The sequence below is a fragment of the Sparus aurata genome, chromosome 16 (assembly GCF_900880675.1).
Source record: "Sparus aurata chromosome 16, fSpaAur1.1, whole genome shotgun sequence".
NCBI classification, from domain to species: Eukaryota; Metazoa; Chordata; class Actinopteri; order Spariformes; family Sparidae; genus Sparus; species Sparus aurata.
This window is the reverse complement of record NC_044202.1, coordinates 7,355,009-7,475,708: the sequence shown is the minus strand read 5'-3', so window position 1 is coordinate 7,475,708 and position 120,700 is coordinate 7,355,009. Positions and strand designations below refer to the sequence as shown.

Sequence of the window (120,700 nt, the reverse complement as noted above, 5' to 3'; positions counted from 1 at the left end):
TTTGTTTGGGATCCACCTCAAATTGTATTCACTCACAGATACCAGCCACCTAAATACAGCAGATTTTGTAATTAAAATCCATACATTATTCTCCAGGAAGTTAACGATGATGTTGAAAAAAGACCATATCTCACAATTCAAGGATCCGTTCAATTATTCGGATCAACACCAAAAAGTGAATGTGGGTCTATTCTGTCCCAAGAACCAAACTCCATCCAAGATTCATGGAAACATGTTGAGAGGGTTTGGTGTCATCATGCTGACAAACCAACCAAATAGCAAACAGACGGGCGCCAAAACATCAAGAACTCCTTGGTGGCGGAAACAACTGGAAAGAAAGAAGATTAATGGCTTTATGCAACTCCTCTCATGTAATCCAAGTCTCTGGGTTGATTTGAAAAATACATTGTTGACACATTTTTTAAAGCTGAAAACTTCAATGTAGCGTTAGCACGCACTCCATCTCAGTTGGTTACAACAGCTCAACCGCGTGTTCAGGGAGTAGATAATGTCTTTTTAAACCAGTTTGGGATCTCACTGCTTCGAGAGACTTGGATTACGCCAATTTATCCATTTTTGGTTGAATTTATCCTTTAAAGCCAGTTGATGGAGTTCATTATTTTATCTCAAATTCATGGGATTACGCATCTTAAACCCCATTTTTTTTTTAAGGATGACTTCTCCTAAATGTGATTCATCACAATTTAAAGACACATTTCAAGATATTGTTGTGAATTCATTGGCTGTTTTTTTTCCCTTATTGTGATTCCACATGATCTTCATAACCTCTATAATCTTCTTAGGATTTATGAGGCTTGGAACCAAAGAAACAAATCAATTGATCCAGCTTCTCTCTTTTTTTTTTCACTTGCACACGTGTCGGGGCAGAGGAAGGGTTAGCCGCTGTGCGATTAAGTGAGCATCGCTTGGTTTTAAAAAGCAGTGACAGTTTCCAAATGAAGTCACATTCTCTGTAGTCGTAATACTTTGGGCGCGGATCTGAAATCACATTATCTGCTCCGTCTCTGTCCCTCCCCTCCTTCCCCTGTTACTGTCCACTGTCTGCAACCCAGTGATGCAGAGATGCTATAAAATTAGTGTTTAAGGAAGTAATGACAGTTAAACAGCAGCGCTCCCAGCCAACGAGATAACAATGTCTTTGCCGTACAGAGGGTGATGTGCTCCACTTATCTGACAGTACACTTTCATTTTCAGCTGAATTTGTTTCAGAAACTAATGTATTTTCATTTATTTTTTGTCTGTTTGTTGGGACAAAAAAAAATTAATATTCACATTATACTGAATTTATCTGACAGTGGTTCTGAAGTGTAAGATGAGGGTTCAAACATATAGGTTTCTGAGCATGTCACAAGTGGGTTCAATGTCTAAAATATATTAGATATCGGCAGTTTAATGTAGATTGTAAATATAACTTTTTCATCAAGTCAACAGTCAGGTGGGTTTTCCATCAGCATGGAGGTGACACTGGTGCCTGTTCTGGACCAGAACCTTCACACAACCTGGCTTAAAGTGCCACTGATTTGACGATTAGGTAATAAAATATTTTGTTAGTTAGTTGCTCCGGGAAAGTAATCTATTACTTGTAAATACTTACTCTCTTTAAAGGTATAATCCTTCAGATTTCAATCCTGGTCCATCTGATGATGCTGGTGTGATCCTCGGTGACAAAGACGTTGCATTTCCTGTTAGTGTTTCACAATAAAAGAGCTTTTCTATAGTGGAGGAACAGCTGAAGAAGATGTTTTTTGCATTATAACTTAAATCTGAGGAGAATACACAATAAATAATGATCATAAACAGTAACGCTGGTTTGCATGCTGCATTGTTTCCTGTGAATCCCTCCCAGGAATGGCGGGCTCCGCCACTAACAATAGCCCTGTTTCAATCAACATTTTAAAAGGTGCATTTTAAGTATCGCATTAGAAAAGCTTCCTAGAAATGGCTTAATTCAAAAGAACCCCAATTACTCAAAAACATGAACTTTTTCTTAAAAGAATAAACGCATTCTCTAAATAACTTCTGACACAGCAAACATTCGAATGACACGACTGATTCGCTGTTTCCGCTTTTCAGGGAAAGAAGAAGACTAAAAAGAAGAAGAAGAAGAAGTTTATGATGGCTGGTTTACTGATAAAGTGATTACATTTTTTGCTTGTGGCCGTGAAAAGCTAGTTTTGGCAAACGCAAATCTGACATCTAAAAAGTATTTCTGGCAGTAAAATGATCCAAGACGAGCTCATTTATTAGATACAGATTCAATGGGATTTAATCCATTAAGTGTTGGGATTGTTGGGATCTATTGATGGATAACCTGTGCTGTAGAGCAATTAATTTAAATGAACCAATGATGTGTTGCCCTGCTGTGTTACTGGCAAATAAATGTGGTTGCAACATTTCACATTGTGTGGCACGCTAAAACATTTACTTTATTTTTTTAAATCTCAACATAGATCTTGCATAGTGGCCTAATGTTATATTATTCTATCCCAAATAGCCAGCTAGCTAGCGGTGGCTAGCTTCCAGCTGTAGTCAGATGTTGTCTAAATCAAGTCAGGTCTGCGCACATTACACACATTCTCAAGTGCTACGTTACAATTACTGCACATTGTAGCCTATGTGCAAAATCAGATCATAATTGCAGCAATCACCGTAGCCAATTATTCCACACTTGCAATCTGGTGAGGCATATTTGTCCTTTGACAGCAGAGTTGCAACACTGTGACGCCCACAAAGAACCGGATTGGAGACCCTAATCCTCGCCCTGACCCTGACCCTGACCCTCACCCTCACCCCGACCGCGACCGCTCATTTCTCTGTCAGCTATTCTCAAACCATTCAAGTGCAATCAAGGGTGAAGACTTGTCGGACCCATGTGATTTCTCTGCTCGTCACTTTGTAATTGTGCAACATTCATCTCAGGGAGTTAGAGGCGACACCGTCTCAGAGATGGCGGTCGCTACATTCGATTCTTCAGCCGGTTTATCTGCCGGTCTTTGAGTCTGTTTACATGCAAGCCAGCATCCTGGTTATAATCAGGGCTTTTAGGGTATCTGCTCAGGTTTTGTGTATGTAAAAAGCTTAGACCTTATCCCAGTTGAGAACTCCGATAGAAACCAGATACCTGTGCTGTGACTGGAGAATTGTGTGGTGTTAACTCTGGGTTTTCAGGGCTACTTCTTACCACAATTACCTCAGTAACTTACGCCGCCTCCGGAGCAGGTTATGTTCAAGATAACAGAGCGACACACATAAAAAGCGGCACCTTCTGACCAATCAATTCTCAGGAAAATGGCATTATCCCGCGGAGCTCGGTGCACTTATCATGATAGGTGTGCTCCTGTGTAGGAGGGCCCCCCTCCTGTCTTCTTCATTTCATTTGTTTCCTGTTGGCTGCAAGAAATGACAAAGCCGTTCTTACTGTGCCTTCTTGTACTGATATCATCTCGAGACAGAAACTGATAGAACACAAAATCCTGTTTTTATATCTGTTTTTTTTATTGGCTCCGAAGTCCATTTGACACCACAAACTAATTTGATTATAGTTACATCTACCTGTGATTTTAGTGATAATATAAGTCCAATAATATTCACACAGTCTGATGAAGCTTTTTCTGTCAGCCTCCTTACACATTCTGGTTTGGCACATTGAGCTTGTCTTCAAACTTTAAAGCCTTCCCAATAATTTCGGTGCGAGTAAACCGTCGGCCTCTTCAGCTGATGGGCGAGTTACGCTTTAGCTATTAATTCTACCATTTTCTTGACAAACTGAGCCTCGCTACGCTTCTAGCTCACGACACATCTGGTTATCTGGGACGCTTGTGGTTGCCCAGGAATGATGTTGAGGTTTCACATGGTGATGACATCATCACGTAAACGCCATCTTGAATATAATCACAAACAGGATACGACTCAAAACCAGCATATTAATGTAAACACATCACGGAATAGTATAGAAATTCGCTCATTTTGTCACTGGTTACGCAACCACTTGTTGACTTTTTTTGTGTTTTCTTGCAAACTATTTATTTCATTGTTCCGCAGAAGCTGTTCCTGTCCGTCTCCGTGTCCTCGGCCTTTGTGATTTCTCAAGAATTGTGTTGCAAGTACGCCATCGGCCTCGTCAGCTGATGGACGAATGGCGCTTCATCTATTAATTTGATCATTTTCATGACAAACCGGGCCTCAACACTCCTCTAGCTCACAACACATCTGGTTTCCTGGGACACTAGTGGTTGCCCAGGAATGATGTTAGGTTTTACATGGTGATGACATCACCCTGCCCCCGATCCGCGGGGTTTGCCGCAGCTCTTGAAAAGCAGGTTTAAGTGGCCGGAACAGGGTCAGTTTTAATGTCTGAGAACTTGTGTTTTGCAATGAAAATGCTCAAAATTTTGTGCAGAAACCAGTTTCACATTGGTCCCTTGTTGGTGGAAAAGCCTCAGGGGTGAAATGGGATCAGGCCCCACAGAACCCCACTATGTGTGTGTGTGTGTGTGTGCACATATACCTGCATGTTCATGTGTGCTTACATGTGTGCACGTCCATGAGAGTGTGTGTTTCGATGTGTGGCTGTGGAGGAAAGTGCGAGTGCAGTTTGTGCATGTGTGTGCTTGTGTGTGTGTGTGTGTATGTGTGAGTGTGTGTGTCTGCTCCCGCCAGCCTCTAATGGGGATCATGTGTGGAGTCAGCAGCGCAGACACACAAAAACATGCTAACCCCCAGCCCCCCACCCCCACTCTCCCCACCCATGCACGGTCCGCATTAACACGCATGTGCACGCACGCACACAAGCGCACAAACACACGCGGGCGTGCACGGGAACACACACACACGCAGCGTGCCTCAGTCAGCGAGTTAAGAACAACTCCTAGGGGAGATAAAGCACCAGTTTCTGTGTGGGTGTGGGTGTGTGTGTGTGCGTGGAAGAACACACACTGCTTCAGAAAGATGGGGGTTTGGTGTGTGTGTGTGTGTGTGTGTGTGTGTGGAGGGGGGGTGTAGTAAGGCGGAGGGGGAGGGGAGCGAGTGAGAGGAAGGGGGGGTGAAGAGAGAAAGGAGAAAGATATGGGCAGTGAGCACAGGCAAAAGGATGGAAGGGAAGGGGTGTATGTGTTAGTAGTGTGTGTTAGTGTGTGTCAGTGTGTATGTGTGGACGAGCAGGGAAAGAGAGGGAGAGCGAACAGAGAGAGAGAGAGAGAGAGAGAGAGAGAGAGAGAGAGAGAGAGAGCAGAAGATCGACAGGGAGGATTGAGTGAACGGCTGAGAATAAGAGAAAGAGAGAGAGAGAGGTTGAGGGGCCCTGCACAGGGGGGAGAGGAGGCCCTGTAGTTTTAGCCGAGGGGCGAGACAGTCAACAACACATGTATCCAAACCTTCAGACAAACCTCTTCATCCAGGACAATAGCACAGCGGAGCAACGCAAACCTGCTCTGCATGTCTGAAACCCCGCCGCAGCTCCGCGCCTTCTCATTTCTGCCCGTCTCAAACCCTCTCAATGCTTTTCCTGCCGACCCCTAAAAGAATCGGCGCTGCCCTTGCGGCCGTCAGCTGACGCTGGATGTGAACACACGGCGAGTGAATCGAGGGATTGTTCAATTCAGCTCTCCAAATGAAATCAATCTTCCAATCAGTGTGTAGGCAATGATCAGGCAGGTCCAAGCATTGACCTGCAAACACGGCTCCAGGCAATCAGAAAGTCTCAAACGCCTCACTTCTTTCCTTCATTGACAGTTTTGGGGGTGAGCTGCCTGAAGCTCCTCCAACTTTTCTTGATCCATAATCTTGTTATGTTACCATTAAAAAACTGGAGCTTCTAAGTTTTTAAGTGTGCAGCCTGCACCGCCAATTAAGCCGCGTTGCCACCAAGCCGTCTGGTTCACTCCAGTTCGTTACACATTTTGAATGATTGTGTTCGAGTTTCCATTTTCTAAAGTGCTGGATGTTACAGAAAGATCTCCTCCGCGGAATCCGGCTTTTTTCGCTACCCTTCTTTTGACGTACCCGGCGCTGATCCAAGACTCTAATGTGGAGTTGGAACAACACAGTCTGCGCTCTGACGTAGGATTTCTCTTCTGCAGTCTTTTGTCTGCCTATTTCAAGCAAAACGAGTTTAGCGTCAGCTTCTAAAGAGTTAAGATGCAGTGTACACTCTTTGTTGCCGCTCACCTGGTGGAACGCTCGCTCCACATCCAGGAGGTTTGATTCCTCGGCAGCGGCATCAGGTTCAGGTCCAACCCGTGTCCATTTTGCTGCGTGTCTTCCTCTTCTTTACTGTCTGATTTTTGATGATAAAACATTCAGCAGCTTAAATTGGTTCAGATTGTTGGACCCCTTTGAGAGATTTGTTCTCAGTTCCCAGCAATGACACCTCCTGATTCACCTCTCCTCATAGCAACAGCAGCAGCAGCAGCCGAGGCTCATGGGTATCCGTGTGTTTAGAGCTACCTACCGTAACAACCAGTCAGATCATGGTTGGCCTCTTGGAAACAAAAAAAAAGCTGAGATCTTTGGAGCTAAACATAAACCCCCCACCGTAGATTATCGTGTTTTGACCAACGGCTCCTTCTTTGTTTTCGCTCCTCGGATGAATAAATATTATTAAGCATTCGCAGAGGAGCTTAAAAAATTCATCAACATGCTTTTTTTCTTTTTTTTTTTTTACGGTAGCGTTTGTAATATATTTAGAGCTGTTACAGAACTGCGAACAGCAACATCTCCATGGTCACTCGAGGAAAAGAAAAAAAAAAAAAAACGGAGCGCGGAACACGCCGTTCTGGATCTCCGAAGGTGACAGAAATACAGCGTCTGAAATTACTCTGCTGGTCGAGAGAAAATAACATCTGTAGACTGTCTGCGCGGCCAATTATACCACCGCACACTCATGCTTGTGTCTCTGATAAAAAAAAAAGAGGGAGAAAGAAAAAGAAAAAGGGTCTTGTAACTGTTCAAACGTTTGCAAGAGGACACGCAATCTGGATCCAATTTGACATCCGAGTCAACATGTGTTTCTGTCGCGGGCTCTCGGGTCAAATGTAAATAGAAAAAAGACTGCGAGCGCTTTATGTTGTGAGTTCTTCACACAGGAGGGGAAAGAAAAATCGGCACATCGCCGGATCCATACCCAATGTGTGACTTTGTGGCTTTGTGGCGTATTTAAGTGAGGAACTAAGCCTTATTTTTCATATTCAGTACGTCTCCTGCCTCATTGGTCGACTGATTCAGTGGTTCTGGATCTCCCACAGCGCTACCTGACGAATATCAGTTCCTAGTAGCTCGGCATTATCAGTTCGGATCAACCGCACGATCTGATAACAGACATTCCAGTCATTTTACTTTTGGTTTTTGCAGCTGACGGCCAACAAGTCAACGAGAATACCAGAGACTGCAGTAAGAGTGAAGACGATCGAAGTGAACGCGGGGGGGGGGGGGGGGGAAGAAAAAAAAACATAATCAGGACAAGAAAAGGCGAAAAATAAGAGAGGGTAAACATGTGGAACAGTGTTTCGCACTGAAGCATTTACTGTAAAACCGTTGTTTAGTCAGAGCGGCGCGTGCACGTTAACAACTTAACGTTTATAGGCACAAGATGAAGGTTACGTTATTGACTGTGACTGCAGCTGGTGATCCAGGGCAGATGAGCAGCCGGCCGCAGGAAAAAGAAACTAGCTTTCAGATACTTAGAAGTGCAGGAGGGGAAATGTAACTGAGTACATGTACTTGTATGAGTTACTCTACTTGAGTATTTCCATTTTGCAAAACTTGACCGGTGCTTTTATACTCCACTATGCTGGACATGCACTCCTTAAGAACAATTTAAACGTCTTCTGCAACTTTGTACTTCCGCCGCACTTCATTTTGGTAATTTGCTGAATTGATTAGATACATTTGTTTACTAGTTACTTTGCAGATCGCAGATCGCATACTGCATTCGAGCTGGCCAGCCGACAAATGGTTTACGGTAAACGTGGACTATTTTTCGACAGGCTACTTTGACTTCTACTTTCGTTACTCGTGTGTTTGAGCTCATGGGTTCGGCCTAAAAAAACTGCTAGAATCTGATGAAAAAAAATCAACACCGACTTCTTTTTTTTTGCTCTCACGTGACACCTTCAGCTCTTCCCACTGGAGCGACAGCGTGATATCCTCATTTTACAGGCCTGTTGGAAGTCCGTCTGCAGCGGCGCCGAATCGGTTAAAGCGCGACTGAATCTCGACCGTGCACTCACGTCAGTGCTACAACGCGATTGGCTGATGTGTTTCCTGGCTCGGCTGTGATGAAACAGACGATTTGCTTTCAAAGGGAAGACTATGTGTCATACAACTGCCATCCTACGCATTGTGGACTTTTCCATTCAAAACTGTGTAAGTGGTTTGTCTCGTCTCTTGCAGCGTCTCCGGCTAAGCTAACCGCCGCCTGCTAGCTCCGTACTTGCACTCAGACACAACAGGGGCTGGCAGCCGTTTATAATCTTCTCATCTGACTCTCTGCAAGAGCGCATGTAAACGTATTTCCTTGAAAGTCATGCAATGAATGGCGTTGCGTAATTTCCAGAGAAAGCAAACATGAACGGAGGTGAATGGGCTTCAGCTCTTCTGGAAGACGGTGTTAAGGTGTGCCCAAGAAACTCTGAGGAGGTTGTCGGCTCCTAAAAAGGCCCCCGCGGCTGAAAAAAGGTGAAAGGTCATTAGCTTACATGTTAGTGTGTCAGATGCTAACAGTGTGTGTGTGAAGGCTGTTCTCCGAGTGTGTGTGTGTGTGTGTGTGTGTGTGTGTGTGTGTGTGTTTTAAATGTGTCAGTCCCTGAAGGCATGTCGCTGTCAACCCGGGGAACTTGTGCGTCTGACTATAAGTCCACAGTCCTGCCCTGTCAGAAATAGGCCGGGTTAGGTTAGAAAATGTTTCATAAGCTCAGACTGACCTCTTTCCTCGCTGCTTCTCCCTCTCCACCACCAACACCACCCCCACCCTCACCCTCGCCCGCCCATCTCTCCCCCCATCTCCTCCTCTCTTTTTCTTGCTGTCGCTGTCTCTCTCTCTCGTCCCCCCCCCGGACGTTAAAACAGTCCAAAACATGCACGGTGACACCTGAGAGAGAAAAGTCAACTTTTCCTCACACTGTTTCTCTCTCTGTGCTTCCCAACTTTCCTCCACGGCTCCCCTCCCTCCTTCATTTTTAATCTCTCGGAATAAAAAAAAAAAAAAAAAGTCTCCGCTCTCATTAATATTTCCTGCATTCTGTTTTCTGATAGCTTTGTGCTCCAAGAGTAATATCCTCCCTGCTAAACTGACGGAGGGGAGGTGACTGAAATACTTGAAGAGGCGCGGGTATGACGCCTGGGTGTGCAGGTGTGTGTGTGTGTGTGTGTGTGTGTGCGCTGCTGCACAAGGCGTGTGAGTCAGTGTCCGATGCGTGCCGGGTCTTACGTGTGTGCGTTTGCTGTGGTGTGTGAGCGTGTAATTGCATGCATGTGTCTCCGTGTTTGTCTCCGTCTACCATTTGACTGCCATCTGAATCTGTGGCACGTACAGCAGAGCTACGGAACGGCAGATAGACAGACAGGAGGGAGAGGAGAGGAGAGGAGAGGAGAGGAGAGAGAAAAAAAAGGGGGGGGAGGAGGAGGAGGAGTGAAGAAGTAGAGAAGAGAACAAGTGAGGAGGAGGAGGAGGAGAGATGAGGACAGGGAGCAGAGGAAGAAGAGAGACAGGCAGGGAGAGACGGTGAGCATGAGAGAGTTAGACAAATAGAGATACAGAAAGAGAGAGACAGGCTCGGAGGAGGAGGAGGAGGAGGTGGTGGTGGAGGAGGAGGAGGAGGAGGAGGAGGGGGAGGGGGGCATCAGCATACAGAGGCAGTCTGTGGTCTTCCAAGCAGCAGCAGCAGCAGCAGCAGCAGCAGTAAAAATAGGGGAGAAGAAAAACAACGATGGCTTGAAAGATTAAATTCCTGTTGGAATAGGAAGTGCAGAGGGAGGGAAGGGCAGAGAGCGAGGGAGGCGATGGGAGGACCGGGTGCTGCCCGGGGTAAAGGTGCAACCGGGGGTTTGGTGCATATTGTTAAAGAGGAAAGAAAAAAATATATATACGCACCAGAATGCTCATGAAACAATCGGTGGTGAGGGATGGCTACCTGGGCAGATGTATGCGGTGAGGCGGTGAAACCAGCACGGTTACAGTGAATGTAAAGGGTCAGTTCACCCAAAATAAAAAGAGAAGCTTCTTCACTTTTATCCACGCAGAGAGTTTGGTGGTTTAAAAGTTGGGATATCAATGGATGAGGTTTGACTGGATTAAAGGGCGACTGTCGGGCCTCGGCGGAGGTTTGCGCTCTACTGAGTGTCATTCTAGTTATCTTTGTGACTCTCTTTCACTTCGAGATCAGGCACCGTACATTTGAGGTGGGGGAGGGAGGACGAGATGCACCAAGTAGCTCTGGAGTGACCGTTAAATCCTCTCATACTTAGAAAACCAGACAGGTGCAGAAAATAATCTTCAGCTCCAACGTTATTTCACTTTCTTTCCTCCTCATTTTGGTTGTTTTATTAAAATGTTCTCGCGTTGGGCACCTGTTTCAGTTTGTCGTATGTCTGTATTGTATCTGTTCCTTTCAAATAAATCATAAACAGATGAAAAATTGTCATCAGATTTGATCTAAATAGGGCCCAATTTTATATCCTTTTCCATATAATGTCCTTTGGAGTGGAGAAATGCATTTTGAGTCACAGAAAATGTCTCCAACATCATATTTGGTTGAAAAATTCTCTCTTTCTGAGATAAAAAGTATTTAACAGTTAGTCCTGACTCTCTTTTAATGATACATAATGATACATCATACGAATACATACAAAGGGGAGTTGTTGGCAATATTTGAAACTAAAAATAAACATTAAAAGACGATCATTTTGCGGTTTAATGATTCACACACGCGGGGGTTAACGCGCTGATTGAAGGAGCGCCTCTACACAGAGAATATTCATTTTAATTTCCCTCTCAGCTGGTTCTGATGGATAATGATTCCCCCCCAAAAATGTCAACGCTGTTCTTACATTTTTCTCATTTTCTCGTAACAATGGTTTGGATTTTTTGATTTACATTGATATGAGACAAAGCAAATCTTTTTTTTTATTCTATTACCCCCAAAGCCTGTTTTCACAAAAGAACACAGAGGGGCGAGGAGGGGAAGGAAGTGATTGCTAAGTGCTGGAACGGGTCCCACATCTCTCTTACAAGCCAATGAGCGCTCGATAGAGAAATTCCAACAAACTGACTGATTGGCACCGCAAAAGGATGCCATTCAATTAGAAATGAATGTGTGAATGGGACGCTTCTGAGAGGGATCTGGAGTGATGAAAAATACAGGTTTGGCATGATTGAGCTCAAACCTGTTTGGGGGGGGGGATTGCCGGTGTGTGACTTTGAGTGCACGTGTGTGTGTGTGTGTGTGTGTGTGCACTCTCCCTGATAGGGTAGGGGCTTCGTTAGGGTAATTACAGCTTTGCTATGTAAATAAGCCTGTCATAGAGGAGAGAGACACACCCACCTCTTTTTCAGACCCAATTAACCTAACTCCCCTGGAATTTACATACCTAACAATCTACAGCTCGTGCACACACACACACACACACACACACACACACACATTCCAGCACTACTGCATGCACACTTATATAAACTTTATTAAAGCACAAATATACGTATGCAGCGGTACACGCGCCAAACTTAAAGCCGGTTTCAGACACCAGGCAGTTCAGTGTGTGTGTGCGCGTGTGTGTGTAAACTTTTGTCCCGCTGTGCGTATTAGATCCCGGTCGAGGCGGCAGACTGCAGCCGGCCAGGTGATATCTGAATGCATAAGGCATCACCTCCGGCTAACTGGCTGCTGGAGCCGTGGTGAGCAGCATCTATCATCTCAGCCGCTGATGAATGTCTGTCCTGAGTGGCTGTGTGGCATAGTGAGGGGAGCGCAGAGTGCACGAAAATGACTCATGGTGGTGGAAGGAGAAGGGAGGAGGAGGAGGAGGAGGAGGAGGAGTAGGAGGAGGAGGAGGGAGGGGGGGTGGCAAGGTAGAGAGCTGAGGAAGAAGGGCACAAGGGAGAGGGAAAGGGGAGTGATGTGGAGGCTGAGACAAGGAGAGAAGATGAGGTGAGCATATCCAGAATGGCTGCATAACGGGATGGAACGATGGAGATCCGCCGGGGGAGGAAAAGCAGAGGAAGAGCGAGGAGAGAGGTGCAGGAGAAGCAGCTGAAGGAGGCGCGTGAGGGTGGAGACGCACGGAGACAAGGGGGAGAGCGGAAATGGAGGAGGAAGGGGAAGGGGGGAGGAGAGAGAGAGAGAGATGGAGGATGTGGGTGCACGAGGAAGAACAGAGGGAGATAGCGGCGTGGAGGCAAGAAAGTGGGTCAGAGGAGAGGACGCCGATGTGGAAGAGGAGGAAGGAGAGAGTGATGAGGCGAGATGGAGAGGGAGATACCAGAGGAAGGAGCGAGGGAGGGATGGATGGAGAGGAGAGGAGGGAGGGATGGAGGGGGGATCGCAGTGGAAGTTTGGAGGGCAGCGTCCTCCAGGTGCCAAGTGATAAACCAGACGGAGTTCTGGCGTTTTTAGGGAAACAGCGACTGTACGTTCAAACCGAGCAGTGAGTCTGCAGAGAGTATGAATCTGTGCCAGAGGTCTGCGCCGTGCATGCAAGCAAACTGGTTACGGGTATGGCATTTTTTGGCGCCACAAACCTCACATAACCAAATTATTTGACACCTGAACACTTGGATAAAAATTGTGAAAAGATCTCCCAGCAGAGATGTGCTTGAATTATCCAGGGCAGTTCCAGGGTCAGTTGATACAACACGTTTCCGACGCAGCACAATGTAAAGACGATTTTCCGGTTGATTATAACTCGGTTTCGTGCAACTTCACTCAAACCAATGAAAGCAATACTAAGTAAATACTAAGGAAACATGGCATTTATGTTACTTTGAGTCTCCTCGTCGCTCCACAGACCTCACTTTTTGACTCTTTAGTGGAGTGTCAGTGGATGTTTGAGCCGCATGCTTCAGGAATGTCGTGATTTATCACTTTTTTGCAATAAATTCTAGAATTTTCTGTTTCCATGCAGGTTTTTGTGCGTATAAATTGAAAATCGCCATCAAAAAAAGGCGGATTGGAGCGCTTACCCAACAAATGCAGCTTTTACGTACATCTACACTGTTGGAAGGCAGTGTGGCTGCACGAAGGGTGGATGGACGGGAACGAAGCGTGTGGACAAAATACACCGCCGGCCATATCTGCTCATCTGCATTTGAGAGAAGGGGGGAAACAACAGAACAAGAGAAAGAGAGATAGAGAGAGAGAGTGCGCGCTGATGCTGCTTGTGGTTATTCTGTGCAAAAGGAGGAAGAGCCAGTGTTCCCGGGGATCATTGGGTTCTCCGATCAATACCGGTGCTATGATGAGACAGTGATAGAGTTTGTGGTCTAGAGCTTAAAAGATACCCACACCATCGCTTTCTCCCCTTCGCTCGTTCTCCGTCTCTATGAGCGGATGAACGCGCTGAATTAAAGAAGAAGTCGTCGTGATCTCACTGTCTCGGCCTCTTCACACCAACAATCTTTGTTTGATTTGTTTTGAATTTTCAAATTCCTTGGATTTTAAAAGAAGTTGAGGAAACGCAGCTGTTCTCACCCTCCTGCCCTCTCTCTGATCGCTCATTATGAATGTACATATTATTTCAGAAGACTGCGCTCATAAAAATCGTCGTTTTGACTGACAGCACAGGGCCACACAAGAGACTGTTCTCCTAGTTCACAGGAAGATTTTATGAGCTGCCTTCAATCATAATTTCATGCTTATTTAGTTTTCTGATTTCAGCCGTAGAAAAAAATAAGCTAATACTGAGAGATTTTTTTTATTGTTTTGGCACTTGGATGGAGATTATGAATAAAACAACCGGAAAAAGCTGCTGTGGACGCCTGTCTGGTCATATGTAAATGTTTTCAAATTGACGAAATCTGACGAGGGGTTTGAGAAGCGAGGCAGTTTCACATTACATCACATTACATTCTTTTATATAAGTTATGAAAGAGAGAGACAGTACAGTCTTCGTGGTTAATTGTACCTGCCCTCGGCAGTTGAGCAACTGGTTTTTCTGGGAAACAGCAACAACACATTCACAACTGCAGATGAGCTTCATGCTAGAATCACAGGTTAAAATAATGGAGATTTGTTAAGTTCAGCAGTGTTGATCAGTGGGCAATTTTGGGGGGGGACGAAGAGGAATGCTTACCCCGTGTTAGCAAAATAACCAATATGCATCTTCAGTGTTAGCATAATCACCAAAATGCATCTTCAATGTTAGCATAATAACCAAAATGCATCCTCCGTGTTAGCAAAGTAACAAAAATGCATCCACAATGTTGGCAAAATAACCAAAATGCTTCTACCATGTTAGCAAAATAACCAAAATGCATCCTTCGTGTTAGCAAAGTAACCAAAATGCATCCGCAATGTTAGCAAAATAACCAAAATGTATCTGTCATGTTAGCATAATCACCAAAATGCATCCCCCGTGTTAGCAAAGTAACCAAAATGCACCCTACATTTTAGCAAATTGACCAAAATGCATCCTCAATGTTAGCAAACTAAACAAAATGCATCGTTCATGTTAGCATAATGACCAAAATGCATCCTCAGTGTTAGCAAAGTAACTAGATCGCATCCTTCGTGTTAGCAAAGTAACCAAAATGCATCCTTCGTGTTAGCAAAGTAACCAAAATGCATCCACAATGTTAGCAAAATGACCAAAATGCATCCTCCATGTTAGCATAATCACCAAAATGCATCCCCCATGTTAGCAAAGTAACCAAAATGCATCCTAAATTTTAGCAAATTGACCAAAATGCATCCTCAATGTTAGCAAATTGACCAAAATGCATCCTCAGTGTTAGCAAATTGACCAAAATGCATCCTCAATGTTAGCAAATTAAACAAAATGCATCGTTCATGTTAGCAAAATAACCAAAATGCATACTCCATGTTAGCATATTAAGCAAAAAGCATCCTCTGTGTTAGCAAAATAACCAAAAATGCATCCCCTATTTTAGCAAAATTACCAAAATGTATCTGTAATGTTAGCATAATGACCAAAATGTATCCTACATGTTAGCAAAATAATCAAAATGTATCCTACATGGTAGCAAAATAACCAAAATGCATCCTACATGTTAGCAAAATAACCAAAATGTATCCTACATGTTAGCAAAATGACCAAAATGTGTCCTCAGTGTTAGCAAAATAATCAAAATGTACCCCACATGTTAGCAAAATAACCAAACTGTATCCTACATGTTAGCAAAATGCGTCCCCCCCACCAATATATGATATAATTACGGCCCTGACAGGAACAAAAAGATTCCTGTTCCTGTTCATACTCTGTCTTGTTCTGCATTTGAATGAGACCGTGAATAGCATGAAGACAGTGAAGAACAATCTAATGTATGCATATCATAAACATTTACATATATATCACACTCTACGTCTACTGCATCTTTCAGCAAATCTGTGTTGCTATAGATTTCCATTCAGTAGTTCACAGAGGAATATTCCTGCGGTCGTAATGCTGCTCGCTCCTGTTCTTTCTCCCTCTTCATCCTCTAATATTCCTCTATTCTTTCATATTAAGTCTGCTCATCATGAGGCGTTTGTATTCTCATGTTTAAAAAAAAACAAGCCCTGCCACACGCACACAGAAATATATTTTCTCTCTCTCTCACACACACACACACACATATACACACACACACATATACACACGCCGCCGTGCGCACAAGCACACACGCATACAGACAGTCAGCTGTGCCCTTCCCACAGCTAGTAGCACGAAAACAGAACACACTGCCTGTCCCTGCCTTACACACATACACATACACACACACACACAGACACACACACACACACACACACACACACATGTGCACACGCAAACTCTGCAACTGCCCTCTACACACTCTTAAAGGGACATGACACAGACTTACACATCTCGCCATGCGAGAGCGGAGGAGCTTACGTGAACACCACGTTGACACTTACAGTAGATCCGGCATCCAGTGTTGTAATGTTCCAGAGAAAAACAAAACAAAAGGTGTGTTGCCATGAGCATTACACTCAAACGGCTAAACCAGATCAAAGTGCCATTTGTGGGAATTTGTTTGGGAGTGGCTGATATGTTGGGAATTAAATCATTTTTGGGGTTTTTTCTTAACGCCGCGGTAACAAAACATGAACCTACAATGGGCTTTCCCCCCCCAATTTTTACATATGGTATGACGCCATCGTCGGGTTTGTTCGATTTGAGAGCAGAATACACAAGAAAATAAAGATTCAGAATGAAATGTTTGCGTTTCAATTCAACGGTGAGGCCACCTTGAACCGGATACTGTGAATAAGACTGTCAGTAGGTCAATAAAGATGAACAAAAATTAAAAAAAACTGACGAATAATAAACATGTTTGCCCCCTTTGTTCAGTTTCTGTGACTTGTTTTTGACACCGGACCTCATTTAGATACAGGCAGAGTGAGATCTGTGTTGCATAGAACAAAATAAAGATCGTCCTAAGGTGGTTGGGATCCTCTTGGAACCTCTGTCGGGACCCTTACTAGTCCCTGGATCCCAGTTCCCGGTCCAAAATAAGCCAATATTGCGCGAAAACAGCAATAAAATAACTTATAGCCTCTTATGTACAGTTATATAATCAGGTAACTCAATAACCTCAATCAGTGGTGTGCGCAGACTATCTGGGGGTCAGGGGTGAGAGTTAATGAGAGGCCCCTCCTGTGTGTGCGGGGTAAAGGTTAACGTTCATAGTTGTCGTAAGGTTTCACTACAGGACAAGTACTTGGTGAACACAGGGGGGGCCCCAGGTGGGCATTTTGGGGCCGGTGAAGTGCCACTCTGCTGTGACATGGGTGCGAAAATTAAACACTGAAAGGCAGCATCAAGAAGAAAATGTCTCATTTGACATTAGGATTGAATAAAGTAACTGTATGTGGAGATAAATGCAACGCAAGGCCTGAACTTGAAAGAGTCCAGAAGGGAACTTGAACTTGAAGCGAAGTCGACTGAGAAAACTGAGACACTGTCGCTTTAAGAAGCCCCCACCGTTTCACAACAGGGGGGGCGTGAGCTGAATCCAGGAACAGCGATTGAAAAAAAAAAAAAAAAAAAAAAAAAAAAAAGCTCCACCAGTGGACTGTTTCAAGTTCCCCCCGGCTGAAACCCTGCCTGATTTGTGGGCAATGTTGGGGATGTAGAAAAAAAAAAAAAAAAAAAAAGGAAACCGGAGCAAAGAGAGCGCAAGGGAGAAATAGGGAGACAACACTAACTGGGTAGCTATGGAGATAGTAGGTTTTCCTGGTAGCTTTCTTTGACAGGTGTCGAGTGGGATAAAACAAAGTGTCAGAACAGCCTCCCAAGATGTACGGCAAGGGCAAAGGAGCTGTGGTCCCCTCCGATAGCCAAGCAAGAGAAAAGTAAGTAAATTATTGCACTGTCACAAGAGAAACCAAGCCAACAAGAGTGTGCTGCTAGCTGGCTAAACTTGCTAACTGATGTGAGGCAGTCACTCCACCGGAGAGCACGCGTGTTCCTCCTGCGAGCTCTGGTGTTATTATTATTTTTTTTTTAATTTTTGATTTTTGCTAACATGCGAGCAGCGAAAAGTGATGCTGCGATAGTTTATTCGCCTCTTCCATCCTCCCAACTTAAAACGCAAGGCATGGCTGCTAAGTTAGCCCGAGCGGCTAGCCCGTGCACTGCCAGTTTCACTCTTGCTCTCTTTTTTTTTTCTTTCTTGCTTCTCTCTCGTGCCAGTGGCAGTTTCTTTTTATTTAAAGTTGCAACCCGCTCGAACGTTGCGGGGAGCGGTTATGCCCGCACGTGTGTTTTTTAATTTTTATTTTGCGGGGGTATAAACGCGTTAAAATGTAGTTGCACTCCCGGTGAATTGTCTGCGAGGAGCGTTGCTGGGGATCCCACTTCGGTCCCAGTGAGAGAGAGAGAGAGGGGGGAACAATGCATTGTAGCTAGCTTGGCTTTTGTGTCGCCCCGCTCGAGCAGCGGCAAGTAAAAATAGGATACAGCTGTTTGTTGGGATTTGGTTTAACGTTCTTTAACGGTTCCCCCGGTGCTACCGAGCGTTCCACGCCGGTTGTACTTTGTCTACGCTGTATGCGTGTGTGCGTCCGGTCAGCGGAGAGCCGCCGCCGCCGTCGCCACGGTCTCCGCTGCGCCTCATAACTTTTGTGGCCCGTACGGATTTGCCTTCCAGTCACCCCCGAGTTGTGCGAGTGGCTGCCGGGGATCGACTCCGAGCAGCTGCCCGTAGAAGGAGACCCAGATGTGGGCTATATTATCTCTAAGTGGCCGGTTTGTCAGGAAGCTCAGGCGGTGTTAGCTTGTGGAGCTGTAGCCTCTCTTGTCGATCCCTTTGTCTGCATGCCACCGTCTCCATGCCTGTTGTTCGCCCAGGATGGATGCATGCCGCACGTTTTCTCCCCCAGCAATTCAAACAACCCGCACTGACTCCAAATCAGTCCGAAAATGTGTCTTGATTTACTAACAAACTTTTCGGTGCTTTTAATTCTGAAAAATTAAAAGCCAGCATATGCAGGGGGGAACTTCCTTTGCTGATGGCCACTGTTAACAAAGCCAACTAAACCCTGCACACGCTTTCATTCAACTTTTATTTGCTGTCTTAATGCTTCATGCTGGTCCCTGTTCCACTACAGCCGAATAACCCAGAGGTGAGAGCATCCACACAGGTGAATGCTCGTGGCTTTATTCCCTCACAGTGGATGGTTCGAACACCAGCGAATGCTCACTCGCTCACTGACTGGCTGGACCAGTCAGCAGATTGGGCTACTGGAGTGGGACAGAGTTGTCAGACTCCTGTGCATGTTTGCCTCGTTTACCTCCCCGAAGGTCTCGCCTATGCCGTGATCCCACACTCTTTCTCTACCTCTTTCTCCATCTGCCTCCTAACTCTCACTTCCCATCCTTTGCTGCTCCTCAAAGTCCTCATCCCTCGCTTCGCTGTTGAATTATTGAGACGGACTGAAGCAGCTGCTCTCAGCTTTGCGTCAGAGTTGAGAGAGACGGAAGGAAAGGGGAGAGACAGAAGAGAGGAGAGAGATACGGTGGGCAGACTCATCCATGTTTAAAGAGGGGGTTTTGTCAGGGGCCTCGGGCAGGATGTCAGGTGTGCTGTTGATGTACGTCGGGGAGGTTTCTCACTCTTTGGGAGTAAGCGTATGCACGCTGTGATGTCCCATCTCAGAACGTGAGGTGGGGCGGCGGGAGGGAGGTCAGGAGGTCACCTCACATGGTGTGGCGGAGGGTGAAAATTTAGTTTCAGCATGTGAGACTCGGGGAAGTGCATAAATCATATGAGAGTAGAATCTGGTTCCAGCAGTGAAACTTTGGTGTCATCAGGCTGTATCACCTTAAAACTAAAGAGAAATAACTGCTGGCACTATCGTTCAGATTTTTTTTTATCCTCCTTTATGAATATAATTTCATATTCTGGCTGTCAAAAGCAACCATGACATCCTCTTTCCCTCTCCATCCTGACTCGACTGCTCCTCTGATCCCCTGTACCTCCTACTGATTCCTCCTCTATAAAAATGGGGCATGCCCCCTCTTATGTTCGAGGCAAAAAAATTGTTTCCCTCTCCTTTACCCCGCTGTCCTATAGAAGCTCCTTCTCCTCCACCACCTCCTCCTTCTAAAACTTCTCTTCCTTCTCTATGAGCTAGCTTCTGAGCTTTAATAATGCAGGAGGCCAGGTGCACGCACACGCAGCCCCTTTTGCAACCCACACGATAACACACATACACACACACACCACACATAAAAATTTCATTGAAGGCCTCTTGAGGGGGGGATCTGCAGTGTGATCCTCCTATCCCCAGACACAAGACCACGTCTAACCATTCTCTTCTTGTCAAACTCCTATAGAAAGCTGCACATGTATTAAAGCAGGTTGGTAAACCTGCAGTGTACAGGGAGATGTAAACTATCAATATTTGAGGCAAGCGCTGTTTCCTAAAGCTTCCTCTGAGTCTTTTCCAGTTATCTCAAAACTGTTCAAATCCGTACAGATGCAGGGAATCTATAGGCGTTAAAGTGTGATTAGCAAACTGTGTGTGTGTGTGTGCTGTTCAGGTGTGTGGCCCAATGCTAGACTGACCTGCGAGTGGCAGTGACTTTACACTCTACACCAGCGGTCGCGTAGAGCTTTGTGACCTACAAATTGGTAGGAGCCTCAGAAAGTGGTCAGATTCCCCTGGCTAAAGTGGTAAAGCGTGTGTGTGTGTGTACGTGCGTGTGTGTGAGAACTGCAGTCTTTAGCCTCTCAGGGGCATCGGCCAATTGTACCACAACCAACCTGTCCCACTGTCTTGTGTTGAATTGAGCAAGTCAATGAAGTCAGGGTGGATTCTGCTGTTAGGTATTTCATAGTTGTGCAGGACAGTACATTTATCTAGAGTTGAATAACGTCAACCAGTGTAAATCACTCCAGGAAGTTTAGAATTCATGGCTGCCTTGGCTTTTGTTTGTTTGTTTGTTCATCTGGATGTCTGCGTGTGCTTGTATGTTTTCTTATCTTGGTGGCTATCTGACAGAGGGGAACACCCATAGCTATTTATTACCCTCCAAGAAAGATGGTCCTTTGTACATATACAGAGACACATTGTACTGCTCATTGAAACTATTATCACTTTTGCACACGTTTGGTACGTACGTTCTGCGCCTGCATGAGAGGAAATAACTCTCGATACCATGAGGTGGCGGTAGTCTCACTCAGACTCCAGACTGTTAATATAAAACTGGAGCCCGACTGACATATCGGTGGGCTGATATTATTGGCCGATATTGGCACAGATATATATATATATATATATATATATATATATATATATATATATATATATATATATATATATATATATATATATATATATATATATATATATATATATATTAATATATATATATATATATTTATATATATATATATTATATATATATATATATATATATATATATATATATTATTAGTATTGCTTATGGGTTTCACGATATGCGTTGACAAACATGCTTTGTGTAATTGACAATAATTAAATTCCCACTAATGTTTTTGTCGGCACTTAAGACAACGACGTTTGTAGTTAAACTGTAAACTACCATGCTTACGTTACATATCTGTCAGAAGTCTTTTATAACCACATTGAGGGATCATTGCAGTGATTATATTAGTATCATCATTTTCTACTTGCTTATATCGGCCACAAAATCCTGTATCAGTCAGGCTCTCTACACAAGTCGTTGTTATGATAAAGCAGGGTTTGCCTCTAATTTTTCACACCATTCTTGCTAATATTGCCATTTAATTTTGAATACTGTATGTCTGATTAAAAATTTGATGAGGAAGCGAGGGCTAAAAAAATAAATAGGAAATGGTGTTAAATGGATGAAATCATAGATATTATAGCAAGAGGGTCTCCTTTTTTCCCTGTTTCTCTTCTTGTGGATCCAATTGCTTAGCTTAACAGCCAATCAGAGTGATTTGTCTCATCAACAGGCTACCTATTCTTCTTGCTCACTTGACCTGAAAACCGCCAACAAGGTGTGCGAAATACTGCATAAATGCAGACATCCACCAACATCCACAATATTGGCACGTAGTGTGTCAGGGCCCTTAGACTGTACATGTAAAAAAACAAACAAAAAACTAAAAAATAGTCCAACATGCTCATACAATTTCCCAGAGTCAAATTTCTTGTTTTGTCCAACACACAGTGACAAAGTAAAGCTGCAAATCAATACATTAAAGAAAATGGAACATGTTCATGTTTCACATATAAAAAAAGTAATTTTCTTTCACTCGACTAATTGATTTATCGACTGATCGTTGCAGCTCTATTGAATGCATGTTACATATAAACTATAGAACTATGAATAATTGCATTACACATGTACCAAGCAAAGTTTTATTTTCTGTGGGCACTCTGTCTCTCTCTTTGGGACAATCACTTAAATGACTTTCAAATGTCAAAAGCTGCCAATGAAATTAGTATCTATAACATAACACACAAGCTGGTTCAACAAGCTTATGCTCAGACCAGGTCATGAGGGGGTCATGACGGCAGATCTAATGCCATTGACCCATTAAACCACTGTTTCAGGCTACACTAAAGAGCAGTCATATTGACCAGCAGTGTGCAGTTTTAGATGTGTATTTCATTGCGCATGTAGTGGACAGCCTTGAAAGTTTATCTGTGGTTGTGTCTGAAGTATTAGCAATGTCCTACTTTATCGTATGCACCAAATACACTGCGCATTAGTGTGTGCCCCTGAGTATGTGGCGTGCAGATTACTTTGACGTCATATAGAACCGATCATGTGTCACACTTGATTAAAACCTGGAACAAACACATTTAATCGTCATATTCTTTCATCATGTTCTTTTGGTTGTGTGCACTTATATCTGCCAGCTGCTGCCCCTCCTGCTGTGATGATGTTCAGAAAATGCCCCCTGACTGCGTCGTGTCTATGCGAAGGACAAGGTGTGATCATGTAGCAACCGTCGGCGCAAACTACAGTTATTGTCTGTTTGCTTATTCATATTTTTTTACAGACTACATTTGCATACTAACAATGCATATTTTAAACCGGTGCATATCATTAGTAGTAAGAACGGGTCAGGCACAGACCGTCTCTCCATCACAACACTCTACAGTAGTAGTTTCTGCCATTTCTGTTGCTCCCATGTGCTCGCCTCATCTGAAGCATGATTCAAGACATTCAGCAGAAATAGTAATGAAGCGAGTGGATTCTCGTCTTTAACCTCACACGAAAGTGTGCAGTGCATTTCTTTACCATGTGGACTATTATCAGTAGGACTTTAATCTGTTGATTTATTTTCTAGATTAATCACTTCGTAGTTTGGTCTATAAAATATCAGAAAATGGTGAAAAATGTTGATCAGTATTTCTCAAAGCAAGAGGAAGTTCTTTGCTGCCTTGTTTTGACCACAACCCAAATATACTGTTTACTCTCATAGAGTAGTAAAGACACTTTTATCTTCTAAAACCAATTAATTGTTTATCAAAATAGTTGGCGATAATTTAACAGTTGACAACTAATTGACCTAACATTGCAGCTTTGATTAACTGAATAGACTGATAGATTAAAATCTTAAGAATTTAGAATGGTCTTTGCTGTGATTAGAGCTACAGCTAACAATTATTATTGTCGGTTAATCAAGTAACTTCTTAAATAAATCTTTCATACAGTAAAACATTAGAAAACCATGAAAAATGCCCATCATTAGCCTACGGTACAATAAAACGTAATTGCATTCCTGTTGCAACAGTTCCCAAATGTAAAATTTTCTCCATTGTAAAGTGTCAAATTCTCTTTTGTGAACCTGTAGTCATCAAATTTGGGCCTACGTGCCAACCCCAATTGGTAGCAGATTAATTTTCTTCAATTGATCATCCTTGCATTTTAGTTTGTGTTTCCCATATTTAATCCCAAGCCGTCAGTCCTAAGGAGGTTTAACAATGGAGTAACGTATATTTCTTCATAGCTGCAGCCCGAAGTTTGACCCTGTCGCTGAGAATCGTGGTGATGATGCAGTAACATATAAATAATTTCTACTTTGACAAACTGTGCACAGTTATTAAAAACCAGCCCATTTAATTTCCTTAGAACACAAAGATAGTGAGCTTATCAGCTTCCTATCCAACATTTTAACTGTCCCACTATACATCATGGTAAGAGGCTTAAATGCGCTTAAATAGACCTTCATCCCACCATTCAGCAGAACAATTCTGTGGAAGTCAGCACTGTGACGGCAAATTGGCTGTTAGTGGTTAAAACCAAACTGCACAACAGCCTTATTATCTCAGAACCATGTTTCATTGATCAGCTCATTGACTAATGATGGGGACTATGACACTGAGCTACTGTCCTTCTCATTAGGACCTTATTGGCCTGTCAGAGGACTGTCTGCTCTGGGCACACAGGGCACTGTCATATCCACGCTGCCGGTCGATTGATGGTCCATTAACAGCCTATTAAACACGACTAAGTGAAGGCGTTAGGAGTACAATGTTGGGCCAATGGGGGTTTCCCACTCCACAGCATGGTTCTTGTGTGTGTTAATAGACCCTGGTGGATTGTCGTTATCAAGTGTGTCTGGCCTGTTATAATAGCAGTTATTTAAAAAAAAAAAAAAAAAATCTGAGAGCTTTCAAAGTATTGTCAGAATTGGAGGGAATGCGTGTTGTATGCAGCTATTTCTGTCAGAAACCTGGTGAGTTCAGTCAGAACACATTATTTCTCACACAGGTCGACAGGTGTTTTTCAGCTTCAGCTGTGATTTGACGATACAGGATGCTTAGGTTTAGTAAGATGCACTGTACAGTAGTGGGAAAACTATACAGGACACAGACTTGCTGCTGGGATCATGGAGCTGTTTATTGCTTTGTACTTGCTTTGGAGGTACTCTGGAGATTCACCTGCTGGAACCTAGAGCCAATTTTGGTTCCTTTGCTTCCTTTACCCCCTAAATAGAGCTGCTGTGTTAAGATACAATAAATTAATTTAGATAAATTCTGTTCATTTGTTAATTTCTGGGGGAATAATGCATGAATCTTGATGAACTCTCTACTGAGGGCCATTCAAGTTGACAATTTCTTTTGACATTTTATAGACTAGCTGCCCTCAGTCTCTGCTTTCAAGGTAGTATTGTACTTTAGGAGTAAGTTTGGAACTATCAAAGTGAAGGTAATTGTACTGAATGTTGCTAACTGGTCACACACAAGCTGTACAAATTGACTAAAGCATTAATTCTGGAAGCATACATCAGTTTCTGCAAGTATTAATATTACAACTGGGGTAGGGAAGCTCTTTACAATCATTGATGTTGAAATTGCAGTCATACATTCTCCATTTATTGAGATACAAACGATCTAAATAAACTCAACATACAACAAAAAAACGCTATTGGCTTATTGTTTCAGTAGGTTATATACTGAAGAAAAAAACACTTGCTCATCCTGTGTACTGTGATGAAGGGCATCTTGACTCTTCTACCATTTTCAATCCCTCCTGCCACCTCTGCACATCTCCCATTCAAACATCTTGCATCTCAGCAACAGCTGTGCTTCCACTTTCAGTATAGTATCTTTGAAACCTGTACCTACGTGTACTGAAACCCTGAATTTGTTTTGTTTAACCACCATAGACAGCACACTTAAATGAAGGCGGGGTTTTAACTGGCTTCCTGGCTCAACCCATCTCACTTCCAGCAGTTGGAAATAAACAGACACGATTTTTCTTGGTCATGAGAAGCTGCAGCATTTATTGACACTGACACATTCTGACCTATGCTGTACATTTACTGCCAGATTGACAACTTACTGCCGCCCTTTTCCTCTGCTCCGCTCATGTTACCCGTCACTATTCTGCCACGCTCACTTGCTCAGCCACACAATCGCTATATGAAACATCATTACATTAAGAAGAATAACTTTGCTGAAAAAGACAGGAGCCTTTGGGAAATCCCACATCAGATGCTTCCAGTTCTCTCTGACCAATCAGTGATCTGCAGCGTTTTATTTCTACCTTTAGTCTCAGCACACAGAGTTGACAAAAACAGGATGTACTGGATTGGTTCTGTGGGTACCATTTACATCTTTTGTCAGTGGAACTGCAGCAATAACCGCTCTAATGTATAATGAACTGAACTGAATTAGACTAGACTGCTCGATGGAAATGTGGCTATGAGTGCTTTTTATCCATTGTTGGTCTGCCAATATCTTTCACTATTTGTATGTGGTTAAATCTTAAAAGAAAGCACTAAACTTTTAGTCTATGAAAGATTCCTTACTATTATCTCAAGAGACCTATAGTTTCTTCTATTTTAGCCCCTCTGTAGTTCTTCTATTTTTTCTTTTTGGTAAAAACTACTGTGTTTGGTTGGTTTTTGGTTCATTTGTGTTTTTGTCATTAGAGTGGTCTTGAGAAATAAGGACGAGTTTGGCCTCTAACAATTTATTTCTTTTGCATTTCAGGTTGGCGTTATATGTGTACGAGTACCTGCTACATGTGGGAGCACAGAAGTCCGCACAGACCTTCCTGTCTGAGGTAAGATCCACAACTCTTAACAATGTTTTTAGAGTTTAGACAAAGAAAACAGTTGTACACTCACAAGCTACGTGTTTGATTACCTTTTTTAATCATTTCTTTATTCATCAAACTGTACATACTATAACCAGGCAGCTTTACTGGATGTTTACAACAACTTGTATCGTCAGTGCAAACATGCAAAACATGATTACAGAGCGTAAGGTGTTCCATCAATATTTCAAAAGGAAATCCTATAAAGTTACACCAGATCATGCTCACAGCCTGCCATGGTGCAGAAACAACTGATGCAGTTGTCTGTAGGCATGTGTGTTGTAAGTATGCATTTCTAAGCCTCTTAACAGAACCTTTGGGTGTAAACAGGTCAATGAATTGAGCTGTTGTCTGAATCCAAAACACATTTAACATCTTAATAAAAGGAATAAGGGCAGAAAGACTTAACAGAAAGAAGAGAGTCAGGAAAATGGAGATCGGTAGAGCCAGAAAAGATGCCCATCTTCACGTCGGAGGCCATTGACAGTTTGAGACTGACTGATTATATGTTCTTAACCCCTGGACCTGCAGACATAATCCTCTCTCTAGTGGCTGCAAGTGACTTTTCTCTCTTCCACTCCTCTCCTCTCCTTCAGATTCGATGGGAGAAGAATATTACATTAGGGGAGCCCCCTGGATTCCTCCATTCGTGGTGGTGGTGAGTGTCATTTTTTCCGAGTATGAAATAAGCTAGTTTTGTCTGGTTTTGATATTGTCAGTCTATGCATTTAATTTCCTTTGGTGTGTAAACAGTACTGTCTCGAGCTGTATATTCTAAAGGGTCATTAATGCTCAACTTTAGATACAGATATGGACGGAGCCCTCTGTCCGTAGTCTGCATTCATTTCGTCAAATATTTTTTTCTGAAAGCTCATGGATACCAATACCTCTGGTAATCATGGGGGGCAGTGTAGCAGTTTGGCCAATAGTTGAAGCGGAAACAACCACAGGACAAGTAGTAGACATTTTAAAAATGGTGGAACTTTTTGAGGAGAGGTATTGTGAATTGTTGAGAAGTTTTGAAGTTTTGTATGATGTTTCTTTGCCCGAAAGAGAACAGTTACTACAGAACAGCTGGGAGGCAATAGGACGGGAATTAAATGTTAGTTAGATGGCCCGTACAAGACCGATTTTGACTCTGAGCGGTGCCCTCAAGTAGTTGTATTGCTTGACATCAATGCATACGTTCAGGATGCTCGGAAGTATGTGGGCAGTGACGGTTATGTTGTTGAAAATGGTTCTATCTGTTTTCGTACATAAAGGGATCATAAATTAGCCTTAAGGCTGCAACCAGCAATTACATTGATAATCAATTAATCTGCCAATTATTTTCTAAATTAATCCATGAGTCATTCAATTTATAAAATGTCAAAGCCCAGTTTAACATCTCCAAATTTCAACCAACAGGCTAAAACCCCCGAACTCTCTATTTACTGCCATAAGTAACAAGAAAAGCAGCAAACCCTTCTCTTTAAGAAGCTGGAACCGGCAAATGTTTGACATTTCTGATAGAAAAAATTTACTGAAATGATAAATCAATTACCAAAAATGTTCGCTATGAATTTAAAAAAATTTCTCCGATGAACTAATTGATTATTTTACAATCCGTTGCAGCTGTAGTGTACCCTCCCCTCCCGGCACATGCGCACTCATCCTGACCCTACATAATTCATCGCCGTCATATGCACAAACAGTAGCTTCATTTTCATGGTCCGAAGGCTCATGAAACAGCCATTATTCAAATTTGAATATTAGGGGTGGTGAAAAAAATCGATTATTGATGAATCGCGATTATAATATTGACGATTATGATTCGATTATTAAATTTACAAAAATCGCTTAAATATTTTTTTGTATTATTTTTTATTTTATTTTTTTTTAAATGGTAATACAAATTGGAGTCCTCCTCTTACTGGCTTCCGCTACATGGTCCACAGTCTGGAGCCAAGATATGTTATTCCATCCCGGAGCTTTTTCACACTTAAATCGATTCCAAATCTTTACAAGGAGACAAACCTTTCCGTGCAAGTGTCCCTCAACTCTGCTCACAGTCTCATATGTGACCGTTACAGCTCATTATGTCAGCAGTTAATGGAAGCTAATGTCCTACGTACTTCAGACGAAAGCTATGGATGATAGCCACACAAGCGCAAATATGTGTGAGTTTCTCAAAGCAATGGCAGACAAGTGGGGAACAGAGAAACACGCCCTGGTTCTCGTCACCAACAATGCTTCTAACATGAGTCCGGCTGCTGAGCTTGGCAGCTTTCTTTTAACAGTGAAACACTACATTTAAAACAAATTGAAAAATAATGATTTTGATATTACAGTTACACTATACAATATTGAAGGTGCTGTGAGGTGTTACTCAAAAGATAAGTAAAATAATTCAGCAGCTGACTGATGTTAAATGGAAGATCAATAATTGTTAATAATTGAAAATCGAATTGATAATCGTTAATAATCGAAAATCGATTTGTAATCCAATCGAGACTTCAATAATCGGAATCGAATCGGGAAATTGGGCCGATTAACCACCCCTATTGAATATATTAAGCTAATATTTCATGTACACACTTGGATATTAATTTACTTGAAAAATGCCAAATTTGAAATAATTGATGGTATTTGTGCTCAGTCATGATTAAGAGTGACTCTTATGGATTGGAGGTGATGTGAAGTCTCAGCTTTGGGGTTGAACAGACTAACCGAGGGCGTGACCCCCTCCCTCCATGTCTTCTCCCCCTCCTCCAGTTCTCCATCCCTTCACCCCCGGTCCTGAAACAATAGATCCAGATGGTTAGGGAATGGACCGACCCCCCCCCCCCCCCGCTCCCTCTACTCCCCTCCCCCTCCTCACCCTCTCGTCACCCTTTGTGTGCCCCCCCACCTCCCACTTTTCTCCTTTGTTCATGTGGGAGAGGGATTCTTAGCAGATTAACCCGTTGCATTCCATCTTCCTTTGTGCCACCTCTTCATCCGCTGTCTTCCTCCTTCCCCCAACACCTCCTCCTGTCATTTCTGCCCCTGGCTAAGATTTGACTTTAAGGGTCATCACCTCAAGCACTGATCAACAGATTCACTTTTTGGTTTTTTGAGAAATCAGGACGAGGCAGGAAATCACACAACACATTTAAAAGCACTAAATATATATGTCACTTTTACATACAGCTGGTCAGTGATTAGATTTCTAAACTACCTACAAGATTTTAAAATACATTTAGAATATATTGGCGATTCACTGCAGGTTCAGCCGGCTGCTGTCTGTATTTCCACTGCAGTCTAAAGGCAGGCAAAGATGAGGCAAATTAGACCACTGACGTATGAAAAGCAGCAACTGTTTTGACACGCCATTTTTGCTCGAGACTGCTGTCCATCTGTCGCATACTCTCTTCTGTATCTCCATGTCACTGTGTTGAACAAAAAAGAAGCAGATTTTAAAACATGATGTGTGAAATGCAATGCTGCGAGTACTCAACCAATCAGTAATGTGCAGCGCTGCAAGCCCCACCCCTAAAGTTGCTGTACATCTGGAAAGTACTAACCCCCAACTTTTAACGGGGGCAAAACCATGTTCCTTGAACTTAATTTTGACCCTGGTCCATGCAGTGGAAACTACCGGTTGACTGATTAGCTAAAGTAACAAAGTAACTAAATCAATTAAATGTGGTTGAGTTGAACTGTCAAGTAGCAGAAAATGTAGATTGTAAAGTATCTCAAAAATGTACTTAAGTACAGTTCTTAATTGTATTTTGTTTTGACCCTAAGATTTGTATTTATACTGGAAATGTATATCCAGAATTGGTCTTGATAAAACCATGTCGGTTGATCCCTTGTGGAATGCATCAAATTCCTCCTAAGGCTCCTCGTCCCTTTGGAAAGTTGTATATGATGCTACTTGTCAGTCCATTAACAGCATGCCTCATATGTGTTTCGGTAGTGTTTGTACAGCAGTGAAGGTCTGTGGCACAGAGGTGCTCAAATAATATTAGTAGGATCAATACATTATAAGTTTCTTTTAAGCTCATTTTTTCTTAAGAAGATACAGTACAGGTAGATACAATATCACATTTTCCTTTTAAATCAAATAACAAAAAATGCTCACCACACAAGACTTTAGCCAAACGACCTTACCTTACTTCTTCCTTCCTCAGAAAGATTAGAGCACAGCTACAAAACCTGGAGTGAGAATAAGTTTGCTGTGTTGCTGAAGGACACTGATTTTGAATGAGTACAGCACATATTACAAAGGAACAAATATTTAAAAAGTTGTGGGTGTAAAATTACAGACCTGTAAATATACCCTTAAATGCTCTTAAAAAGTACAATCTCTATTGTAACTTTTCACCTTAGGGGGGAGTCTCTGCTGAGTCAGATGAATAAACGCCAGGCCTATAGAGCGCCATCAGCAATATGAGAGCAAGGACATGTTTTAATAAAGAGAAAATGAAGGAACAGAATAATAATATGCGAGCATAGAAACCTGGGTAAATCTAAAGAAAGTTGTAGCTTTTGTTCTATTGCGGACTTAAATCCAGATTTAGGTTCTTTCTTTCACATATGGGGAAAAATATAGAATAAAGTATAAAATGATGGTCTCTTGTATAAGCTCCCTCTAAAGAAGTGCTTTATTCCTCTTATTGGCACAGACTTCATCTTTCAACTGTGAGCAAACTAGTCATTTTTCCTTTTCTTCTCCTCCTCTCTTTGTTCAGGCTTGTAGTGAAAAGGAGATTATTTTTTTTTTGACTGGATGGTTTAAATCTTGTACCCTCAAAGTATTTCTCACTGTTGATGTGTCCTTGAGCATCACACTTACATCCTTTATCATGCGCAGCTCAACAATGCACTTCGGTCCTCCTCATGAAAGTAATACCTAAACTTTTGAGATCCAAATAGTCAATAAATTCCACTTTGTGTAGTAAAACTGCAGCTCGAGGGGAGTTTGTGATTTCATAGCAGGACTCTACTTAACCTCTAAAATATCTCTGCATCTTGTAAAACAGAGGTGTATGAAAAAATTCCAGATGTTTGGGATTCAACATGTCTGTGCATTGCAGATTGCCAGGACATGTGAAGTGGCTGCCTGATTAGTCTTCTCGTTAGCCATGTTGCTGTTTTCCTCAGTTTGCAGCACTTCCACTAAATCAATGCTAAAAGACTGATTCAATTAAGGCCTCTTACACAGGTAGCACACAGGCAGTCAGTGCTGCCGTTAGGTGTGTGTCTGTGATTTTTACCACTTAGCAGAAGGTTGTATGGAAACAGTTTATGTGTACACTTACTGGCCACTTCATTAGATACAACAGTACTGCCATGATTTCTGCCTTTACAAAGATTGTAATGTTCACTTTTGATTGACACTGTCAAAGACAACATCACCACCCACTGTTGGGGTTGTAATAACCAGTTTCATAACAATTCAATATTATATTGATTCTTTGGAAAATGATACAATAATTGCCAGAAGCTGACACCACTTCCTTTTCTGCTTTTGGCCATGAAAGAAAAACAACACATAAATAAAGTTTACTTACTTTAACAGAAGTAATAACATTAGGTTTAGTGAGAACTATCAAGGAGACTAAACAAATTTCAAATTAAAGGTGCGTCATAAAGTTTATGATATGGAACGATGTTGTCACTTTGCATCGATGATATTGGATCATTGATCCTTAAATCGATATATGGATCTGAAGTGAAAGCTTGTGACACCCCTACACACAGAGAGCTCAATAATGATGATGAAGTAGACCATGTCAACAAAAAGTGACAGTGTGTAAGCCTTATAGAACTAGAATTCATAGAAGAGCTGTCGGATTGGATTGCATGACATTGTAGTGTAACTGAGAAAGTGGCCGGTGCCTGTTTCAGCTCTCGGAAGGACCAAATCAACAAATTCAAGTGATGGCTAGTAAAAGAGAGTATTATATGCATCATGTTTAGGATTAAGTAACAGTCAAAGTTAAGGGTGATGAAATGGATGCAGTCAATGAAAGGACTGCAAGTAAGTATTGTGTGTGTGTGTGTGTGTGTGTGTGTGTGTTTTGAGTGAGTGAGAGGCTGATTGAGGGGGTCGACTCTGGCATTGTGTCCCTCTTACAGTGAGGCTCAAGTGTATAAGAGGCAGTTTAAGAGTGCTAGGGAGATTGTGAGTGTGTTTGAATGGGTTATGAATAGCTGTTATACATTTGCTTGTATTGCTCTGTTTGCTAACCTTTGACCTCTCCCCCCCTCCCCCCCCATTTCAGTGTATTCTGGGATTTGTATTGTGCGGCTCCAGACCGAAGGGAGACATGCGAGCACTCCAGTGAGGCCAAGGCCTTCCATGACTACGTAAGTGACAGAAAAACACTCTTTACTCACTGTGGAATCAGGTGTTTGTTTCACTGTATGGCTGCTTGAAACAGGCATGTAAACACTGAATTATGTTTTTACTCATGGGACGAAGAGGATAATGTGCATCTCAAAGACAAGGAATATACTCATTAGCAAACTTTGAAAATTTTTCTCAGACTACTAGATATTCCGAAGCACTACAAACTAATTTGATGACACAAATAATTATGTTAATGTAAAAAACCATACTACATATTTGTGTCATTTTGCCATATTTGTGTTTTCAGGGAGTAGGGCTGTAACTAACACTTCTTTATGGATGAAACTACAAATTACTGTCTTAATTAGTAGATTAATTGGCTCAAATTGATGTGCTTAGATTCCCATTTTCTTCTTACCAATGCTCCAAAACCTGATGATCTGTTGCATCAAACCAAATACTCCTAATCTCTGAAGTATCAGTTAATGAGAAGACAGTGTTGTACCAAGTGGTTAACTTTGCAAAGGCAAAGAGTTCAGAAATAAACAAGCACTTTGAAAGTGAAAAGGAGCAGAAAACACAAAGAACAAAATAAGTTAAGGTAGAGAAAATAAATGTGTTTGGTCTCTTGAAGAACTAGTCGTGCGTGTTGTTAGGATCAGATTTTGTTAAATGGAAGTTGTGCTGGTTCAAAGATTGTGACACTGAAAAGGACACAACGTAGCTACTTAGCCAGCAGTTTTTGCCTTCAGCTTCACAGAATTGCCTCAACTTCAGTCTTGAAGGTTTTATCTACAAAGGCTTGTGGCTTTTGACTTTTTTTTTTATATTTTCAATCCTTGGAGGTTTTGTGTTGATTTAAATGATGATCTCAATTCTGAGTCTTGCCGTCGAAGGACTGAGGATATTGTATACGTTACAGATTGTAGGATGTGTGGTGATTTTTGTCTTTATCAGTAAAATTAACTTGGAAAAGCTCAAAGGCAAACCAGGCACTCCAATTATGATACAGATTTGTCAAAATAGAAGGGATATACTAAATAAGCTTTATAGTGGTTAACAACGGTTGCTTTCAGCTCTAATTGAGATCTAGTGACAAAACATGTTGCGTTTTTTAAATGTATATATGATTTAGCCACAATAATAAAAGCTTTTCAATATCATTCTTTTGTTACGAGTCTCCAGAGCCTTCTGGTATATTAAGTACTCTTCATTCCGATTTCCAAGAGCACTCATTGCAATTTTTTAGCTATGTAGTATTACATAGAGCAACCAGTTATCATTTTTCCTTGAGTGAGAAAATCATGAACAATGATTTATTCAAGATCATGTAGGTTTAAGTGTTTTTTTTGTTGTTTTTTTCTGTGTGCATCCTTGAGGAATTATTTGCTTCCTTTGGGCGTTTGAAGGAGAAATTCTTCCTTTCCCTCGGCTTGCTGCTCTCTGAGATCAGAGGTCAGAGGTCAGCAGCCTTATTCCTGATGTGTAGGGTTTCAGTGTCTTGCCCAAGGACACTTCAGCAGGTTAGCTGCTTGCTGTCAGAGGTCTCTTTCACAATAAAATCTTAACAACAACCACTCCAACATACAGCCTAATAATACTGTAAACAACTGTCTTATTCTCTACTCAAAGGAGAAACTGTAACTGTATCCACTTGTGTGTAAATGTCATGTGTTGTGATTGACACTGTGCGTCCTCTCTGGCCAAGACAGTGTGGCAGTGTATGTGTGTGCGTGCATGTGTGTGTGTGTGCTGTATAGTGTGGGGAGATAATGGAATAGAGTTCTAATCCGGTAATCCCAGCACTGGGCCGAGGCTAAGCCAGGGATTTGTGTGTGTGCGTGCGTGTGTGTGTGTGTGTGTGTGTGTGTGTGTGTGTGTGTGTGTGTGTGTGTGTTTTGGACAGGGGGCATCTTTGGCAACCAGCCCATAGAAGGAGGGTGGAGGGGCTCCCACCCTCAGTGCCAGAGTGCCAGTCAACTGTGTGTGTGTATGACTGTACAAACCTAGATGGGTGTGCTACACGTTTTTTTGCTGTCTGCTCCGAACAGTGATAAAGCGAAGGAGACGGGACTGGTTTAATTTTGGCTCCAGCCCCCTGAGGCTAGTCTCTGAGCACAGGTCCTTTCTACCGGTTTCAAAAGAACGAGCCGGGTGGAGGCATCGGGAAGAAAAAAAAAACAATATTTCACCTCACCTCAAAAGAGTTTTTCAGTCTTTTGAGGATTGCTAGATTGCAGGCCAGCATTTAAGAGGCATTATCACAGTTCTCTGCTGGATGCAGGAAAGGTTTACAGTTACAGCTAAGGCAACTTTCTTCCACAAGTCCTGACATTGGATATTAAAAGTAATGCAGGGACTGTTGGACTGTAGAAGTTCATGTCCAGTGTTTGGTTTCATATGATTTTATTCATATCATTATTTTGATGTGTTTGTTGTTAATCATTTCTCTGTGACACTTCACAAAATCTTTACTTTATACTTCCACGAACAGATGCAACAAGGACAGATTTAGCAAAAGTGTGCAGGTGCTTCTTATTTTTGTCGGGGTGGGACGCTTTCACTATAACCCAAATTAAGGCTGTATCATTGAGTAATCAAGTGCAACATTCAAATTGCAGAAGCTGCCATTATTTGGAAAAGTGAGTTTCCTAACTAATCGTGAATCATATTGCAATCACAATACATTTAAAATGTACCCCAACATGATTTTATTTGTACCATATTGTGCAGCTCCCATTCAAATTTTGCACAAGTGTTGAAAACATTTGCAGATTTAGTCAAAGAAAATGCAAATGAACATGCATGTCTGTACACTCCTGGAGTATATGCAAATATGAGGAGTAGGGCGCATCTATACAGAAATCTGCTGGCACAAATGTTACAGTTGGCTGCCATTTAAACTATTGCATGAGAAGAGTGCAGCAAGATGACGTAATGTAGAGCGCTAGTCAAACTTCAAATGGTGAAAAATAATAGAGAATGTCATAGAAATGTCGTAGTTGTGTTTGCTTTGTCCACAGCCCAAAGATATTCATTTTTTTGCCATAGCAGCTTCTTAAATGGAAATATTTTCTGGTTTCTGTCCTCCTCTATCAGAAAATTCAGAGCTTTTAAGAATTAGTCAAACAGATAATCAAAATAATGGCCGATCAATTTAATAGCAACAAATTGATTATTCAGTCCCTCTCTATTACAGACATGCAACCTGTGATAAGCGTGCACAAATGCACATTGCTTGGTTGCACATAATGAACATAACACGATTACATTATAAAAGTATAGAAACAGGCGCTAATGAATGTACAGTATTAAATCGGCTGCCATCACTGTGTCAACCTGCAGTTAGGTTGTTGATGCTTCACTTTCTCTACACATCTGCCGACATTTATCACTTCTCTCACACTCCAACCCCTCTTCTTTACATCATGTTTCTTCTCCAACACCTCCACATCTGCATCTTACCTCCATCATACCGCCTCTCCTCTTCCCTCCCACCCTCTTTACTATATCTCTTACTCTCTCCTACCCCCCGCCCCCCACTCATCTCACTCGCCTTATCGCTCACTCCCTCTCACTAACTCTCCTCCTCCTTTCCCGCTCTCCCTCCATCTCTTCGCTGACCCCCTTCTCCCTCACCACCACTACTACCTCTGCTCCCAAGAGAAGATTGATTGGCTAATCTAGCTGTTTACCCACAATGCCTAGTAGTGCCGAGGAGGAGAGGGCAGCGTTAGACAGCATGAAGAAACGAGCGAGAGACAGTTTAGGTATTTGAAAATGGAGCTGAGTGGGCAAATGTCAAAGTGGTGAGAGAAGGGGGCAAAATGGAAAATAGACTTTTGTCTTTTAATTAAATGAGTCATGAGGTTTATGTGCCTTTTTAAATTCATAACACTAAAGGCAGCTTTAGTTAACATTAAATTGGGCGTTTGGGTATGGGCTATTTTAGGAAAATAAGAGCTTATATTTTGGTAAAGTAATGCCTCCAACCCATTGCAAATTATACTTGATAGTACTTATTTTGAAGAGATTGAGACAGCAGTGCAATACATATTAATTGTCACAAGTATGCAACAATCTCATCTGCCTCTCTGAATCCACCTTTTCCAGGCACTAACAGTAGCACAAAGCCCTGGAAACCTTTCCTGTGTACATTTCAGGGGTTTTCAGTACCTTCTGATGTCCTTACAGGATGGTGTCATTTTAGTTTTTCCTTTGCCTTAAATGCTCATGAAATATTTACACCCAGCTGTATTAGTTACAGTTAACGGCCGTCTGTTATGCTTGCAGGTTTGGTTTACCCACCAGAAGTCAGTTTTCAGACAAGTCCATTGAAACTGGCTCCCTTCACTAACATTATCCAGCAATTTTCTGACGTTCCTTTAAAGCCAAAATAATCCTAATCACTTTTGAATCAAAAGAAGCTCATTGCTCCCAAAAGACGGTTGCATGCATTCAGCCTTAATCTCTGTTCTGCCTCTTCTCTCCACCAGCAGTTTCAGTGTGCTGTAATAAAAAAAAAAACGGTGACAAGAGCTCCATTAAACTTGATAATTAGCTGCGTGATAAAGTTGGGAAATACTGCGATACACATGTTGAACAGCCTGATGTGTTAGAAGAGTGAAGGCAGCAATTTGTCGCTTTTGTGTTGAAACCTGGGAAGGAATGTGAAACTGCAGTGGAACAGATTACTGTAGCTTCACACTGTGGGAAATGCATGAGGGATGGAAAACAAAGTTATTGAGTTATATAGGTGATATTCTCCAAAGTTTCACACTGATTCAAAAAGTTTGCCAATACTAGCAGATATTTGTCTAATTTTGTGAATCATTCATTTTTTACTTGATATAATTATGAGGCAGGAGAGCACTTGTGTGGATTTTTTTTGGCCACTTCCGCTCCACACCAGGTCATTTGGTCATCTTTTAATTAATCATTTTTGGTTGAACTTACCCTTTTCGCATACATTCATACTTTAATATGACTAAACCCCTGCATGAACACAAATATGTAGGTGGTGTAGAAAGGGCAAGTGTTTAGGGTTCTGATTAGGATTGTTACTCTCCATCACCTGAAAGCTGTCCAGGTAGCAAAATGTTGAAAGTTTGATGTGTGTAGACAAGTAAGGTGCCATTTTGTTATTTACGTTTTAACAAGAAGAATAGTAACGTCAGCAGTTATGTTCAACTGTTGATGCCAGAGTGTGGAGAAGATCTCCTGTTGTAGCCGAAGTGATATTCTGGTTCACAGTTGTTCTCCATATTCTTGTCTTTCGCCTTCTCTGCCTTCCCTCTGGAGTGTTGGCTAAGTGGATGTTGTGTCTGCAGCATGTATTAGTGCTGTCATCCGGTGGTGTGTGTGCATGTGTGTTTGCTTGTGCACGAGTCCGCCCGTCTGGTTCAGCACCGCTACCTTGGCAGCGGCGTTTGGGGAAGCGTGTGTTTGTGTGTGTGTGTGTGTTCGGTGTGCCAGTTTAGAGGACCAGCTGGGCTTTCAGAGATTGTGTGTGTGAGTGCATTTGTTTGTCAGACGTGACGGTGAGAGTAGCAGCCGTATCCTGTTGCTCCAGAGCGAAACACACTTGTTTTGACTGGGCTGATAAATTAGCTAGATCGCCACAGTCAGCTATTTTTCCTCCACACACTCCTCTCACTCTCTTTTCCATCCTCACTCCTTCACCTTCTCCTCCCCCCTCTTACTCTCCCTCTCTCTGTGCGCTAAGGACAGCAGGTCAAGGAGACAGTGATGAGGTACATATCAGTGTGAACCAGAATGTAGATTAGTACCCACTCCAGGCAGGGACACACATAAATACAGACACACACACGGATACGTTGCCCATCTCTTCCTACCTCTCCCTTCTCTCCATCCACTGTTTATGTCTCTGTCTTTATCCCTGTGAAAGGTATCAGGCGGAGGTCAATAATGTGTTGAGCACTATTGATCTGTCCGGTAGGTCCTATGGGTGAGGGAGAGAAAGGGAGAGGGAAATGGAGAGGGAGGGATCAATGCTATTCTGTATAGCACATCTACATACTGTACTGTAGCAGCCAATCAGATCATTAGTCTTTTGTTCTCTGATAGATTATTCATCAACGTTGTAGGTTTGTACTAAAACGGAAAAGCAAACACAACATGGTGTCCACACAGGGAGCCACCACGTCAGTGTTTGAATATTGGTGCCACAGGGAGGTGGATATCATTCATTACGCGATAGAAGCAGAGTTAATGTTAATAGGAATCAAATGTTGTTGCTTTATGTTAGTTGTCTGCAGCTTTTTTTGCCTGAAGCGAGATCTAAACCTGCTTCCTGCAAGCTAAACCAGACAAGCTCCCTCAGACCTGGAAGTAATATAATCAAATACATTATTTCTGGTGATTCTTGATTATCTTGATTATTCTGCGTAGTTGCGTATTATCCTATAAAGATCTTTGTCTGCAAAAGAATAGTATTACCTTGGGACCTCTAGTAATTTCTAATGACCGCAGAAAATGTCTGTGATCTTAACCCAATGCAAATCTGCCATGTGTGGTATTTACAAACACAGAGGTTATGTGATATTACACACATGCAAACTTCAAATGTGATTCTGGGCTGCGTTTCTTCTTTGACATCAGAAAATGATTCTAGTCAGACAGAACAAGTACAAAATTTGAACTGTTTTAACATTTAAAATGCATGACAGAGAAGTTCAGGAGTAACAAAAGGTTGGTCCTAACTGAGTGCAACCACAAAGCTTCTTTTACTTGATCTAAATGAGCTGCGAATGTTTATAACACTTACCGTAAGTGAGCATATGAACTCTAAACTATATTTTGTAATATGACTGCTAAAGAAGAGACACTCTGCTTCTGCAAGTTGGTGTTACACAGAGCCTTGACCTCATAACCAGGAGAGAATGTCCTTAAATATGATTTAAAATACTGTGTTTGCTATCCTGTGCAAATGTGTCGCACACAACACTAACAAGGTCCCCTGGTAATACTAGTCCCAAACAAATGGGGCTTAAGTCGACTCAAAGCAGGTAATTTTTTATTTTGCAAAGCGGGAACCAGTTTATTTGTGGCAGATAAATTGACTATCAAAATTATCGCCAATTGATTTTATTTCAGATCTGTCTACTAATGTACTGATTAATGCTTTATCAGGAGATGTTTTATTCATTTAACTGTCTTTATTTATTGTTGATGGAGGACACATGCAGGGTACCAGATTTGAACATTGTGGCTACAAGCTATGGCCACCAGGAGAGCAGATGAAGGTTTGAGTCTGATGTGTCATTACAAAAAGTAGAAATGGGTGGATGATTCCAGTCAAACCATGAAGTGCACAGGGTCAGATGACATGATCTGCTCCATCTTAGTTATATTCAGCTTTTTATGTTGTGGCAAATAAAACCATAATTCAAAGCCAATTCAAGCTGTTTAAGTTTCAAAAACAGCAAATGGTTCAAGTAGGTTTCTCTCAATCTAGTGACCCAATCTGCCGATCTTTAAATGTTATATTATGCTGTAAAATAATGCTGAAGTTTGCAGTTCTCCATCCAAACCTACCAAAGCAAAATGAGCTACAGTTCAGGTTTGGTAGTCAGGATACTGTTTTATTGATAGTCAGGTAACACATAAACTGCAGACGTGGCTCCAGGATGCTTTGACGTCGTGTTTGTGTAGCGCTGCTGAGGAAGGCCATTAAAATATAGTTCACAGTTTAAACAGTGTAAATATTCTCAGACATTTGAAAATGTGTCCCGTGGGTTTTGTTGAACTTTTCAGCCAACTTCAATGAAAGAAATGTATTCTTCTTCTTCTCCTTCCCGCTGCATGTCAGGCATTAAAGCTCTTTCAAGTTGTGCTTCCTTTGCACGCTCATTCATTTACAGACTTTCCTCTCCATACATTCACCCTAAAAATTAATAATTCAACTCTACTTCAAAAAGACATGTTCATTATATCAACTAATTAGTGCAGCACTAATGTCTGCTCGGGATTGTTCAGTCGTCTTGTTTCTTTGCATAAAGGTGTGCTTTTGTTGTCTCCTTACCTACCTGTGTGTTCTGTCTGCATCATTGTTTACCTGCGACAGTGTCAACAAGACAAATTCCTGTAGATTTACTTTCTTGGTGAATCGAGTTATTCTGATTCAAGGAGGCAGGCTTGTCACACGGCTTCCTGACAGTCTGCCACTTCTGAGCATCGAGCTGAAATGGAAAGGTAGATATAGGCGGCACTGTGTGCGCCACTACAAAAACTAGAAAAACCACTGTTGGATCCTTTCGTATTTCCCCAGGCCAGTTGGTTTTAATAAAGACCGACTGCATACTAAATCTACCTTTGCTGCTGGCAACGGTGTGCTCTCTCTGCCTGCACGTTCAATTTCAATTAGCAAATTGTGAAATGCACAAGCAGATAGTCGATCATTAATAGTCAATAACAATATTTCGTCCGGTTGATTGATTGTGAACACAAATCTTTCTACCTTTAACATTTTCTTCATCTCTTTTTCTGACTCACTCTTGTATCTTCTAACTCACTCTCTCACTCCTCTATCTCACTTTCTCCCTCCTGCATCTTCTTATTCTCTCTCTCTCTCTCTCTCTCTCTCTCTCTCTCTCTCTCTCTCTCTCTCTCTCTCTCTCTCTCTCTCTCTCTCTCTCTCTCTCTGCCTCTCTCTCTCTCTCTGCCTCTCTCTCTCTCTGCCTCTCTGCCTCTGCGCTCCTGGAGCGGGGGATGCCAGGGGGACAGAGTGCAGATAGGACCTGTCTCCATAGCAACAGCTTCTGCAAGCTGCTGACACCCTACTGGGGGGGCTGAGGGGAGGAGAGGTTGTGATGGGGAGGAATAGTACAGGGGTTGGGGCACAGAGAAAGGTGTGTGTGTGCCTGCCAATGCCCGGGAAAATAAGTGAAGGGGGTCACGGAGAGGAGAAGAGATGGAGAGAAAAGTGTGCAGAAGAAGAGAAGTGAGGGAGATGGATGGGAGGGAGGGAGGATGGAGGAGGAGAGAAAGAGGCAGCCGACCCTGCTTCTTCCCCAGGGACTCAGTGGCCTGCTCATGTTCACTAGCAGAATTAGCATAAAGATGGGGGGAGGTGTGTGTGTGTGTGTGTGTTTCTTCAGTTAATATGTGTGTTGGTTTCTGATAGTCCAGAGAAGAAGGGCAGCGACTGTATTTGTGTACATGCATGTAATTGGTAGCATGCGTTGTTGTCCAAGCACACTGTATGTGTCACATGGATATAGTGTGTTCGTTAGGTGTGCGTGCTGGTGGAACGCGCGCGCGTGTGTGTGTGTGTTTGTGAGTGTGACTCCCTCCCTCCCTCCCCTGGGTCTTAAACCCCCTCCCTGTTCTGGTCCTGTAGCCTGCGGTTCCCTCCTGTCTGCCTCTCTGTACTGAAGGGCCGCACTTTATGAGCCTGTGATGCAACTCTTTGTGTGTCTGTGTGTATGTGTGCGATGCGCGCTCATGTGTTTGCGTGCATTTGTGTGTTTGTTCCGGCGTGCTTATGTAAGCACTCTGAACACGCGTCTCCATCTATGTGTGTTGACAAGAATACAGTTATATCATATTTAACTCCCGGGCTGAATCATTCACCCCCTCTCCTCTATCCTAGATTCTAGTTTTGTTTTTCCATATTGTTTGACGGACGTTGAGGAGACTGGAAACAGTAGTATTGTTGTGGTGAGGTAGATAATAGATAAGCTTGCACCAGGTTTAAGTGGTTTGCTATGTGTTATACCATTTAGGGTGATAACATGAAACAGTGATATTCTTTGACATATTACTGGGGCTCTATTTAAGAATTTGTTCTCTTTTACTTTTTTCGGCCATATTTGAGCAGAGTGTAAAGTACGCTGAAAGATGAGACCATCCTTGTCTTTCTCACTTGCCTACACAAGCCTGTGGACAATTGTTGAAGTTGTTTAATGCTGCTGGACTGTGGATTTCTTTGTAAAATTCGGGTTTTCCAAAATTATGTTTACTTTATACACATTCTTGGGTGCCTCGTCTCAGTTTTTCTCTCCACTCCGCTAACAGATCAACGGTAGCTAACGTTCAGAATTCGATTCTGCAAACTTAAACTTACAACTGGCTTCCGGCACAACACAGAACTTCCACAGAGCACCTTTTAATATATCTAACAATACAGAATCAAATTTAATACATATATTCATCAAATAACAGCCCACTTTATTTTTGAAGAGCTACTTGATCCAAATACTAGAAGCTGATTAAAAAAACTTGAAGCAATCAGGTTGAAAGAAGACATGTCACTGTGCTGGTCGAGTAATGATTCTTTTACCTCATGATAATCTTTGGTTGAGTACATTGTTACGTTAATCCTTGTGTTTAAGGACAAACATGCAGATGCCATTTGCGTCTTCGTCAAACAATACAGTCTAACATCCTTGTAAATAACCTCCCTGAATTGCAAGCTAATCCAGTGCAAGTAGGAGGGGGCAATCAGCTACATGTGGGCTTTTGGCAATTAGATACATTGTAAATAGTAAAATTCTCCGAAAACTAAATGACTATGAATAGCAACAATAAATACACATGCCACAATAATAGAAAAACTCATGTCTATTTAGATAACCTCCCCTCATCAGGACACAATTCAGCACAGGCTGGAAAAATAGGGAGGAAACGATAAACTGCATGCAGGCAGGTTTCTCAATTACAACTAGTAAACTGGTAAACTTGTCAGAAAATTGAGCACTAACAATAACTACAAAAAACACAGTGATGGTTGTTATGCAGAAGTGACATGGCTTTCTTCCGGACTCAAGGATTTAGAGTTAGTTTGTATTGCAGCCTTCTTCAATGGCAATCTAGTACCCCATAATAGGTTAGAAAAACACTACAAACTCAACTTGTTTGCTGATGACTTGTTACTGTATGTACATAGTTTAAATTATTTGATCTTATTCAGAATTATGATGAAATAATGTTAAAATAGATAATTATAGAAATGAAGCTATGAGGATATAAATCAAGGAAAGAAAATCCAATCATGCCAGTTATAAAAAATGCATGAGTGTATTTCTAGACAGACCTTTTAATGAGTTAGAGGAGAGGAAGATATGTAAGCTCTTATTACAATGTTCTATACTTATTGTTAATATTTATGATTGTGACAACGTACCACAAAACCACCATTCTTATAAACTAACACAAGCAGTTAGAAAAATTATGTTAAAACTGAAAAAGTAAAATGAATAAATACAAATGAAGTTAAATCTTATAAACTCCAAACCATAATAACCATCACGGAAAAAGTTGGTCATTGGTCAACATTTGCCTAGTATAGATATTACTATGCACCAATATGGAAAACTAGAGATTACAAAATGATTACAAATGATGCTTGTGATCATTTTTGATTATTAAATCCCAACTAAGTTTACTGTTTTACTGCACTGTTCATTGTTGAACCATAAAATATCCAGCCTCCATTACATATCTCAGTGTTTGATAAAGACATTGGGTGTGTATATCAGCCTGGTCGGTTAGGAACAATTGAATACACAGCAGTGTGAACAATGGTGAAGGTCAGAGGACAGCTGCAGGTTTTCTCTGTATAGAGTTTTGAATCAATGAAACTTCATGACTGTTTTTCCCAGAGACCTGACTCTTCTAGAACATAAGAAATAATGTTCTGGTGGAAATTATCATTTTAACTTTTCTTCTTCTGTAAGTTCACTGAGGAGATGCCTTTTCTTTTCTCTACCACAGAGATGAGGAAACAGTTAAAATTTCTTAAGAGGGGACACATTTCTGAACTAACATTAAACTTTAGATGAGGTGGGGGGGCAGGAGTCTGCTCTGATTGCAGGTGCAGACACTGCCCCCTGTAGTAATTTGGTGGCCAATGCATCATGTGCATAAATATTACTGTAGAGCAGTAAAAGAGACATACAGTATATACAGTATCACTCAAAACACCACATTTAATTACCTTGTTTTTGTGTTTCAGAGCGCAGCAGCAGCGCCCAGCCCAGTGATGGGCAACATGCCCCCGAATGACGCCATGCCAGGCGGTCCCATGCCCCCAGGCTTCTTCCAGGTATGATTTACCCTCTGTCACCATCCTATTCACTCCTCCATCTATTCATCGCTACGAATACACTCTTATCTCTCTACGTCTGTCTGCTGGTCATCCATCTCTGACACTTCAAACACAAATCGTATATATTCTAGGCAATATTTGCATGTTCCTTGCATTCTACCTTCAGCACAGGGAAAGGCTGTCTTGCATCTCAAACAGTCTATTTCAAGGTAGTTTTAAAGACACCTCTAACTACACAAATCCTCAATTAAAAGCGCAATTAGAGTAATCTTTTTTCCTGTCAAAACAGCTCTTTAAAGGAAAAGCTAACAGGAGCAGATCAGACAAAATAATAGAGCCAACCTGGTATCAGCAGGCAATGGCGTAACTTTGTGTTGAAAACTGCAGGGGACACCAGGGCTCAGATGGAAAAAACATTATTCAACATACAGTATGTGATTTTAGGCAATGTCATGAGGGAATTGTATGAGGTCAGGGCAGATAATTATGACTGGGGGAAAAATTGCATAATGGCACATCAAAATTCATTTAATCTCATTTGTAAATTGTTACAAGCTATTTTTTTAGCACATGTTTTATGCTTTCAAAAAGTGATGTGGACAAAACTGGTCATTTCAAAGGGTAGTGGGGACATGTCCTCAGCATTCCTAGTGTGATAATGTTTGTTATACATTTATGTAAAACAATTAAAATATAATCACGATAGACAATATTATCGCCTCTCCCTTTGCATCAACACATACAACACTATGAAATAAGAAAATAATTTTAAATAAGGGCTTTTAAATTAGGATTGAGTCGCAAACAAAACAGAAAAGCCTTCAAAATGTTTTGCACCTCTACTGGTTCGGTTCCCTTCACTCTAAACTCTAGGGGGCTAGCCAGGTGAGAAATGACAGTAATAACTGTGATAAATTATAATTAATATTTAAAATGCAGTCAGAGCAGTTTCTCTCAGGTGAAGAATCACACAGCTGTTTAATATCCGATATTGAAAAATGCTGCATATGGTGGTAAATATTGCCATATTCAATCAGATCCCAGTAGTCATAAAGTCCTTCACTCTGAAATCAGTCATCGAGTTTGATCAGATGACACCACAAATTCCAACTCTGCCACTTATTTTTCCTCTTACACCCGCCAGAGCCTCTGATGTTCATTCATCTGTGGTTTGCTTTTCGGCCGTTTCGTGATTCAGCCATCCCGTTTTCATCCTCTCCTCTCCATCTCCGTCTCCGACCTGTCCCAGCTCTGTGAAGGGAAAGGTTTTAGTGTGGGAGATGGCTGTCTGAAGAGTGAAGAGAACGACACACACACAGATACATGTACAAACACACGCAGGCGCACGCATTCACAAATAAACACACACACATCCTCGGTGAGGCAGCGGTGTGATGGACAGCACTGGCATTTGGCAGGAGGCACGATAAGGTGGTGGAGAAGAGTAGGAGCGAGAAAGCGAGTGACACGTTGGATAGAGAGAGAGGGAATGATGGTGAGAGGAAGAAGAGAGGGAAATGTGAAAGATCATTGGCCCAGTGTTTGTTTCTGTGGCTACCTACCACTCCATTGTTTGCTTGCTGAGAACGAGGCAATGTGCTGAGAGGGTGGTGGTGGTGGGGGATTAGTGAGAGTACGACTGTGAATACGCAAAGGGAAAGGGTGGGGGGAGAGAGAGTGAGGAGAGACGCATGGAAGTGCTATTTATAACATTGGTGGGGGAGTGAGGCGAGGGTTTGTGTGTGCATGTTGCGTTCAAGGGACCTTATTGTAATGGGAAAGGTTTGGTTGGTTGCTGCAATTATGGTTTGTGCTCTTTGTGTCATGTATTAGTTGTGGAATTTCTGACTTGGATATGAAACCTTGAAAAGTAAGAATATTCAACAACACAGGGGAAAAAAATGACACAAAACTGAAATTTTTATTAAAAGACAAATGTAATACAGCTAAAACCCGAAGAAAATTGTGCAGATCTTCTCCTGGATAGAAAATTGCAAAAAATACTCTAGTAAACATAAATTTTTTTTTTTTTTTTTGTTGAAACATTCATTCCCCCCCTTCAAATCAGGCCTTTGAAATGTTTTGTGTGTCAACTGGTGGTTTTATACTTTCAGAATCCAGATTGAAACATTTTTCACAGTACCATTCATGATACAAATGTAATAAATATATTCTTAAGTAAAACACATTTAGCAAAATATTTCATGAGCCAGGTGACAGTAAAAGGGACGAGTAAACCGAAAACTTAAAACCAATTGATCTATTTATGTGTACAATTGAGGTGTACTTTATGCTTGTTACAGTGTTCAATATTTGCCTTCTCCACCATCATGTAATAATATCTTTCAGAGAGGAAATTTGTTTATTTTACAATTATCTTTATATATTACATGTGGGGAATGTGATTACCCACTATTGAAGATGCCTGATGAAGGTGTAGCACCATAACAGTTTGCTTGCACATTTGGTCTTTAAAAAAACATAATAAAAAAGGTGATGTCTTCAAATGTCTTGACCACCAGTTCATTATCCAAACATATTAGGTTTAACATTATTGAGCCCCCCAAAACAACCAAATAATCACAGTTCAGAAGCTGAAACCAACAAATAACAATTCAATCAGTTGATCTACCTTTACAATATCTAATCTAATCTATTAATCTTGTATCAGACCTAGACAATGTTTGAAAATTGTGATTCTCCATTTTTCAACATTATTTATGAAGATTAAATACAGTTTCTTTGTCTATTCTGTCATCATGAAGCTCAGTTTTTACACTTACATCAATTAAACCATCTGTATTTAGCCTCACAGCAATCCCTGGCGTCTCGTTACCTTACATAAAAAAGACATCCTAACGAGTTCCTCACAGTGTGGTGTACAGCTTTCAACATTAGGATGAAAAGAGCACTGAAACGAGATCAGTAAACAGTAGCAGCAGATACCCTAAGCTGAGGTATTTGAATTGGTATCTGGGGAGAAAAAAGGTTGGCGCATCAGTACAGTCAGCTGATGTTTGTTAAAATTCGGACCAGATTAGAGCTGCAGTGATTTGTTGATTAATCAATAAGCCAATGGACTCGTAACTTGTATGTTTGTTTTTTCCAGGCAAAACTTAAGATATTTGATGGTTTCAGCTTCTCTAATATGAATATCTGTTCCTCATTAACATAATAGTAGAAGGATTTCCTTCGGATTTTATCTTTTCAACTCGAGCTCTCGGACATGGCTGCAGATCATATTTGCATTATCTCTTAATCTTTCACAATTTAATTGATTAATAATTTAGTCTTTAGAATGCTATTAAATTGTGATTAATCCTAACAGGAGTCAAAAACCCAAAGACTCTTCATTTTTATCATAAATGACAAAGAAAAACAGCATATTCATGCATTTGAAAGCAGGAACCAGCAATTTTTCATCACATTTTGCTTGAAAGGTGACTGAAACGATGATCAATTATTAAAATTGTTGCCAATTAAGTTTCTTTTAACCATCTAATTGTTGCTGCTTCGCTGCGATGGCCATTTGTTACTGTTTTCTGTTATTGTATTGACAAAACGTTAAACTATCTAATCGAGAAAGTAATCTGTGGATTAATCAACAATTGAAATGATCATTAGCTGCAGCTGTAGACCATATATTCACTGGCTGTTTGTGGTTATTGACAGGTTTCAATTCTCAGAGCTACTTAGCAGGCTGTAAATATCCGCCACTACTCATGTTTAAGGTCTATTTCTGAGATATGGATGATTGGTTTGTGTCCATTGTTTTGTACTTAACCCTGTATAACATGGGTGTTTCGGGACAAATCTCTCGGTGCAGTTTCACCATCAGAGTAAATTAGTTTCATGCTCGCTCTGGCTAACTGTAAGTACATATAAACCCCAAACTCACAGAGCAGTCCATGTCCCGGTGCCTTGGAGGGATACATGGTAAAAGAGATAATGAGTTATTTATTAGGGGTCGTAAACCCCTTGTCTTGGGGTGAAGTGTCAGCAATAACACAGCAGTGTGTCTGGGTTTCTTTCGCTGTGGACAGCAGGGATACTTTGTCATACAGAGGAAGGTTTACAATAAGCAGGAAAAAGTCCTGACTTAAACTTGTTTTTGTCTGCATCATCTTGGTTTGAAGTTGCCACTACTGCCTGTCCTGCTGCTGCTGCTGCTGCTGCTTGTCCTGTTGCAGTGAGCCTTTGGCAACACTGCCCCCATGTGGTTTAGAGGAAAACTACGTGTCTGACCTGAGGGTCCCAAGGATCATCTCTGTCAAAATAATTCATGCGTAATACTGATTTCTGTTTGCTTGAAAGCAAATTAAAAGTGTTGTCCTGTTGAGCTTTGGCTTTAAATTCTGTCTAATTAATTTTTTTTGTTATTTCTTAAGGCGTACATCATCTAACTGCAGATTTGAAAGAATCTGACCCAAAAAGTCCAGCTTATTCCATCATCTCCTTGCTCGTCTTCTTCCTCCTCAATCTAAAAACTCCCAGCTGACTCCCCCCTTTCTCTCGTCCTCCCCCTCGCTGATGATTTTGATCCGGCTAATTCCTCCAGGTGTAAAACCCCCTTTGCACTTTTGGCCCCTCCCCTCTCTGATATCGCTCTTCTTTCTTAAAGGGACCACCTGGCTCTCAGCAGTCCCCCCACGCACAGCCCCCCCCACACAACCCCAGCAACCCCATGATGGGACCCCATGGCCAGGTAAGAAGCAAACACTTTCTCTCAAACACCCCTCTCTCTTTCATTCCCCCTTGCTCACACACACAAGCTCCTTTTTCTTTCCATTCAGCACTCGCACACTTTCTTCTCCTCCTCCACCTCCTCCTCCTCCTCCCACCCTCGGGCCCCGTTAGCTCTAGTTTTGTTCGGCTAACTCCTCGTAGATCCCTCCAGTTGCCTCTCATGAAAGCCGAGCATCCAGAGGCAGCAGGGCCCGCTCCTCACCGAGGCCCAGAGTCGGCTGTCCCCGTGTGGGATGAATAATTCACTCCTTGCCCCACCCCCCGGAGCAGCTTGTGGGGGGTTGCACATTTATCTGCTCCTCCACTCTCAACACACACACACACACACACACACACACACACACACACACACACACACACACACACACACTCCCCTCCACTCTGCTTACTTGTTCTCACACTTTATAAATAAAAGAGAGGCCAGACACTATGGACACGTCATGTATACGTACAGAACACATGGGCACACATGCACACACATATAGGATATCCAGAGTTGGCAGTTAGATAAAAGCATATTCAGCCTTGAGAAACTTTCATTCTCAGTCAACGTGTGTTTCAACACTTATCCAGAACAGTAGCTACAGATGACACTGTGGGGGTAAAGCTAGCCTTTGCCCATTAACTGCGGCGGCCCGGCTCTTCATTCTTGTGGTTTCTGGTTTCCGTCTTGTGTGCGAGAGAATGTGGACATGCTTCCTCTAAGGTTTTTGGACGGCGTTGTTGGCCTGAGGTGTTGCTAACAACGCCAGGCAGACCACAGGCCGAATCAGCTTACACCACAGTGAGAGCAGGCAGTGCGTGCAGGGAGGCTGTGTGCGCGCTGTCTCTATACACACACACACATAAACACACACACACACAAATCCATGCTTTGAGTGTGTGTCTAAGCGGGCATTGTTAAAATTCATTAAACACACACTCTTGCTGATGTGTATTTTTCCAGGCGGATGTGTTGATGAATTTACGATCTTTCAGTGCCATCCTCCATCCTCCAGCCTCGCTGTGTCCATCTGTGTGTCCTCAGTGCTTCCCCCGTTTGAGTGCTCTCGGATTTATCAATAATGAAAATGTCGTTATCTCTGTGTCCCTCTTCCTCCCCCTTTCTCCCCCTTTCTTTCCTCCAATTTCTACTCCACAGCCTTTCATGTCACCACGGTATCCAGGTGGACCACGCCCCTCACTCCGAATGCCAAATCAGGTACTTGAGCAGTTGTTTATAACATTTCTTACTCACTTTTTTGTGGTCCAGCTTCTTTTTAGAATGAATTCTATATGAGCCAGGTATTTCAGCACAGTTGCAGATAAAGATTAAGTTACACTAATATCATTGGTATTAAACTAATTGTAGAATTAGATTTCCTTGGTTCCGCCTTGAGGATTGTTTCCGACTTGTGTGATCCAAACATTTCCAGAAACTTGAGCGTTGTGAGTCAAATTTTATTGAGACGATAGATGTGATTATTTCTGAAATTCATAACATGATTGTCTCTAAAGAAACATTTTGCTTCAGTCCAGTTTGGTGGCTAAAAACTCAATTTCCACTGCAGTCAAATAGTTGTTTGCTCTCCTGCATGACACACAAAGGAAGGCATGCACCTGTATTAACGAGTTGGTCTGGCATTATTCCAGTAACTTAAGTTGTTTCAAAATAAAAGATCATATTATGCATCTGCATTCCCTGTGCGCCTCCTTTTAATTTGATAAATCACTTTATTCATCGTGAATTTAATATAACAGTAGAATTTAAAATGTTAGATAAGTGAATGTGCAGGATATGAACAGTGTGTTTGAACACTATGGTATACCTTAAAAAGGGTATACAGCTCCAACCCTAGTTGCCAAGAGCGAGTTTTAATCCATCTCCATGTCTGGTGTCTTTGTAGCCCCCGGGAGGAATCCCTGGATCTCAGCCTCTCCTGCCAAACAGTTTGGACCCTACAAGACCGCAGGGTAAGGACTCTTGTAAATCTATCCACCTACCTAACATAAGCATAAATAATTCAGCATTATTAGCAATTGCTATTATATACAGCAGGGAAGTTCTATCAGTAGATTCATGCATGAGGTGAATTAATACATATTTTTCACACTTGAGCCAGTTTGAATGTGAAACAGGTGAAAATTGCCTTCCATGTGTCGTAAAAATGTCTTAACTGTAACTTGTTGAACTGTGCAGAATACCCGAATAGGCCCATTTCAGGCTCCCAGAACCAAAGAAGTCAACTGAATCTCTTCTCTGACAAATTTTGAAGCTAATAGTCTGGGATTTTTAAAAAGGCTTCAAATCCTCATGTTGGAGAAGCTAGAATGCACAAATATTTGTTTAGCAAATTACTCCAAATGAAAAATCAATTATTAAAATTTTTTACTAATTCATTCAAAGTTGATAAATCAATAAATTAACACATGTTTGCAGGACTAAACTCACCCAGCAAACATTTGGAGTGCTGTACAAATTCAGTTTGTGGTTAGTCCTTATTTCCTGTGTGCGTCTGGCTCAGGAAGGGGTCTGTGGTGATTTTAGCTGCAGATTACAGCTTCAGGGGTCCAGAGTGTTACGACTAATGAGATTATGATTGAGTGTTGTCTGTGGCAGGTCTTAATTCCTGACTTTTAAAAGACGAGCCATATGTGGATTTACATGAGCACCAGTGTGTCGCAGTCAGAATGACACTTTGGGTCTGTTCCCAACAGGACATCCTAACATGGGTGGACCAATGAGAATGAACCCTCCTCGAGGAATGGCCATGGGCCCACAGGTATTGTTCTGTTTATGTCAATAAACTGTTAACATATTGAGCTTTTTGATTTATTCTTCTGAAGTATATATTGCTTTCCATTTAGCTCTTGCAGGCTGTGATTAAATATTTCTAGACATGTTGTTTCCTCAGTTTCCTCACCAGAACAGCTCAGGCTTGTTTGTTGTTTGTTTGAGGATGTCACATCTGTTCTCAGTCTAGTGATGTATGTGTGATCTTGGGAATTTCTCTAGAGGAAATGAGGAACAAGAGTACTGTGAAGAATCAATGTTCTTACCATCTTTTTAACATTTTATCTTGCAGAACTACGGAGGAATGAGGCCTCCCCCCAACTCCATGGGCGGCCCCATGCCGGGAATGAACATGTAAGTTAAAATCTCTGGTAGATCTAGTGAAACATAATCATTCCACCAGTGTCTCAATGCTTTTGCTATTTTTTGAAGAGTAATTTATGTTTCCTTTCCCTTCACACCATCTTTCTCTCTACTTTATTCTTCTCTTCCTTCTTTCCTTCTTTGGTTCAGGGGTCCCGGAGGAAGAGGGCCTTGGCCAGGACCTAATGCTAACTCTGTGAGTCAGAAGCCCTTGAACTTTACACATGACCACATACAGGTAGTGGGTAAAGGAAGTGGGAGCCCAGCAAAACACAAACATGTTTATGATATGCAGCTTTGGTGTTGATTTGTCCTGTTAGCATGCTGTAACAAGTGATTTAGTAATTGGTTGTGTCATTACGCAAACATGAAGATTTTTTTTTAAAAACAAAAGTAGTCCTAAACAGACACAGTGAAGTTAAGTGTCACTAGGTGCAGTCCCATTCCTATATATACCATTTCAGGCCCTTGTATCCTCTCTTACTCAAACACTTCCCAGTTGAAGTCACCTTAGTCTGTTCGGGTTAATGGCTTAAGACCTTGGAAACCCATCAATCAGTTTTATCATGGGATACTTGTGACCACTGATTAGTTTCCTTGAAGGACATTTTATTTGACAACAGTAAAAACAATGGCCTCAGAAACTCACTTTACAGTGGAAACAACACTGTGTGAACACCGAAAGCTATCTAAGGATTTTACTGGATTGTAAAGTGTTCCTCCTTTTTCGTGCACCCCGGATAGATTCACATTCAGCATCCTCTGACCCTCAGATCTGATAATCTGTTTCCTCTTCCCCCCTGCAGATAGCCTACTCCTCCTCATCTCCAGGGAACTACGTGGTGAGTGAAAATCAAACCCACAGAGGCTCTCTAGGACACAGTCTTTATTGTTCTGCTTCGTGTTCTGATGAGTGTAATTTTAACCTCCCTATCTTCGATTGTTCCCCAGGGTCCTCCAGGCGGAGGAGGTCCACCTGGAACTCCCATCATGCCCAGCCCAGGTGGTGCGTCACCTACCTATGTCCCCAGCACTAACACTTGTGTCAGAAATAGATGTCTCTTCCATGTCTCCTCACTAAACAAGCATGAATGTGTCCCCTCAACCAGACGCTATTTGTTTGTTCTCATTTCATGTCTATCAAGCAATAGCTAATATTTAAAAAATAATAATAAAGTCTTTGTTTTGGATCCTGTTTAATGTTGTGTAACTAAAGTGTTTGCTTTTCCTTAGATTCGACTAACTCCAGTGAAAACATCTATACAATGATGAATCCTATCGGACCGGGAGGCAACAGACCCAATGTGAGTCTCGCTCAAGTTCATGTGGTTCTTTAACAAAAAGTTCTGTGATGTTGTTTTTAAAGGTTTAACTTTCCAGGCCTGTAACGGTTGCAGACACTGTAGATTGATTCTGGGTTAAAATGATCTTTGTTGTAATGATTTAAAATTACACAATCTTGCCCACGTAAATGAATCCAGCTCAGATAGAGTTTATAACCACATCACTGGGCTCCGGTGCAAATCAGCATTAGAGAAACACAATGCCGCCACACTGAGCTCAATAAGAATCGACTGGAAGTGAACCAGGAAGAATAAATTAAATTATATCTGCTGCTTCACCCTGAGTTGAAAGGACTACCGACCTGGTATCAACGTGCATCCTGAGTGATCGGATCACTCAGCTCTAACCTAAGATGCATTGACAACGCATTTGAGATTCGATCAGTCAGACCACTGTGGTCACATTTTTTATAAAAACAGTTGTTTCAAAGAGGTCAAACATGAAACATGACGTTTCAGTCATTTAAAAAGCTTCCTCTGCATTTTTTTCGCCAGTTCCCTATGGGACCTGGGCCTGAAGGGCCAATGGGAGCAATGGGAGCCATGGAGCCACACCACATGAACGGATCACTAGGTGGGTTTAAAAACCGCCTGAATCAACACTAACTGTTCTTTATTTTGGATCAAGTTTACTTTAAAAATCAATTTGTCTCCTCTCCCTCCCTCAGGGTCTGGGGATATGGATGGGTTGCCAAAGGTGAGTAAAAATCCAATTTTCAATAAACTCCTCTTGTTTGCTGAGTGTTCTTGTAAATAAAAACATTTATTTAGGATCTTTATTCTCTACACTTTAATGGTGTTGCTGAAAGAAAAAGTAGACTCATCAGTTTGTTTTTCTCTCTCTTCCTCCAGAGCTCTCCTAATAACATGGGGGGCATGAACAACCCTCCTGGAACGCCGCGAGATGACGGCGAAATGGGCGGGAACTTCTTGAACCCATTCCAAAGCGAAAGTGTAAGTAGAGCGAGTGAATTACATCTCATGACCCTTAACAATTATCCTTAATGTCCTGACATAAACCAGTGGAAGAATGCAAGCAGAGGTTTGCCTGATTTTCTTGAATATTGATCACAAACTTTACCAGAACAAAATCAGTAGACTGTGTCTTGTCCCTTTTTTAATCACTTTATTTTGTAAGATATATATGTTAGTCTGATTTACATTATTAGAGCTGTGAGGTTGCAATATCACTTTCAACTGACATTTTTTACTACTTTTTATTACAATTATTAATATTACATTTATATTAAATATAGAAATAGATAGATAGAAATAAATAGATAGAAGTACAATAGTTAAAAATTTGTCACTGGTCCAAAAAGTTGTACATGATTCATCAATAGCCTAATGGTACATTAAAATTAGATAAACATACACTTTCAGAAAACTTCTAACACAAAAAATGATTCTCTTGATGTTATTTATCAAGTTTTATGGTGATATCTGTGAAAAATGTTCACTCTATTGACCTGTAGTTTCTCTGCTTAAAAACACAAAGTCTTTATACTGTATAACTTGGGACACAGCACAAAACATTTGAAATGCAAAACATGCTGCTCTATTCCTGTAGCGCACAACAGCATGTTCTTTATACAAAGTAATGCTAAAGACAACTGTAAAGATATCTGATGTTCTGCTTGCATTGTAGCCGCTCACTAATCATTGTTTATCCTCTGTATCAGTGATTGGGGAATCGACGCAAATACTTCTATCTTTTTCATTTATTTTGATGCATCTATGGACAAATTTAAGGGGGATTAGGGCATTTCATTTAGTAGCCACTAAAGTGAGTTCAGTTTTCTCTGTGGAGGGCGGTATTTTCCTTGCATTGTGTAAGATTGTGACGGTCTCTAACCCTCGGCCTGGAGAGCCACGGGGTGCACAGGAATTCATGTCGAGCCCTTATACTCTGATTCAGCTTCAGATTAGAGCCGAAATGAGTGAGTTTAGATGTCAATATCCAAGTGATGCTATTTCAGTTTCCTCCTTGGAAGAATATTCTGTTTGTTTGGAAATGTTTTTCTTATTTTATTATTAACCCTAATAAGATTTAGGATTTAAATGTAAATATCCAGTTTATAAAAATATAAACAAAGCTATGAATCATTTTAAGCTAAAGCACTTTTTTTGAGTTTTTGTGCTTTATCCAAATTTGCCTGCACTAAAGCAGAAAACAGTAATCAGCACTTATCATCAGGATTATGACTGACTGATTGCAGTATTGATTAGTCGAGTCAGGTGTATCAGAGCTTGGCTGGATCCTAAAGTCTGTGCTTCCTCTAGCTTTGCAGGGCTGGGTCTGAGCGCCCTCTGGTGTTTAAATGTTGTCAGTGACATATCCACTCATCTGTGCCCTACTCCCCCTTCCCTCTCTCTCTCTTTTCAGTATTCACCCAACATGACGATGAGTGTGTGATTTTATTTTTTCCTTTTTTTGTATTTTTGTTTATTTTACCCCCTCCTATTTTTGTACCCCTGCACCTGATTTTTTTATTTTATTTTTTTCTTCAATTCAATCCCTACTTCACCTCGGATTGGACCGCCTCCCCTCCTCACACACACACACACACCCTCTGCCCTCAACCCCCCTCAATATGGGATCCTCCTTCCCCACCCCTCCTCCTCTTTCCCCTCGGGAACTCTATGGCCACGCAGACCTCTGGGACAGCCCTTGAGCATGCTGGGACTCTAATTAAGACGGGCCCTCCTGGAGCATGCAAGATGGCCGCCGGTCTGAATAGGAAGCAGAGCAACAGGAAGAGCCTCCTCTCTGACTCCGGCCCCGGCCTCCCTGGCTTCCTGTCAGGTTCTAGACAATGAGCGGGGGAAGGAGGACAAACAGAGAGAACGAGGGAGAGGAGACTGGGTAACACAGCCCTCCCCCTGAGGGGAACACTGTTGGGTCTGTTAGCAGCTGCCTGGAAGCTTCTCAACCACCACTTTGGACTTTTTAAACACTTTTTATCGTCATTTTTTTGTTGCTGTTCCTCCCCGATGGATTCAGTTGAGGGTCGGATGAAATGACCCCCTTTTTTGCCCCCTCCACATTGTTCTCTCTGTGTGTACATTTTTAACAGAGGTGTTGTGATGATCAGTGAACTTTTTTTCCATTTTTTTTTTTTTTTGTGTATGTATTGTATCATTGCTATTTTTATTATTGTATTATTGTTATTAATGATATTGTTATGATCATTTTTAAGATTAGGTTCTAATTTCTGTTGTTTCTTAAGGGCACATTATTATGATGAAGACAGCATTATGTGCACACAAATCAGAAATTATTTGCTGTGTAACATGTGGCTCCATGTGAGCACACTGCCCCCTGCTGGTGAGAGTTTCTCCATCAAGGTACTGATTGGCCCTTTTTAAAAAAAAAAAAAGACAAATAATCTTTCTCCGTGTTTTTAGCAGCCATTAAAAAATCTAAACTTCTTTCTCAGTAATCCAAACAAGAAAAAGAAGAAGCGGCTCCTGTTTTTAACAGCTTCCAAGCAGTGAAATGCACAGCTCTATTTATTTATGTACTTTAAATTTGTCTTATGAATCATTGTTACTTTTTTTTAAAGTGTTATCCCTTTTTTTTTTTTTTTTGTTAACTGCAGAACTAGTAGCAACTGTGTAAATATGCAGATCCAGTCAGCAGCGTCTCCTCTCCGTCTGACGTCATTAAGCCCCTCCATCCGAGCCCTAAAGGTGCTTTAAAGTGTCGACCACTGGTAACTCTTCATAATCACATTAGTCAAAGGTCCCATATGTAACGCTTTCATTTTGGGACGGTTCTAGAAAATGTTTACATGCTTTATAATTCAAAAAACGCATAATTCTTCACATACTATTCATTGCTGCAGCACCTCTGTTTTAGTGCCTGTCCCTTTAAGGCACCCCTCAAAAAAAAAAAAAAAGCCCAGCCTGTTCTGATTGGTCAGCTGTCACAGGCCTGAGCCCACTGTGTTTCTGCACCAGCTCTGCAAGTCTTTATGCAACCACGCCTGTACTGAGGGGAATCCCTGAGGACGGCGATTGTATAGTTGTGACATCACAACGTAACAGAAGTCCTTACGGCACGTTTTCAAAGGCACAGTTTCTAAATATAGTCTGTGTGTTTCTCTGTGGACTGAGCTTTTGGATACTTTCACAGTATTTACATAGAATCTAGACCCACTCTATGAAACTTCACTTTCTACAATATGGGACCTTTAATTAAACTTTAGTTAACAGTTATTTCACGTTTATCAAACAATGAAATGCTTTTAAAATCCATTTATTACGCTTTTTTGTAAAGTTGCAACTGATAATACTTTGTAAAAGGTTAATAAACTATGTAGTTAATCTCTAAAACATTATTTGGATGACCTTTATAAAGTTGCAGCTGATGTATTTAAAATCTTTGCCGTTGTTTAAAGGTGCAGTATGATCTGGTCAGCTCAGTTAACCGTGCAGCTTCCAGTCATATTAGCTGACACTTGTTTACTATCGGACTAAAACCTCTCAAAGGTTAAAAAAAAAAAAAAAGCTGCTAAATTCAATAGATTACTCTGCAACACTGCACAGTTGTCAAAATAGTTTTTTCTTCATATTCTATTGATCATTTAATTGTTTTGTAAACAAATTTTACATATTGCACCTAAGATAAATGGTGTATTAAGCATTTTGTTTTGCTAACAGTGAGGTAACTATTAGCTAAAGTTTAATTAACCATACATTTACCATTTATTTATGATGGTTATTATGAAGTGTTACCCGACCATTTTGACCACACTCATGCTGCTTCCACTATCAGGTTACTGTCACTCTCAGCATCGTCTCTGCTGACCTGTTATGAAACACTTTATGTTTGCTGATGACTCCTAAACACACTGTGATGTATGTCTGTGCTTTTATGGGAATTTGCTTTCACACGACGGTCAGTTCTAGCTTGCAGACAATTTTTTTTTTTGCTTTTTTTGTTTTCCACACACGCAGCGCTCCTTCTGGTGAAAGGACTTCTGGCGCTCTGCTGATAGGATCCCTGGTGTTTTTAATGGCAGAGCGAAGCGTTTGCTCTGTTGACTGTAGCGAGTGGCCTCCCTCCCTTTGCTCGTCTTGGAAGAAAAAGACCTCCGTCCTGCTTTCTCCCCCTTTTTCTCACCTCTCCGACGGGCCAGCACCGACAGTCTCTCACACACACACACACATACACACACACAACCCTCTGTTTTTTTTTTTTTTTTTGTACAACTCTCTCCATCTTCTTGATTTTAATTTTTTTGTAAATACTGTAAAATGCATTTTGATATCATTGACATGTTTTGATATTTTCAAATCACGACAACAGTTGATCAGAAAAACGCGCTGATTCGGGGCAACTGTGTGTGCGTGTTTGTTCAGATGGTGTGTCTTTTACTCAGAATATGATATGAATGATGAGAAACAGAAACTGGAGCTGCTATAGACTTTAATGCTATTTCTTCTCATCACAGACAAACTTTGGGGGGCTTTTACTTGTGCATCAGAGCTGTATGAGCGGACGAGGGAGGAAAAACTCTCTGAAGTGTGTTTGAACACCTTTTTTTCCGCTAACTCACTGTCACACACATTTCTTTGAAAAAAATCTTTAAAAACACGATTCTCGTCCAGAAGCCCTCCGTCCTCTTGGAAAACTTGGGGAAAACAAAATAAATTGGAGTGAGGTGGCCCCAAAATAAAAATAAGCCGCTTAAAATTTTTCAGTTTTTTTGACAAGGAATTTGCAGGAAACAGAGCGGGGAAAAAAAAAAAAAGAGGCCAGTTTTTCACAATGAAACTGCATTTCATCTTCCACCCCCTCCCCGGGCACACAGGACACTGTCTCTCAATCCAACACACCAGGGACCAGAGGACAGACTTTACTATGAAGGATTTCTTTTGTTTTCTTTTTTTTTTCTTTCGTTAATCTATTTAAAAATGGGGTGGGAGAAATGTTTTTTGGGAAAGTAAAGAGAGAAAAAATAAACGGACAGATTAGTTTGCTGAGAGGAGGTAGAGGGGGAGAGAGTGAGTGCGGGATCGGGCGTTTCCTCCCCTGTACTTTGGAGTACTGTTGTATAAAATGCAGTCGAACTTCTCTCTATCTTTCTGTCCTGTAAGTAAAGCCGTCACAACGTTGATCATTTCTGTATTTCTATTGTGCTGATGTATAATACTGTAACATTCAGGGGCAGGGAGGGTTGAGAGAGGAATTTTTTTTTTTTTGAGAGGAGTAAAGATTTTTTCAGTTTATTTCCTCATTTTTTTTTCCTCTTGATGACAAAGCAGTATTGAATATGAGGCAGTCTGTCCTTGGGGAGTTGCTTTGTATCTCATGTTAGGGTAGTTTCAGATCCTAAATGTCTCGTGTAGTAAAAATAAGAGGTTCCTTCTTCGTATGTTTCTTTATATTGTAAAGTTTCTTTAGACAAAAAAATGTTGCTTATTGGGAAAAAAAAGGTGGGAAAACTGCATTGATAATAAATGTAATTTTTTTTTTTTTTCTTTTCGGTTTTGTTTTAATTTTCATCAAGTTGTCAGTCGTTTTTGCCTGTGTCCCCCTTGTTGTAGATACATATTAAAAACAAATAAAATGACTTCACTCCTTTTGCCATGAACATGCTTTTCTTTCGCTGTGACTTTATTGATGTCTGACGAGGGTGATAAAATAGATCTCTCACTAACAAACATTCAAATAATATCTACAGCCTTTTAAATGCTGGTTAGCAGGAATTATTACCCAGGTCAAGGGGTCACGAGACAAATCTGAAAGAAAAATTACTGACGAGAGTAAAGCCTGAGCAATGTATCTGTGGCTGATATTATCAAACGATGTTGCTCTGTCACAGATATCGATATCGGTAATACATGCTGTGTGAAATGCACCAATATTGTTTTGAAGAGATTACGATGCAGATAACGATGTTTGGCGTAATTTATTATTGAATTCCCAGTCACAAATGATGCATCATTGCAAATAATGTGTGTATATCAGCAGATATTTATCGATATCAGTATTTTTTAATGCACAAAAGCTCCACAATATTAGTATTGGTTGGGATTTAAACAAGGGTGAATAAAAAATTGCCGGTTTGTTCACATTTTCTAAAATGTTTCCTGAATTATTGTAATAACTGGTGAGGTTTTACCATTTTCAGACCTCTAAAAACAAAATACTCTCTGCTGGCACAGATAACAAAAAACTCTGGAATCACTAGATCAAACTGTCATATTTCATTTAACCACAAATTATTTTAAATATGTGTGTCTTCTCTGATTATCCTGTTTGGGTTGTTTGCTTGTTTTGCTGTTGAAAGAAGATGTAATTTTCTAAATTATAGGGGGAAAAAACCAGCAAAGACTGTCAGTCCTGAAGCACCTAAGAATTATTTTCATTATTATTTTAACTACTGATTTTTTTTCCTCCTGACTAACTGACTCATCATTTGGTAAATTTCAGAAAATAGCTGAACAAAATTCCCTTCACAGGTTCAGAGATCATTTTGAAAAAACCAGCCAAATCAAAAATATTTCATTAACTTTCAAAGAAGACAAAAAAAACCCCAGCAAATACTCACATTTGAAAAGCTGGAAACTGAACTTTTAGTTCTCTGTTTTGATCATTAAAAATGTTTCAGATGAATTCTCTGTTAATCGACGACACGATTTATCTTTATCAATGACTCTTTTGACTCTTTAGTGTCAAAATGTCAGCATTTATCAAAGTAATACTGAACTAAATACACAGAGGTGCAAACAAGGCGAAGATGAGTTCATTCATTCGTTTAATGAACTGGTTCGTTTTGCACGTCTGCTACAAAACAAGCGACTGCTATGACATTGCAGCAATACTGGGATCTTTGAAATGCGTCACACAGCTGGAGTTCTGAGGCTGTGCACTCCAGGCCAATACTCAGGCTGCTGCTTGAACATCATCATCATCATCATCATCATCGTCATGGAGGGATGAAGGTTCTCAGTCTCACAGTCTCCCTCCGATCTGTTCCAGCTGCACCGAGTGGCGTCGCGGTGACCTCCTGCTCCTCTCGCTGCAGCTGGAGGCGGGGGGAGCGACCAGGGAGGTGACAGAGGAGGCCAGCGGCAGCGGAGGGAGTGACGCCGCTCTCAGGGATGCTCTGGATGAAGAGGAGGAGGAGGAGGGTGGAGAGTAGCTGGGCGGGTGGGGCAGAAACACCATGCTCCTGCTTTTGAAAGTTGGACGCTGGGTGGGGACCTGGAGGCGGGAGTCTGACCGGTGGACTAAGGGAGGGAGGTGGAGCGGAGGCGGGAACACGGTGACCGAGGGGAGGGTGTTCCTGCGGAGGCGGGAGGAGGGGGACAGACAGGTGGGGAGTGAATCACGTCTTGGGGTCAGTCGTTCTGATGGTGAACCTCCAGCCGTCACACACCTCCCGGGATCCGGTCTCCTCGGGGTCACCTGAGATGAGCTCATCTCCGTCAGGGACAGGACCGACTGAGAAACCCTCTGAAGAAAATCCCCACGGCAGCTGATGTAATTCTCTCCTCCATATCTGTCATCCCTCCTTTGAACTTCCGCCCTGCGCTGAGAATGTGGCTCCACATCCTCTCCTTCCTCATCATCATCCCTCTCTGAATCCTCCTCCTCGTCCTCCTCCTCATCCTGCGGGCTCCTCTTACTCATACCCTCCTCGTAAGCCTGGTTCAGACAGGCCAGGTTGTGGATGGTGAGCCAGGGTTCAGATAACACTCTCTGTCTGGGCGGTGGAGTGCTGCACAGGCCCATCGGACTCAGCTCGGAGGAGGGGAGTCTGCTGCTGCTGCTGCTGCTGCTGTTGCTGGCACTTCCTCTTTTGCCTGATGGAAGTGAAGGAGACACCGACAATAAGTTTTCCCCCTGTTGGACACTTCTAAAAACATTTCTTTAATCCTAATTGATGTCTAAGGATAGGAACTATGATGCTGTAGCCTAAAGATTAATCTCTTTGAGGCTTATTTATCATTTTTAGCCATATAAATAAAATTAGCATCAATAAAATTGCCCTAAAAACAGTCTTTATTACTGTAACGGTCAATTTTCTTTAGAGAAATGTTCGTGAGAAACAATATTCTCCCACAAAACAATGCTCAAAGGAAACAGGAGCTGCTAACAACTCAGTCATATCTCATTTCTAGTTGGGGGTGATGGTGAAACAGGTCAGAAGAAAAAAAAAAAAAAGGATCATTAAGATTCATTATTTGTGGATGAACTGCATCATTCTGAAATCTGTATGAAATGCTGGCAAGTTATTTCACTCTGAATCAAAGTGGTGGACGAAAACTAAGCTGGGAACGTCAGCGCTAACATGCGGATGCTCGGCAGGTTAACAGCGGCGCCCAACTTAAATTAGCGTGCTAACCGGCTAGCATTCGCAAATAGGCACTAAAATACAAGTGCAGCTGAGGCGAAGAGAAATAACTTCATTGCAACATCTTGCAGAAAGCTACACAATGTTCAACTTGGTGCTCAAAATGGTAGCGCGAAATGAAAAGTCAGGGTGTGAAGACTTTACATTAAAGTGGTGGACCGCCCAACAGCACCGCGCCAAGCTCGGTTCTGAACACATTCTTCTGTTGTGCCGGTTGTGAAGCGATTCGTATTCTGAAACTCGTTACTTTCTTCAACAGCCATTTCAAGACTTTCTGCTCTATGAATTAAGTGTCAGGTTCCATTTTTGCTTCGTTCATTGTAATGCACCGCTCGAGCTCAGCTTCACCTCAGCCTGGTCACACATTTTCATCTCGTCTCCTCAGGAAAGAGCGCTCGCCTAATGATTTCAACCACCAGGAATTTGCTCCCATCTGTCGAGACTTGCCTTTGTTGCACTGTTGCTGTATTCAGGAGGGGCACGGCGTCTGCATACAGAGCCTCCCGAGCCCGACGTTAAGGTGCAGCAGCCAGGCAGCTTGAATAACTGAATCATTCAGGCCTGATGTTGAGAGCCAGGATTTTTAACCTGATGTAAAAGAAATGAGATGCCATTCTGCTGTGGCATCACCGCAAACAAAGCGGACACACTGTTCACTGAAGAACAACGGTGTGGTCGGAACAATCTGCGTTTCGCTCACTGGTTCCTCTGAAGTTGAAGATGTTCTCTCCCTTGGGTGAGTTGGGCGAGCCCGTCTTGAGGAAGATGTCAGACGGGGACATGCAGGACACCGGGGAGGTGTCGGGGGACGGAGGGACGTTCAGGTAACGCCGGGTCACCGGGCCTCCGTTCACACCCATCTCTGTAGCGATGATGATGATGTCACGACCCCGGGCCTGGCAGGCATCCATCAGCACCTAAAGCACACGGTGTAGGTTGGATTTGACCGATTAAGGGTTCTGATTCTGCCTGATTCTGAACATTTGCACCGCTTAGTATTCATCAGCGGTTCCTCCACGTCCACAGGGAGGAAAAGCTTCTGAAAAAGTGCAAAGCTTTCAAACTTTATAATGAAAAAGTAGAAAAATTGAGCTTCAGCATTCCAATTTTATGCTCCTTTTTTTTCTTTTATTCTTTTAAACACAATGATTTTACAGTTATTACTCGTTCCTTTTCAGACTTTAAGATTTTACAGACAAAACCTCAGATCACTTTGTGACCCATGATGCAGCGTTACACATTAAAGTATATACATTTGACATGCAGCGACATTAAATCACTCCAACACATGAATGCATACATTATTATCATCTTTTTTCTATACTTAAAGGGGCAATGTGCAAAAAATGGCCACTTATCCAAGGACAAACTGGTGAGGGGCTAGCTGGTTAGCATGCTAACTTTACTACATCCTTATGATCAGGAGTCATATGTATTGGTTTAGATTCTTCTCCCCTGCCTGACTGACCTTCAGCGTTGGCTGGTGCTGTGCATTGACGGCGTACACCAGCGCTGAGGCTCTGGACTGGTCCTCCATGCTGGGGTCGGCTCCCGCAGCCAGCAGGGTGGACGCCACCTGAGCTCCTGCTCGCTCCATGCAGGCGTACATCAGAGCGGTGCGTCCTGCTCGGTCCTGCGCATTTGGATCTGCCTGATCAGTACAGAGGAGGAAATCTGATGGAGGACGACAACTCCAAGTAGTTTGTGCGCCATGAAGTCTGAACAGCGGTCGAGCGCGAGTGTCAGTCAGTTTTGAGGTCTTTGTTCTCTGGCTCTCGAGTGAGAATTTGTTTTATGAGACAGTTACTCTAATGCACAGTTGTCTTCATGTAATCAATGATTATCTTGCCTCAGAGTAAACTGTGTTGTATGGAAGCTCATTTCCGCCAAAGTGACGGGATTAAAAAGATTCTATAAATCGCTGCGATGGGAATTAAATTTATCGATAATGACTTCCTATTCCAAAATAATGAGTTAGTGTCTCCACACAACGATGTATCATAGAATATTGACAAACTTTCTCAAAATAGTTTCCCAAAGTGATGACTAATATGACTTCTGACTAATATGAACAATGAAAAACCATCTCAAAAGGGAGAGAATCTTTCTCCAAAGAATGACATTGTAGCGCAAAGTAATGATTTAATATCATCAAATACAGATTTACAGTATTCAGTTATAATAGTAAGATAGTTACAGTCATTATTTTGAGGAAGTTTTTCATTATTTTGCAAGAAGTAACCAGTTTGAGACACTAATACAACTTTGGAGATGCTGAGACATTATTTCTATATATTCTATACTAGAATAGGTCATTTACTTTGAGACACAAGAGATCAAACTGGCTCCATAATGTTCTACAGAGGACACAAGCAGAGCCGGAAACATCCAGAGCCTGTTTACTATGCATTAAAGTACAGTGTCCCTCTCTTAGTGCAGGAACACATTCATCATGCTTCCAAATAAATATACTGTTGAACTTTAGACTCTGAAAAGTTGCTTCAAATTACATTCAAGCACATTTATTTTGAGATCAAATTAAAAAACCTGACTCACTGCAGACTGACCTTGTTCTGAAGCAGGTAGCTGAGGAGTTTCACAGTCTCGGGCCCGGCTGGTTCCCCTCTCAGAGCCTTGCAGGCAGCCAGGAGAGCGGTCTCTCCTCTCGGGTTGCACGCGTTGACCTGAGCTCCACCTTCCACCAGCAGGCGGACCAGACGGAGCTTGCCCGAGGACGCCGCACTGATGAGCGGGCTGCAGTCTGACAGGGGGTCCCCCATGGCCCCTGGAATAAAACAACAGAAAAAAATGAGTTTCGTGTGGCAGTATTCCAACTTTACAGCGTGACTTGATCATCTTTCACCTGCGTGTGTTGATACGATGATAATGATCTTATTTTGCTGTATTTTTGTTCCTTCTTTTCAACAAGTAATTTCACTTTTGTGATTGTTGCTCCAAACAAAACATTTCATACAAAGAGACCAAAACAAATAGTTTATGACATCAAAAAATAAGATAAAACGGGATTTGCACATCGTTTATTGTGAGTCATTATGGATTCAGTCTATTTCAAATCAAATCTGAAACATTTCAACTCTGCTAAAGCTTCTTCCGATGCTTAAAACGTGGACCTGAACGTGACACCCACAGGTTATTTATGGATGGATGCACGTCCGCAGCACACATCCTAAACATGAAACTCACCTTGATGCTCCGTCTCCAGTGTTTATTTACCTATTCCACTCCTACACACATCACCCAGCTCGCATTTTCAGCCGCTTTGCAAAGAAAAAAACTCTCATCTTTGTGTCATTATTTCACCGTATCCTTTAAAAAAAGATGCACCTCGGATTCTGGATGAAGCGTCCTCGCGCTGCCGGCCTGCCAGCAGACTGCGGAGCACAAAGCGAGAGGAAACTAACTTTCATCTGACTCCTCCGTCCCCTCCATACCTGCTGGGTTGAGGGGAAGTTCAGCCCACAGCGAGCGTTAAAAGTTATAAATGGTTCCCGGGTCCAAAATGTCACCTGTTGCAGACACGGCGCTACAAAGACGCAGAGGCCCTTTGATATGAGTCAGCTTTGAACAGTTCTCATCTGCCTTCTGACCACCATCTGCGATCAAACGCCGGCTGAGGGAGACACACACTAAATGTCAGACACACAGACGCACAGCAGATCATTTGTGTCTGATGATTTTCTGCTTTTGTGTGTGTCTGTTTTTTGGGGTTTTTTTTTTTTATGTCTTTTGTTCCCCGGCAAAGCGCTGAGCACCTGTTCGGTAGAAATAATAACATCTGACTTCAGTGATTCCACAATGGCAGAGAGAGGGAGAGACAGAGAGAGCCGGGCTCCAAGCTCCGTCTGACAACAGGGGGAAACAATTCAGCAGCCCCTCGAATACCAGATGTGCAATTAAGTCAAACAGCAATTAGTTGGAGCTAATAAAATTAGCAGCGAGCACAAGCAGCGGGAAAGCATATTAATCTAATATTTCCTGCATCCTTATTTACATGCAAACATGTCGGGAACGAGACAATGGCGACGCCTGCTTATAAACGCTTCCATTCTGCAGGGTTTTTAGAGTTTTTGTGCTTATTTTCCAAAGGATGTGTGACGTCACTCGCAACACGTGGCGTCACCGGTGTCGTTTTATTTTGTAAACCGTGGCTTTTCAAATTAAAGGTGTTCTCGCATGAAAGGACCATAACTGACGATGCTTTCTAAACTTAAATCAGTAACTTAAACTCCAACTAAATTATAAATAATCTCCTTGCAGTGAAAGCTACTGAAGTTAGCATGCAGATCAATCCCGGTCTTTAGCTCCTGTGCCACCTGTCAAAGAGTATGAGCTTTGACAGGTGGTCAGTTCTTACACATTGCACCTTTAAGGTTGAATTTTCCTCTAGTATCTTTACCTCTATGCGAACAAGCTCTCTGTAAAGTGGTGCTCTGTCTACCAGAATATCTCATCCAGTTGTCTTCCCACCCCTGTTAGTCATAACTGCTGCATTTCTGAAAGTATTTAACCCAAGGGTCACACTTTGTAGAGCTGTTATAGCATCAACATTAGAATTTTAGACTGAGGGGGTCGACTCATCACAACAATACCGGACGAGAAAAATCCCCCAACTGAGCCTCTCAAGCCAAATCTATTTCAGTATCCTCTACAGCTGAATAACAACACCTGACTGTACTCAGAATTCATTCAGAATTCATAAATAATTCACATTCATGAAAATGTGTGGACGTTTTTAGACATTAGATCTAAATGTCCGTCTCCAAACAGAGAAGCAAACGCAGAACAGATTCAAATGAGTCAGTGCTGGAGCTTATACACCTGAACACAGAGATCCGTCTCTCAGGTCAACAACAGGGCTTTCCAAAGCCTCAGGTCAACAACAGGGGTTTCCAAAGCCCAATTCAAATTAACTAAATTAAAAAATCAATGATGAATTGATTCAAGGAATCATGCAGGAGGAAAATACTTTACCCAGTTTCACATATTACCATCCAAAGCTGTATATAAAGTGTAAAAAAATAGCCCCAACCTTACCAGCAGCAATATGTACATTAATGCATTTATCATTATAATTCAGTAATGTGATATAGTTATTGAGACTCAAATCAGCAACAGTTACATAAAATAGTCAGTCCTGTAAAGGACTGGGTGTCAAACTTTGATACTGGCCAAATTGCCTCGCTGAAATCAAGTATCAAAAAACATCTTGTCATTCTATATCCAATTTCAATACCCAAGAGGTTAACCTGAAGGGAGTGAGATGGTAACCGTGGTTCAATAATTGAGGCATCATTGAACAAATTACATACAAGTTTTAACTAAGTTTTTGCTGACTTTATGCATACAATGTGATTTCTCAGGGACACATTTTGGACAAAATACATCCAGTGAAGGAACATCAGAGAGATTTAGAATTAACATTCCTTATTCTTGCCATTTATGACTCACAGAAAAAAAAATAAATCTGTCACTTATTTCATTGTTGTACACACACCAGAACATTTTGGGTCGGATGTTTAACATGCTACAACAAGGATAACATGGCGACAATCCAAGTTCAAGACAGATACTTCTTTATTTGCTTGTAAACTAACAACAAGGAAAAAGTTATTATATTCTTTTTAAAACATTTTTTTTTTTTTTTTACAATTAATATTAATGAGGGGAAATTCCAAGGTGGGATGGACTGACTTCAAACCAACCAAATAACAATAATACTTTTGGATAAGAGAACTTGAGAATAAAGATAAAAAGGCAATAAAAACAACAAAAAATCATACGGACTAATAATAAATGTGTTTATCTTGTATTTTTCATTTAAAGCTGTTTACACGCCCCTTGTAATGACAGTTTTATTGTATATACTGTTAATGTAAACGTGGTTTCTAAATAGATTAATAAGAATACATATACATATACTGATATTATCATTTCTAATAAAACATACTTTATAGTAAAATAAATGCATGATATTAGTATCTTATTTGTTGTTTTCAGACGTTTGGACCCTTCTGTGTTAAATAAAACGTTAATAATAATTATCTCAGTGTTTCTAATTGCTACCTGTGGCCTTGGATGAAAAAGATTACGTCACAAACGTAAACACAATAAAGCCTGGAGACCTGCGGAGAGATTCCCTCAGTGAGAGGGAGGTGGTTACGTAAGCTACGTCACGGTTTATTTATGTCTCCCGGCCAATAAAATCTGCTCTGAGTTCCGCCGTCATGACGTAACGCGATCTACTCCAGAATAGCGCGCGGCGGAGGGCAACAGACACACGGGAGCCGCTTCTTCTTCTTCTTCTTTTTTTTCTTCTTCTTCTTCAGTCCAGTCCTTTCTCCGGGTCCTCGCGCTCTCAATGTTTGTTTATCTCGGCGGGGTTCGTGTGGTTCTGGACCGGAACCAGGCAGACAGGCAGGCGGGCAGGCGGGGGACTTGAGGCGGGATGTCGGCGCTGAAGGAGAGGCAGTGTTACGGATTGTCCGGCGGCACACTGAGCCGCGGCGCTAACATCTCCGTGTTTCACGTCAAACTCACTGACAGCGCGGCAAGAGCCATTGGCTCGTTTCAAAACGGCAAGGTGGGTTCTCTTTTGTGTTTTCTGCAACATTCACTCCTCGAATAACACCCAGAACCGACCGGTGTGTGGCTGTTCTCGTCGCACCACTTCCCCTCGCTTCAAGAAAAAAGGCGAGGGAAGGCGGGTTCGTGATTTGGAGCCGAACTTCAGCACTATATCTCCCTCCCTCCCTCCACTGGGTCGTCGTCTCCTACGAGCCCTTTTTCCTTCTTAGCTAGTGAAATGGGAATACGTGTTGCATAATGCAAAATGCGGAAACGCTTCCCTCTGTGTGTGATGATGATGATGATGCTCGAAACAAGCTGCTGGGCCAAGTGTTGTGAATGTTGATCAGTGTCGAGGTGGAGAAGAAAGGAGGCAGGCTGCTGGTAGGAGGGAAGCTTTATGAAGAGGTTGCTGGTTTATTTGTGGTGAACATGAAACACAGTTTGCAGACAGTTTGCTTTTTTTATTAAGACAGATGGGTTGATTTAAAAAAAAAAAACACCTTCACATTTGACCCACAGATGAATCAGACACAGCAGGAAGCAGTCATGTACACTTCCTCAATTCAGTAATTCCTAGTAACACACATAGGAAACTCCACGGTGAAGAAAAAAAAAATGACAGTCACCACTTTTTCTGATGAAACCGCTGCTGTCACACCTCTTGTTTTATTGTAATGCAGTCTCGGTGTTTTCCCCTCCCCTCCTTCCTAACTCCTTCCTGTCGCTGCTCATATCTGCCGTCTGTATTTAGCTTTAAGTGTTGCTATTCATAACCCACATGGCCCCCAATCACACCTTACAGGCAGTCCACCTCACTCCTCACTCATCAACAGGTGGACTCGTGAAATCCTACCCCATGAAAAGGTCAATTGGATATTAGATTCTAGCCATCACATACTTTCCGTCTGGGTGCTGCAGACGTGTCACTTCGGACTTTCATTTCTGCACTTTTCCCCCCTACAGGCTCGTCCACCCCTCCGGGAGAGATGACAGGCTGTTATTTCTCGGTATTCTCGTGTGACAAGCTGCCACGTTTTGAGCGACAGGTCGTAATGACCTTCGCCAGAGCCCTCTTTAAAGTCAAATTGAATTTATTTAAGGGGCTCGTCACGCACAAGTGTCAGGATACACCCAGGGTGCATGTGTCCGAGGGGGTAGCAGTTGTTCACCGCATTGGAATATGTAACAATTCTGCATTTATTCAAGGTAGCTGTGCGTTTCACCTGCTCGCCTGTTGCTGTAACTTCTGGGAGGGTGAGGAAGGAAGTCATGCTTCGTTACCTCGTCTGTGAACATTCATGCTCAAGTCACGTCAGATAGATTTTTATCGACGAATGAGGTTGTTTAACGGTGGTCGCCACGTGATCATTTGTGTTTTATCCTCATGAGCCACGAGTGTTGTTTCGCCCCAGATTACTTTACCGTGCAACAGGGTGAATTAGCAATTAGCATTTCTCCTCCAGCATATTGCCGTACGTAGGTCGCCTCTGTGGATCGCTGCTGCAGTCAGATTGATAAACTGGGCTTTCACGGCTTTGGATCAGAGCAGAACCTGATGTGACCCAGGTGTTTACTCCTCCAGAGTTAGACGGCTCTGAGCATCTGAGCAGCAGCTTTGTCCCCCCTGAAAGAGAGCTGCATAGTGGCAGAAATGACATATTGTGCGTTTAAACAAGATGGAAATAATGATTTGCTTTAAGCTTGTATCAGTGTCTGTGTTCAGGTTGAAAATAGACACTCGGTTGAGGAGTTGTGCTTGCGCCCTCATATGGATTAAAAATCTGGAAAATAGTTAGAGCTAGGCCGATATTAATCAGAGTTGAAGTGTCAGAATTGATATCGGTAGAGAAAAAGTGGAATCCTGCGTCAAGCGTTGTCACAATACTCAGTCAACGACCAGAGACTGACTTCAACAGAACACACCCGACCCGATGTGAGTCACCACAAGCTGCCATTTAGAGCGAATGAAGCTGTTCAGAAACGAAAGTTCGGGATGCATTGTCACAACAGCCTACAAACATTAAAAAAAAAAAAAAAAAAATGGGTTAAGTACATGCAGTAATAAAACCACAATGAAAGGAAGATGCAGCATAGATACAAATAGAGCAAACCACAAAACATCCTCTGTGTCGTATGTTCTGCATACGCCTGTGCAGCTCTGTTATCAGATCAGGATGTGTGTGTCTGTGTGTGTTTGGGTTTGTTTATGGATGACTGCAACACATTCAAACCAAATGATTTGTCTCTTCTTTTTTTTTTCCCTGCAGGGTCAGTCTTCACATCCCACCATCTGCTTCGATGGGAACCAAGGGGTAAGAAGAACCGGTTAACCTGCTGACGTACAGCCATTCAGATATTTTATCTCACGCATTAAGATTCGGATTGTGTTGAAACTAATTGCTTCTGTTGTCTTTATCTCCCTCCTTCACGTCACAGAGAATCGCCATCCCTTGCTCAGACAAAGGAGATGAATTGAGGCTATTCTCCTTCGGCGTGACTAACGTCGCCCAAGACAATCCACACGGGAGCTTTGACTGCGTCCAACAGCTCAGCACTGGGTAAAACATTGCAAAGAAACACAATTAGCTCACACATTTTAAAATGCAATCTTTGTTTGTCTGCACAAAGGTTCATCCGAAAATGTCAAATCTGTCAGCTACTGATCCTCATGCTGATTGGAAGTCAGAGGAAGTCCACAAAACATTTCTGGAGATTCATTTTTGGGTGAACTGATCCTTTAAAGCTGTTGGATTTTAAGGGAAAACGTAAAAAATGTGCAGTTGAATAGGTTCAAAATGTAATTTGAAGGCAAACAGCAAAAGCTACGATGCCATAAAAATGGAAGAGATTATAATTTTGTTTTATGTTGCATTCAAAGCTGTAAGGCTGTAATCATCATGTTTCGGTGCGCAGCGATTGCATGATTATAGGTTTTACTTTTATATGCCGTGTATAAAACCGACAGAGCTTGTGAATAAGTTTCAATATTTTAAAATGTCTCAGCTCCCCCACTGCTGTGTGAAAGTCACCCTGCTGGTAACACGTCGCTGTCAGTCTGTTTAAATGCCAGAGGGAAGCCCGAGGTTCCAATCTGTGCAGGAAGACAGAAGTGCACTTGATAAATGGGAAAAGTTCAGGAATGAATCATCAAATCTGCTGTTTGTGTCCCTGATAATCTTTGGGAACACATGACACAAAACAATTTAAAACTATAGATAGATGCGATGTTACTGGTGGTGAAGTATTCCAGCTGATATACATCTGATTGAACAGCACCAAAACATAAGCATCAGTCACGCAGCTACGCACTCAAACAATCTTTCCGACTAAAATCAATAACGTTTACGAGACGTCTTCGTCAGATTGCTGTCTGTAATCGCTGTCTTCCCTTCTTCCTCCTCCTCCTCCTCCTCCCAGTTCTGCAGAAGAGCTGTCATGTCTCGGGGTGATTCAGAAGAAGATGACGGTCAAAGCTACAGATGACTCTTACGATAAAGCTCGTCAGAGCATGGCCCAGGCTGAGGAGGAGACTCGCAGTCGGGGAGCCATTGTCATCAAGCACGGGGGGCGCTACCAGGGTAGGCACAGAAACACAGAGTATGCATGGTTATACAAGAGATGCATGCAGCGAAGGAATAAGACTGGCCTGGAGACAAATTTGTACTGTGCTGATAACATCCAAAGAAATAGAAAAGGAACACAGTCAGCCATATTGCATTGGTTGCTATAGCAACATGTGTGGTAACCAGTGACATAGTAACAGCCAGTGCCAGTCTTGTTTCCTCCTGCAGGCTTTTTTTTTCTCCTTTTGTTTGTTTCTACTATAAGTGAAGTTTATACTCTATACGACACACACACACACATGCATGTTCAGCTTTGTTTATATTGCTAATGTGTATAGTGGTTTTTTTAAAAGATGCTGAGTCGCTACAAATGAGCGTATGGAGGCAACACGCTCACCAAAATACACATACACATGATAAAACCAGTGATTTGGCTTTTTTTGTGTGTGTCGCTGCCGTCTTTTTATTTCCAACCACCAAACCACTTCCTTCTAAACAGATAGTTTAGCCACCGTCATCTTGTTTCGGTGAACACTGACACACACACACACACACACAAACACACACTAGTTCGGACGATTTTCGTCAGTTTAGAGGAAGCCTGTACAAAAACACTTCCATGCTACAGGCTTGTGCAACTGTGAGGTTATTTCCTAAATTAGATAGCAGCTTTTCGCTCACCGGGATGCGTGTGTGCATCTCTGTAACCCGACTGTGGGTTTCTGAAGAGGTGAAATGAGGTCTTTTCTCATTTTCTGCCACAGGACAGCATCCTCTTCCTCTGGTGTCAGCGCTCTTTTCTTTTTTTTTTTGAAGAATTGGTTTCACACATTCAGAACGAGGTGGTTCCCAACATGACCTCGTCACTTTCGTTTAATTGCAGCACAAACAGCCCCTTTTAGATGATGGAAACCTGTGCCCAGCTCCTCTGAACCCCCACAGGGTTTCTTTTGAAGGTATTTTTGTCGCTGCTTTTGATGTGAGATTTCCTGCTTCCTCGCAGGCAAAAAGGTAACGGTGCGAGCCCCGGCCCCTGCGCTGGCCAGCCTGACCAAGCCCCGACACTCGTCCCGGCCTCTTCTCAGCAGCACCACGAGGGGGGTCGGCGCTCCCAAGCCGAAGAAGGGCGTCTACGCTTCGAACAGGAAGAGCACGGGGGACTTGCAGGAGCGGCCGCTCAGGGAGAGAGTAACGCATCTGCTGGCTCTGAGGCCGTACAAGAGGCCCGAGCTCATCTTGAGGCTGCAGGCAGATGGACTGACAGCAGGAGACAAAGACATGCTCGACTCTGTAATGATGGAGGTAATTCTTTCTCGTATTACGCCAGATAATACAGCTCCTATTAAAATGTATAAATTGTCATTTTGCACATGCAATCAGTTGTTGGCTTCAGATATTTTTAGAGATAACCGCCAAATGTAAAGCCTTTCAATACACGAGGATGTTCAAAACATTATGGGCATCAAGAGAAGGAAGGAAGGAAAGAAGGAAGGAATGAATGACTGTAATAAGGCAAGTGATGCATCTTTTCTCACCTGCTTTATGTTTGTGTGTTTGTTCACAGGTCGGCCAGCTCAATAGTCGAGACAACACATTTGTTTTAAAGGACGGTCTGTATAAGGAGCTGCAGAAGGACTGGCCAGGCTACACCTCCGGAGACCAGCAGCTTCTTAAACGAATCCTTGTCAGGTAACATGAACGAGAATCCATCCAGCATTTGCATCATCGAGAAATTCAAAGCATCTCCTTTTTTGTCTATTGTCTATTTTTGTTCTTGGCCAAAATAAACCCAAAAAACGACCTGTAGATGACCATATCGAGTTTCAGTGTCTTTATCTGTAGAATGTGTCACAGTCATGAGGAGAATACGCACTTCATGTCGTCATCAGCTGTATTGATAATTTTCAAAGGCATGCTCCATGTTTAAAGATAGGGCTGGCATTAGCAGCGCTGAACAAACATGCGTGTGAGCCGCAGCAGCTCAGCCACGCAGCAGTCACGCACTCTTGCCTTTCGTTATCAACGCCGGCATATCTTTTATCTGCATGACTTCACTGTTGCTGATGTTGGTATCTCTGCTGATATGTGACATAGATTAGACTGGAAATACATGTCTGAAGCTAGTCATGCCATGGTCTCAGATACTTAGCAGAACTGAGTGTAGATTTTGTAGGATTGCTAGTTTATTAACCCTCCTTCTTCTTACTGTGCAGGAGACTGTTTCAGCCACAACAGAACCTCCTCACCGTCCCAGAAGCCCAGGTCAGCCCACTGCGAGACACCCCAAACTCCTCCCCAGCACACCGTCCAAAACTGTCTCTACCAGAGGAATACACCGACCCTCTGGCGAGTAAGAAGCCCAGGATATCTCACTTGTCCAGCAAAACGGCCAGCGAGAAGTCCAGATTGAGGCCGTCGAAACAAGTGGCTCATAAAGACATCACAGAGCTGACGGGGACTGACAGTCAAAAGAACTTGCTCGATCCTCGAAGGCTTTTTGACTCCTTGTCAGCAGTGTGTCAGCAGGAAGCAGAAGTGGCCAAGAGGCTGGAGCCACCTCCCTGTGCTCAGGAGGAGCCCGAGGCCAAAGCAGAGCACCCTCCACCCAAATCTGCTCGTCCTCCGTCCCCGCTGATGGTGCCTGATCTCAACAGACACACGATTAAAAGGAAGAAGAGCAAACACAAACACAGAGATCAGGTGAGAACGCTGCTTTTTATTTAGCTCTGTTTTTTTCCCCCCGCTTGATATGATCCCTTGTTAAACGGGGTTTGTTTTTATGTGTCAAGGAGAAGGACAGGAGGAGGGACAGGAAAGAAATGAGAAAAGATCACAGTTCGGAGAATCCAAACAAGAAAGTCTCCCCAGACTGCACAGGTGAGTGATGTTGGCTGTTTAATTGTGAAGTGCAAATGTTTCAGTATTTTCAAATAGTTCTGACGTTGTTTCTTCCTTTTCACAGAGCCAAGTGATATTTTATTTGAAACTAACGTGCTCCAAGCGGACAGTGAAGCAGCAGACTATCTATCGTAAGTACTGCAAAACATTTCATTTCTACTTTGACACAAAAATGCATCCAAGCTGCAGGCTGTTCCCACAGTATTCTGCAGTTGCGTTCTGATCTGATCATAGTGTCCCTTTTTTCCTTCTCTTCACAGGACGTATACAGGAATTCGCAGTCATGACCAGAGACAGAGCTACAAGCAGGACTTCAACAGGGAGTACAACGAGTACAGAGATCTACACGCTCGCATCGACGGCGTGACGCGGCAGTTCATGGAGCTGGACACGCAGCTCAAACAGCTTCACCACGAGTCACATAAATACAAGGTAAACACTCGAACAAAAATCCACTTTCTTAATCCCAAAAGCTAATCTCTGAGCTCTCCTCCTGTTGGTTAATGGCTCCGGATCGGAGCAGAGTCCGATGTGTCTCTGGCTTGATTGAAATTACACAGATGTCGACCTGTTTGAATTCATTCATAATTCTGAATTGTCTCTCTTGCAGACGGTTCATAATAAAATTCTTCAAGAGTATCGCAAGATTAAAAAGGTAACTTCTTTCTTAAAATGTACGATTATTAATCCCAGGATTTCTCCGCGGGACAACTGCACTCCTCTCTTCTGCTGTTACATTAATAAAGTTTATTTTTTTGTCCTTTTAAGTCCAACCCCAACTACCACCAGGAGAAGAGTCGCTGTGAATATCTACACAACAAACTGGCCCACATCAAGAAGCTCATATCGGAGTACGACCAACTGCAGCTCAGTGTAGAACATTCAAGTCGCAACTGAACTGCAGACTAGTGAACTCGGTGTACAATAATCCCCCTGAGGCAGGGGAGGTTCACGCTGCTGAACTGGAATCGATGGTCTTCGCGGCTGAACGTGGTCTCACGGGACCTGCTGGAAATGTCAATGGGGTCGGGAGTCTTTTGTGAAGAACAACAGTGGTACGCCGGGAAAAGCAGCCCTATGATATGAGATCCTTCCTCAGAAGAGGGGAAGTTTCTTTGACAGAATGGTTCGACCGATGAGCTGCTGCTTCGGTGACGTGATACTGCCAAGGACACAAAGAGGAACGATGGTGTTACAAAGGCTCTTAAAGTTGAAAGTCTCACTCTTAAAAACTGCAACCGGACACACGCGGAGATGAGGTGCAACGCCTGAAAACATTTGTAGATTCCCATCACCATAGTTCTTTTGTCAATTAAATCAGTTTGGATATTTGCTTATGTGTTAGCCATGTCAGTGTTTAAGCTGGACGCATGATGTCACTGCACGCCGTACATGCCCAGAACAGCTATGAATGGCCGATGAGTCGCCTGATGGCAGCTGGGATGCAGATGTGCACATCCTGAGAAGACATCTGTTCTTTGGGTTTTCCTGAAAGTGTTGCCAGTGCCTGAAATGGTTACTTTTCCTTTTCCTGGACCGGATTCATTGTATTCTGCTGGTGTTGTCCTTCATGTGGCTTTCCTGGAGCATGGAAGACTGTTAAGTTGGACATAATGCTAACTCGGAGTTGTATTCAGGGAATTTACAGTATGAGCTGCAGGCAAAGCAGTGCTTAAAGTTAAAAATGATTTTTGATTATCAGTACAAAGGGAAATGGAACTGTAGGCTGAGCCTGTGAAGAGAAATGAGGTTTTGTTGCATGCTGTGTACTTTACAGAATGCATGAGGAGTAAATCAGAAGTTTTGTCAGTTTCAAATAAATTCATTTGTATGAGCTTTACCTTGTTTCTAATGCCTCGTCATTGACAAGGACATTCAAGAATGATCACTTGTAAATGCCCTAAACCTGGGATGCCCAAACTTTTTCCCTAGGAAGGCTGAAACTGAAAGTTAATGGAGGGCCAGGGGCGAAAAGTAAAGCACCTACTGAACTGTATTGTAGTGTTGAGGTACAACATGGTACTAGTCACAAATTACCAGTCCCAAAGTTGTAACTTTCATTTACTCTTTGTTGAGCTGAACTTTCTCTGATGAATCAGATTTGTTTCTGTTATCTAAAGAGGAAGGAAGGAATTTGGCCTAAAGCTCTCAGTCTGTCTGTTAGATGATATGTGTCAAAACAAAACAAATAATCTCATAGTACAATTAAAGTTAGAAATATAGACAAGGAATTGGTTAACAAGAGGTTTACCGGAAAGCATTTGTTAAATTTAATTAATACATTATAATGTGTAAACTAAGTTCTAATTAAATTACACCCACTCCAAACAAACCAGGGGGAAATTAAAACAAGCAACAATGAGCCTGTTTCCAGTCCTGGCATCACATGGGAAGTAAAGATGATCTCTTGTGGTGACATTAAAAATTAATAATTGACTATTTTCTCTCTACATTTCATGATTCTGAGCATAAATTAATAATTAAGCTTTTTGTTTTTTTGTACTTTTTCTCATAAAAACATGGCTTGACAGTTTGAGGTCACTGAGTTAGTGGCTTATCAATTTTTTTCAAGAAATAAACCCTCACAAACATTTAGTCTTAAATAAAACACTGATTAAAAGTTTAATCAGGACCTAAAAACCTGAATCCAGTTGAGTTAATGTCCCGCAGCTCTCATTGGCTGTGCAGTCAAGAGGCGGGTTCAATCTGAAAGAATGCCTCTGATTGGTCCGTTCCCGTCTCCATGCCCTTTCACCACTGTCAGCCTCAGCAGCAGCTAGCTAGTTAGTTGTAAACACTGAATGAGTGACATGTTTAAGTAACTCCGCTGACCTTGAACTTTGTGACTCAACTCGCTCTGAGACATGACACGAATACAGACTCCTGGGCATAAAGATGCGGGTCGTTAAGTGAACGAATATGGTGAGTAAATTAAGATATCGCTCGCTAACGTCTTTGTCGAACAGTGTGCTAATCGAGCTAAGCTAACTGCAATGACAGTTTGAAGTTACAACGTTTATCTATAACGAGTTTAAGCGATGCAGTGTTAGGTGTTTTACAGAAAGTAATGCGAGTTTGCTAACAGAGCCGTTTGTTAGCATGACACGCTACCAAAATGCGGCTTGCCATTTACCTGAATACCGACACAGTGGTGCAATCAGGGATCAAACAAGTATGAGACACAGTTGTGCATTCAGGGAGCAAACAAGTATGAGACACAGTGGTGCATTCAGGGATCAAACAAGTATGATACACAGTGATGCATTCAGGGAACACAGAGACATGTCTACCTAAATCATGTAATAGTATTTGTAGTATAATGTTGTGGAATTGGCAAGTGTATGTGTGTGATTGAAATTGACTCTCCTTAAAGGTAAAATCACATGCATTTAAGATAAATATCTCACATGTTTTATAGCTTTTTATATTCTTTATTTTTTACTGCGATATTATTATATATATATTATATATATTTCTGTAAAAAAAAAAAGACAAAAAGCCTATTTGTTCGGGCATCTTTATGGAAGATGCACCATACCAATGCATCTAATGGCTGATAACATGACAAATAAATTCACATTTTTGTATTTTAAAAGTAATTCCACACCTGTAGTTGATGCACACCTGAGATTATAAAGATGTAGTAAGTAAGAGAGGATGATATAATTTTAATCATATACTTTTTCCCCTCCTCTCTGCATCCTTATGGAACATGTGTTGCAAATTGCAATCATGTTGTTTTTTCCTCCAAAGGAAAAAAGGAAAGAAAAATGTCTCTGCGTTTATCTGCAAATTTCCAGGTGCAAACAGCCACCTGCTCTACTGGAGGTTGTAAACGCTGTGCTTGTCAAGACAATAAACATAGTTTTATCGGCTCTATAGCCTAGAATTTCACTGATACTATTGAATGGGTGATGATATAAGTAGATGAGTTATTGGTCTGTGTATCGTGCATCCATAACCATACTGTTGAATGTACAGCAGTGAAATATATCCGTTCGACCAGAACTTATTTGGTTTAAATTCCACTCCAAGTTGTTAAGTTAAAGAAAAAGAGATGTTTTCGAAAAATGTCAGTGTCTGATGTGGAGGGAGAAAGAAAGATATGAGAGTTTCTTACATTTTATTGGTCATATTTCATCTCAAAATCAAAATCATTGCTTAAATTGGAAATTAAGACATCAAAAATAATACCAAGAAAGTACGGATTAACAGAGGGAAAGCCGTCACTGACCCCCTCGATTACTTTAAGTTTTAGACTTTAAGACTTGTATTCTACATTACAGCAGTGGCCTGCTAACTAATATCAGCTACAAGGCTAATTTACAGAGCTGTTCCAACTCAACACATGGTGAATAACTGGCCTCTGTCTTGTGGAAACACGATCAATGATTCATTCCACTTCCTTCCTGCAGCCTGTATTGCCGACACTACATGCTATCTCTCCAGTGATGGTGGGGATTTTCCAAAGAACACTAAAACTGAGGGCAGCTCTCAGACATCTGAGCACCTTCTCATCTCCAGCCGCAGCCACACATGCACTTTTGAGCCCCTGCAGTAAATTACTTCCGGCCACCTCATGGCCGTTCGGACTCTCCTGTCAAAAGCTGCAAACTCGAGCAGACGGGCCAACGCCCTCGCCTGCTGCAGCCCCAGACAGGCTGCCTTTCTCCAGAATAACTCCAGAAGATTTGAGCTTCTTCAGGACGATCCTACCAGGCAGAGCCATCACTGATCCCGACCTGCTGGAGTCGAGTAATGTGGACTGGCTCAAATCAGTAAAAGGTGATGAGCGCTAGAAATCAACGTAGCTCTTGATATATTTTCTCACATTAGTTCACTGATTCAATCGTCTGATTTTTATACATCATCTGCAGGTTCCAGTGAAGTGTTGCTGCGACCTCAAACAACAGAGGAAGTTTCTCAAATTCTCAAGTAAAGAAGAAATTGTGGGTGAAAAGGAGAAATACACAAGTGAGAGATTAACAAATTGGTTAAAGTTGATGCATTTCCCCTCTTGTAGGTACTGCAATAGCCGTAACCTGGCGGTGAACCCTCAAGGAGGAAACACTGGGCTGGTTGGAGGCAGCGTGCCAGTTTACGATGAGATCGTCCTCTCCACCGCCCTCATGAACAACATCCTTACCTTTGATAGCATCTCTGGTAAGTCTTAAAATACCAAAGTTTAGTGTACTTGCATGCATCGTATTTGACTGACCTTTAGAGTGTACTTTCTCTATATGTCAGGTATTCTGACCTGTCAGGCAGGATGTGTCTTGGAGAACTTGTCCCTTTACCTGGAGGAGAGAGACTACATCATGCCACTCGATCTGGGGGCAAAAGGCAGCTGCCACATCGGGGGAAACGTGGCAACTAATGCGGGCGGACTCCGGCTGCTGCGGTACGGCTCCCTGCACGGGACTGTGCTGGGTCTGGAAGTGGTGAGTGGAATAAATTAACAAAAAAAAAGGGGCACTTTATGATTATTGAACTTGTATTAAAATCACAGGGGAAAAAAAGTGGAATTGTATCTGATGATCTAATGTTTGTGTGTATGTTGCACGTGCAGGTGTTGGCGGATGGACGAGTGCTGGACTGCTTGGCCACACTGCGGAAAGATAATACAGGATACGACCTCAAGCAGCTCTTCATCGGGTCAGAGGGCACACTGGGGATCATCACCGCTGTGTCCGTCCTCTGTCCACGCAAACCCAAATCTGTCAATGTGGTTTTTCTGGGTAGGCTTTTTCTCATCTTCTCCCTTTGAAACTGCTAAAGCTCTCACACTGCTGACTGGCTGATTAATGTCAATGCGTTTGTGTTTGTATATTCTCTATCTCAAAATCTTTTTAGGCTGTGAGACCTTTGAGCAGCTGCTGAAGACATTTCAGCTTTCCAGAGGCATGCTGGGAGAAATTCTGTCAGCCTTTGAATTTCTGGACAGTGAATGCATGAGGCTGCTGAACACACACCTCAAACTACTCAATCCCATCTCTGGTACGCACACACGCATGCACATGTTATGTTTCGAAAACAATTAACGCACTCACTCATGCCGACCTCCTCCCTCCATCTTGCAGATTGTCCATTCTACGTCGTCATAGAAACATCTGGATCCGACCCGACGCACGACGGGGAGAAGCTCCACAATTTCTTGGAGGAGGCGATGACGTCATCACTGGTTACTGACGGGACTGTGGCAACTGAAGACTCCAAAATAAAGGTGACTAGACTCCTTTTAAGTAATACTCGGTGTGAACTCAAGAATTAAGCCACACCCTCAATTGAATTTAAAACCACAGTTTAGATACAAACATTGTCACGGTACTCATCAACCTTTTTCATTTGCACCTTTTTCAGGGTCTGTGGTCGATGCGTGAACGCGTCACAGAAGCACTGACTCACGAGGGCTTCACCTACAAGTATGACATCTCACTTCCGGTGGAGCGGATTTATCAGCTGGTGACAGACATGAGGGAGCACCTGCAGGACCGGGCCAAGAGTGTGGTGGGATACGGACACGTAGGTAAGACCAGCAGATAATACTTTTTATTTCGGTAGTGCTCTTGAAAAATAGGCAAAAATAAAAGCACGTAAAATTTAAAGAAGACAACAATCGACAGAAATCAAGTCCAGAATAGTGCGTTTTGAAAAAGGGATGGGTTGCATTTAGGCATTCAAGAGGTCAACCCTCTATAACCCTTAAAGGAAAAGTTCACCCAAAAATGAAATCAATTCGATATCTATTCGGTTTTAAACTGTTTTAACTCCTTCTCATTCCATCTGTTCTTTCAGGAGATGGAAACCTCCACCTGAACATCACCTCTCCTGCCAAAGACCCCGCTCTCCTCGCTGCCATCGAACCCTTTGTCTACGAGTGGACGGCCCGCTATAACGGCAGCATCAGTGCAGAACACGGCCTGGGCCTGAAGAAGAGGAACTACATCTACTACAGTAAAGCTAGCCAGGCTGTGTCTCTGATGGGTAACATCAAGGCCATGCTCGACCCAAAGGGAATCCTCAACCCTTATAAGACTCTACCCGACAATCTGAAATGACGGGTACAATCAAGAGCTCCATTTCAGTTCCAACCTTACAGCCAGGTGTCTCTTATTGCGGCTCATGTGCTTTCCTCTGACACCTTTTTCAGAGATGCAGAGCTGCAGGTTTTGCAGCCATTTTAATGGCAAGCCACAAACACCAGTATGTCTCCAAACCTGTAGAAGCAGTTCAACAAGTTGCTGCATCTCCTTTAGATGCGGACAGTTTGTATAAATAGATCTAAAGCATCGAACATGTTTTCAGTGTCGCTGAGAGGAAGTGATTGAATGATTTGTAGGCATTTGTGTGCCTACAAGTTGCCAGTAGAGGGCAGACAGAAAATGAGACGGAGTTCACTATGAGGTCTTGTCACTTTTTTTTAAATTGTGTGAATACTTGAGGCTACAGTCTGTTCCGTCCACTTGTTCTGTATTTAAATGGAAGCCTCTGAATGCAGGCAGTTTAAAAGGATAAATTCAACTTTTGTAAGCCTGGTTTAAATCATGAAGAAGCACTGATGTGCATGTCACAGCTCCATCGATGGTGATTGGCCCCTGAAATCGACATGGTAGATTTTACAAAATGCATTTAAACTTTGCATAAGAAACAGGAATTTTCCTCCTCAGAATAATTACTTTCTTCATCACAAAAGAAGACGACACATTGTACAATACAGTGCCATTTCTCTTTTTTTTTCAGTTTGTGATCTATCAAATAGGAAGAAATACACAAGACTTGTGATCCTGGGGTTAAACTGGTAGAGGGCAATTAAACTAAGTCTCTTTGCAACACTCCTGCAATAATTCATACCTTTTTTTTAAATGAAGGCAATCAAATGTTTTTGTTGACTATTTTTGAGGCGTGTTTGATTCGACTGTCAAAGCAGCACAACCTGAATCCTCCATAATGACTGTCCTGGAAGAGTTAAGAAATAATTGAGCAGTGAAACCTTCATGAAGGTTGGATTTATTTGAGTCGTTACATTTAGGTAGATGTGCCTAATAAACCAAGTGTAAATCTTTTCTAAAAATCATGACACAGGCTGGCTGATCATTAGGCAACAGTGCAGTAAATGTTTTATTACATATAAAAAAGACAAAGCAACATTTGTTTCCAAAACAAACCCAGCATTTGTGGATAAATTCATTTGTTACCGCACACCTACAATAGGCAACTTTTATCTGTTTTGAAATGAATCCTGAATAAAACAGTTTCCACATGAAGATGGAGTGTTTTCCTTGTTGTTCACGTTAACTTGTACAGAATGGTGTGATGAGCGATGGGAGGCCCACCTTGCTAAAGGAAAACCACAGCAGCTCCAATAGCTTAAAAAAAAAAAAAAAAAAAAAGTCAGCTCCTCATTGATCCCTCTGACTGCACACTGCACAGAAGACATTATTTTTACATCAGCCACAGTGAATCCATTAGCGGAGGCAGTTAATTTCATATTCTTATTGTAAGATACAGACTGATGCCTATTGGCAGGTACTTCCTGTTTGTCTACTCCAGGATAAACATGTATGTGTAGTAATTTATCCTGGTTTTTGACCATACAACAATAAAACTCGGTGGGAACACTTTCCTAACTTTTTCCCTCTATTTCTCAGTTCACTAGCTTCAGTAACGGTACAGAAGGTCCAGTAGAGTAAATGCCTATATATGTATACAGTCAGCTTCACGCACCATCTTACATATCTTCAGTAGTGTCCTAGCAGTGGAGACTTCTTACATAAATATGTTTTTTTAAAAGTTTAAAAACAATGTTTGATTCTATTGGCTCTTTTCCTTTTGCACGTTAACATAATTGTCTGTTCCGTAGTGTGAGTGTGTTTGTAGCGCTAGTTGGCATGTTGATAAAGCTAAATGAGTGAAACCTTTGTGATTGTCTCTGAGCAGAATGCCACAAACACTGGCCATGGATCAGAAACAGATTTGTAAGAGACACTCCATATGTAGCGTTTGGTGTGTATGTGTGTGTGCAGTCTTAAATGGGTGTTAAAGCATTGGGATGGGAGTAGTACAATATGCCATCCATTGTTCTTCACACTTGGTAACAGTCTGCAGTTCAGGTCAGTGCGAACACACCGGCGACAGGCTTGTGTCCTGTAGCGAAGGCTGGCTTTATCAGACAGGACAGTTCCAAACGTCTGCGTGGGCTTCAAGTCAGAGAGAGGGATGTCGGTGGAAGGCAACCACAGTGAAAGTGAGAGAGCAAGAGAAGGATGAGGCTGGATGAACAACTCGTTCCTCTGTCTGTCCGCTTTATCTCCCGTCCTCCTTAAATGAAACACTGGGCACTTCTCTAAGCCGATCCCTGACATCAGGCAGCTGCCGCTGAGGCTCCTCTCCCTCTCAGGACTCCTTGCCCTTCTCCAGAGAGCTGTGGATCTTGTCCAGGGTCTTCTTGATGCGCAGGGCGGTCAGCCTGGCAGAAGGGTTCTGGTACCAACACTCCTTCATCAGTTTCACCAAAGCAGAGAGAGTCTGGGAGAGACACAGAGGATGTTAGATGAAAGGAGAGTTGTGCAGTGATTCACCCACAGTGAGAGGAAGTCCTGCAATCAATGTGACTGCAAGAGCTTTTAGAAGTAGAAGGGCATTCTGGGAACGAGCAGGGCACCTCCCAATACCTTCCCTTGTTTTACTGTTTATAGTTATAAAAATCCACATCATCCAACAAGCTCAGAGATACAAATAGATGTTTAGACTTTGTATCCAAATGTTTAAATAAGTGATGCTTGCCTGTAACTTTTAAAGATGTAATATGTAAGAAATGAAGGGTAGCTCCAAAACTACAGGGGGCAGCACAAGCTTACTGCTGCCAACTCTTTGCTGTAGCGACTAGCTGCCATTTGTAAGTGGTTAAGTTAGCCATGGAGCTAAGTGGCTCTGTAAGTTAAGCCCTGTATTAAGTAGTGATACGTGACAGGTCAGGCCGGGGCTAGCTGGCAAGGATGCTAACTTTAGAAAACATCTCTGCATCACAGTACATGAACATCTTAAACATTATGTTGTTTCTTCTTTTGATAATGTTTTGAATGTTTTCAACTTAAATTCTGACCATATCTTACACATTGCCCCTCAGACTGTGTTCCCAAACAACAACTTGTAAAGTGTGAGAAAGGTGGGGAGCTTGACATTTAAAAAAAAACATGCTGTTCCCAATTATATTGGGATCACTTTAATAGGTTTTATATGTTTCTGGTTCAATTCAACCAAAGTGATTTTCCCCATTTTGATGTGTTCCAATTTGTTGTGAATTTAAATGATCTCAACCTACTCGACCATTTTGCTATTAATTTTGATCTTGCGCTGGTTTTTTAGAGGCAATGAAAACCTGTTGACTTCACTGTCTTAAATCACTTACTACTGTATGTTTTTAACGATGTTTTCTGAAACCCAGGAAGTCTCTTTACCGTAGCTGACCTGACACTTGGACATCTCAGATTACGTCGTAAAATACTCACAGGATCAGAGAACCAGCGATTAGGAATGAAAGGCCTCTGCTGCTCCACACACACCACCTTCCTCATGTCCTCGAAGCTCGGGTCATTTGGCACCTGATCGTAGAACGGAGGCTTGTAATCCTCAACGATACCTGGAAAGCCAAAATGGGGCGATAGGACTGAGTGCAAATAACACAAGCAAGAGGATAAACTAGTTGTCTTCTTTTAGAATAACAAATAAGAGAGGATTGCTTATTACGACACTCACCGTTGCTGTAGGTGCGTCTTGCTATCTCCCACAGCACCAGCCCAAAGGCCCAGATGTCCACTCTCTTATAGGCATCAAAGCAATCCGTCTGAATGGTCTCGTCCAGCACTTCAGGTGCCATGTAACGCTTGGTGCCAACCTTCGGGTTGTTGCCCACATCCAGCAGGTTGTCTGCCTGCGAGTGGGTCACAGCCAGCCCTGTAGACATGCAGTTACACTACAGTAAGACTTATGACTTTGAAAACCAGCACTATTCCCATTAGGCTGCAGTTTTCTCTTCTAATTGACAATTTCGAACATCAAAACAGTGCTCAGAAGAGAAAGATGCTGTCGACATATTTGTTTGATCACCATAATGTATTTTGATGTGAAGCATTTAACGCCAGAACATTTATGATCTAATCCTTCTGTGATCTCAGTAAAATGTCTGTTCCCTGCTGATCAGTGATGACATTGCAAATAAACTTTAAAGCAAAAAATATAAATATATTGTCATGAAGCAGGCGGCTACAAGTGGATTGGTTTGAAAATAAGAGATAGATGGAAGTAAAATACTGGAGAAGTAACTGACCGAGATCCGCGATGCAGCAGCGCAGCTCCTTCGTCACCAGGATGTTTTTGCTCTTCAGGTCCCGGTGTGCGATTGCCGGTTTCCCCTCTGTGCCAAAGATCTCTGTGTGCAGGTGCACCAGGCCGCACGCTATCGACGCCGCCATCGCCAGGCCCTCTTGCGTCTCCACGGCAACCCGCTGCAAGTAATCGTACAGAGAACCGTTCTCATGGTAATGGGTGATGAGCCACAGCTGGGTGCTGGAGTTGCGAGAAGTCATATCAGACGCCATGAAGCCTGGGAGGAGAGACAGAGCAACATGAGTCATCGGATCAGAGAACGTCTTCAAACTGTCTCATTTATTTTGCGTCCACAGAATTCTTTTATACCCACAGAAATCAATGTACTGTTTGTACCAGCTTTTAATATTGACTTTGTGTGTTATGATCATGATCGTTTCATGCTGGGTTCAAGTCATCTGGGTGTGAGACAGCAGGAGACAACAAATATGAGGACTGGATCGTTTGATTTCAAATATTCAAATATTTTTGTTTCCCTGTGTGACTGAAGATGTAACACCAGATTGTTTTTCAAGGACTGAACTCATATTCAACCATATTCCTCACCTTCAAAACACAACATTTTACATTTTGAAACTTTCAGGAATCTATAAGAGCAACTATTACTGGTCTTTTTTGCAGGACTGCATCATCAAATGTTGCACAAGTGTTGTTTTTTTGACAGCTTTCACTTCTATTTGCACAGGTGTTAGGACATTAAAATGTTTATAGAAGTTGATATTTAAAAAGACAAGTGAAATCATGCTTACCACATGCATAAACTTGCAATTATTTGCATTGTGGTTTACACCTGGCTCTGATGTGTTCTGGGTGATTTGAACACAAGTGGATGGCTCTAAATGGAAGTTTTAACTATGAACAAAAGACATATTGTGATCTAATCACTCAAACCAGTTGTCGAGGTCATGTGGGTTGCATTTAATCACATATATTTTGTAGTGTCAACACTGATCTACCCTTATGTGTCCCAACAAGGTTGGCCAACATTAAGAAGCTGTCTGAATGCACAGTTTTAACTGATTTCACTGTTTATGCCAATTTATTAAAGAAGACAACCTTTTTACTGATGGTAAAAATGCATTTTTTTTGCATCTAGAGCAGGGAAGCGAGATCTGATCACACGTCAGGGCTTCTGTTGAGATCCCTTCTACAGCCAGGTGTAAAGTAACAGATTTAGAGCTATAAACTTGTGATCAGATCACCTAATGCCAGGTATAAACAGTCACTGTGTTTCTGGTAACAATACTGAAACAGGAAAGAATATATTGGGAAAAACATATTTCATTCAACCTCTTTCTTTGCACCAACAACATCTGCAAGATTGAACTCTTCTGTGTGAGACGGACTAACCCAGTATGTTTTCATGTCTTAGCAGCACTGTGTTGTAGATCTCCGTCTCTCTGAACCAGGACTTCTCGTCTCTTGAGGAGAAGATTTTTACAGCCACGTTCTCGCCCTGCCACTGGCCTCGCCACACCTCCCCGTACCTTCCCTTGCCTGGAAGAGAGAGACGCAGGAAGACAGAAATGTGAACATACAGAAACATGAGTTTTGAAACGGTTATCATTGTCTGCATTTTGAATTTTTCAAAAGTACCTTTAGGGTATTTTCACATTATTTTATAGCTGCATTTCCACTGCAGCTGGAAGAGCTCCATGTCTGATTTGTCTGACACAGAACTGAAGTTTCCACATCAACAGCACAAAGCCACATTTTTCCAATTCCAAACTGGTACAAACTGTGCTGTATGGTACAAAACAGGATCCCCTGGCATGCGACCTACATACTTGATTTGAACGCTCAAAATGAAATTTGTCGGAGTTGCCATGGCAGCGGGTAAACCTTACCTCAACAAATTAGGACGAGTGTCGTAACTTGACACAACACAAAGAATGTGAACACAAAGAAACACATGACTCGTGTTTTGACAGTTGTTGCAAACAAGTCAAAAATTATCCAACCTTTGCATCATCTGTTTGACTTTGCTGTCAGATCTGTATCTTAATGCGGGTTACATCCCAAAATAAATATGTACAGTCATCCAAAAATCTGATATCAACAGCAGACTGAAACTGAGCCAACCTAGAACTTATGTAGGGAGAGAAATGTCTGACTAGACTTTTCATTATCGTGATTATTAAACTAATCTGTACTGTAGCATTTTGTCAAAGTGTGTCATATTTTATATAAATATCTCACTGGTTGTGACATGAATTCTCTGTGAGGCTACAATCAATTAGACAATCGAGAAAATATGTTACCCAGTCAGAACCACAACCTGCAGATTGGCTGTAGACTGTAGTGTGTTACCTACCTACACACTCCATCAGACTGATCTGTCTCGCCACAGTTCTCTGCACGAGGAAGGGAAGACCTGAACCGCTGCCTGATGTACACGAGTGGTCCAACAGGTCCTGAAGACAGACACACATATCAGATTAGCTTCCTTTGTCTTTCAGAGGAGTGCAGAAACATCACATGCTGGTGAAAAGCTGCTGGAGTTCAGCGCTGACGGAGATCTGACTGAGATCAAAACTTTGACAGTTGTGGTTTGGAGTTGGAGTGTGGGTGTTCCTTTTTCGTGTCAAAATCTTTTCCTGTGCCACAAAAATTTGGGGCAAAAACACTGTAAAATCAGGACACCGACAAGTGTTACTGACTGAAAGATTTTGTGCATATAAATAGTTTTATTCAGCTTTTTGTTTAACACATCTGAATGAATTTTAAAGAACAAGTCCACCCAAAAACACATGGTCAAGCTTGTGTACCCACTTTAGTTGCGTAGCGTGTTACGACCTTTAGCTTAGCTGCTACAATGTAGATTTCAAATCTAAAAAGCGTCTGAGTACTGTCTTTAAATCAATTTTGGATCCCAGGGCTTTCAAAGCTCTACACACCATTAAGGATGCAGAGCTTTATTATCTCTATTATCAGAACCTCTCTCAATCTTACCGCTAAAGTGCTGTCTCCCACATTGGAGGTGATGAGGCCATCTATAGCTCCCTGCTCGGTGTCGAACTCCTGCAGCCTCTGCAGACGGCCGTGGTGTAGCCTCCTGCAGGCCAGCACAGATACTACAGACAGCAGAGCCAGAACCACCACGGGGCCGAGCACAAAGAGAGCCAAGGTCTCCACGCGATACCGAACCGGCTCACCCTCTGGGGCTGTGACCAAGAGCAGAGTTGAAAGAGGTACAGGAAAAATTAAATGTCAAATTATTTAATAGACAGGTACAGAACACAGTTCTTTTATTTGACACTGCTGTGATGTAATATCCACCTGTTGGAAGCAGTGACATCAGCGAACTGGTGGAGGTGTTGCTGTTGCACATGTCGTGGGAGCAGCAGAAAATGGCCTGATGGAAGGACGGCGCTGTGGAGCAAAGCAGACGGGTTTTCTCCGGCCCCTCCAAGCAGCCGCGCTCAAACACCACCCCAGAGCTGCTGACTTTGACAGAGGAGAAGCACCGCGTGCCGTGGCACGGTGTGGCCTGGAGGCATTTGGGACTATCACACAGACACGCCAACTGTCCATCTGTGGAAGAAATGATATGAGTTCACCACACAGTCATGCTGTTTCACAGTGCAGAGAGGCACATGTACTAGTAGTTGACAAAAGAGGGGTGGGAGTTTGAGTCCTTCAAAATTACATCTTTAGTCGCCACAATAAGCCTACTCTGGTCAACTGAATTTCTCTTTCAGCACTTTTATGCAGTGGATATTCATTATGGCTGGTATGATTGATCATCAAGCTTTTTTCTTCCCAGTGTGAACAAGAAAACAAATCCCTGTGGTGAAAAAGGAGTTTGTAGCAAGATGTTAAAATCAGATAGGGGTTTTAAAAAGTGCTTGATTTTTAAAATTATAAAATAGAACATTACACGTCTGCTGCAGGTAGGTTGTTATACGCTTTGTTATTTTTACCGCCATCAGCTTTTCCACTTTAACCCCTAATGATATACCTCTAAAATCACAAATTATGATGATATACCTTTTGGAGGTATGTTATGTTACATTAAACATCACAGATATATAGAGAAAGGGTGTCAAATGTACTGATATGGACAATATTAGTAACACGGATATTGTGTTAATAACAGAAATACCATAATCTCCTTTAAATATATATCATCTCAAAAATAACTTATATTTCTTTCAATCTCGTTTTGTCACAGTAGTTGGCGGTTATGCATCTTAACCTGGGTTGATACTTGTTCAGACTTCACCTCAACCCAGCAAAGCATGACTTGGGATTTTTTTTAATATATATATTTTCTCTGGATATATTATTGTGAATTATTTAGGTCACAATAATCTGATATCATGACAGGATTTATATCAATATCTTTAAAAATTCAATCTCCATCAGTTTTGCCTGTTGACAATAACCTGTATAGTCCTGTATATATACTGTCACCCTACCAGACTAGATGCAGGTTTAACTTAGAAAAGTTATCCAGACAACTCAGTAAAACGACCTTGGATGTGGGTGGATCCAGCCAATGAGACATTAAGAAAAACTATATGTATTAAAAAGATTAGATGGATTTAGATTTATTAATCTGGTAATGATTTTGTCCAAAGTGACATGCAAATAGGCTTCCAGTGGTTTACCCTGTTCAAGGTATATTTTGGTTTTAAAACTGACAGGTATACTTTGTACATCTGTTTATCAGCAGTATTGAATTCTGCCATGTTATTGTTATTAAAAGCAGAAAACCAAGGAAAAATCTCCCAGCATGAGGGACTCAAAATTCAGTTACTCGCTCGGTTTCATCTGATCCAAGTGCCTTCTGGGAGTCTAATTAGTTGTAGCAATCATACCTACTGATGTGCTCGTAAATGTGTGGGAGGTTTATTAATTTCTAGGAAAGTTATATGTTTCTGTGATCATGCATGTGCAGAGCATTATAATGCGATATTGCCAAAGGGTGAGGTACATGGCAAAAGTGACATTTGTATTCATAATATCACCTGAATGGTATAAATAAGTTTTAATGCACCATAAACCTCACCTTATCTTAACCATCACTCTGAGCTCTGACTACCCTTTCTTGCCAGTTTTACCAGTCTGTTGCTCACGATCATTTGTGTACGCAGCAAGAGCAGATGCAGCACAGTATGAAGGCAGTAAAGTGTAGAGTGGACAGACTTGAGCACAGTACCTGAGCCCTCAGCTGATGTCTGCAGGGCCTGCAGCAAGAGCAGCAGAAGGACGTGGAAGCTGCAACGATCCATGTTTCAGTGCACTGACAGAGGAAGGGAAGAGGAGCCAGAGAGAGACAACATGAGTACAGTCTTGCAAAGAGGATAATTACATTTACCCCCCTTTATGTATTCAGATGATCCCTGCAAAGACCTCAGACAGAAAGGACGCAACAATAATACTGGCAATGCAAACTGCGCTCTGTTTGTCCTTGTCAAATTATTTTTCAACACAATCTTATTATTGAACTGCAGCCACTGCACATAACATTACACTATCAGCTTAAAAAACTGAGTGCCTTTGCCTTAACGTTTTAACTACCTCTTTAATTGCTGATTAAAAAGCGTATTAGTACTATTGGATTCAAATGTACTGTACTGGTGCTGCTCCTCTGCAGGCTAATGCAGCACTCACAAACACTAATAACACAAACTCTGCATACGCCTTAAATTTCAATGTCACAGCCTTTGGTTATGACGTCAACTATACGAGCCAGCAAAGCTATCAACACCTTCTTTTCTGTGAACCTCACAGACTGCAGGCCTGTTTGTTTGCTGTGACTAGCACGCCATTACCAAGCGGTTTTATTGGCCGTCCACAGGCGCCTCAGAGGCGCCAGTCAGACAGACGGCTGCCCGATGCTGCTGCTAGCCGCGCAAGCTAACGCTAGCTACACAGCACAAAGCGCAGCCTGGCAGTTCGGGCGATTAGCTGACAAAACAGAGCGAAATAAAACATCCACCTACCTGGCACACACGAAACACTGCCTCTAACTCATTTCTGTGATGTCTCTGTATTCCTATGTCACGTTCAAGATATCGTATTTAGCGTTATTTCCAATGTAAGAAGCAGAATGCAGGACCACAGCCCAGCCGAGCCCAGCCCACCCACTGGCTGCCACAAGTGACGTCACCAAAACATTATCAGCGAGGTGCATTGTGGGACAGAGGAGTCCTCCAACAGGTTGTAGGCTGAAATAAGTATGACATCAGAGATATTTAAAACGAATTCCCCTTAAAACACATGCAAAATGTCTATAGGACAATTAAGTGGGGATGAAACTGTAAGTTTTGCCTGAAACATTTTCCTCTCAGCAACCGTATCTACCAGTGAGGGAATCTAACAAGGTACATTTACTCGAGTACTGTACTTTAATTTGAGGTACTTGTTAACTATGTTTTGGAGATGAAATAGTGTGCTTTATTCCACTACATTTGTTCATTATCACTAGTTACTTGCAGTTTGTATTTTGTATCAGAGCTAATATAGCACATAAAAAAAAAGTATTTTTATCCAATATACTGTTTTATTACTCAACCTGTAGTATACAATATATACAAGTAAATGTCTTTAAAAATAACTTTTACTGCTACTTTTGATAATTAACTATATTGCCCCAAAAAATACTTATGATACTTAAGTTCATTTAATATCAGAAACTTTTTGACTTACTCAAGTGTAATTTGTAATAGTAATAAAGTAATAATTTAATAAGATTACTTTACTTTTACTCAAGATTGACTTTTAAAGGACTTTATACAAAAATTTTATTTTATCACATCTACAACAGTTATGGAGAAGGTGTACAGATGCAATGACAAAATGTAAAAACATTGTACAAGTACAAGTTATTGCATTCAAATTAATTTTATTTCGGTCACAAACATCACAACAAAAAATATTTCATGCAAGTTTCTTAGAGTCAATAACCGAAAAAGGCTGAAGCCCAAAGCTTTTTTATTTTGCCTCTTCTATACGGTCCATAAATTAACCTAGAAATTCAGCAGTGCCCAAGAAAGAAAAAAAAAATACTTGTTACTTATTTACTAATTGTAATCCTTAATTATTCAACATTTTTAAGCGGTTTTACATTTTACGTTTTTTTTTTTTACTCAATAGAGAGCTACACAATTTTAAGTACTGTATAAAAAAGTTAGGAATTCCAGTCACACACACACACACACACACACACACACACAGACTCACAAGGTGAAAACATCACCAGTAAACGCTGTCACGGCTGCTGAATACACAGCATTTATCAGAATGTCCTGCAGTTTTTAAAAGCAGAGACGGGGCTCACTGACCTAAAGAAATACCACCTACAATAAAATCACAAAACATCAAAGTGCTTTTGTGAAATGAAAGATGAACCTTTCAAGGGGAAAGAGATGCTGAAGTGCCGCTCTGCACTTCAAACAGGAATCTCTGTGCAACATTCAGGAGTACGCAGCTGAATGAGGAGCTTCTTCTTGAGGCAAACTTCAGAGGGACGAAAGGGACTGCAGCACACTGATTGATCTGCAGCCCTTTAATTATGCAAACAGACTAACTTTCTGTGTCTTTGTCAGAGTCAAAGTGACCCTCTGTGCTTCCTTGTCCCTTCAGCCATGCATGCTGAGGATCAGATACCCCTCCATCACCTCCCAAAAAACACAGAGCTCCTGCGAGGAAGCCAAGATGACCCTTTGCCTCCTGAGCAATTATGCAGATTTGACATTACATAACACCGCAGCTAAAAGGTGGATTAGATGCATTCGCTAACCGATCTGTTCAACACACTCTGCCTGTTTAGATTTATTTATGTCTTGGTTGGGTGAGTGTGAGTGTGTGTGTGCGTGCAAAGAGAGAGAAAAGGGAGAATTGTATCAGGTAGCCGATATGTTTTCCCTCTGCTGAGCTCCTGTGGCTGCGAACAATAGCCGGTGCTGTTTGTCCTTGCTTACCTGGAGCGTTAGTCTCCAGTGAGTCGGAGCAAGACCCAGCCAGTATCTGTTCTCCACGAACACAGCTCCAGCACAGAGACACATTGTCCGCAGCTTTTTTAATTAAAGACCCTGGGTCGACACTCTGTGCCAGGTGACCTGAACTGCTCTGAGCCTACGTGTGTCCACCGCTATACTCTCAGCAGGGGGATAAGTCTCAGTGGATAATTGGAGGTGGAAATGCTATACTGCTATCATGAGATGGAGGAAGGATTATCCACCGAGCACTTTGACTTAAGAGGCGGGGAAAGAGGAATAATGTAATGTTTTCTTCTTCCTACATCCAGAGCTTCATTCTCCCACCTTTCACCCTCTCTCTCTCTCTCTCTCTCCCCCCCCTCTTTCCGTGTCAGGACCAGGTTAAACGAGAGGGAGGAGGTGGTAGTGTGACTTTTTCATCCATTAAAATCCACCTGCTCTTCATCTCTCTAGTATTAGAGAGACCGTCCCGAGCAGGTTCCCCACCACAGCCGACATGGAGCGTCCAGAGAGAAGACTGCCGGTAGCTTTCCTCCTCCTCCTGCCTCTTGTGTCTGTCAGCTGCCTCGCCAATCCAAAAACCACAGGTACATCCCAAAAAAATTAAGATTTTGCATGTTTAAATGATCATTTCAAATGTTGCAAAGAAAAATTCCTGTAATTTTCACTTATCTTCCACCTTTTGTTCAGTCTGCTGGTGTGTAGTGTCCGACGCCGAGGAGCAGAAGTGTCTGGATCTGGCCGGGAACGCCACAGCTCTGAATATCAGAGGATCTTTGCAATGTGTCCGTGGCCTGAACAGCAGAGACTGCATGGACAAAATCAAGGTACTTACAAAAAAAAGGGATAGGGAAGTGTATTGATCACATAATCTGCCTATTTTCCCATTTATTATCAACTCAAACTCCACAAAATTTGAGATTTGGTGCATTGATCTTCAGACAATTCGGTTTTACACCATCTCACTGTCCACTGTGTAGTTTTTGAAGCCTAAGTCAAACAATTTTGATATTTACAATATTAATGGAGGTAATAGTACAAACTCAGAAATGTTTATTTTTTCCATAATAAGATAAACAAGCTGTTCTCACAGGAAAACAGGGTCCCAGAACACTGTATGAAGCTAGAAAGGTGGCGACAACTTTCCCAAATCGTGTGAGATAGCAACACATGATAAATATGCACAAAACAAGCATGTTTTTTCATAATTGGCCACAAACAAAATGTGGTTAATTATGAAAAAACATGCTTGTTTTGTGCATATTTGTCATTTGTTGCTATCTCACACGATTTGGGAAAACAAGCATCCTGAAGTCATTTGGCATCGACGTATGAAATGTGTTTTCTTTTTCCCAGAACGGGACAGCAGACGCAGCCTCCATGACTGCAGATGACATCTATGCTGCTGGTCTCTGCCACGGCCTGGAGCTTTCTGCAGGGGAGTCTCACAACGGAGTGGGTAAGTCACAGGTTTGAGCCTTGCAGCGCTAATACTTAAAAAAAAAAAAGGTATGTTCATCTTGTTAGAGCCACATTCAACGATGAGTAGACAAATTATTCATATTACCCTCATTTTAAAATGATTCCCACTTGCTCTCACTTCAGATAGTATTAGCTACTACGTGGTGGCGATGGCTCGTCGGTCCTCCTCAGACCTGTCCCTGCTGGAGATGCATGAACGCAGCTCCTGTCACCCCGGGATACGCACCACGGTGGGGTGGACAGTTCCCATCGGCTACCTGGTCAACACTTCCCAGATCAGCGTCGGGGAGCAGTGCAACTTTCCCAAAGGTGAGACAAGGGAGCTGTGTGTGTGTGTGTGTGTGTGTGTGTGGATGTGTGGGAGCTATATGAGAGGTTCAGAGGAGGGAAGCAGTGGTGTGGAATGAAGAGTGAAGGGATGGAGAGGACTGGAGGTAAGAGGAGAAGAGTCAGTTGGAGAACAGTGCATCTGTCTCAGTAAATGGGAGATTGGTGTGTGTGTGTGTAAGAGAGAGAGTGTGTGTGTGTGTGTGTGAGCGTGTGTGTGTGGGGTGTATTGATGCACGGAAAGACACACTGAAAGGCTGTAGTTTCTTCAGGAGTGGCAGAGGGAAGCAAGATGGAGGAGATTAATATCTTTTAAAGGAAAGACATTCATCTTTTTCTTTATCTTTTCTTACTGTCATCAAATCCCGCAAAAAGAACAAAAGCGACAATGAGCTGATCCCAAGTCTGTTATCTCTTAATCCTCTTTGCCAAAGCGCTCAATTTTAGTCCAAAAACGCTGAAAAACATACAAAATAACCAAGGTATTCCACTGGGTGACACATTTTTTGGATTAACATACTGTAGTTTTCATTTTTGGACACCACATCACATACAACCATCCTGCTGCTTTAAATACTTACTACTGTTTACTTCTACTGTTTTTAGGGTTGTGTGCCACAGACATAATGAATTGTAGTATTGGAAAGTCTTGAGAGATGGACTGTTGCTCTTTTAATGGGTTTCGTTCACACAAGAAAAGAAATAACGCAAAATTCCTTTACAAAACTGCTTTTTAGTTCTATACGTTTTTTCATTTGTCGATGATAGTGTTAAATCAGTTCATTGTATCTGAAAAGATCATATCCACAAAAATGTTGAACTTGAAACTCATTAATGAAGACCACAAAGTTTTCCAAAAGTCAGTTTAGTCCTTTATCAGGGGGCAGGGAGGAAGTTACACCGTAAGTAATAAAACACTGCAAAATAGGACAAAATAAAAGCAACTTATAAGATAATGACCAATTAATACTTAAAACTCCAGATATATAGTGCATCTTTCACAGACAAATAGATCCAAAATGTGGCAACTAATGATTATTTTCATTATCAATTAATCTCTCAGTTATTTCTTAAATAAATGCATTAATATTTGGTCCATTAATTGTTTTAAAAAGCAGTGATGCATTTCCTAAAGCTATGGTTCTTCTCAAGAGTTGCTTCTTCCTTTTTTTGCTCCAACTCCAAACACCAAAGATATTCAGTTTTATAGTGTCACATAAAACAAAAATAACAAATGTACAAAAGTTTGAAGCTGAAACTAAAGAATGTCAGTCAATAAGCAAAACAGTTCTGCATAAAATTAATGTATAATGAATCCAAACTTTCAGTTTGAAGGGTTAAATGTACACTACACTTGAGTCGAAGTTGGTAATTGGAGTTTTAAATTAAAAATGAATTATACTAACTCATGTCTTTGTCTTTTTTTCTCCAGCCGTCGGCAACTTCTTCGGCTACAGCTGTGTGCCGGGCGTTAAGGACCCCAAGCACGACCCCCGAGGCAACAACCCCAAGAACCTGTGCGAGGCCTGCATAGGAGACGAGAACGACCGGCACATCTGCGCCAACAACCACAGAGAGCGGCACTACGGCGAGGCGGGGGCGCTGAGGTGATAACATGGGAAACAATACACTAATGAGACCCAGAGGTGGAGAAGTTATTACCAGCTCTGCCTCCCTGTTTCTCACTATTTTATATTTATTTCGGCTACTGTCCCCTTAAAGGGAAAACTAGAGTAATTGGAGCTGCCTGCTCTGAAAAAAGAGGTTTTATTTGTTTTTATTTATCCATTTATTCGACAGGGACTTTACATGTAGGCATTGTTACATCTAATTAAAATGCAACCAATGACATGTATATAAGGCCTCTAGCTGTGGATAAGTGTGTGATGTAATGCAGTCTGTTGAAGGCATTAAAGGATAAGTTCACCCAAAACAGGAAGATGTAGTCATTATCCACTCAACTGCATGTTGATGGAGGGTCAGGTGAAGTTTCGTAGTTCACAAAACTTTTCTGGAGATTCACAGTAAAGTAGCATCGCAGTATTTTCGTACACAACCGAAGTAGACGGGGACTTGTTAGACTTTACTTGCGCCCTTGACACATGCAGAGACCTGGATTAGGCTTGAAGAGCATATGGACACACTTTCTGTTTTACTTCAGTTGCTGTTTTACATTTTAAAACAGGTCCCCGTCCACTTCGGTCGTTTAGGAGAACGCTGCAACTCTCAGCATCCGGGGTGAGAATATAATCACAGCATTTTCATTTTTGGGTGAACTTACCCTTTAACCATGACTTCATTCATTCATTCACTGAGAGAACAACCACTTTGGAAGCTTCCTGCGCACTGCAAGTTCATTTTAATGGCAGTTTCACTCGTCTCGTCCGCGTGTTATAATTACAGAAAATGACATCATTTCATTCACATTTCTATTACCACGTGTTATAATGCAGCAGCGCTCAGTTAAACGGCCTTTGGCATATTAGTGTGTTTGAGATGGGAATAAAAAGGGCCACAGGAGCTGCTTTTAATTCTTGGAGTGCAACAATAGCCGGCAGACGGAGTTTAATTATGCTCTCCAGAGTCGTGCTGTTACAATAACGCAATCCCACGTGTGCTGCTTTTCCCATTTGAATCATGTTTTAATCTAATTATGGGTCTGATGATTCATTCGTGTTTTTTTTTCTTCTTCCAGGTGTGTCGCGGAGAACCTCGGCGACGTGGCCTTCGTCAAACACACGACCATCTTTGAGAATTCGGATGGTCAGTGTTGTTGTGTGTTTTATGGATTCCTCCGCTGGTTATATAATGACATCATTTAATAATTTAAATGATTTATGATGAGGTTACTCTGGGACAGCAGGGGGTGCTAGTCCCTGTCACGACACAGGATGTCAGTGTTTCACAAGCTTTTCTCAGAAAGGGTGTTTTACAGAGCGTGAAATCCAGAACACAATGAGCAGATTACACAGAAATGATATGATGAATGATACGTGTGTGTTTGTCAGACGGAGGCAGACAAAGAGCGAGATAGATTTAACAATCAGATCAAAAAGTGAGAGAGGGAGAGACACAGATTTACAGACAGGAAGGGACAGACAGAGGCTCAGACATTTTTTTTTTGGTCCAGCTAAGAAATGCCCCAATTCTCTGTTTGCTGCATCTGCTCCTCCGCTTTGGGCAACATCCAAAATTAATGGTGATCATTATCGCAGTCACGCTACACAGACCCTGCTGGTGCAGCCGGAAAGGAGCGGTTTGACACCGGCTCCGCAAACACTGTAGCTGTTTAACGAAGCATGCTTTCTCATATGGTACAGAAATGTCCGGAGTCACACCAATTAACGGAGGTCAAGAAAACACAGAAGGCCTGTGCTGTTGTCTGGGGAGGGAGAAAGTAGCTTCAAGGTGGCCTATCTTTTCCCTCTAATTATTTGTTTGGATAAACACGGATTTGTTTGCTTTTTGAACTATTAAAGTAGGTGACCAGCCACTACTATTAAAATGTGAAATGGCTGATATCAAAAATATCAAATCAACATTCAGAATAAGCCCTCAGTGAGATACACTATAGTGCAAAACTAACTGAAGTAAGTCTTCAACTGTTAGGTACCTTAAAATCTTGGTTGATGGCATAAATACATGATTTAAATAAAAAGTCAGGTTAGGTTAAAACAGCTTACATGAGAGTATCTTCGGGGCATAAAAACATGTCCACAGATGAGGGGGAATAGTATAAATGGAGCAGCCATCATGGATTTTTAGGTTGGGGTTGGTGAGGTGCAGTGGTGAAGCTGGAAATCTGAGTTCAGCGGGCGTTCCAGTTGAAGTTGGCAACTGGGAACATGGAATCTCTCCAGTTAAAATGGAACGCACCATTAGTTACCATTAACTGCATTGGTCGTAGCAAACCAAATAAGGCTATAATACCAACCTGTAAGTAAATTAGGGTTCCAACACCTCTCGGATTTCCATTTTTAGCAAAACACATATGTTTATGGCAGGGAATCCTCAACTAATGGAAACTAGTGGAATCTAAACCTGGCTAAAACTTGAGTTTAAGAATGTGAACACCATAAAAGGGTCTGCTAGCTCCATTTAAAAACTTACATGTGCTGCTCCTTCCAGTGGGAGTTCTAACTTGAAATTCAAACCTGACACACCTTGACTCCTCTTTCTGCCCAGGTAAGAACCAGGAGTCCTGGGCCCTGGATCTGGAGCTGGAGGACCTGAAGCTGCTGTGCCCGGACGGAACCGAGGCCGGTCTGGACGAGTACGAGCGATGCCACCTGGCAGCCGTCCCCACCAACGCCGTGGTGGTGCGCACGGAGGACAAGTGTCGCGTCTGGAAGTACCTGGAACGTTTACAGGTGGGTGTGGACCGCTGTAATTGCATCAGCTGTGTGTTTGTGTGTGTGTGTGTGTGTGTGTGTTATTCTCCAGGCGTGTGTGTGAGTGTGTGTGTTTATGTTTGTCTCATATCTCGGTGGAGTCTGTGTTATTGATCAGCGAGTCTCAGAGCACAGGTTTCTGCAAAACCGTCATCCTTCTTCCTTACTGAGTGTGTTTGTGTGTGTGTGTGTGTGTGTGTGTGTGTGGTAGACACCAGGATGACTGATACATCCTGTGCTCATCCCACCGCTACACATACAAGGAAAACACACACACACATGTACGCAGAGCACGCCAACGCACATCCACGCATGCCCTCATGCATTAAGTCCTGTCACACACTTTCCCTCTCCTGCAGAATGTGTTTGGCAACGCAACCGAGGGCTTCCGCCTGTTCAGCTCAGCAGGCTACGGCGCATCCGATCTGCTCTTCAATGATGCCACCCACCACCTGCAGAGGGTTCTGGGTAGCTACACCTCTTGGCTGGGCCCCACTTACACCGCCGTGCTGCAAGCCTTCGAGTGTGAGGGTAAGAGTGTGTGTGTGTGTGTGTGTGTGTGTCTGTGTGTATTACTGTGTTGAAGAGCGGTTGGCTAAGTGGTTGGAGGATTTAGCTCTCCAGTGTGTGTGTGTGTGTGTGTGTGTGTCCACTGCAGCTGTTCTCATAATTGCACTTTTCTTCCAACAGGCTTCTGCTGATGGAACAGGAGGAAGACATCCAGCGCATCAACTTCCCACCCCGTCCCTCTGTCTCCGTCCTCCCGTTCTGCCTCCCCTCCCCGCCATCTGTGTCCCTCCGCCACTCCGTCCCGCCATCTCTCATCCTCTCTTGCTTCGCTCTTCGTGTTAACGTTTTCTCCCCTGCATTTCCAACCCGCCCGTCCTCCATCATCGTGTCCTCGTCCTGCTGCAACCTAGCGCTTTCCCCTCTAGTGTGTTGCTGGCTGGCGGGGTAGGACATCGCTAAGAGGGGCTAATCGGCTAATGGGGAAACTTCAGAATCTGTCCCTGGGAAAAATGAGCTTAGTTTGAGAAGGAAGGACACAGAAGAATAGGCTAGAAGTATAAAACAATAAACTAGAAAAGAAGTGCAGGTTAATGGGTGTTGTAGTTGCAGTGTTTTTTGACTGATCACGCCTTTAAAGCATTTGAAAATGAGGATTTTCGATAACGTTTTTAGCCAATAACATGAAACATCTTCCCCTGCAAACAAGAAGAGAAGTCCAGTTAAATGTTCCTACCCTGAATGTTTGTTGGGAAACTGTGCCCCTCTGGTTGCATTAGTCCAAGCTGCAGCGCCACCCCTCCCCTCCTCCCACAGGGTCCGTCTCTGGCACTGAACAACTGGGTGCTATTAGCTTAGAAAGTCTCAGTTACTGTATGTGTGTGTGAGTATACACTTTTTTTCCCACAGCCATTATTGCCCTAATTGGAAGTCTGGCATGTTATACTGTTCTGTGTGTGAGAAAGAGAAAAGTGTGTGTGTGTGTGCATGTCTGTGTGTGTACGTTTACGTGCCTATGTGTTAGTTTGTTGCTGCTTTCCCATGGCTTGTATAGCCGACGACTTCGGATCACTGCTTTCTCACGTCTGGTATGGTGGACCGGGCCGTGCCAGCTCTCGGTGTTTTGTTACACTATACAGTTTATACAAGAGTAACTGGATTAGGGCCTCGGGTTGCCTTCAGTGACCCCTTTTTTTTTTTTCTAAGAACCTTTGATAATTTTCTTTCGCATCACCCAAAACTCCCAACATGTGCTTTCCTTTGTCCATCCTGCTTCGACACATAAAGGAACACTTGTGTGTTTTTCTGCAACTTATCATTTATACTTTAAGATTATGAAAAAACAGTGATACGCTGACAATGATAGAAGGTATGTGTTACTAATAGGGGGGATGTTCGAGGATGGTGTCATAAGCAGAACTTAGTCACTAAACGATTGTCATAAAGACGAGTGTTAACGATTTAATGTGCTTTGAAGAAACAGTGATTGTCAAAATGAGATAAGAGATCATTTATTTTTTCTGACATACTGAAAGGTTAAGTTTGCCTAGAAATGAAAAATTCAGACATCATCTTCCCACCTGCATGCCGATTTAAAGCGAGGTGACGTCTCTCAGTTCACCAAACATTTCTGGAGCATCGCAGCAAAACAGCGTTGCAGCAGTTTACTGACTGAACTACACGGTAACGCTCTTAGCTTAGCGGCTACAGCGACAATTTTGACTTAAAATAGTGAATATAACGTCTTTTCAAAGCAGTTTCGGATTCCTTTTCAGACGATATGTCCGTCACTGCTCACATATATCCATGCGTCCTTCACGTTGGCGTAGATGTCAAGGGATGCAACCACTAGAGGGCAGCGCGCAGTCTCGCGCAAACATCCACCTTCCCTTCACCACTGTCCAGTCTTCTCCCAGCTGTTCTGTAGTAACCGTCTCTGTGCACCCTAATAGAAAAGTATCTGTAAGAACTTTTCGATAACCTGCAGAAAGTTCATACGGACAGAAGGCTCCGGCTGAATCTAAAGCTCGGCAAAAATAAGCCTTTCGTTGTTTAGGAGGACGCTGCAGTGCTGCTTAGCTCTCAAGCTCCAGAAATGATTCCTGGACAGTGACTGAATTTTCCATTTTTGGGGTGAACTTCTCCTTTAAGGGAGCTGTAATCAAAGAATCACGAGCCTTACTTGAGCCACAGAATCATGTGCTGTAAAAACTGTGATCCTGGGCTTCCACTTGTCGCCTCCACCTCTTATTATTTCTCTCACACTCTGCGCCGCAGAGCTCGGCAAATAAACTGATAAACCGGATGAAGTTCTCCTCGTCTCAAACTGTTTTTGGCCTCATCGTACCGGAAGAGATCCAAAGAGTTGGAACTAGTACAACAGATAGAAATACAGGAGTGTGTACACAGTAATTTGGCAGGTTTTAAGTTAAATACTGCGTTATTTCTGCTTGCGATTGTGCAGGATTAAGGTCGTCACAACCCTCAAGAGGCAAAAGACTCGCATCTATTGTACTAATTCAGCTCTTGTGTTTGAACCACTGGTGCTGTGTGTTTTCTACTGTTGTCCGACAGTCTTCAAAAGAGGCTTCATGTAAATACTCCTCCTGAATGTGTAGCGCTGCAAACCCTCCTCTTGTTTTTTTTTTTCTCTCCCTCAACCAATTAAATGAATGATGATAAAGAAAATAATCCTCCCTCGTCCCTTCTTCTCGCCGACTTCTAATTATCCTGAAACAGTTTTATGATATCTGCGTGGAAATGAATTACGCTTTGATATCATCTCTCTCGGCTCCATCTCACGCTCCCATCGCCTCGGCTCAGAAATGGGCTGTTTGCTCTGTCTCGGCCGTTTTGTGGGAGAGGGAGGAGAGAACGGAAGGTGGGAACGAGCTCTCACACACACACACACACACACACACACAAAGACCTGCATACAGAGACTCAGGTGCTCACTCAGGTGGAGAGAAGCACCTCCCAGGTAGACAGGTGAACCAGGGACACGCCATCATCGTAGGTGGTCTCCACGTGCAGTGACAGACTTCTACTCATCGTGCATCCAGAATGCTTCCCCCCCCCCCCCCCTCCCGCTGGCTGGCACTGCGTTCACGAGCATTAATCCTGCAGAGAAAGTGTGTGTCCGTGATGGAGGGGAACCATTTAGCAGCGAGCAGATACTGTAGATTGAACTGCATTGCAGCAGAGTGCTGCAATCCCTCTCAATCCTCGCCTCTATCTTCTCTCTCTCTCTTCCTCTCTCGTCGGCCATTTTTGCTGTAATGCACAAATAAAAACAACTAACGAGGCCCGTACACAACCCACTCAACCTTGAGGTGTGGGCGCCGGAGAGAGGAAAGTGTGTCAGCGCCGGTGGGGGGGGAAGTAAGTAAGCAAGTCATAATTTAATCATTTTAAATGTTTGCACACGTGGAAACAGCGTTAAAACAAGTGAGACGAGATTAAGAGGAAGAGATGGCGAAACCGTAGAGGCTCACACAGTCAAGCTCTCCCCACATTAACAGTACAAACTAATACAACAAACATGAAGTGGGAACATAAAAACAGATGAGACGCAGGAAAATAAGTACTCGTACTGTCACTGTATGAAAAACACAGGCTGAAATCCGTTCAGCTATTACTGATGCAAGTATTACCGCTACATTACTGAGCAAGCAGCATTTTAATGTTGCTGCTGGTTGTGGTGGAGCTGATTCTAACTGCTTTATATACTGTTGGGTGATTCCATCTATTGCTGAGAACCATATCTAATGTTTGTACGTGTAAGAGGAGCAGAAGTAAAAACGGAAAACGCTACAAATTGTAAATGACATCGTCAAAGCCGAACGCAAGCACAGAAAGTAAACGTACCAATGAAAATATCAAGTAAAGTAAATAAAAATGAAAGTAAATGTCCTTAAACATTTGATTTGGCTTTGAATGTTTCTTTGCTGTATGTCCATTTGTATGACGCTGCACTTGTATTCTTCTGCATTTTAAAAAGGGGAAAACTTTACTTGTTACTTAAGTTTTACGTTTTCTCATTGGCTCTTGAGATTTCACAGAGCAAACAGCTTTTCGTGTCATAAAACATGATGCATGATAGATTGAACTAACCCAATAATGCTTCAGTTGATCCAAAAATATTGACAAGCTGCAATGTGAGAATTAGTGGTGGAATAAATGTACTCAGATAAAAGTTATGAAAGTTATGAAAACTTTTGCAAGTTTTGTATTTGCAGAATATGTCTCACTGCTATAGATTCAAGTACCCAGCAGTATATTTAGTAGTTAAAAAGGTCCAAACATTGTCTAAATACACAATCAAACGCTGTTCAGAAACAAATGATCACTGATAATAAAGCTCATCATTCTGTGTAATAACTACTCGAATGTTTGACACATGCAGCAGTACTTTTACATGTAATAGAGTATTTTTGAAGACTGTTGCTGCTTTGACTTTGAAGACAATGGACACATTTTCTCCTTCCATTCACCATAACGCAGTAAATGTTGAATGCACAATGGAATAGATATAGAATATGAAACATTGACATTTACACTGGGTCCACTATAGACTAAACAACTGAATAACACATTTTGTTCTGTACTGCTGGAGTTGAAGTATCATATCTGAATACTTTAATAAGTTCCACCTGACTACATTTTGCTTACATCTTACTCGTCCAGTAATAGATTATATTATAACGTACTGTAGTTGAATGCAATTTTGATGCAATGTACTTGAGTGTTCACATTTTCTCATACTTTATACCTCCACTCATCTACATTTGGAGACAAATGTTGTACTTTTCACTGGATGTATTTGATTACTTTAGTTACTAGTTACTTGAAGATTACATGCTGCATCAGAGCCGAAGTAGAACATTTTTTAAATTAAGTTATTTCATCAGCAATCAGATTAAAACAAACACTGATCAGAAGAATGGTCGTTGACATGTAAATACATGTATAATTTACATTATACATTTAATATCAGATACTTTAAGACTTTTACGCATGTGTTATTCGCATGAGTAACTTTTGCCAAAGTTGTATTTTAACACAATATCTTTACTTTTACTTAACTTTGGGGCCATTTTAACAACATTGCATTTGTACTTTTGTACATTTCGCTTCAAATACTTGTACTTGACTACTTCCTGAGTCCCAGTACGCCAATCAAAAGTACGTGTGTGGATGTGTGCGTGTGCGTAAAGCCGTGCAGGACGTGCCACCCCGCCTGTTGTACTGCGGGTGTCTTCATCTCGGCTGGCACGCGGGTGACAGCGCGGACTTGAGACAATTTGACCGCAGGGTTGCGAGGCGAGAGCGGCGGCGAAGAGAATGGGCTGACAGTGATGGAGGGAGAGGAGAGGGACGAGTGACAGGTAATCCATCAGAGGCGTTACTGTCATTATTCAATTACCACCCATCCTTAGCGCTCCTGATCACCCCGACACACACACACACATGCCACGGGGCCCTCCACACTCACACATTATGGGAAGTTGCAGTGAAGTGTTGGATCCTCTTACACAAGGTGGGTTTGTGCGGTGTGGGAGGTGAGGTGAGTCGGGACACGGGGCTTGGCACCGGTTCTTTATATGCTTTTAGTGCAGCAGACCTTTAAATCTCCACTCCTTCCTCTCCCATGTCCTCCACTCCCCCCTCACCTCTCTCTCTCTCTCTCTCACTCCATCTCTAGTTCCCACTGTCTCCCCCTCTCCCCCTCCTCCTCTCCCTCTCCACAGTTCATTCCGTCTCCTGAGCCCGGCGCCGATAAGGAACATGGAGTATGATTAGACGCCAGTGACACCGGGCTTATCGCTCTGCTCCCGTAACGCTCCCCAGATCGCTTACACAATAATAGCCAAGCGGCACAAACACACACACACACACACACACACACACACGGGCTCACAGCAAGCCTCACGAGACCGGCTATCAATTCAGAAATATGTTTTTACGCACGGTTTGTGTGACGGCGCATGTTGCCTCCATAATGACGCACGGGCCCGATGAAAAATGACCGCGCGCAGCGGCTCGTCTGAGTGTGAAAGCGGCGGGGAGGAGGGGGGAGGAGGAGAAGGGGAGGAGGAGGGGGGGTGTTTATGGATAGTGGTGTGTGTAGGTGATAGTGAGGGTGACACGAGGGTGCAGGGCTCAGTGGGTTCCACAGCGTGGGAGACTTTCACAAGATGGCGCTGTCTCACAGGGGAGCCAGACACCGCGCCTCCCCCCCTCTCCTCTCCCCTCCTCATCCCTCCTCTTCTCTCCTCTCACCACTGCTCTGGATGTTTCTGCATCCTCCTCTCCTCCTGTTTTCTCATTTGTCCTCTTTCGCCTCTTCTCTGCTCTCTTTAATCCGCATTTTCCTCTCATGTCCTGATTGTCTTCTCTTCCCCGATTTTCCCTCTCCTCCCGTCCTTTTGTCTTTTCTCTCCCCTCCTCTCCTCTAACTCATTCTCTTTTCTGTTTTTCTCATAATCTTCTCTCATCCTCACCCCTTTTCCCCCTTTCCTTTCCACTCTTTCTTCTTTCCCCCCACACTCTCCTCTTGTCTCCCTTTTCCTCCCGTAACCTCGCCTTCGCTCCTCTAATTTATCATCCTCTACTGTATTTCTCATCTTCTGTCCTGCCAACATTTCTCCTCTCCTGTTCTTTCTCATCTCTCTCCTCGTCTCTCGTTTCTTTTATCCTCAACTACACAATACACCTTTCTTCTCCCATCGACTCCACTCGCCTCTCCTTAGTTTCTCTCCTCCTCTCCCTGTCACATTTCTCTGTTCACAGAAAATGCCCTCTTCTTCTTCTTCTTTTCCACCTTATTGTACCTCTTTCATTTCCCCTTCCTCTTCACCTTCTCCTCTTTTCTTTCCTCTTCTGTTTCTTTTCTCATCCCCTCCTCTATTCCCACTTATTTTTGCCCTTTGTCTCATCTCCTCCACCTCTTTTTTCTTCTCTTCTTTCCTGTCCTGTTTCTCCTCCTCATCATCTAATTTTCTCCTCTTTTCTTTTCCTTTCCACTCGCCCATTTATCAGGTCTCTCATCTTTTCCTGTTTCCTTTCTCCTCTTCCTTTTTTCTCATCTCCACCATCTTTTCTCTTCCCTTCTTTCCTGTCACTTTTCTCTTCCTCTTCTTCTTCTTCTTCTCATCTGCCTGTTTTTTCTTCCCTTCCTTCCTATCATGTTTATCCTCCTCTTATCCTCTAATTTCTTCTCATCCACTCTGCTCTCCTCATATTTCCTCCCCATCTTTTTTCCTCCACTTCTCTACTTACCTCTTTCCTGTCATGTTTCTCTTCTCCTCGTCTCATTTCCCCCCATTTATTCCCCTCTTTTCTTTTCCTTTCCACTCTCCCTTTTTCTCTTTTGTCTGCTCTTATTTCCTTCACATTTCTCCCCATCTCATTCTCTTATTTCTCCTCCTCCTCTCCTCTACTTTTACCTCTTTCCGGTCATGTTTCCCCTTCTTTTTTTCTTTTTCCACTCTCCTAATTGTTGTCTCCTTATTGTCTCGTATTCTCCTGTTTCTCTTCTCCTCTCCTGCCGAAACACCTTTCTCCTCCCCTCTCCTCCTCCCTCCTCCCCCCTCTCTCTCTCTCCCTCTCCCTCTCCTCCATGGGACAGTAGCTCTGTAATGTTGTTAGGACATGCTCTCATTAATAACCTACACTCTGAGAGTCTTTGCTAGTGAAGCGTGAATCTCGCGCTCGTTCGGGGACGAATAGAGGGTGTTTCACCGCGCACACACCCACACGCACACACACATGGAAGAGCGAAAGAGGAGGGAGAAGACGACGGGCGGGTGTGATGCACAAAAAAGCATGTGTTTCCTCACATTGTTTAATGGTGCTGGATCAGCTCGACGCTCTGCTGGCCCAATATGTTTTTTATGTGTGTGTACTGTAGGTGGGCGTGTGGATCAGTGCCAGACGTCCTTGAGTCTGACCCTGTTAGGGAACCTTGCCTTTGGGCATCCCACGGCCCAGCGCTCATTACTGCTGTAGGCACACACACACACACACACACCTGCACACGCAACTTTTCACATAACAACCACACGCCACAAAGAGATGGTCGCGCGTGCCAACCCCCCCACCTCCAGTTACAGGTAGACTGCAGGGCCAGGCCTCAAGGTGTGTATGTGTGTGAGTGTGTGTGTGTGTCCGCTATCTCATAAGGACTGGGTAAAAGAGTAATTTGTGAGCAGCCCTTTCAGAACCTCATTAGGAAAAGGGTTATTTCAAGTGTCACGGTTAAACGTGAAAGTTGAGGTAATGGCTGCAGTCGGGCAATTAGCGGTGATGGGGGGGAAGTTAGGGGGAAGTTAGTGAGTGAGCGCGAGCCGACACAGGTATAACAGGGTTGTGTGTAGGTGTGCGCGTGAGCAGGTGCTGAGTGTGTGTTGCAGTTATGCTTCCACCTCTATCTGTTCCCGCGCCCCGTAACGAGCCGACAAGTGTACGAGCCAGCAGGCTGGACACTGACTGATGCAGTGCTAATGCTCGCACACTTTTTTGTCTCTCACACACACACACACACAAACACACACACACACAGAGGGGTAATGTATTGTACAATAAGTGTTGCCTAACCTCAGCAGTACACTCAGCTTTGGCAGAGAGGCAGAAACAGGGAGGAGGAGGAGGGAGGCGGGGGATGAGAGAGGGTGATTAAATAGTCTAGTTAGTCCACAGAGTGGTTGAGAACATTAAGAGCCGGGCCATTCATCAGCACAACACACACACACACACACACACACACGTACACACACACTACGTATACACGCACCCACTCATATTGATTGCACAAGTTAAAAATGTCTCTGCTTGGTGAGCCAGTGAATTCTCGCAGGATAATGGCACACAAACACACACATACACACACACACAAACGGCTAAAAATTCCCTCGTGTACACACACACATGCACACGCACACACACAGACACACACACACACACACACACACTCCCTCAAGCACATTAATTTTCCATCACTTACTCGTCCTGTCATAGGTGTGAGCACTGGCTCATTAAAACTCTTCAAACTCCCTCCCACACCTCCCCACCCCGTCTCTCTCCTCGCCCTCTCTTCCTCATAAATGGACAGGGCTCCTCGATGCTACGGAGGTGGGGATATGGAGTGAGAGACACAGAGAGAGAGAGAGCCAGGGGAGGATAAGGAGGTAAAGCAGGTGGGCTGTCAAACGAGAGAAGTTGAGCAAATTGGGGGAGGGGGGGGGATAAAAAAAAAAACAGGCGGATTGTCAGAGAATAAGCAGACAAAACGAGGAGAGGAGCGAGAAGGATTTCCACAAATAGGATGAAGGATGTGCAGGCGTGGGGGGTGGGGGGGAGGACAAACGGTTGGGAAGAGGGAGGCTAAGCGGTTGGGTTTGTTAAATAAGGAGGAAAAACAGAACTGTTGGGAAATCTAGAGGACGAATTAGGAGAAACAATAAAGAAACAAGGACGAGGAAGCAGGGGAGGAAGCATAGGGTGGCATGTCGACTGAAACAGGCGATGAGAAAAAAATAATTAGAGGAATGGACGCGGGAGGAGATGAGGATGGTGAATAATAAAGTGGGGTAAGGGAGGAAGAGATAAAGAAATGATATATGGGCGTCAGAGGGAGGCATTTAGTTGGCGATTAGTAAATGGGATGAACTGGGAGGTAAAGGAGAAGAGGCAAGGACATGATCAGAAAGGGGAAACAGTGAGGGAGGGAGGGAGACGAGCGGCGATTTTGCCTTCTGCTTTCAGTAATTCCCACATATGAAGTCCCTTGTTATCACTGTTTAGTCTTAATCTTCAGCCTAACAGTCTTTTTCATTATCAGGATAATGCCGGTTATTACCTCTTCATTGGCGGGAATATTATGATGGATGCGTTCCAATCAACCTCGGTATTAATGCGATCAGCGCGGACATTAGCGCAATCAGTCCGCACGCTGCTGATAATAACTCATGATTGTTGTGATTTAGTCCCAATGCCACGACAGCTGGAGCGGCGTTTAAGGACCATTAGTTGCAGAGCAATGGAGGGAGTGAGGGAAGAAGGGGGGGGAGAGGAGGAAAGAGCTCGGGAAGTAAGTGGAGAGGGATTGGAAATGGTTGGAGGAGGAAGTGACAGGGGGGAAGGAATGTGGAGAGAAAGCTAGAATGAGAGGACGGCGGTTTGGATTCAGTTCCCGGAGTGTTTACCGCCTTGATGTGGTTCCTTCGAGCAGGTGAGAATAATGAGATCCAAACTCAGGTGGCTCAAAAACAACTGAGAGAAGACACCTGAATAAAGCAGGTGCCGGTTGGCTCGTCTTTCAAGAGGACGAGAACAAGGTGCTGCTTGTTTTGGATGAGACGAATCATCAACATTTTAATGGGCACAAGAGGATACAGGTGGGTAACAAACTAAAGGGAAAATAAACTCCTCAGATTCGATTCTTCACACTCCTGCAAAAGATGTCCGCTCATCTGGGTGTTTTGATGGTGGAGGACGGTTTGTTCCAACTGAGAGAAAATTCAACGCATATTATTAAGTCAGTGTGCAGTGTGAAAATACTCAAAACAGCCACTGTACCGCCTGTTGATTAGCTTCAAGCCAGATTTATTTTTTGTTATATTTGCAGAAAACCAAATAGTAATAACAAATGAATGAAAAAATCCAGATCTTTTCACATCCAGAAAATATTGGAAAAGACACCTGCTTCCTTACTATCTAAAGTCTTCTATACGGTTAGACAGATGTATTGCTAACGCTAATAGCGAGCTAGTAGAACAAGAATGACAGAGAAAGTGCAGCCAAAATTTCCCAATACAAACATCCTAAGTTGAAAGCAGCCACCAAGCCTGCTCGTCAGCAGCAAGCTAACACATTAGCACAAAGCACACTGCCCCTGAGCCAGAGCAGCAGCAACAGCCTTATTAGCCCTTGTTCGCACAAAGCACACACCAAGAGCAATAAGCAAAAACCGTTGCACCGGGTAGCCTTTTTAGACTGAGGTGAGTTCATGATGGCTATTTTGATCATGTTTACATGATTGTGGCATTTACAGAGCTGTTTTTATAAGCTAACATAGCTTGTTTAATGTAGCATGCTAGCGAGAGCTACAGGGAAGTCGGTGCCGCAGTTGTCAGGCAGTGTTTGTTCGTGTGTTTTGTTGGAATGGATCCGTAGAAGGTGGTGAAGTTTGGTTGGATGCTTTCAAATTTTAGCCTTATTCTTGCCAACTCTAGCTTTAAGCATGCATGGCCCTGCACCACCAACACAGCCCGGCCAGTTTTCCCGGGTCAGATCAAACAATATCGATACTGGGTTTTCAAATCAATATGGCACACATGACGCCAAGCAGCACTTTGGTTGTATCTGGACACAAGATTCATACAACAGAGCAAACCAAGAAACTACAACATCAAGCCTTACCTCCACAGACAGTTAGAGACTACACCTCTTGATCACTCATTGCATCACTCTTCAGGCAAATCAATGCGGCGCCTCCTGTGGAATTTCACCCACTTTTGCAATCAGGTTAAATCGTCTCAGTCCTAAATCCTACAATCACCTGTGAAGCGATTTGCTCGTGTTGGGGTGAACTTCACCTCAAAGGGTTTTCAACATTAACAGAGTTGTTGGGTGACGCTGAAGTCTACGGTAAACTAATTCTCTCCCCTTTCATGTTCATCAAACCGTTCAGTGACCCGTGTCTGCTCTCTTTCTACACTCATTTAATCATGTTTTTCCTTTCATGTGTCACCTATCTGTACATCTGCTAGTCAGCATTTAATCACGCTTTGAAGGTCCCGTATCATAAAATGAATCAAGGACACGTAAAAGTGCACATTCAGCTTCTTTCCTCATGTGGTCTTCGTCGATGAAAGCGACGAAGGGGTCATTCGCACTTTGCTCAATTTACAAGCGCTTGGACTTGTTTTGACTCCGCTCTATCGTCCAAATCATCAGCCTTGCAGGATGGCAGATTAGCAAAACTGCTCAATAAAGCTGAACTATTTGTGACCCCCGTTTACAAGCCCGGGTGCACTTGTAATTGGGCAGTGTGAACATAAAGGGAGCAATTAGAAAAATGCATCAAAGTGAACTTTTAAACTATGGCTTAAATCAAAGAAAGCAAACTTTTCGTCGGCGGCTGCGCCCTTAGATTATCGCTGCCAAAAAACGATAGCGGACTTTGTTTCCCTGCCAACCCAATCTACCACTGCCCTACATCTACACCAGTGGATGAAGAAGAATGTAGCTCAGCAGGAAAAAAGAAGCACCAAAAAACCTTCTGTTCTCTTCCCTATAGCTTTGCAGAACCCTGCTGCGGGATCCGGCGCTAAGCGAGCTCCGGCGAACGCCTCGGCTGCAACGCGGAAAAAGAGCGCCGCGTGTGAGAAATGGGGCAGAACGAACAACAGGGTAGAAGCTATCTCACACAACTGGCATTAATATTATATCAGACCGCATCACCAAAGGACCAGATCAGTGTTGCTCACACTCACACTCGCCGACGTCTATTACACAGTAAGTGGAGCACTCCTTATGAATATTACACACCTCTCTGTGTTAAAAGCTTTCTATCTGCGTGACATCTCAGGCAAGCTGCTCCACAGCTGTCAGAGCGGTGTTGGGAGAGTGGGAGAGAGGGCGAGGAGGTACAGGGTGTAACCGTGAACGAGTGTGTGTTCGTATGAGATGATGGAGGAGTTGGTGGTGGTGGTGGTGTTTGGGGGGGGGGTTTGGGGGTAGTTTCTGGATGTATCTTGTCACAATCGCACAGCTGTAACAGGACCAGCATGACCGGAGAGAGCTTCAGAGGAAGGTTACCCCGCTGCAGAAACAGAGAAGCCGTCTTAGCATGTTCATGAATATGTCACATGCTTCTCCATTCAAAAAACACGCGTGATGATTAAGTCATCGGTCTGTCCCAAATAGACGATGTTTACAGATGTGTGCAGTGATGTGCAGAGAGCAGCTGGGTGAGATAGAAATGGAACAGGAAGTCGTGCAGCAGTACTCTCAACCCTGCTCACATCCGTTTATATACTTCTGTTGTATTTCCTTTTAGGTTTGAAACGTCCAATGAGGAACGGGTGACGAAACCATCTCAGTTTAATACAGATGCCTTTGCATGACCTACATAAGCAAGCAAGACCATCAGCGAGAAGACTTGGTTATTTCTGTATGGTTGTCCTCCTTAATGTGTGGCATCGGGTTGGAATCTAACTTATCCAGGTTCGACAAGTCATAAACCTAAAACTTCTTTTTATGGCAGAGTGCTGAGGATGAACTGAGGCGTCTCACAGCCTGAGGAAAGAAGCTGCTCTGTAGTCAGATGGTTAGGGTTCCTTACAGTGACAAGAGACCAAATGAAACACACCGTTACCTTGAATAAAATAAGGATTTCTCTGTTTCTCTGTCAGGTTTTTAGACATCTCAACGTGGAAATGTCACATATTATATCCTGAAGGCGGGTGAAAGAGATTGGGGTTATGACTGAACGTTATGTAACAAAGTTAGTCATTGTGAGAAAACTTTTCCAGCACGCTCTCACCCCCAACTCGTCCAACACGGCAGCTGGGTCGGAAGCCTTGAGCTCCGAACTGTGACGCTCTACTTACCCCTCTGGTGTCAGTTTTGCACATGAAGGGCTCTGAGGTTAGAAGTTTGAAAGTAAAAGCTTGCTGACAAACAGTTCACATGGCGATATTGTGACTTTAAACTGTGTATAACGTTTAAGGCACACAAACTACTTGGGCTTTGGGTTTTCAGACGTTGGGCTGAAAACAACTTTGTTCAGTCTTGTAACGTCGGTAACACACATCATGTGACAGAAGTGACGTTATTAAAATGTACAAATCACTCCTGAATCTTGGTCATAAATGGGATGCAAATGCCAGTCTCCAGAGTAGGAAGTCTAGTGTATCACCCATCCAAACACCCAAACCACACCACAACTTGGACTCATCTCACTCTTTATACTACTGCACTGAAGGGGCGCTTCAACAAGTGACACCAGAGGGGAACTTACAGCATCAAACATGGAAGCGTAGGGCCACTGACCAGGCTGCTGTATTGGGAAAGAGAACAAGCTGTATTTTCATAACTTATTAGCATCATTTAATAGTAATTTCTGGCAAATCAGGCAACATTTGCATAGGCACACACACACACACACACACACACACACAACACACACACACACACACACACACATGCATGCAGTTCTGGCTACAACCCCATCCACTTACCTCTTAACCTTAAAATCAGCTTTTCGCTAATGAGGTCTTGAACAGAGTCCTCACAGGTGACTCTGCATCCAACTTTCCCATTCTTGCAAGGTCCAAACGTCCCCTCATGCCAGTAGAAAAAAGAAACACCCACTCTATTATCACACACGCACGCACGCACACACACACACACACACACTCTCTCTCTCTCACACACACACACACACACACACCTCTCTCTTTGCTCCTCACCTCTCCTTGGCACCTCTCCTCTGAGGCCTCTGAAGGCAGCTGGCTGTGAGAGCAGGTCTCTGCTCTATTAAAACCAGACCTCATCTCATCCGCCATCTATTCCACTGTAAATACACTCCGTGTGTTCACACTGTGCTCTCGCTCTCCTTGAGTGCTTCGACCCGCCGTCCTCTCTGCACCGGCAGTGAGGCATATATTAGGTTCTTCAAGGCTGAGTATCCTTGAACCATTATAAAGTGCCTTTTTTTAGTGCTTCCTGTGCATATATCCATCTGCTCAGCTCACTGAATAAAAATGTGAACATAAAGGGCGTTTGGCTCTTTATTAACCCAAAGCTCCTCTTTAAAGACACAAAAAAATAATTATTTAATGTTGAATTGACCGTCATGACAAAATAATGGTTAATTTCATTTTTCTAGTGCCTTTTTAGATTTTTAAACAGCTGCCCAAAAAAAAGCCCCTTCAGAATAATATTTCCCTCCTTTACTAGATAGCTTATTTCATAGATCCTTTAACTTCATTAACCTTTCAAGTTTTAGAACCATATGTCATTACAACATTACTGAATGTTTCCTTCAGTACGATTCAACAATAATGCCAAAAGAAATCCACCCATAAATCCGTTTAGTTTACTCCAAGCGAAGAATGAGTCATTTTCCTTGTGGGGCTGTGGTGGGAATATATATATAAAGAAGACACGCATACACTGTACATGAGGAGGAAATCTATAGTGCACTGGTCAGATTATACATTGTCTGCAGAAGTGAAAATAGACTAGGATTTAAAGGATGACTCATCTTCACAGCAAGTTAAAGTCTGGAAAAACACAAATCACACGCTCCGTGCTGTTCTTCTTCCCAGCAGGTGTTGCTGGAGGAGGACATGTGCTGCTGTGAAGACGTGTGAATGTAAAATGGTTAAATGTTACGGAAATGCAGGGATTGTAAAAGAAAAATAACATTTTATACACCAAAGGTTTTTTTTAAAGGGCAGAAATGTTAGATATTTTATATATATATATTTATAAAAAAAACACATTTACTTTTATTTTTTAAAGTGCTTACCAAGAATTTTCTTTTTTAACTGTTCAGTTTTATTTTCTCCAAAAGAAAAATGTTGGTTCTAGCCAGGAAACACATAATCTTTTATTGATTCAGTCATTGATTTATCATTAAATATTAATTCTAAAAATAGTGGAGGTCTATAAAATAACCAATATGTGCACTTTTATGAAATGCACATGCTTTTTTTTTTCTTTCTTTTTACAGTGTGGCTCTAGTGGTTGCAATGTTGTTCCACCACTTTGGTCCAGACTGTAATTTTACAGCAACTTTAATTTGGATTTCTAAGAAACTTAGCGCAAACATCCGTGTATCCATGTATGTTGTACGTATCCATGCACATACAGTATACAAACACAGACACATATGGTTGCAGATCTGGATATTACCTCAACAACTTGTCTTTTTGTCAGTTGAGTTTTCACATGTGACCATCCTTCCTTAGTTTTCTGTTTTCTTGCAAGGTCCAAATGTCCCCACAGGCCCGAGAAATAACTTTGGTGATCGATCTCCTGCTAGCTGCAGCCGAAGTTAGAAATGTTCATTTTAATATGTTGGTTTATAACCAGATACCTGCAAAACAAATGGGATTCCTTTGTGCACTTTGTGTTTCATGCTCATTAGCAAATAGCACACTAACAAGCTGTATCTCAGGGGTAGAGCCAGCGTCTTGTTATCAGAAGGTCGCTGGTTCAGTTCCTCTGGTCTGCATGTTGAAGTGTTCTTGGGCAAGATACTGAACCCCAAACTGCTCCTGGTGTGCTGGTCGGCACCTTGCATGGCAGCCACCGCCATCAGTGTATGAATGTATATGTATGAATGTATGTAAGTCGCTTTGGACAAAAAGCGTCTGATAAACGCCCTAAAATGAAAATTAAGATGGCGACCATGGCAAACATCATGTCTGCCAAACGTTAGCATTTTCTATACATGTGCTGGCTTGACGAACGACGTGCTCGTCTTCCTGAATAGTCGCTTACAAAGCTCCATCCTCCTTCTCAAGAGTGGTAGATATTTCTTTGAAGGAGCTGACGGCCATTTGGTCGACCTCATGAACTCTGCACGAGGAGTCGGAGAGTCGATACGGGCGAATCTGTTCAGTCAGTGTCTCCTCGAAGGTGACCAAGTGGAAATTAAAAGCACAGTGTGCACGACAACTTGCAGGGCCTTTGAACTTGGCCCAACAAGGTCGATTATGTCACTTTTGTGAGTACAATTTGGTTTGAAACACGTGTCATTTCTTATAAATTCTTCACTATACTACAGGTGAAAGCGAACGCGACGAAACAGCAAAACATGGCAGATATCTGACAGCGAAAACAGTGACGCGGGAGAGAAACTAAAGGAATTCAGTCAGAATCCCCAAAATAATACATCAACCAAGAAACACCTGAACTTACAGCAGGTTAAAGACCTTACAAATCAAACGCTGAACTCGAAACAGCGAAAGAAAGAGTGAGAAAACCTCACTGAAGTTATAATACATGATGTGATAAGTGTTCCTACGCATTACTATTTGGGGAAAAACATCACGCAGACACATCACATTTAGGTTGTTAGTAGTCATAAAGCGGCATCGCGAACCGCAAGCAGCTTCTCCAAACATCTGTTAAGCGCTGCTCGCTAATAAGAGGTTCCCAGCGGTTGGAAAGACTCGTTTTTACAAGCAGGTGTTCAGAGGAGGGAGCGGGGCTGGATATGTATTTAAGAACATTATGTTAGCTCAGCTGAATGAAAAGAAAAGAACACCTTCAATTCAGGAATTAACAAAAGGGGAACCTTACACGTCTTGCTGCACAGTGTGATTAACATTTGAAAAGGGTACACATAATAGGAACTTTATAATGTTAGAAAAGGCTACTGTGTCCTTGAATAACAGTAAAACAGGAAGAATTCATCCACCTGTCTGATTTTTTTTTAAATGAAGTCATTCACACTGCGGCCCGCATTGAAATGTAACGCACGTTTTTTTTCGGCCACGGTAGGATGATCAATATAAATTTTCATCTAAATGGTGGTATCAGACATTAGTTTCTCCTTATTCCTCTCTATCAGCCGAACAAATTACAACATCGCACTGAATCGAAGGGGAGAGTGCTTCGGAGAGGTTGAGACTAATCTTATTTTATTGGGGGACATAAATCCCAGAGGTCTCCGGCCGATTTCCTGGACTCGCTCCCCCGACGTTTTAAAGGTTAAGAGCCCCTTATAAATAAGCAGGACACCGCATTAAGTTTCTGATCAAGACGAGGATACACGAGACCCTTGAGCGCCGTCGGAATGTGTCATGTTGCATAAATTCCCCGACTTAATTGACAGCGATTAGTCCCTAATTAGTCTGCGGAGACAAAGGAGGCGTGATGAGGGTGAACCACTTCTGTCAGTTTGAAACACGGCGCCGCTGTCGTGACGCTCCGAGGTGCAGTCCTGCTCGTGTCAGAGAGCGAGCCCGTTTTTGTTTTGGCGCCGACGCACGGAAACAACACGGAGCAGGTAACGCTTATCACGCTTCGCGCTTCGTCAGGCCACAGTTTGTAGGTCATTTATGAAATGCTGAATCTTTGAAATGATTTTTTTTTTAATCCCAGAGAAAACTGGAGCTGCAGCATCTTACTCTCAGCCCGTGAATCTCAGCGTGGTCAGGTCAGATCTGTGGGAGGAAGCATTTCGGTGCTGTGTCACAGTGTCCCTTTTGATGCCAACACTGGGAGTCTCAAAGTCAGAAATGTTCCAATTCGAGGGAAAATGTTGTTTATCTTGTTTTTTTTTTATTTTGTGCTGTGAGCTATTGCAACAACAACCCCCACCGCTGAGATCAGGGGACG

The 120,700-nt window shown here is 42.4% G+C and overlaps 6 protein-coding genes across 8 annotated transcripts; 4 read left to right on the top strand and 2 right to left on the bottom strand.

Moving 5' to 3' along the window:
* Positions 1-17,288: 17,288 nt before the first annotated feature.
* LOC115565954 (single-stranded DNA-binding protein 3) lies at positions 17,289-60,478 on the top strand. 3 transcript variants are annotated; one of them, XM_030391647.1, is made up of 18 exons: positions 17,289-17,543; positions 26,157-26,229; positions 26,859-26,920; positions 32,514-32,598; positions 44,559-44,648; positions 49,273-49,356; positions 50,539-50,598; positions 51,284-51,350; positions 52,095-52,159; positions 52,463-52,524; positions 52,684-52,729; positions 53,340-53,375; positions 53,485-53,536; positions 53,767-53,837; positions 54,372-54,450; positions 54,545-54,573; positions 54,729-54,830; positions 56,263-56,306. In XM_030391647.1, exons 1-18 carry the CDS (start codon positions 17,488-17,490, stop codon positions 56,290-56,292), a joined length of 1,149 nt encoding a protein of 382 aa, XP_030247507.1. In that variant the 5' UTR covers positions 17,289-17,487; the 3' UTR covers positions 56,293-56,306. The 3 variants fall into 3 exon arrangements, with proteins under 3 accessions (XP_030247507.1, XP_030247508.1, XP_030247506.1); XM_030391646.1 differs by having other exon boundaries at positions 17,291-17,543; positions 53,485-53,539; positions 56,263-60,478; XM_030391648.1 differs by lacking the exon at positions 49,273-49,356 and having other exon boundaries at positions 17,290-17,543; positions 53,485-53,539.
* A 299-nt stretch (positions 60,479-60,777) lies between these two features.
* Positions 60,778-66,680, bottom strand: LOC115565953 (ankyrin repeat domain-containing protein 34B). Its single transcript, XM_030391645.1, has 5 exons — positions 66,452-66,680; positions 65,815-66,032; positions 64,716-64,898; positions 63,948-64,164; positions 60,778-62,696 (listed from the first exon to the last, which is right to left on the bottom strand). Exons 2-5 carry the CDS (start codon positions 66,025-66,027, stop codon positions 61,843-61,845), a joined length of 1,467 nt encoding a protein of 488 aa, XP_030247505.1. The 5' UTR covers positions 66,028-66,032; positions 66,452-66,680; the 3' UTR covers positions 60,778-61,842.
* A 2,815-nt stretch (positions 66,681-69,495) lies between these two features.
* Positions 69,496-78,136, top strand: LOC115566386 (RNA polymerase II elongation factor ELL-like). The gene is made up of 12 exons (XM_030392228.1): positions 69,496-69,848; positions 72,103-72,147; positions 72,272-72,393; positions 73,253-73,413; positions 74,402-74,700; positions 74,963-75,087; positions 75,612-76,098; positions 76,188-76,275; positions 76,361-76,427; positions 76,557-76,728; positions 76,907-76,951; positions 77,065-78,136. Exons 1-12 carry the CDS (start codon positions 69,714-69,716, stop codon positions 77,191-77,193), a joined length of 1,875 nt encoding a protein of 624 aa, XP_030248088.1. The 5' UTR covers positions 69,496-69,713; the 3' UTR covers positions 77,194-78,136.
* Positions 78,137-79,033: 897 nt separating this feature from the next.
* d2hgdh (D-2-hydroxyglutarate dehydrogenase) lies at positions 79,034-84,560 on the top strand. Its single transcript, XM_030391395.1, has 10 exons — positions 79,034-79,218; positions 80,712-81,081; positions 81,174-81,231; positions 81,320-81,459; positions 81,544-81,737; positions 81,866-82,034; positions 82,150-82,293; positions 82,377-82,519; positions 82,657-82,822; positions 83,092-84,560. The coding sequence occupies exons 1-10, from the start codon at positions 79,216-79,218 to the stop codon at positions 83,352-83,354; spliced, it is 1,650 nt and encodes a 549-aa protein (XP_030247255.1). The 5' UTR covers positions 79,034-79,215; the 3' UTR covers positions 83,355-84,560.
* Positions 84,391-93,797, bottom strand: acvr1l (activin A receptor, type 1 like). Its single transcript, XM_030391396.1, has 10 exons — positions 93,633-93,797; positions 92,846-92,929; positions 90,961-91,215; positions 90,634-90,845; positions 89,996-90,095; positions 89,032-89,178; positions 87,623-87,898; positions 87,052-87,249; positions 86,805-86,935; positions 84,391-85,821 (listed from the first exon to the last, which is right to left on the bottom strand). The coding sequence occupies exons 2-10, from the start codon at positions 92,916-92,918 to the stop codon at positions 85,690-85,692; spliced, it is 1,524 nt and encodes a 507-aa protein (XP_030247256.1). The 5' UTR covers positions 92,919-92,929; positions 93,633-93,797; the 3' UTR covers positions 84,391-85,689.
* A 1,915-nt stretch (positions 93,798-95,712) lies between these two features.
* Positions 95,713-105,028, top strand: otomp (otolith matrix protein). The gene is made up of 9 exons (XM_030443149.1): positions 95,713-96,217; positions 96,321-96,457; positions 96,987-97,089; positions 97,236-97,421; positions 98,872-99,046; positions 100,135-100,202; positions 101,625-101,809; positions 102,190-102,361; positions 102,521-105,028. The coding sequence occupies exons 1-9, from the start codon at positions 96,127-96,129 to the stop codon at positions 102,529-102,531; spliced, it is 1,128 nt and encodes a 375-aa protein (XP_030299009.1). The 5' UTR covers positions 95,713-96,126; the 3' UTR covers positions 102,532-105,028.
* The last annotated feature ends 15,672 nt before the right edge of the window (positions 105,029-120,700 follow it).

Excerpts from the sequence above, each read along its gene's own strand:
- LOC115565954 (XM_030391646.1), top strand. The coding sequence starts at position 17,488 with ATGTACGGCAAGGGCAAAGGAGCTGTGGTCCCCTCCGATAGCCAAGCA. Across the intron at positions 32,599-44,558 it reads CCAAGGCCTTCCATGACTAC|AGCGCAGCAGCAGCGCCCAG; the intron begins GTAAGTGACAGA and ends TTTGTGTTTCAG. Across the intron at positions 53,376-53,484 it reads CATCTCCAGGGAACTACGTG|GGTCCTCCAGGCGGAGGAGG; the intron begins GTGAGTGAAAAT and ends ATTGTTCCCCAG.
- LOC115565953 (XM_030391645.1), bottom strand. The coding sequence starts at position 66,027 with ATGGGGGACCCCCTGTCAGACTGCAGCCCGCTCATCAGTGCGGCGTCC. Across the intron at positions 64,899-65,814 it reads GCTACCTGCTTCAGAACAAG|GCAGATCCAAATGCGCAGGA; the intron begins GTCAGTCTGCAG and ends TGTACTGATCAG. Across the intron at positions 62,697-63,947 it reads CTTCAACTTCAGAGGAACCA|GCAAAAGAGGAAGTGCCAGC; the intron begins GTGAGCGAAACG and ends CACTTCCATCAG.
- LOC115566386 (XM_030392228.1), top strand. The coding sequence starts at position 69,714 with ATGTCGGCGCTGAAGGAGAGGCAGTGTTACGGATTGTCCGGCGGCACA. Across the intron at positions 75,088-75,611 it reads CTTAAACGAATCCTTGTCAG|GAGACTGTTTCAGCCACAAC; the intron begins GTAACATGAACG and ends CTTACTGTGCAG. Across the intron at positions 76,428-76,556 it reads GAAGCAGCAGACTATCTATC|GACGTATACAGGAATTCGCA; the intron begins GTAAGTACTGCA and ends TTCTCTTCACAG.
- d2hgdh (XM_030391395.1), top strand. Across the intron at positions 82,294-82,376 it reads ACTACTCAATCCCATCTCTG|ATTGTCCATTCTACGTCGTC; the intron begins GTACGCACACAC and ends TCCATCTTGCAG. Across the intron at positions 82,823-83,091 it reads GGTGGGATACGGACACGTAG|GAGATGGAAACCTCCACCTG; the intron begins GTAAGACCAGCA and ends CTGTTCTTTCAG.
- acvr1l (XM_030391396.1), bottom strand. The coding sequence starts at position 92,918 with ATGGATCGTTGCAGCTTCCACGTCCTTCTGCTGCTCTTGCTGCAGGCC. Across the intron at positions 89,179-89,995 it reads CAGTCTGATGGAGTGTGTAG|GCAAGGGAAGGTACGGGGAG; the intron begins GTAGGTAACACA and ends TCTCTCTTCCAG. Across the intron at positions 87,250-87,622 it reads CTGCTGCATCGCGGATCTCG|GGCTGGCTGTGACCCACTCG; the intron begins GTCAGTTACTTC and ends GCATGTCTACAG.
- otomp (XM_030443149.1), top strand. The coding sequence starts at position 96,127 with ATGGAGCGTCCAGAGAGAAGACTGCCGGTAGCTTTCCTCCTCCTCCTG. Across the intron at positions 96,218-96,320 it reads CGCCAATCCAAAAACCACAG|TCTGCTGGTGTGTAGTGTCC; the intron begins GTACATCCCAAA and ends CCTTTTGTTCAG. Across the intron at positions 101,810-102,189 it reads AGTACCTGGAACGTTTACAG|AATGTGTTTGGCAACGCAAC; the intron begins GTGGGTGTGGAC and ends CCTCTCCTGCAG.